Genomic DNA, 144,179 nt, shown 5'->3' on the forward strand with positions numbered 1-144,179 from the left:
TGGTTCCTAGTCGGATTCGTTAACCATTGAGCCACGACAGGAACTCCAGAATGAGGTATTTTACACACACACACACACACACACACACACACACACACACATATTCTCCTTATAGAATGAGGTATTGAGTCAAAACAGCCTATAGTTAACAACCTTTGCTAAAGGAAAAATCTGGAAACATTTATATATTATGGTTCCCAAAAGGAGATTGCTAGATCCATTTTTCCAGTGTTCTTAAAAACTATTCAAAGCATGTTAAGGGTTGCTTGATATTTTATCAATACATTATCCAATTGCTTATTAAAATATCTGTGTTATATATGTGTTATATATTTCCACCAGCATGAAAGAATAATTTATTGAGAAGAAACTCTTAATATATGCCAGGCTCTGTGCTCAGCACATTGAATACTATCATTTAAACCATCATTAATCTCCTTATAAGGTAGGTGCCATTGCTAGTTTCAATTTACAATGGAAAAATGGAGACTTGTCAGAAGCTTACCATCTTAAGAGATATACAACAGTGATCCCAGCCGGGTTTGTCTGCCTGAGAACCCATACTTTTAACTACCGCGCCACACTAACTCAATAGTGAAATATTAAACAAATAAATTCATTCTTATTTACATTCTCTTATTTTTTTCAGACATTGTCTTTCCTCCTTTGTGGACTATCTTCTGATATTGTCACATTTATTTTTTTTATTTGAAAAATGTTTTTCCTATGGTTTCTTTTATATTACCTTAATAATTATAAACATATCCCCAATTTTTATTTTTCTTTTGTTTTATATAATGAATGGCTTCTTAAATAATAAAACCTATAGATTTTTTTCAGAATAGACTTCTTAGAAGAGCATATTAGCCTCTTCCCTCATGTAATACTTGAGGGGTATCAAGGTCATACACTTAGCTAATTGCCAATCTTTGAGTATAACCTGGGAGGCAGAAGGTAAGAAATATACTATATAAACCTTATAATACCAAATTTGACTACAAGTCCCAAAATTGTTTTATTACAAATATTATTGAATTAGATTTTGTTTTACTCTTTTGTAAAATTAACTTACAATTGAAATGTGTGGCTATCTTGCCCAACTAAAACATAAAAAGACCCGGAATTCCCGTCGTGGCACAGTGGAAACGAATCTGACTAGGAACCATGAGGTTGTGGGTTCCATTCCTGTCCTTTCTCAGTGGGTCAAAGATCTGGTGTTGCTGCGAGTTGTGGTGTAGGCCGCAGACACGGCTCGGAGCCTGCGTTGCTGTGGCTGTGGCATAGGCCAGCAGCTGTAGCTCAGATTAGACTCCTAGCCTGTGAACCTCCAAATGCCCTGAAGAAATATAGACATACATCTATAAGCTAAGTTTAAGTGACATAAAATATGCAGAGATTGGCAAATATATCTGGCTTTTTCCTCTCATTTTCTATTTCCTACCTAGATCCAGGAAAATAAATGAATACAATAAAAGCAAAAAGCCACTACGATTTTCTTGGCTTTCTCTCTCCCATCCTTATCCTGGAAAAAATCTTCACCGTGATCCACATAGGTGGCTAAAGGTTGAGCATGACATTTGCTTTGCTTCTGGTCCTGCTGTGGACTTCCTAGACTTACTTTTTGCTATGAAAGTAAAGAGGAATAAATAATTGACAAAATGAATTCCAAGGAGGAAATTCAAACATTTGCCAAAAGCCAAAGATCATCTTTTTTTTTTTTAATGCTATGTTTTCCAATTTGTTGTCTACAAGTATAAATACTTAGTCTAGGAATTATTCTATAACAAGGAATAGAAGATGATTTTGGAAGTTTCCCTTATAGATATTCATACTTTTCATGTGAAGGAAAAATATAGTGACACAGCCAAGGTATGTTTCCAAACAGCAGCAGAAATTCTCACACTTTTTTTTTTTTTTTTAAGGCTGCACTCATAGGATATGGAAGTTCCTAGGCTAGGGGTAGAATAAGAGCTACAGCTGCCAGCCGCAGCCACAGCCACAGCAATGTGGAATCCGAGCCATATCTGCGAACTACACCACAGCTCACGGCAATACCAGATCCCCAACCCACAGAGTGAGGCCAGGGATTGAACTCACATCCTCATGGTTACTAGTCAGATTCATTTCTGCTGCACCACAACAGGAACTCCCAAAATTCTCACACTCTTACCTTCTATTTTTGTTTAGGAAAAAGAGATATTCGAGCTATCTTCGAAAAAAAATCTCTTACTCCCATTGCATCCCACCTTCTTCCACACTACTCTAAAAACACATATAAACACACACACCCTATGCATATATACAAAACTGAGAATTCGGCCCAGGAAATATGAGGACAACTTTGTAGAGATGACTGTATATATAAATATATATGTATGTATATGTATATATAATATTACATATATAATATTTTCTAGAAAAATAAACTATGGAAAAGACAAATTCAAAGAGGATCAGCAAAGCATTTTCACTGTTTTTTGTTCTTTATAACAGCGATAAAGGGAGCTGCATATTAATGGATGATAAAAAACTGCTTTGTAAAGTGAATTTTTTTTACCTACACTCTATGACCTCAGTGTACCACACTCTTTCAACCGCATACTTAACAAACCATAAAGATGGCCTCACATGAGGGCTTTGAGCTGCTTCCTAATTTACCTTTTCCACAGTTTGTTACTGGGAGTTATACATACTAATATGCTATCCTAGACTAACCTGACTTCTCAAAAATCTCACCATGTCTGTGTTCCTCTAACTGTTCCTTTTCTATTAACTTCCAAAATCTTTGAAATCGACCATTTCTGTTTGGAGAAAAGCATAATATAGAAAACACAGTCAACTAACATGACTGAAATGTGTTTGTTTTCCAGTTGATATACTGGTAGAGCCAACAGACTCTAAATTCAGTGTGTTCTTCAACAATTATTCAGTAGAAAGAGTACCATTTTTATTTAAGTTTCTTAGACAACCAATTGGTGAAAAATCTGCAGTAATGTATTTTTTCTCTCTAATTTTCTATTCTCCTAGAACTGACTGATTTGCTCCCCTTCTTTTTCAATATCCCTTCCTCCTCACGTTCCTCTTTATTCATTATCGTTAGTATTTCTTCCCCTCTTGCTTTTCTCTTACTCTTTTTCTTCCATTAATTAGCTAATTTTCTTTCCCTTAGGAAAGAGATCAAAACAAATACTTGCCTTTAAAGTTGGCCTATTAACTACCATCTGTTTACTATTTTGTTCCTTTTTAGAAAATCCACATAGACCTTTTATGGATTTGGAAATTCTGCTCACTTATGCTACCAGAGCATGGCTGTGTCACCAGCTTATTAAAATGCAGAAGACTTAGTGACAGAGACAACAGCGGTTCAGATTCTAATTCCCACATCTGCCTGCTTTCCCTGAAGACTGAGGGCATTTGAAATGAAATTTCTACACACACACACACACACACACACACACACACACCCATGGGAGAGGAAGGGCAAAGAAACCTTCAACTGAGGAGAAATTGCTTTTGTTAGCAGACTGCCAGGTAGGGTAAGCTACATATGCAAGAAATATATCAAGTGTACCCAGAGGGCATGTGTGAAATCTGAGCAGGCCTTTGTAGGAACTGAGGTTTCTTGCAGCATCTAGATCTTGTTCTCTGATGTGGAGATTTTTGACAGAGTTGGTAAGTTTGGACTAGTTGCTGCCCATTTCCCATTTATTGACTCAGCCTAAGATGTAAAATATATTTTTTTTTATGTAACTGAAGAAAATAAAGGAGTTTATTAGTTTTCATTGCATCGGTTCACTTCAAAAACAAAAACAAAACCCACAACTTTTTTTTTTCTATTGCCTAGAGGTTAAGGTCCAGATGCTTCTCTCTGCCTTTCCCAAGTCTCTAGAGTCTGCTCTGAATCTCCATTCTAATCTTATTTGCCATATCTTCCACTACTGTCATTTCAATGCCAGCCACACACTGGGACGTTTCTCTCCAAATATGCTTTGCGCCTTTCTGCCTCCCATCTGCCTCTGATCACATCAGAAACAGCCTCTCCATTCTGGCAGGCAGCAGATACTCTAGAAGACCCCCCAGAAAGACAGCCACTGATGGCTTCTCTCGCTCTCTTTTGACTATTGTTGCCAGAAATAACTCAAATGTGAAAACTCTAAAGACATCCAGGGGGAGTTCCCATCGTGGCTCAGTGGTTAACAAACCCGACTAGAACCATGAGGTTGTGGGTTCGATCCCTGGCCTTGCTCAGTGGGTTAAGGGTCCAGCGTTTCCGTGAGCTGTGGTGTAGGTCGCAGATGCGGCTCAGATCCTGCATTGCTGTGGCTCTGGTGTAGGCCAGTGGCGACAGCTCCAATTCGACCCCTAGCCTGGGAACCTCTATGTACCATGGGAGTGTCCCAAGAAATGGCAAAAAGACAAAAAAAAAAAAGAGAGACATCCAGGAATAGGGATCAGGAGCTCCCTGGTGGCACAGTGGGTTAAAGATCTGCCATTGTCACTGCAGCGGCTTGGGTCGCCTCTCTGGCGCAGGTCCAATCTCTGGCCCTGGAACTTCATGCCTCAAATGAGGCAAAAAAATAATTAATTGGGAAAAGAAAAAGAATATGGATCAGGTGGGGTGAGGAAGAACAGGAAGATTATTTAGAAATGTGAACATCTTAAGAAAAGGGAAGGAATGTCCTTATAGTCGCTGGCCACTCAGATGGAGTGGCTCCTTACCAAGTATAATGTGTTGGATCAGAACACACACCATTGTGGAGCTGCTTATTTCCATATCTTGAAGAAGCAGTGAGGGGAGAGTGAGGGCAGCTTTGTAAGGCACTCAATCAAATTAAATTAAGTGAAAGTTTTACACAGCATTACTTGCTATAGAACTTTTGACCATTCTCTTGATTAATACTGAGAATTTATATTATCAATCATTTGCTGAGTTTGCAGTTGTGAAGCATGCACACACAATGGCCAATTGGTCTTTTCTCAGCCAGGAAAATGAAATAAGCAACACAGGAAAAAAAAATGTAAAAATAAACAATATATGAATTTGTAAGTTAAAAATACATATGCTATTATTGCTGATAATCAAATCTATTCTCTTAAAATATTTTTTAAAATAAGTCCAAAAGTCAGAGACCTCCTTACCCCACCTGATCCCTATTATTATTTGTTTATTTATTTAGCCTCATCCACAGCATGTGGAAGTTCCTGGACTAGGTAGGATTTAGAAGACTTTTCAATAACTTTATTCTACATATAAGAAAGCTAAAGTTCCAAGATATAAAGAATCCTTGTATTTGAAAAGAATCTCTGAATGGAAAAGAACTTCTCTTTTCTTCCCCTTCTGGACTTTTGATTACTCCTGGGCACAATTTTTGTTAATGGGTAACTAATTAGTTATCTTCTGGGTCCATGCCCTCCTCACTTCCCCTCACACTGGTTCCTGGCTAAACATCTAATCATCCCATTTCTATAAGCAAGCAGGCATTCTCACTGGGAGAGTGGAACCATTCATTTAATTACCAGTAGGAAGGAGAAGACTCAAGGCCATCTTGGCCGGAGAGGGGAGGGGGGCACCTGGTAGGAAGGTGGTGTCCGCAGAGGGCAGGCTGGAGCTGGGAAGCCAGTAGGCTTCAGTGAAAGCTCTACTTCCTGCAGAAGAAGTCAGTATTTCTTGTTCTCTATATTTTGTGTCATACATCTTGTTTAAATCCAAGGAGAGACAAGAGGCAGCAAGAGAAGAGGCTCATCCCCAAGCTTAAACCAAAGCCACCAAAAAGGGGCAACGTGGCAAGCTGAGGGTCAGGGGCAACCAGCAGGGACAACATCAATGGAAGTAAGGGAACTCCAAGGAAAAGAAGAAAGTTATGGTAAGGGGCTCAGAGCTGAATTCTGCACCCGCTGAGTATCCTGACAGTTTTAAAGTCTTTTCTTTAGAGCACACCCTCAAGTTTGATCATCATTTTACCCTTTTGACTGATCTGTGCCTCAGTTTCCTTCACTATAAAATGGGAACAATAATACCCATGGAGTCAGGAGAATTAAGAGAAATAAGAGTTAACATGGGTAAACTTAGAAGAATAACGGTGCCTGGCATTTGGTAAGCACTCTGCCCTCTCTGCCCTCATTTGGGGAGATGATGTAGGTTAGTGGTTAAAAGCACAGATTCTAGGTTCAACAAACTAGGGAATGGGGTAGGGGCCTGGAGCCTCTGAGGACAGGAGGGTCTGGAGGATAAGAAGAACAGAAGTTGGGTAATAAAATGTTTGCCCTGCCATATAGTTGGGGCTACTTAGATAAAATTTATCTCTGGTAAGAACTCTTTCTAGGAGAAATCCCGAATTTGAATTCTCCTAGGGAGTTAAGGGAGATACAGTAGTTTCTCTTGAGCCCTCAGGGTCTGTGTTGCCTTTAGTGCTAAATAATTAACATGCCAAAGTGGTGCATTTTGGAGAGGCCTGATCTGCAAACTTACACCAGAATGACCTTGGGCAATGCCTTCTCCAGGCCTGTTTTAGGATATGTAGGGCTGTGGTGATAATTCATTCAATTAACAGGCAGAAAGCACTGGCCATAGTCTTTGATGCATATGAAGTGTTAGCTGCTAATTCATATTAAGCTTTATCTTCCACCCTCGCCTCCCCCAAAGGTGGCCCATGCCTGAATGTGACCTTTAGTCTTGTGAAAGCCCTCCAGAGATATCAAGAAGCAGTGCTCAGAGTCTCTTGTCCCAGCAGGATCCTTGCCAAGACTCTTTGACCAGCGTCTCCTTTGTGCACTCAACTTTCCCACACAACATCCAGTGGGATTTGTGGGAAAAGTTTTACCTATTTCTCTTCCTGCCCTTAGAAGACCAGGAATAATCACTTAGTTAACCTCCATTCTGTTTTCATGAGACCCATTTTTCTCCTAAGTGGAGGGAGAAACTATTAAGTGATAGAAGATATTTTGAATTAAATCAAGAATAAAGCCACACATTCACAGATCATTTACTGCGAAGGCTTTTCAAAGTCTCAAAGTCACAATTGAAAATAGTGCTTTTAACTTGGAAAAAAAAAATCAAAGGTTAATTTTGAATCTGGAGAATTGAGAACTGTTTTAAATTTTATTTTAATGAATAAATCATTTGTGCATAGCTATCTTAAATTTTAAAAAGAAATAAATCCAGTAAACCCTGTTACACAGAAAAGAACTTTTTGTTGCATGGAAGAAGTAGCTTTTGTATTCCCAAGAAGTGCATTTTAAAAATGTATTATAGCACCCTCTTTTGGTATCTATGAGCATAGAGTGCCCTAAATAATAGCCAGAGATAAGCAGGATATTATAACTTCCATTCTAAACTGTCTCAGAAAAACCGTGTTTGAAATAATGCGGGTTTTGTTTATTGTTGTTGCTTTTGAACCAATCTTGACTAACACAAGTGGCAGAATTGGTAAAACAAAACAAAACAAAGTGGAAACCTTAGGGAATTGGATTAAACTGGACTTCAGTTAAATTAGTAACAAGTGTGATGCCGGCTCCACCTAGTGTTGATTTTGAGTCATTTTCAAAAATAAAAATAGAAGAGGAAAATGATTTACCTAGAGGCCAATTTAGGTTAAATTTAAGTCAAAATCCTAGAACCAAATCCACATTTACTGACAGATTTCCCTCTGCTTGTCTTATTGTTCTCCCCAACATTATAATATCAAAGAAATGAAAGACTTAAAGAACAAATCCCTTCCACGAATGGAAATCCAATTTAGGTGAGCATTTTATTATAAAACAGGAATTTTGAATGTCTAATATATCTAAAGCACCGTGTGAGCTTTTACAGAGCTTCCAAAGTCAATTCCATACACCCTAAGTTGGAGCAAGCACTTTTTTGTAATTTCCAGCTCTGAGAAGAATGGTTCCTGAGAGCTCTGCAGCCATTCCCATCCCTTAGCTAGTGCTCTAGACGCTTCTCTGCCATCAGAACTGGCCAAACATTACTCACTCTGTGATCTACATTTACAGGGAACAAGGGAGATCAGTGCATTTGCCTATGTGGCCTTCCTTTTAAGACACTTAACAGTTAGTTCATGCCAGATTATTTTTCTGTCTTTCATGGAATGCCGGTGTGCCCTTTTCAGGCATGGCCCCAGGACAAACGTGAACTGACTTAAGTTTGGGTGTGGGGCCTCTCTTCTCTCCAGTTCAGCTTTGTCCCCTTTGCCTTACTTCCAGTTACTACCTCCTACCCCAAAGAGCCACAGGCTCCTCACCAATTTTCTATTCCTACAGAGTGTCGTCAGTTACAGCAAATTAAGTGGCAATTGTGCTTACCCTCTAAAACTTTTTCTGAACTTAGGTAAAATATGAATTAATGAAAGGAGTGAACAAATGAGTAAATGCCAAGCAAATAAATAAAACTGCTTGTGCTAAGATATTCAACGCTCTTCCACTTATGTACAACCATTTAGTATTCTTAGGATTCCTGAGTGGAATGCAGACAAATTTAATAAAACTTGTGGATGAGATGGTCTGAGGCAGAGGGGCCATTTAGTGCAGAGGCAGTGCACATTTTGGTTCTGAGAGCCCTGTCCCATTTTCTCACTTGAGTGAACTCCCAAAGGCACTCCCTGAATCCATTTTCTTCATCTGTAAAATGAGAAATATTAACAACTCTTTTGTATGATTATTATTATGAAGCTTCAAAAGGATTTACTATGGTGCTTAGTAATCACCAGGCACTCAAAGTCTGACTATAATAATTTTTCCTATTACCGTGTGCTCAATGAGAAATCCATTCTAGGATTTTGACAGGTAGCAACAACACATTCCCTCTAGTCCTTTGTTTGAGCCAATGCTTCCAAATAGCTGCAGATTTTTGATGTTCTAAGACTCATCATCAATAACTCTGGAAAAAAAATGGTATGTATTCTGATTAATCAGTCCTATTTTCTTTTCTAGCTAAGGAGAAAGAAAAGAGAGCAAAGGAATAAGAGAAAAATCTGCTTTGGCAAATAACGTAGAAAGAATCAATAGCCCTAGGACATTCACCTTGAAGTCTCTACCTCCCTTTATGCTCATGCAATTAATAATGATAATAATAGTAATTAATAATAAGATTTTGTTACTTGTCAGGCACTTTCCTTAGCAATTTATCAGTATTCACTCACTAAATTCTCATAATAACTCACCATTTTACACAGTAGAGAAGATGAAACACAGTAAAATAACCAAAGTCACGAGTACAAATGGAGAGCTGTAATTTGAACTTAAGCTGCCAGGTTCCACAGAAAAGGTAACAGGCTAGTGTGCCTGGTAATTCTTCCCCTTGTTCTCTCCCTTTCTCTCTCTCCACCATCATCTGCCCAAGCTGCCCAAGCCACCTGACCTAGCAAAACTGAAAGCTAATGCGGTGTTTCCTTTTGCATATAGGATACCTCCCCCTGCAGGCACTCATATCTGACAAAGTTCAAACCTTTACAGCCCAGATCACAAAAAAAAAAATGTCTGGGCACATGACTTGGAATGGTTTCTGTTCTTTCTCCTTCTAGATAGCCCCTTTATCATCCTCTTTCGTCCTGGTTTCTTCGACAGTATTGTCTTATAGCTACTGACTAAAGCAAGTAGCTTGTAAAGGAAACAGTAACAAAAATGAGCATGGAGATTTTCTTCAATAAGTCCCAACTAGAGTCTTTGTTGAAAGTGTCTACTTGCTACTACAAAACACTATAGGTTCCCCCAAATAGTGTGATTTTTAAGAAGTTGGTTGTCGATTTCAATTTTGTTTTTAAACTACTACTGACCTCTTCTTCTGTTCTGGATTCCTTCTCAACCAAAAAGATCCTTTTGTTATCAAATAATCAACATGGCTTATACCCTGTGTGATTCAACTTATTATATGTATAAAATGGGACATTTGTGTGTGTTATGATGAAAAAGTGATTTTGGATATACAAGATTAACAATATATGCTATTACTAGCAACAACAAGGAGGGACCTGGCCACATTTCTGGTCTTCTAAGTAAGAGATAAATATCACATAACCATGACCCAAGAGCTGTTACTTTTTTTTTTCTTGTACGTTTCCATGGAACACATTATTCATTTAATAACAACTCAAAATTCTGTTGTGTGTCAGTAACTGTCATAAAACACTAATGAGGTGACTCATTGTTAAAGGGTAATACTCATCACCTGTCAGCAGCTCATAAGCATGATTGAATAGACACCATGGTAATTACCATGAATTGTCAATTTCCATCAGTGTCTTCTCCCAGCACTAAGATTGGGGATGTTTGTGAAATCACAGAAGAAGGCAGAGATAGCCAAGTTAACAAATCCAGCTGCCCATCATCTCCACCACCAGAAAATACAAAAACTTCTAGAATAAAGATGATATGATGATGATAATGATGATAGCTAGTATTTATTGAACACTTATTCTCCGCCAAGCATTAGCCAAGTGTCTTACATATTCTATTGCATTTATTACTTCCACTCACCCTATAAAGTATGTACTATTATTAATACCATTCCAAGAGGATAAAAGTTAGAGACATAAAGCAAATTGCTCAAGATCATACAGCTGGTGAGTAGCATAGCTAGAATTCAAACCCAGGTCATCTGAATACAAAATCCATGTGTTAGACAGTTTAACTCTCTTCCAGGCTTTCTCATCCGCAGCACCATTGACATTGGTGGCTGGACAACTCTTTGTTATGAGGGTCTGCCCTGGAGGACTAAAGGATGCTTAGCAGCATCCCTGGCCTTTGCCCATTAGGATGCCAGTAGCACCTTCTCTCCCTGGCCCCTTCCCCTACTAGTGGCAACTAGAAATGTCTCCAAATGCTACCAAATGTCCTCCAGGAGGCAAACTGGAAAACCACTGTTCTACTCTAACCCTTCTTTATACTAATTATATAGTATCATGACATTAAATAATGTCCCCAAATCTAATTTTAACAGCTATAAGACATTTTAGTGAATGTTACATCAGTGCTACATGTAAAATATTATTTTTGATTATTTTTTAAAGAAAAATTTATGTTTTAAGAACTTAACTAGATTCTTTGAAATTTATCCCTCTGGTATATCTCAGATGTAAAGGTAAATTTTGTCAATGAAATGATAAGCAGGAGGTGTTTCATACTGCAAAGACAGTTAACTTCTTTAAAATGCATCACCATTTTTCAGCTGGTATACTGTAGGAGATAAAATGAAGGAGGCTTATGTCAGTAGTAAGTTTCTTTAATAGTGAGTTTATTTGATTACTGAATACAGACATGTCCTAAGTCAACAATGAAATAAAATATCACTGCATGCATATATATCTGAAAATAAAAATAAATTCATTAGTCAGATTTTCTTTAAAAATTCAGAATTCTATGATTTTCCTAAAATGTCTAATAAATCAAAATTTACTAAAGCTTTGGTTTTGGCTTCATTCCTTTTAAAATATATACTCAAATATATATTAAAAGCAAACCTTTTTCTATTTCTACCTACACCATTCACTAAATACTTAAGTGCCTATGATTATGTTAGCCAGTTTAGGAAAGATATAAAAATTAAGGTCTGCATTCCTGAGGAAATTATTTTAGAAACATCATATACACAAAAGCCCTAACAATAAGAAAAGACAGTATAAAGCAACAAGTGTTTTGTGTAATTCACATTAAAGAAAAACATGTGCACACACATACACACACCAAAGTTAAGGAAGATAGTGAGATTCATTTAATGGGTATATTCCATATAAACAATTTGCCACAAATTTTCCATTTTAAGAGTCCACATGAAAAAACACAGTATGCATAGACCAGAAGCAAAATACATCAAACAAAAACTTCCTAGAGATGTTTGGGCTGTCAAACTTTCACTGTTTGTCCAGATCTTTTTAGGGTCTGGTGGAAAAAATGGTACATTTTTGGTTTAAAAAAAAAACAACCATACTTTTATCTATGTATTTTGACTTTCTATGAGTCTTTGTCACCAAAAAAACATAATTTCGTACAAATTCCATAAAGTTTTAAATTAATAGTATTTGGTTTATATTTACCAAGACATGGTTTACCCATTACCATAAAATGGGATTAAAATTGCAGGTGGCTAAAGAAATCCAGAAGAGAACAGTGGATTTTGTTGGGTTTATAGACAACGATACCTATTTAAGTGACCATACATTCTTAACCTCTCTCTTGGGTGCAATTTGGAAGTAATCTACCTTTTAATAACCTACATTGGACATCACGGTTGCAATCCAAGTGAGTAGCGTCACAACAAAATTATCTAATACAATAAATGTTGCTTAGGGCTGCAATGTTACCATAGTTACTACCAGATCAAAGATCTCAGGAAAGCAGAGCCACTAAGTCTTTCAACGTGCAGAAATTCGGCACTTTTGATAGGTTATGAGCCTTCATTTTCCTTCATCTTCAGGCTTTTCTGATTGGTCTTGTGCTGTTTCTTCATCTTTATTTTTCACATCTAGAAAGTAAGTAATTTTCATTCATATAGAGAACATATTGAAAGCTACTTTGTATTATACTGGGATAAAACACATGGCTTTTTCCTTCATGCAGCCTAGTCATTTTCTACTTGACTAGCACATACTTTGTCATCAGTGCAGATACGAAGAAAAGGGTCCACTCTCCTAATTCTCCTTCTTCCCTATTCTCCAGAATTATGTCAAGTGGTCTTCTAAGGTATTATTACAATCTCCATTTATAGATTAGTTTATTGATGCAAATCGACTGTTAAGTGACTTGCCCAAAGTCACCAAACTGGTAAGTGACAGAGTCACAATTTGAACCCAGGCTGACTGCCCTTGCCTTCCCCCATCTCCCTGTGCTGGATCACAGTCTCTCTAGCTTTCTCACATTTTCTACCTCCTTTGCCCATAGGAGCTGATTTCACAGGAAAAAAAAAAAAATCAAAACGACCAGATCAGACAAGCCTCAACTTTCTGCCACCAAAGCTCTAAAAACCCTTGCAGTCTGGACTTATTCCTTCTACCCTCCCTCCGGTTACAGTGGCCAATGAGCTCCTCAGGACTGGCTACATAAATTGTTGGAGCCCAAGTGCAAAGTGAAAACACAGTACCTCTTACTCAAAAAATATGGAAAATTTCAAGATGGCAACAGTAGAACAAAATCAAGTGCAAGCCTTGGGTCCAGGGCCCTGTGCAGCTGCCCTGCCAGCACATCCTTGGAATTGGCCCTGGTGCTGCTCCTACTATTCAGGTTCAGCTCCTTCATGGTCCAGGATCGCATCCATTTCCACCTCAGCAGCACTCGTGATCACCCCGGACCTCCTGCATTGCATCTGACTTTCCCCCTTTTTCCTGGCTCCTTCATTTCCTCAAGTCACTACCATTTTCCAACTCGACAAAGGCCTTCTTTCAACTGCAATTCTTCCACTCACTGGCTCTGCTTTTACTCTTTGATGTGTATTATCTATTGCTGTCATAATTTAAAAATAAAACTATTTGGTGTCAATGGCATCACTGAAAATAAATATGATAGACTATTCAGTTCTCCAACTTGCATTCATCAAGTATTTATTAAGCACATGCTGTGTACCAAGCAGTAAAAACAAACAAAAATCAAAACCCCCCACATATATTCCATGAGGAATATAGAAAATAAGTAAAATAAGAAAAATGTGTGGCTTACGGGAAGTGAGAAGTGCTACAGAGGAAATTAAAGAATGGGAATTTGTCAAAAAGTCTTGGGGCCTGGATGTTGCAATTTTAGATAGGGTTGGCACCTCCCCTCACCAAGAAGGGGCCATGTGAGTAAAAACTGGAGGAGGTGAGGGAATTAGCTAGGTGTGTAGCAGGGAGAAGAGCATTCCAAACAGAGAAAACATCCAGGTCAAAGGCAGCAATGTGCAAAAAAGGAACTGCAATTGTGACAATGAAGATAAAAAAAGGATAGGAAATGGGGCTAGAGAGGTACCAAGAGACTTAGATCTTTGAGGGGGGGAAATGGCAAATTGCTGAATCAATTTTGAAAGGGAGCTGATTGCATGTGCATGTCTCATAGGCATCTCAAATGGAATAGGGAGGAAACAGAAATCACTCGTCTACCCTCAAAACTTTTTTTCTTCCAGGCTGGCCCTTCTCAGTTTTTGGCACCACTTCTACCCTGTAGCTCCAGGCATTATCCTCCATTTTTTCTTCTTCATTACTTGTAGTCATCTCCACCACATCCAATTCATCAGCAAGTCTTATGGATTCTGCCTATAAAACATATTCCAAATCCACCCACCTTTCTCCACCTTCACAACCTGTTTAAAAAGCCATCGTCTCTCACTGGACTACTGCAAATGTCCCATGGGTAAAGGTGAACAAAGCCCTTCTCCTTCTCTAAAGATGGATTTGACTTGGGGGTAGTCTTCTAGCTCTATTACTCAGCAAATCAGATTAAGGTAGAATTCAGCCTGGTTACTAAACTTATGGTAAAAATGACCCAAGTGGTAAAATATAACTGTAGTGAGAGAAAACACATATTAACTATAAATATCTGGTAGGAAATTATAGCATAGAGATTCCTCAAACGCCATGACTCTTGTAACTGAGCATGAAGCAGTGTCCAAGGACTTGTTATAATGTATTAGCCCCCATGGGACATGAGGCTTCTAACCCATTGCCCTCACTGATGCAGATCTTGTCTCCTTGCATCTGAGTTCTCAGTGAGTGGTGGGGTGGGGGTGCACAAGGACTAGCCCCCGGGTCTGCTTATATGGATTGCCACAAGAACTCCCATAGGAGGAAATGATGTAATACAGCCCTTTTGGCCTATTGTGTTTCTTTTTCTTTTCTTTTTTTTTTTATTCTTGCTCTTTTTTGTGTGCATGTGTCTTTTTAGGGCCACACCTCCGGCATATAGAAGTTCCTAGGCTAAGGGTCAAATCAGAGTTACAGCTGCCAGCCACAGCCACAGCCACAGCAAATCAGGATCTGAGCTGCATCTGTGACCTACACCACAGCTCACAGCAATGCTGGATCATTAACCCACTGAGCGAGGCCAGGGATCGAACACTCATCCTCTTGGATGCTAGTTGGATTAGTTTATTGCTGAACCATGAAGGGAAATCCCACTCGTTGTGTTTCTAAACCCATAATTCTGAGCAGACTGGTACCAAATGAGGTTATGAGTCTGAATGTTTAATTTGGCCCCCAAAGATTTCCAAATGGGGACTGCACCTCCTAACTCAACTAAAAGTTTCTAACTCAACTGCTCTTCTACAATTCATTCTTCACATAACAAAGTGGATATTTATACATGAATATCACTCCCTTGCTGAAAACCCTCATATTTAGAATAAAATTGTCTTTATTCATCCAGGTTTCTAAAGTCCTAAGAGATCTAGCCCCTGCTTATCTCTCCAATGGCAGCTCTCAACCTGCTGCTGTCCAGCTAAGGCGACAAGATTTTATGCTTCCTGACACGTCTACCTTGTTCCACTCTCAGCACTTTTGACAAGCTGCTCCTTCTGCAATGAATGTTCTTCCCTCTGTTTTCCCTGTGCCTGGACCATTCAATTGTTATTTAAAACATACCATTGCCGTTCAGATTTTGGTTAGGACTTCCCTGAATTTCTCAATCTAAAGCAGCAGCACAGTAACTCTTTACCACAACATCCTATTTTAATTCTCTGATAGAACATATCACTGTTGACTTATATACTTGTTTATAATCTAATTCTGCCATTGTAATACAAGATGCATGACAGCAAAAGAGTTTATGCTGTTTTACATTCACTACTATATGGCCAGTTTTTAGAATGGTGCCTAGCACTCAGCACTAGGTCGAAATGATGCATCAAACAATTAGTTAAGGATAGTGGGAGGTAAGAAAGGCCCTTTGTGACATTTACAGTTTCCTAAGCAGCCACCCTCTATCTTAATATATGTAAGCATTGTCCTGTCTAACATGGTTATCAATTTGTAAGGGATAGATTAAGACAGATTGTGAACTAGGAAGATTTTAAGCAGGTTAATTTCACACAGGATATCTGAGACTCTGGATTTCTCCCCACCAAAGAATATTAAAAACAATAACACCACCACCAAAAAGAAGGATAGATCTGGGGGAAACTTGCAGCTCTTTCCCAGAATTTCTATTATTAAATGACTAAAACATTAAAACCATAATGTCCGAGACAGACTCCACCTTTTCCTTACTATTAGCAATTGAAAATCATTCATTTTAAACCCTTAATGTCTGTACTTAGCTAATGGAAACGAAGATAGGCCTTAAAGCTATTTGTTTATAGACTTGTTACTGAAACATTGTCTATGCCATCTACCTATCTAAACTTGCTTCTGTTTGTGTATTCTTTAATATCTGGTGTTATATGTTGATTCACTTTTAACATTTTGAGTTTCCTAATTTAATACCACATTATTTTAAAATTATTTAAAGAAAAATATAAAAATAGAAACAATGGTCTCTAGCGAACAAAATAAAATGAAAAAACTACTAACTCTCTTACAGCGTATTTGTTCTTTGTTTAAATAAATTAACGTTGGTAAGCATAAAGGTTTTGTGTACATATTTTTTTTGGGGGGGGGAGCTTTTTTTTCCCTTAGGGCCGAACCCACAGCATATGGAGGTTCCCAGGCTGGGGGCTGAAATGGAGCTGTAACCGCTGGCCTAGGCCACAGCCTTAGAAACACAGGACTCAAGCCATGTCTGTGACCTACACCACAGCTCATGGCAATACCAGAGCCTTAACCCACTGAGCATGGCCAGGGATCAAACCTGTGTCCTCATGTATACTAATCAGACTCATTTCCACTGAGCCATGATGGGAACTCTGCAGTTTTATTTCTCTTTTTCCTTTTATTTCTTCCATCTTTTATTTCATCTTAAAATAGCTTATATGCACTTGTATACTTTTTTATTATTACTGGTAGTGGCCCACATGAGACACACAGTGACTCTAGAAAAAGATGAGGTAACCATGGGACTCCAGGACCTGGCCACAGTCCCTGGCCTAACAAGGATGTAAGTAGTTCATAAAGATCACACCAGGAACATTTGTAACTTTGTCAGGTAGAAAGTCACCTCCTGAGGCAAAGAACTAAGAGCCCTCTTCCGGGGCTGACATGAAGAGAGGAGATGCAGAGAAGCTTCCGGCTCTTTCTTGCCTCTGTGCCACCAGGAATAAATTTCTACACACACATTGGAGTCTACTTTGAAATGGGCAGAAGGCACAGGTATGTTGGTGACGACGTGGAACTAAAACGATCTTTAAACTATTTGAATGTTTCTACATGAAGGAACTTTTTTTTAACACTTTAAGTACTATTATCTATATTTTCACAAAAGTAAACTATGGAAGCTTTATGAACTGTATGCAAGCAATGTAGTCAAAGACCCAAGGTTTTCCTTCACTGGTTTGACAGCTCTTTTTTCTTAATTCAACTTTTTATACTGGTTAAAGAATGATTCTCCTTTAAACAAATACTCTCCTCCCCTTAAGAGTCTCCTCTCTAGTTGATAGCAAACTTATTCTTAGTATGAAAAATAGAAGAGCTTGCAGAATACTACAACAGAGCAGAAGCATCCAGAGTGATTTGCTGATGGATGGCAGAAGGAAGATTTCTTTATTTCCAAGAGCTTCTCAAAACATTTCATAAACTCAATGGAGAAAGGGATTACATTTTTTCACCTTTGTGGTCCCAATTACCAGCACTGTTCTTAACTATATATATCCAATGAATAAATAAATGTTCAGTTTCTCCATTTACACCAGGACATAAAAAGAGGAAAACATCCACTTTTCCAAAGGCTGAGAAAATCTACTTAGCTTTAAACAAAAGCAGAGAGGTTTTAGTAAATAAGTTTTTTTAAAAAGCACTTTTAACTAGCTAAAAGGGAGACTGTTCCAGAGGAAAAGATTAAGAAGAGAGAAATGCTGCAGATTTTAAGAGGATTTTGAGTGTTACCTTCCTTCACGGAGAGGGCTTCCAGTTTGAGGGGCAGCTCCGAAGTTCCACCCGTGGTGGGTGAACCCTGGATGTCTGGTAGAGCATTCCGGCGGCCTGCCCTTGCTGATGATGCGAAATTGTTGACCACAGGCTCCACATCCGTCATTTTTGATGAATCTGTCCTCATAGCAACATCTACAAATAGAATGTGCACGTGAAGAAGAGGGTGAACCTATTTCCAGGTCCATGTTCACCATGCTGGTTAAAAGGCATGCCCAGATCAACAACACGGAAGCCTTGAGAATCTAATCATCGATCTTGCCCTGCATCTGTGTTTACCATTAAGGTCCTACAGCTTCAGCCTGCACATTTGTACCTTTGCTGAATAAAGCAGGAAGGCCTCAGCGTGAGCCAGATTGCTATAAATAACCTGGGAGCTGAGGAGTCACTTGGATAGCTTTAGGGTGCACTAATCTCTTGCCTTTTGTTCTGCTTTTCTATGGACGCATCAGCCAAAAGAGGGCTTGGAAGGAAATGCAAACTGACTTGTTGGGCCACTCCCATGGAGAACGCTGCCTGCCAGTATTCGCTTGTGGTGCTTGTTCAAGCTGAAACAAAATCACTATAATTTGTAAAGACCAAATAAAACACACTCTGTTCCTACTCTTTAGAAATAAATTCAACTTTATCTCAAGGGCTTTTTTTTTTTCCCACAGTGGAAGCTGTGTATTTCCATCTGCTCTAGTTTCAGACCTCATTTTCAGTAGCCTCAGGTTCATGTTTAGGAGAGTAAGACCTGTGTTACCTTTTCTTACCTTCCGGTGGACACACGGTAATTACTAGCACTTTCCTAAGCATCCTTTATCTTCCTAGCAATTGTCTCGCTCTGCAAAAGAATTCTCAAGAGACCATTTGCTCTGCAGGAAGGGAGGCAGCAGATATTGCTTATTCTAAAACTAGCCCTTGCTTTCACACTCTGTTTTCTAATGAATCTTTCCTAAGAAGTCAACACTGAATAGTATCTTAAAAGCAGCAGCAGCAGCAAACATTTTTTTTTTTTTTTGACAACCTATTAAATGCTAAGCTCTCAGCTGGGTCTTTTGAGAGTACTGAAGAATGATTTACTTTCCATTTTTAGGGGACTTGCATTCTTGGATGGGAGAAAAATTATCCACACAAGGCTAGATAACATCATAACACAGAATGTGCTGGGTATCAACCAATGGATGGAGACACTCATCTGTGGGGTCTCCTGGCTGAAATATGTGAACCTCAGCCTACACAAAGCAACCCAAGCTTTTCACTCTAGTTGGAAGGGAGCCCTTACCCATCAATTAACTTCAATTCAGGAAATGCTAAAAATGAAATGAACTATTCACAAATACATGTGATGTTAGAAACACAGCTTCTTTGGTCCACAGCATGTTGGAAATGTCCAGGAAACTTTCTGTGGGCCTCTGGAGTCCAAGAGTAGCCTAGGCTACTTCCCCAGATGGTCTCATCTTTCCAGGAATCATGGAAAAGTTGAGAGTAATGCTAAGTTTTCAGACATAATTTTGGACCTCTAATTATTGAGTATTCACCAATTGTCGAATAGTCAATTGCCAAAAGTAAAGAGCACTGGACTATTAGTCAAAAAGAACTCACTATATGTGTAGGCTTGCAAGGTGATATGGGTTAAACCATTTAATTTCTAAGTCACAGTTTCCTCCCCATACCACATCCCGTGTCCTTTATCTCAATTGTTCTTCACGAGAATGCTGGATTCTCATGAAGAATAATTGAGTTAAAGGACACGTCTAGGCAGGGTGGTCAAGCAACAGGTTACTTTACTCAAAGCTTTACTTGGTCCTTTTCCAAACTCTCACTGGGCAATACCTTCCTTTCAGAGCCTGTCACTGATACTGAATGATCAGGATGTCAAGCTCCCCCATGAGATAGACTGTTTGCCCAGACCAGCCCCACAGGGAGGCAGTGTGGGGCACTTTCTACAGTGAAAAATCATCTGATCTTCCGGACAGAATGAGTCCAAGACTTAGCAATCACTGGAAATAAATGAACAGGGTGATTCTTCTTTTTTTTTTTTTTTGTCTTTTTGCTATTTCTTGGGCCGCTCCTGTGGCATATGGAGGTTCCCAGGCTAGGGGTCAAATCGGAGCTGTAGCCACCAGCCTACGCCAGAGCCACAGCAACGAGGGATCCAAGCTGCATCTGCAACCTACACCACAGCTCACGGCAATGCCGGATCGTTAACCCACCGAGCAAGGGCAGGGACCGAACCTGCAACCTCATGGTTCCTAGTCGGATTTGTTAACCACTGCGCCATGACGGGAACTCCGAACAGGGTGATTCTTAACAGAGCTCCTTTAATTCCCTTGTAAAGAAGTTTAACACAGCATTGGAAATAATCTGGAAGTCCATCAGGAAAAGAATGACTGAATAAACCATATAGATTATCTTACGGAATATTATATGGCTATTAAAAAGAATGTCTTAGATCCAGTAAGATCTACTTATGGAGATATGTTCTTTTTTTGCTTTTTTTTTTTTTTTGGCTTTTTAGGGCTGCACTCATGGCATATGGAAGTTCCCAGGCTAGTGGTCTAATAGGAGCTACAGCTGCCAGCCTACACCAGAGCCACAGCGATGCCAGATCCAAGCCGTGTCTGTGACCTATACCACAGCTCACAGCAAGGCCAGCTCCTTAACCCACTGAGCGAGGCCAGGGATTGAACCCTCAATCTCATGGTTCCTAGTCAGATTAATTTCTACTGCGCCATGACGGAAACTACTGGAGATATATTCTTGACAGACTGTGAAATAAGGCAAGTTTAAAAAGTAATATTTACAGCAAAGGGGGGAAAGGAAAAAAGTAATGAATATAACGTAAAATCAACTTTGTAAAAAGAATAAAAATTCTTGTTGGGAATTTAAGAGAGAACAAGGAGACTATTAACCACTTTTGGTATCTCTTTACATATTTTAACTTGTAATAATATGTTAAAAATAATGTCTTTAAAGGAACTGAGACACAGTCATCTAGCAAAATTATGAATACACAGGTTTTCTAACACAGAAAGTTTCTAAAAGTAACATTTTGACAATTTTATCCAAAATAAAACTGTGGATAGTAAACTGTGGCTGCTTACTATATTTATATATATATATATTTATGTATATATATATATATGTATGTATATGTATATGTGTATGTGTGTATATATACACACCATGCCCATGGCATGTGGAAGTTCCTGAACCAGGGATCAAACACATGCCATGAGCCACAGCAGTGACCCAGGCCACTGCAGTGACAACACTGGATCCTTAACCTGCTGCGCCAGAGCAAGAACTGACAAAATAGTATATCTTCAAGTGACAGTCCTTCCCTTTCCCAATTAGCCATCTTACTTGTCTGTTGCTATTGTCCTATATAACACTGATTGCATATGCATTGTATATGCACTCGTGTACACATACACACAATGTATATATATGTACACCAAGTATATATATGTATCTCTATATATTTCACATATATAGCATATATAGTATATGTATATATTTATATACATTTTTTATATATATATATAAAATAGAATTGCTCTCTTCACTGCTTTGTGATATTTAAAAAATATATAACCTGGAGTTCTCTGGTGGTTCAGCAGGTTAAGGACAGGCATTATTACTGCTGTTGCACAGGTTCAATGCCTGGACTGGGAACTCCAGCATGCCATGAGCATGGGGGGGAATAATATATAAATAAATAAATAAATATATATATATATATATATATAAAATACACACATACATATAAAACCAATAGAAAGATAAGGAAAAATGAAAGAGAGATTAACCTCCGGGTTCTTTTAATTTTCTGGGGCTTAAAAAGATAATTGTGTTTATGTTTGCTAAGGCAACTGACTCACTAGCAACTCTTCTTCTTCTATAGAATTAGCAGTGGAATCTGGATGAGTTCTGCTTTGTCAACTGTGGCTGCTTATAGGAGCCAAAACCATTTGGACATTGGGACACTTCTCAGAAGTCCTTGCATGGCCTATAGCATATAATGAGATTTGCATCGCCTGGGACACACTTTCTCCCCTACTGAAAAGACACAATTTTCAGGATACCTTAACAAAAGATCATTATGCAGTCATATACACATATGCCAGGATCTCTGCAGTCTCCAAAATAGTAAAAGCACAACACCAGTACAGCTGAAGAGCACAAAGACATTCAAGCTAAATGGAGCACTGGAGGAATATATACATATATATAAGGAAACCACTAGTCAGCTCCCAGTGGCTCAAAAATGGCCTGCTAAGAAAAATGTTATGTATGCATAATATGTTATAAGCATAATTACAAACAAATAAAAAGTTTTGCAATCTCTTACCCTTCCAAATAGACAGTCCATCTTCTTAGCTTGAACTCATCCTTTTCTCAAGCCCACAGGAGGTGGAACCCTTTTTTTTCTAACCTCTGGATCCAGAGCAGTCACTCCATCTCCCACAGTGAAATGACTACTCATTCTGCATGTAGGACTCTAAATAAACTTCTTACCCACGAAATCAGTTCTCTAGGGGTATGAGTCAGGCTATCTGGAAAAGCACTTAAAGTAAACAAACAAAGGAAGAACACATATTTTGGAAAGTCAGTGCTTTTCTGGCCAGAAGACATAAAAAGAGGGAGAGAGTCATGCACTGATCTCAGCTGAAAGCCAAATGCCTCATCTGTCTCTCCGCAGCTTTCAATATCTTAATTCCTTTTGCCGTGTTTCTTTGATTTGATTTTCCGTTTTTGAATATACAAACCTTTTCCCAACAAAGTAACAGAAATATAACAATTGCCTATTTTTTTTTTCTTTTTAGGGGCATATCTATGGCATATGGAAGTTCTCAGGCTAGGGGTCAAGTTGGAGCTGCAGCTGCTAACCACCAGCCTGCACCACACCCACAGCAACATGAGATCCGAGCCACATCTGTGACCTATGCCACAGCTCACAGCAACTCCAGATCCTTAATCCACTGAGCGAGGCCAGGGATTGAACCCGAATCCTCACAGAGACTACGTTGAGTTCTTAACCCACTGAACCACAATGAGTACTCTTAACAATGACCTTTTAATGTTACTCAACAAACACAGACAATTATTTATTCATCTAGTCAACATTTATCAAGCTCCTACTAATTTAAGTGCCTGGCCTTGTGTTAGGCTCACAAGCTACAAAGAGAAACCCATAGTATGATGAGATCAAACACACTATGATCTTTCCAGTTAACTTTCTTGACCTTAAATCCTATTCTTTGGAAATAAGGTAAGAGAATCCACCTATAAAATGTGAATCCTTTGACATATCTCCTATTCAGCTAAGTATCAAGATTATTTTAGGCTAAACAGAGATTACATGAAATGCATACATGTATAAAAATTATTTTATCTTAGAGATTTTCCTGTTTTTAAAAATCCCTCCACATATGGCATTTCTGTGCTTCAAATAAAAGCCAAAGGGAATTCTAACTTTTATATGCTGACAAACATATTTCTTTTTGTGCTTAGGTTCTTGCTTGATAATGATACAAACAGACCCTTCAACATATATTGGAAGCTAATTTTATCACAGAGAATTTTTGACATCTTAAATGTATAAAATTCAAAATGCAAAGTCAAACTCATTTTCCTATAATCTTCTGGATAAAATAGTAAATAAATCTGAGTACCTTTCTAGCACAATGATAATTGCCATATTAAGATAGGGCCACACAGAATTAGAATAATATGGACAGGTGTGGGTACAGATTTTAACTGCAGCAAACCATGTAAGACCCTTGTGTGCGAGGGGGTCATGGTTACTACGGGATTTTCCATGATAAGTAAGGACTTTCCTACCTCAACTGGGGACCTCAGAAGGTTGCATGGTAGGCAGTTCCTCAATGTGCACAGAGGAGAAGTGGTTAATTCCAAGCCGGAAAAGAGGGTTGAGCTTCACAGGGAAACTAGCATTTGAGTAGGGTCCCAGAGAATGAATAAGCAAGTTCCAGTGAGAGGCTGTTCTCAGACCATCTACTTCTCATCTGGGCCCTTTCCAACCACACTTGGACACAAAGTATTCCTAGATTTCAAAAGGGCCGCAAAGACATTGCAAGCTCAAAGAATCCCAACTTTTCCCCTAGTGGGAAAATGACACAATTTGAGATCCATATGATCTGCTTGCTCCCTTCCTGTTTCAGGGTGCTTAGAGTGAACACGGAGGTTTGAGAAGTCAGTTCCCCTTTTAATGGGACGGTGGTTTTAAATGTCAAGTGACTTTTGATGAGATCAGTAGGAAGTGTAGAAGAGGAAGTTAACTCTGACCAACGTGGTCACAGCAGAGATGACTTTGTATCCCTCTGCCTGGTTATGTGGACTGGAACATAGGTGCCTAATAAATTCGACAAATACATGTTGAATTAATACCTGATACCTATAAATTATGAGTAGGCAAACATAGCCAGTGAAGGTGCTTTTATTTATTAATATTCTTAATAAAAACAGAAAATTCAATTATTAAATATAAAAATGAAATTTGTTTCACTAACATTAAAATAGCATTGGAGGCTATGACAAATACAATGCCTTGCAGGTGTCAGTAACACTGCTTGTCATATGCAGGGAAGTAGTTAATGCAAAAACTCTTATAAAACCACCCTCATCCAAGGTATCTGGATAGTTGTACCTTTCAGGCGCCAGCCCTCTCTGGAAAGGAGCCATATATATTAAATTGTTAATATCCTTGCAGGACCACTTGATCCTGTCTGAAACATCCATAAGACATATGTTCCACACCAAAAGGTCCTTGATATTTGGTCATATTTGGTCCTTTCCAAAAGACCCATGGAACCATTTATTTGGTTCACACCAAAAGGGACTTGAAAACCATTTGAACCAAATATGCTCATGGATGTTGTGTACGGGACTAAATTTCCAGGATCTTTTTGGTGTGGACCACTTGTCTTAGGAGTTTTGGATAGGACTGCTAACTGAATAGACTTGCCCACCTGAAGTCAGTTACACACAATTCATTAGCTTTCCCTTGTACAAATATGCAATTCTCTAATAATTTAAACACACCAGATCCTATAGTTTTACCTTATTCAACTAATTCTCCTTTACCATTTTCACTCTTTAACAAGAGGAAAAACAAATTCCTTTATCCCCTGGGCTTATTTTCTTTGCCTATGATTGTTATCAAGAGAGATACATGGACGACAAAAATAGTCCCATAATGACTCTTCCAATGTGAAGGTAACTTAGAGTAATGACTTAACTTTCTCTTTTTAGGGCTGCACGTGAGGCATATGGAAGTTCCCAGGCTAGGGGTCAAATTGACTGGAGCTGCAGCTGCTGGCCGACACCACAGCCACAGCAACGTGGGATCCGAGCTGCATCTGCAACCCACACCACAGCTCATGGCAAGGCCAGATCCTTAACCCACTGAGCAAGACCAGGGATCAAACCTATGTCCTAATCGATAATAGTCTGGATCGTTACCACTGAGCCGTAATGGGAACTCCTTAAGTGTTTCTTTAATAGTTAATATGGAATTGAAATTCTCAATTTGTTTGTGATACTTGAAAAATAATTCTTCATCTGAGTAATAACATGGTGACATAATATGGTGAGGAAAGAAGGGTCACAAAAGATCACATGCAAGAGAGCTCAGCTTTCTCTGTGAGGCTCGTCCTGACCATACACACCATTAAAAATGGCATCTCCTCCCCATAGCTCCTGAGAACTTGCCTTGCTCTCCTTTCTCCCAGCTCTTAATAGCTTCCAAAACACATTATAATTACAACTTATAAGGATTGCACTTATTTACTGTCTGTCTTCCTCCACTGGAATATAAACTCTATATGGCAGAGGTTTTTGTAGATGTTTTCACTGATGTACACACTAAAACTATGCCTGGTGCTTAGTAGGTACTCTATACAATTTGTTCACTGAATGAAATAATTATCTTTCTATTTTTCTCTTTCTTTTTGTGGTCGTACCCATAGCATGTGGAAATTCCCAGGTCAGGGATCAAACCTGTGCCACAGCAGTGTCCCAAGCCATAGCAGTGACAACACTGGTTCCTTAACCCACTGCACCACAAGAGAATGCCAATCTTTCCATTTTTGTTTTTCAAAATGAATTCTTTTCTTTTTGCATATAAAAATAATATGTGCTCATTATTGGAAAAAATGACAATTCTGAAAAGCACAAAAGAGAAAAAACAAATTGCCTTATATCCCATGATCCCGTGACAGCACAGTTACATTATTCTGGTGTACAGCCCTCCAGAAGTTTTTCAGTGCACATATACATATGTGTATCATATACATATCTTACATGGATGCATTTTGAAGTTAGATTATATTTATTTTATATCATGCTGTTATTATATCTTAAAAATGCCATCTTTTATAGGCCAAGATAATTCTAAAATTTTAGTAAAAGTTTTGAAAAAAGAAAAGCTAAAATTTCAACTACATAAACTATGCATAGCCAAAAGCCAAATGCAATGACAAAAGTAAGGGACATGGCGAAGGACTGAAATCATTCACAAGCCTTTCCTTAAGTAAACCGAATAAACAAAGTTACTATAGAGGTAAGGTGCTTTTTAACGTGCACACAACTTTAAAAGTTCCAGGAATGTCTTTTTCTTCTACTTCATCAATTGAAAGAAAAATTCCTTGGGATGTCTCTTAGTGCCTTTTATAACGAATTTAATTTTTATCTTTTTTTTTTCTTCCAACTGAGAAAAGGGGGGAATGATTGAGCCTTTTCAAGCTCTGAGTTGTTTTCTAAGTTCTCTTCAGTATCTTATTTTTCTTTGCAAGAGAAGAAACCATTGTAATGTCTCATCAAGTCCGACATTCAATCAGAATCACAGTGCAAACATTTTTAAGTTGTTTCGAGAATTTTCTGGGTCATATACAGGCAAAAGAAATCCCCAATCAAATAGCAAATAACTTCAAAAATAAAAATCATACCCTTGAAATATTCTTGTTCATCAAATGATATATATTCATATTAACTTAAAATTAAGTTAAGTGAAATTATTTATGTGGGTTCATTTAATGTTTACAAAATATTTTTAAATAAAAAATAAAACTACATTTATTTTATGTAAGCTCAATTAAAAAGTCCTCATGACAAATTGTATCTGAAATATATTCAAATTACATAACAAATTAAAAATTTCAGAAACCTACAAAAAGTTATATATTATTAATTTTAAAAATGCATGCACAGAAAAACATGGCAAGAGAAATAAACCAAAATTTCAACAGTAGTTCTTTTTCAGTAGTATTATTTTAAATGATTTGTATCTCTTTCTTTGGACTTTATTGTGTTTTCCAAATTTTCTATAAGGAAGATTTTTATAATATGAAAAATGGCATAAATATATTGAGTACACATTGTTTTAAAGACTTTTAATGAGAATAAACTCATGTGACTCTGTATTGTAGGGCAGTCATTAACTCTCTTCATTTGAAAGGTGAGGAAACTGAGGATCACAGAAATAAAACGGTTTGGCTGCAAGCAACCAGTTAGCACTTGACAAGGGGCAAGACCAGAACCCATTTTATTACCTCATTCCTTTCTCACTCATTTACACTCCAACAATAATTTGTTGAATAAGACTTAGTATTCATTCAACCAAGCATCAACTATATCCCTCACTTCATACAGAATTCTGGGTAAATAGGGCCAAATAAGATGAAACACCATGATAGATACAATGTGTATACGCAAGAGAAGCATAACACAAGATCCTCACACTGAAAGAGCCTGTGACCTAATATACAAATGAAATAATGCATATTAAAGGAAATGTAAAACAGAAGTCAACATATGATATATTACATATGATATAGTGTAAATGAAAGATAATATAAAAATGTAGAAATGTTATTGAATTGGGGGGCAATCATGAGAGACTTCACAGAAGCTGTAGAACACATATTGGGCTTTAATATTTGGGATGGATTCATCCGGGTAGAAAGAAAATGAAAAGGTTTACTAAGCCAAAGAAATATCCTTAGCTACATCACGAAGATAGGAGTGTAAAGGCAAGTTACAAATAAAGGAAAATGAAACACCTGGCTCTAATAGAGTACCATGCCATATAGAGTTGGAAAAATAAGTTGGACCATGGTCATACCTAGAACTCAAGTTGCAACAAAAGTAAATGCCATTATAAAGGAAATTGTATTTCTTCCTGTAAGCCCTGGGGAGCCATGAACATTTCTAAGTCACATAATAAAGGTGTGTATATAAGATGTTTGAATATTGAGACTGATGTGAAGGAGAACTGTTATAAGGATATGAAACTCACCATAATAAGAGAGATAAGCTATTTATAAAAGTATCTATAAATGCAACAGAACAAGAATAGCTCCTTTTTTTAAAAAAGGAGTTCCCTTGTGGCACAGCAGGTTAAGGATGCCATTGTCACTGCAGTGGCTTGGGTCACCGCTGTGGTGTGGGCTTGATGCCTGGCCTAGGAACTTCCACATGCCATGGGTGCAGCCAAATATTTTAAAAAGAAGAAGAAAAAAGGTAGGACACCATCAGTTCTGAAGATTCATTACAATGTTTGAGAATTTAAGGAGTTCCTGTCATGACTAAGCAGTAATGAAGCTGACCAGTATCCATGAAGATGCAGATTCGATGCCTGGCCTCGCTCAGTGGGTTAAGGATCCGGCATTGCCATGAGCTGTGGTGTAGGTCGAAGACATGGCTTGGATCCCGAGTTGCTGTGGCTCTGGCATAGGCCAGCAGCTTAGCTCTGATTTGACCCCTAGCCTGAGAACTTCCATATGCCACAGGTGCAGCCCTAAAAAAAAAAAAAAGAAAAAAAAAGTTTGAGAATTTATGCTTTCAGATAGGAAAATTCATTACACTGTATTAGCAATTAAGATAATGTGGTACTCTTCAAGTATAGACAAATAGAAAAATAGAATAAAATAGAGACTCAGAAATAGACACACATATCTATGGTCCCTTGATTTGTCAAAAAGGGTCTAATTACTATATGGTCACTTGTACTTATTGTAAGGGTTTAACCGTTGCTGGTGATCTCAGAGGATTCACAAGAGAGGAAACACCAGAAAACAAGGTATTGACGGGAAGATTTTTACTTATGAAAAAAAAAATGGTTGTTATAATAAAAAGACTATATATGAATACAATCTTATTTAAATGTTATTTACACAGCTGAAAAAACAAGGCATAACCTCCACTTGATTTTAATAATTCTTAACAGTTTGCTATATTTAACCTCTCTCTCTAAACACACACACACAATTTTTGTTCAACAATTTGAAAAGCAAGCTGCTAACGTGACACTTTCACATCTAAATATTTTAGCACATATCTCTTAAGAATTACATTCTTCTCTAGATCCACAATATCACTATGTTATCACAATACTCTTTTTTTTTTGCATTGTAATTGTGAGATACTTCCCCCCTTTTCCAGGACATAATGCAGTCTTTACAATTTGTATGTGTGTGTGTGGCAGGTACTATTGGTTTTTGTATATCTGAAAAAACCTAGTTAGTCTTCATTCATGCAAGGTACACTGCTCTGGACTGACATTACTTCTACAAGTGCCTCACAATACTATCCTACTTCAGTCCATTTTTGCTGTTAAGAACTTTGCTGATTGTGATGGTTAATTTTATTTGCCAACTTGACTGGGCCACGGGTACCCAGATATTTGCTTAAACTTGATTCTGAGTGTATCTATGAGGGTGTTTCTGGATGAGATTAACATTTGAATCAACAGACTAAGTAAAGTAGATTGCCCTGCCCTAATGTAATCTAATCTATTGAAGGCCTGAAGAGAACAAAAGCCTAAAAGAGGCTACCTATGTAGCCTCTGTTTTCTACTAAGACATGAATCCCTCCTCCCGACCTTCAGACTCAAACTTGACTGCAATTTACTTACTCTATCAGCTCTCCTGCTTCTCAGGCCCTTCGGACTCCAGAACGAACTATACCATCAGCTCCTGGGTCTCCAGCTTGCTGACTACAGGTTTTGGGATTTCTCAGTCTCCATAATAGCATGAGCCAACTCCTTATAATAGATCAATATATATCTAGATCTAATATATACATATTTATTAGGTCTTCATCTGTGTCTAATCTGCTGTATAAGCTATACAACCAAGTTTTAATTTCTAATTATTATACTTTTAATTTTTAGACAACCTGTTCATTTCTTTTTCAAGTCTGCTTTATTGCATTAAAGTATCTTATTCCTTTGTCACACATAATTTAAATATCCTCATATAGTCTTTTCAAATATAATAAACCTATTTTTAAAAATGTTTGTTCAGGGAGTTCCCATTGTGGCTCAGTGGTTAACGAATCTGACTAGGAACCATGAGGTGCGGGTTTGATCCCTGGCCTTGCTCAGTGGGTTAAGGATCTGGCATTGCCATGAGCTGTTGTGTAGGTTGCAGACATGGCTCAGATCCCACGTTGCTGTGACTCTGGTGTAGGCTGGCGGCTACAGCTCCAATTAGACCCCTAGCCTGGGAACGGCCCTAGAAAAGGCAAAAAGACAAAAAAGCAAATAAATAAAATAAAATAAAAGTAAAAATGTTAAAAAAAAAATGCTTGTGTAAGTAATTCCAATATCTGAATTCTTTACAGTCTGACCCTGTGGTCTACTGTTTACATAGAATCTCTCTCATGATGGCTTATTTTCTTGCATGCTTTGTGATATTTTGGGTTGAGCTCATGTTTTTTTAAGCTTTTTCCTTGAAAATTACCTGAGACCTGAGTTAAGGTATTTTCCTCTACATAGGCTCTGAATGTGCCTCTACTGGATGTCTGGGGTCATTACCAAATTGGTTAGCTTTAAATTCTCAGCATTGGAGTTTGCAGCGGAAACGAATCCAACTAGGAACCATGAGTTTGAGGGTTCGATTCCTGGCCTCACTCTGGGCTAAGGATCCAGCTTTGCTGGGAGCTGTGGTGTAGGTTGCAGACTCAGCTCAGATCCCGCATTGCTGTGGCTGTGACTGCAGCCGGCAGCTGTAGCTCTGATTTGACTCCTGGCCTGGGAATCTCCTTATGCTGCAGGTGTGGCCCTAAAAAGGAGAAAAATAAATAAATTCTCAGCATGGAATTTTTCAGACTACACAGACACCAGAGCTGCAAACTTGTGTGAGGTTCCACTTTTGCTAATAAATGATCAGGAGAGCGCTTTTCCCCCCTCCACCCAAAGCAAGGCCAAGACAGGCAAGTATCCTTACTGTCCTCCTCTGAAGATCAGCGTTTTGCCACATTACCCTGTAACTAAGCTTGTCACTCTTCAGCGGACTAAACCTTGTGCTGGGCACCTAATCTGATTTCCCAACTTGTGTGGGTCCTAAGTTTCTTCCCTTCTCTCCAGAACCCAGCTCTTTAAAACAGAAGTCGTGAGTCACCAGGGAAGCCTCTGAGTACAGCACTCACCTGCCTCTAGATTTGTGGTTTCTCCTTGTTGAGGGTTAATGAAGCGTTCTCTTATTTGCCAACACAAACATTCATTTAAAAAGAATTTTGAAAATATCTTATCCTACATTTGAGGGTGTTGTGTACTAGTTTTTTGTTTGTTTGTTTGTTTGTTTTTTAAAGGACATTAAGTCTCCCTGAGTGTCAGAAAAAGGAACTTCTGGCAAAGTATCTATAATTTCTTATCCAATAATAACAAGATATCCATTTCACTCATTCATTAAAAAAAACAGATAGGCAATAACATAACTGCATTTTTCTTTAACAGAACGTATCTCCAAGACCCCCCATTTTTCCTTCATAGCAGAAAATAGCTCTGTGATTCAAAGTAAAATCATTCACTTCCACATTAAAATTTATTCCCTCTGGGGTAAGTTGCTGACCAATTCATAATCATTCACAGGATTCATTTCTCCATGAGATGTAAGGCCTAAAATTGAGGCTCAGGAGACATCTTGAATAAGGAGGGATTAAGATGGTGGAATAGAAGGACTGGAGCTCAACTTCTCTCCTAAAAGCAACAAAATTCACAACTAAGGACTGAGCAATCTCCACTTGAATGGAACGGAAACCTTATAAAAGATACCCTACTCCAGAAGAAAAAGAGGAGGCCACATCAAGAGGTAGGAGGGGTGATTTCATGATATAAACAACCCCATACTTCTCAGGTGGGAAGCTCCACAGACAGAAAACTAACTGGTTCACAGAGACTCACCTACAGGGTGAGAGTTCTGAGCCCCACATCAAACTCTCATGTGCGGGGATCTGGCACTGGGACAAAGAGCCCCTGGAGCATCTGGCATTGAAGGCCAGTGGGGCTTGTGTTCAGGAGCTCCACAGGACTGGGGGAAACGGAGACCCCATTCTTAAAAGGCACACAAGGACTTTCACGTGCACTGGGTCCCAGGGCAGAGCGAGGTCTCCATAGGAATCTGGGTCAAACCTGATTGCAGTTCTTGGAGGACATCCTGGGAAAACAGGGGTGAATGTGGCTTGTTGTGAGGGAAGGACATTAAAGGCAAAGTTCTCGGGAATATTCAGCAGCTGCCTTTCTCTGAAGGTGGCCATTTTGGGAAAATCTGGCCCCACCCATCAGTCAGCACTGAGAAGCCCCAGGACAAACAACAATCCAGATGGAATCACAGCCCTGCCCCTCAGTAAACAGGCTACCTAAAGATCCCTCAGGCACAGAGCTGCCTCTAATCCCAACCAGAGACTAAGCCCCACCCACCAGAGGGATTAGAATCTGCTCCTCCTACCAGTGGGCAGGCATCAGCCCCTCCCATCAGGAAGCTTACAGCAAGCCCCCATACTGACTTCAGCCACAAGGGGGGCAGACATCAGAAGTAAGAGAGGCTACAACTCTATTATCTGTAAAAAGGTCACCACACCAAAAACCTATAAAAATGAAAAGACAGAGGACTATAACTCAGATGAGGGAGAAAGGAAAAAACCCAGAAAACCAGCTAAGCAATGAGAAGATTCTTAGTCTCCAGGAAAAAGACTTTAGATTGTTGATGCTGAAGATGATGCAAGACATTGGAAATAAACTGGAGGCAAAGATGGATAACTTACAGGAAACACTGAGCAAAGAGATACAAGAGCAAAGAGATACAAGATATAAAACTTAAACAAGAAGAGATGCAAAATACAATAACTGAAATAAAAAAATCACTAGAAGCAGCTAACAGCAGAATACAGGAGGCAGAAGAATGAATAAGTGAGGTGGAGGACAGATTAGTGGAAATTATGGATGCAGAACAGAAAAGAGAAAAAAGATTGAAAACAAACGAAGAGAGTCTCAGAGAACTCTGGGACAATGTGAAACACACCAACATCCATATTATAGGGGTGCCAGAAGGGGAAGAGAGAGAGAAGGGGACAGGAAAAATATTCCAAGAGATAATAGCCAAAAACTTCCCTAACATGGGAAAGGACCCACTCACTCAAATCCAGGAAGCACAACGAGTACCATATAAAATAAACCCAAGGAGGAATACACCGAGACATATATTAATCAAACTGACCAAAATTAAAGACAAAGAGAAAATCTTGAAAGCAGCTAGGGAAAAGAAACAAGTAACATACAAGGGAACCCCAATAAGGTTAGCAGCAGATTTTTCAGCAGAAACTCTGCAGGCCAGAAGGGAGTGGCATGATGAAAGGAAAAAACCTCCAACCAAGATTACTTTACCCAGCAAGGCTCTCATTCAGATTTGAAGGAGAAATCAAAAGCTTCACAGATAAGCAAAAGTTGAGAGAATTCAGCACCACTAAACCAGCCTTACAACAAATACTAAAGGAACTTCTCTAGGCAGAAAAGAAAAGACAGCAACAGGAAACAAAAATGCCACAAATGACAAGGCTCACTGGGAAAGGTATATATACAGTAAAGATACGAAATCATCCATGCACAGTTATACCACCAAAATCAGAAATCATCAGAAGAGGTGGGTACAAATGCAGGACACTGGAGATGCACTTGCAATTAAGAGACCAACAACTTCAAACAATCTCATATACATATAGACTCTTGTATCAAAACTTCAGAATGACTGCAAACCAAAAATCTATAATTGACATACAAACAAGGAATCTCTGGAGAAGAAATATATCTCATAGTAAATAAGTGCATAATCCACCATAAAGGGGGTCATTTGACATCATTCTTGGAATGCTAAAGTCTTCTTATATCTGATTCTGACTTCCTCTCCATCAAAGAATTTATGATAATTATAATTAAATAATGCAATTGTACAATTTTAAAAAAAAGCAGACATCTCACAAGGCAGAATTAAGTAAAAATTGGAATCAAGAAAAAAAAATAAAAATTTTTTAAAAATTAAAAATAAAATTTAGGCTCAGTATTACATGCTGCCCTAATGTCTAGTCAAACTGAGAGGGCTTCAAATAGTCTAATCATTAAGTTTGCCTCCCCACTCTGTTCCTACGGATAAGGTACTCTAGCTAAACAACCCTCTTTATCAAAGGGACCAGTCTCCATTCCTGCATATCCTTGAGTACACAGTGGAATTATTCAAACAAGTCAATCACATCCTCTGGTGAGAACCAGGAGGCACCACACCCTCTTGTTACTACAAAGTCTGCCTCCTACAGCCCTTGGTTGTTCACTTTGTTCTTGATTACAGGGCCCATGAGGTTGTGCATGACATATAGTGTCCTTCTCCCTGGGCAGTGAATGTATGTAACTAATAATCTGCTGTCAATCTCATCTGCCAAGTGTTGTGTGTTTAGCCATCCCCATATCCACAGGACAGGACACTCTCCCTCACTGGTGGGATGAGTTGGAGGCAATAAAAACCACTGGTGTCATGAACCACATGATATGCCTAATCATGACCGAGGATACCTTGTCAACTTTAATTAGCTACTCTTGGTCAACTTATATGCTTCCATGATACAATGAGATGAAACCACATCCGTCTGAGATGGAACCACTAATTTCTGGCAGGTTTGAACTATGTCCTGTGTGGTACTCTGTTGTCTTTGTTAGTCACTGCACTCTTTCTGCCCTGAAATTCTCTGTCCCCAAGATGAGATTTGTTAATTTACCCTACAAAGGTGCTGCCAGGTTTAGCCTGTGGCACCCACCTGTAAAGGCAGGGAAAACACAGCACCATAACCAGTCAGTGCTTCATCTTGCTCACCAAGGTCAGGCCAGGTCACTGCATCTAGCTTGGTGACTGTCACTGGCTGCTTGGAGAAGCTAAACAGACTCTGTTTGTAACTGTGCACCTCTGGGACAGGCCCAGAGACAATCTCTTGTGAGGTTTGTGTAAAGGAAGGAGCCCGCCAGCCCACACAGAAACAAACATGGCATATTCCCAGTTGGTACTGTTGTTCATGCAAGGGTAGTGACCTTGCTGGTTTCCTGTGCTGCTGCTTCCCTTGAGGCTGTTGCTTGCACTCTCCTGACCCCCAGGATTACCGAGGTGCATATCCATGGCGGCCTGTGTCCCAGGGGCTGATGAAAAAAGAAAAAAAAAAAAAGGTGGGGAGAGGAAGGAGCATTTGGTACTCAACTGCTCTCCCAATGCAAAACCCATAGCCAATGCACCTAGGCTTTGCTCAGCACACCAGAGGGCTAAGCTTGCAATCATGGGGCTTATGGCCTCCATTCAAGTCATAGACAAAATGGGTCTGGCAGATGTGGACCTTTATCCCTGGGAGACTGACATTCTGCTCATGGATGAGAAAGGCCACTAAGCTCCTCAACATTTCCCCATAATACCCAGAAGGGGATAGGCAGGTGATTGTACAGATAGAGACTGAAAACTGCAACTTTACATGCCTAGAAACGCAGACTATTCCCAGAGAGGGAAAAAAAGAAAAAGAAAAACAAGGCAGAAGCCCACATACCAGCAAAGGGACTGCAGCAGAGGATGGTTTTGATCCATCAAGTGTGGGTTGTAGGCCCACCTCTCTTCCGCTGCACCATTCTGCTGCCTATGTCCCTGCTGCAACAAAGACCTTAATTCTCAGGATTATAGGAAAACATTCATGGTACCCTTATGGTGCCATGAAGGGGATAATTCAAACCCAACCTAAGCCCAGGTTGATTAAGCCATATAAATCAACCATTGCTGAGGTAGACCCCTAGCCCTGATAATACTAGTTTGAGGGTCTCTGGAGGAGGCAACTTATTAAACAATCAGGGTAAAGAAGACCACCCCACCCTCAAGCATATCCAGTGACCAAGCACAATAATAATATAAACAAAATAAGGAAAGAAAGAAACCTGGATACTGTGAGGAGGACACTAAGAAAAAAAACAACATAAAATAAAAGTGCACAATCTGACCCAACTGAAAATTCAGAATTTACTGAATTAATTTATATAGCCGACGATGAGAGGACACAGATTGGCTTTTGTGCTTCTCTATATAGATTTTGAATTAACTCTAAAATTTGCTGAAATTCACCAAGTGGCAAATCTTTATGGCTTTAACCAATACTAGAGTTAAAATTACAGTTATACCTGGGAATCCCACTAAATTTAAATATCATATCCCCCATAATAGGAGATTTACTTAGGGGGTTACTGAATATAAAAGAGAAGACAAATAAGTATGTATCACCTTAACCATCAGAATGTTATTTTGCTTAAATTCCCCATACTTATTGCCCTCATTGCCCCAAAATATCCCAGTGTGGGCACAGAAACTCTAACCCAGTGAAAAATAAATGAAAATTAAGTCTTTGACGCTAAAAATTGATTTGACAAAATGAGAATCCATGACCTCCCCTACCCCAGTTAAAACAATTAACATGACTCAAGGTAATTTTAAACAGGGTCTTCAAGGATTAAAACTTGTTTTATATAAGAAGAAACAAGTGAAGGATTGTTATCCCCACTGCTTCTCCATTTACCAGTCCTATTTTGACCTGTTTTTAAACCTGGAACAAATGAATAGCACACCATAGTGGATTGCTGCAAGTATAAAGTCATGGTCCCATCCCATTAAGGCCTCTTTGTCCAAAAACTCAATTATGGAAACTGCTGACTCTATCCAATCAGCAACTGGCAAATGTTTTGCAGCTACAAATTTGGCCACTATATTCTGTTCAATGTCTAATTCTACCACTTCTCAGCCGACATTTGTCTTTATCACTAAAGGGACACAATCCACACTTAAAAGGTTACCTATGGGATACCTCAGCAGCCTTGCCATTGTGCACAATCTCTATAGGCAAGATCTTAACGATATCCACCCTTCTCCACGAGCACAGGTATGACATTACATCCGTGACTACCTCCTCCAAGGAGATTTGTGTGACGTACCCATTGAAGACACATGAATACTCACAAAGGAACTCACAGAAAGGGGATAAATCATTGTCCACACATAGAGCATGGACCTGCCACTTCCATTAGGTTCCTGAAAGTTACTTGATAAACTGAAGGTTTCCTGACATCATCAGGAAACAGATATTGACCCTCTAAGTATCCACAAGGTTAATACAAGTTCAATATCTTTTAGTTCTTTTTGAGTTCTGAAGGCAACATATCATTTACAAATATTACTTAATGTCATTGATGCTGTTTCTTCCAAATCAGCCCACCATAAAGGGAGTCTTTCCAACAAAAAACTCTGGAAGTCTGTCTACACTGGAATCAACGAGCACTCATCTGTGCCCTCAGAGCCTTCTTTACTGGAGAGGCTTCAGCAACCTTCTCTTATGCCTCCTAGAATCTCTGGACCACCTATGACGGCTGTAAGTTGCCCATAGACTTCTGATGCAAGAAATTGCCTTTCTCAGCCTTGCACTATGCACCATTAGGATGGCACATTTCATCTGTTAGAGGGGGTGGCCTCCTGTCTTCAATCCTGTGATTAATGTCACAATGCTAAAAGAGGTCACCCCTGCACCAGAGTCCTTTGATACCTGGGGTGCCTTTTGGGGATCAGCTGAATGAACAGCAATGGACCTTCATACACTTTACTAATGATATCACCACCATGATAAATGATAGTGCTCAGAGGACAGCTGCTGCTTTTCATCATTTAAGCAAAATGTCCCTGATAAAGGACAAGACTCAAGAGTCAGCACAAGTGGTACCTTTCAGACAATTATCAGTTGACTCCATCTGTACATTATTATAAATTCTTAGGTAATTACTTAAGGGGTTGCCCCCTTTGGGGTACAGAACTCAGGGACTCTCTTGCTCCACAGATACCAGAATATACATCAAAGTAGCAGATCATATATACTAAGGCCACAGTACAAGGCCTCACCAGGATGTTCTGTATCTTCTTCAGGGTTCTAGACACTACTGAGGGTGACCAAGACACTCATCTTTCTTCTGGGATATGCAGGGCTAAGCTCCTGAAGAAAGCACTCAGTCAAACTTCCACCTCCCCTGAGGGCTCCAGGCAGTCAGCTCCAGGAAGTTAGTTTAATTGAAGAGACTTAACGGGTTCCTTAAAGAATTCCTATTTAAGTCACAAACTGGAATATTCATGCCCACCTCCTGGAGATCCCCACTCCTTACACCAAGGCTACACAGACCTCTCAATTACCTTTACTGATTGAAAATGGGGACGCATCTGAAGTACCTGGTCAGGTGCTTACTTTGCTCCCTTAAAGTCCCCATCATCACCAAAGTTTAAATTGATGTCAGGGCACCAAGGATCAATTGTGGCATAAAATCAAAAGTTAAGGATTAGTATTATGTGGTGCCCTGATATTTAATAAAATGGGTCTTGAGTGGCCTAACCCAAGTTCCCTTTCCCACTATGTACCCATAAATAAGATCTCCTAGCTAAACACCCCCATTATCAAAGGCATCAGGCACAATTCCTGCTCATCTCTGAGTACTGGGTTTCAGTTCCCCATCTGCCTGCAGAATTATTCAAACAAGGCAATCATATATCCTCCTGCAGGAATCAAGAAGCACCCTGCCCTTACTGTTGCCAAGCCTGCTTCTCAGCCCAGGCTGATCACTTTGTCTCCAAGTTCATTCCCTTTGTGGTCCTGCATGGGGTCCTCTTCCCCAAGGCTGTGAGTGTATATGATAAATAAACTGCTGTCCATTTCATCTGACCTCACCTGTCCAGTGGCAGGTGTCATGTTTAGCCATCCCCATGACGCTATGATGGGAATCCTTCCTCCACCAATGGGGTGAATAGGAGTTAATTTAAACACCCTGCCACCAATACCACTCTTCTTTCCCTCTTGAAAGGGAGCCTTAAGTATAGAGAGGACAAGGCATCAGGTTCATGTATGTCCTGTGTCCATATGACTCTCACTGAGCTGCAACTTTTCCTGCTTCCTCACTGTGCACTGGGGTCCTCTGCTGCTGTTTCAGGTATAACCAACTATAGCTTCTAGAAGAGGTAAATGCAGCTGCATCCGTTTTGTTCCATTCTCAGGACATTTAGGGTCCATGGCCTTTTTAAACTGCCCTGCACCCTTCTTGAGGTCATTTCTGTATCTCTTCTATACTCATGTAAGGGCTCAGGAACTCCACGAAGCGGCACTCAGGCCCATCTGCTGAGGCTCACCATGCTTCTCTATCTTTCTAAGGTTATACTAGATACGGAGCTTTGAAGATGCTCAATTTCCCTGGGAATTAAGACACAGTCCTCTCTAAACCTGGATTTCCTAATCCCACTCAAATTTCTATTGCTTAATCCTCCTGTGGCTCAACCCAGTGAGTCCTGGGCACCTTTCCTAGAGACTCAGACATTGCCTAGGGCCTCAACACATCTTGAATTGTCTCCCAACAGCTAGTCAACCATTCAATTCCCTCCCAGAAACAGCAAAACAAACTCTTGTAATCATATACTCTTTCCCATTCTACAGTCTGTTCCCAGTTCTCTACGCTAAGATAGCTCAAAGTTTTCTCTCAAAAAGTCAAGTTATTTTCTAGAGAAAACTTTGACTCTCAGGACTATGGCTCTTTGTTTTCACTATGAAAAAGCTAATCAAAAAGTTAAGTGTACATTTAATCTATATAATATATAACATTGCTCAGTAAATAGTGTCTATAGAAAGCATTAAAGGAAGTATAAAGGAGTAAATAAAACCTAGTTGATAATTAAAATAATTATCATCTATGTGCATTTAAAACAGCTACTCTTAATAGAGTCTTTACTTAGCAAGGTATTAAATTGCTTCATATAAATTATTTTATTTAACCCTTACAACAAATGTTAGACATACAGAAGAGAGATAGAGAATGATCTCCATAATTCCAATGAGACAACTGAAGTTGTATCTTCCAAATCTTAGGAACTTGCACTATATTAGGATTTATGTTACATGTGATTCCAAAACATGGGCTTTTAATTATTTCATTATATTACCTCCCTTCTGGAATCATGTACTTTTATAAATTGAAAAGAAATTGGAATAGAGGAGTTCCTGTTGTGGCTCAGTGGTTAACGAATCCGACTAGGAACCATGATATTGCGGGTTAGATCCCTGGTCTTACTCAGTGGGTTAAGGATCTGGCGTTGCCATGAGCTGTGGGGTAGGTTGTAGACATGGCTCAGATCCCATGTTGCTGTGGCTCTGGTGTAGGCTGGTGGCTACAGCTCTGATTAGACCCTTAGCCTGGGAACCTCCATATGCCGCAGGAGCGGCCCAAGAAATGGCAAAAAGACAAAAAGACCAAAAAAAGAAAAAGAAAAAAGAAATTGGAATAGAATAAAAATAACTAGAGTAATAAAGTTAGGGATCCTGAAACCACCTAAAACTCACCTATGCTAAGCACCATATGCACAAATTCCTTCAATGAGAATATTTTATCTCCTTGAACATATATTCCATGATGTTAAACTAAACTCAAAATTGTTCAAGCAATTCATCTGACATGAAAACTTTATTTCAACTTTGAATCTTAAAAATGAAGATCATATGTTGGAAATAATATGTACTAGTCTGAATAAAAGTTACTTTTTGTTCGCTTTATACTTCTCATGAATTATTACATAATATATATATACAGTGTAATTACATAATCTCTAAACCTACATATGTAGATGCCTTAAAATCCTTCACGGAATAAAATGGAGGCAAATTCTTATTATTTGTGGTATAATTTTATCTATAATTTAATTATTATTATCTTCAGTTGTGTTAGTTTTACTTTCCAACTTCCATGTCACAACAATTAGCAGAATTCACTGACAATAGAGGTAGATGTAAATGTTCGTTTAAAGAATCTAGCATTTTTTGGTTTAATTTGGACTTTATTAATTTTTTGCTGCAATTTTCCTTTTAGTTTTTTTGTTAAAGTATGAAAATAAGTTTGCACTTTATGCAAAGACATTTTCTGAGTACAAAGCAGAGAAGGCCCCAAAGAACACAGCGAATGAAACCCACTTGGATTCTGTAGGGGTAAATGACAGTTGACGGCACTGAATTTACCAGATCTTTTAGTTATTTGTATGCAGTAAGACAAAAATATATGCATTTTACTGTAAAATTCTGAACTCCTCCCTCGAAAGCTATAATTGGATTTAGTGACCTTCCCCAAACTGCCCTTGCTATGTACACCTTAGCCTGAATATCTTTTTAGCCCAGTAACTACTAACTGATCAGGCATTCTGCTTCATCCATGTGCTCTAATGGTGACCTCTTTCAACTTTTTAAAAAATAAGCTTTGGATATTTCTTTTTATAGCTTTGCCAACATAATCATATTACATCCTGACACCAGGCAGTGTAAATTAATTCTTCTTTGTTATGAGCCACTCCACAGAGAACTAGATTTTTCACCTTTACACTTGATTAAATTGTGGGAAGGAAGGAGAAGCCCCCCCCCCTCCAAAAAAAAATGAGGTCTCTGGGAAAACTATATCTCACCTATGCCAACCTGGAGACTAATGAAGTGAATTTAAAGCAAATTAGCTCTTCCTAAGATTTTTTTTAAAAATCCTAATGGGGAGTGAGGGAGAAATAGAGGGAGAGAGAGCAAAGGTGGGTAAAAAAGCCTATTTACCTGAAATTAATCTTATGTGAGATGACACAGAGCAGTGTTTCCCAAATTTGCCTGCTCTGAAGATTCACAAGGGAAGTATTTTTTAACAATACAGATTCCCGGTGCCTTTCTAGAGCCTCAGATCCTGTATGTTTGAGGCTTATGTACTGTAAGCATTCTAGGAGATTCTTACCATCACACAAGTCTGAGAATAACTGAGCTGGAATTGAAGTTAGGTCAGATTCTCCTCCATCTTTCCCTAGTGATACACTGAAAAAAATCCATAAATAATGTTGTTTCAGGGTATATATCACCCAAGAGAATGGAAATTCACCACCACCAACTTGTCAATGGTGGCATTTTCACAAATTAGCTAATGGCAAAGGAGAGAGATTTGGAAAAGATGAAGGAAAGACTTTCCTAAATTATCAGCATTTTATCTTCTATTTTTAAGGTTGGTAGGGTGTTGGAATAAAACCTGTGTTTTTGGTGCCACAAATTACATGACATTGGCAGTTCTTTTAACCCCTCCGAGGCAGTTTCCCTAGTCCCTGTCATGCAATGCATCCTCAATGACTAAAGTATCCCCTTGTTTTTCATTTGTAATGTAGGCAGGAGAACCTAGATTCTTACAGGTTTTTTTCTAGTAATTAAGGAGTTTTCAACTGTTACCTCTTTCACTCCTTTCATCTTACACACTTAAACCCAACTAAATTCCCTAATCATTTATCAAAAATAGCCAGGAATGAAAAGCGTAAGTAGGAATTAAAGTATATTCTAATTCACTTATAAGCTTTTAAAAGCCAATCTGCTTCATTTTTAAGACCTCTGGACTAGGTGTGTTTGTCACAATAACCTCAAAACTTGGAATTTTCTGAACTAGATGGATAAATTTTATTAAAAAAAATTTTACTTGGACTGAAAAGTAGAGCTTGAAGAAAAATCAAATCAGCGTGTATATGCTAACTCTTGTTTCATTTGAATTATGAGTGTTCTGTTCACGTTACTCTTGTGTCACCAGGCAACTGTCCCTGAGTCTTTCAGTCTCAGAGGAGTTGACTCTTAAATTCCAAGCTAAATAACTTCAACCTAGAATACTAAGGTTTCTGAAAACCTTAAAGCCTTGCATGCTAGGGTCTGCAGGCCAGTGACAATATGTAATCATACATCAGAGGGTAAAAGAAGCATTCTGGAATTTTTAGAATTCCGTATCACAGGGGTGGAAATAAGGAAAACAATACAAACACCCATAGGTTTCAGGATTTGTTTGTTTGTTTTTTACCTGTTTGTGTGTGTCACCTTCCCCAGCAAAATCTCTTTGAAGCATGGACAGAAAGCAGAAGTCTCTATCTTCTGTTAACTCGAGTAGTATTTATGTTTTAAAGACCATGCCAAGATTAAAATTCAAAACCTGTTTCCCAGTAAATTCTAAATTAGAAGGCTTTCTGTAGTCTGAAACACCATGTTTCTTTGATGTATTTTTTTAGTTAATTTTTATATAAAAAAGAAACACACCAAATATAACATAGAAAAATTATATATATATATGCTTTTCCATGAATTTACAGTGACCAGAAAATGATGCATAATATGTCCATACAGCCATATGTGTGGGAATTACATTAATTCATTTAAAATTTTTTTTGTTTTTATTATACTTGATTTACAGTGTTCTGTCAATTTCTGTGCAGAAGTTATACATATATACATTCTTTTTTTCACACATCTTAGCCTCAACAGAGTGTTAATTAAGATATTTAAGATAAGCTAGCCCAGACAAGTAATATTTTTGCTATTTTTTTTCCCATAGGCATTGCATTTGTTCAACTGAGGCCAAGATGAGCAGCCCTTTTGCTGCTGTGTTTATGCATGAGGTACATTCTTTTGAGGCTAAGAATCTTCTTTCTTTTAATCCTTTCTATAACCTTCCTCCAGATTTATCTGAGAAATATATGTTGAGTAATTCTCATTTCTATTTTTCATATACATAGTAGTAATTATAATTATAAATAGAATTTTTAAACTGCATTTTTAAAATACTAGCTGCACTTTGGCACGGTCTCTCCCTTTAATTTATTTAAGTGGTAACTTCCATTTTTAACATTAAGGGTAGTATGGAAATATATGATTCATTTCCTAATTCTACCACCATCTATAACTGGGGGCAAGTGAATAACTTCTCATAACACATTTTTAATGACCTGCGAAGTTCAGTAGCTGGGTGAAGATTACTAAGTGTGCTTTCTGTATTTAAAAATACAGATAAAATTTTTAATAGGCTAATTTAAAAAATTGAAATGTAACATTTTTCAAAAGAGACTCAAATGTCTATCTGACCTTGACCACAGCATGTCTAATCCAGTTCCTTTTTCCTATTTTTACAATTTAATAGAATTGATGCAAAGTCAAACTAATCAATGCCGTTAAAGACTGTCAAGAGAAACACAAAAAAATTGACAACATATAAGTGACTTGAAGATATATGAGAATTTGGGGGCTAGAAGGAACTCTGCTCATCAGCAAATTAATAAACAAAAATTAAACAACAACATATAAGCAACTCTGATTTCAAAGGTAAGGGAAAGACCAGATTGCTGGTATGACGGAGATCCAGGCAATTTCAGAATCAAGTCTAAATACCATATCACTGTACATATGGGGCAGTTCTAATCCCACAATAATGACAGTTTCTAATTTTTTCAAGTATAAAAACTACTTTTAACATAAGATCACTAGCGGATATGGTGAGTGTAATTTGTAATGGGAAAAGGCCTCACCTCTAGGCCTTGTCTCCTGTAACAACCATAACTTTAATAACTAACATGTCAGCCTTCCTCCACCAACACTCAATTCCCCCTTTCCCCTCTTCTTCCATCTGGTATTATAGGTTGGTCAAGCTAAAGAAAAAAATCATTTAACATTCATCTAATCTAAGCCACTCAGATAGCTCTTAGAGATGGAAAGGCTAGATAACCATGACTGTTGATGTTCAGTAGACAATTCCACAGGGCCTCAGCAATACATGTGTGGAATAGAATGCCAAAATCTCTCATGCTATATTCCATCCCACAGTGCAATCATCTGTTCAGCCCAGAGTCTTGGGAGCCTCCTGTGACTGACAGCCCATCTCCAGTTTAGAGCCGTGGGCTGACCCATTAACATCACACTTCTGTAGCCCTTACCCATTTGTGAGAGTATGATGGTCACATGGCAGAGAGCCTTTTCCTTTTCCTTTTTCTTGCCACTGCATACAACAACTTGATGTGGGATCTCAGTTCCCAGACTGGGGATTGAACCCAGGCCGTAGCAGTGAAAACGCCAAATCCCAACCATTAGACCACTAGGGAACCCTCAAGAACCATTCTTGAGGGAAAAAAAATAAGATATCACTCCTGAAAATCCTAAATTATTTTCAGCAAGACTGGGATGGAAAGTCTCATTTAATTAGCAAGTGCAAGAAAGATGTGACATTTAAAAACAAATTATAACACATTTCTATCCTTCACTGGAACACCGAATGATGACATATTGTTCTTTTATAGTTGCCATTTCCAAATTTTAATTGCCTTGGTTTAATTGGCCGAATTCAAAAAAATGTCAATTTGGTAATTACCCCTGTGCTGTTGGAATTAGCTTCATTTATCGACCAAAGGAAAATTGACTTCAGAAAGGGAAGTACAATTACAATATAACACCAGGGGAAATACTATATCATTGAGGTATTAAAAAACAATATAGTATATGACTGAAATTCAGTTTATTTCACAGGAATCAAAAAATATTCTTTTTCAGTTCTAAACAGTAATATACTAAATAATCAAACATAAATTAGCTAATCCAGACTCATGTTCATTCATTTATAAATTGATTAATTCACTTGGAAAACATCTATTGAATGCCAATGATATGCCTGGCAAGAGTTATGTAACTCCAGGAGTTCCCGTCGTGGCGCAGTGCTTAACGAATCCGAGTGGGAACCATGAGGTTGGGGGTTCGGTCCCTGCCCTTGCTCAGTGGGTTAACGATCCGGCGTTGCCGTGAGCTGTGGTGTAGATTGCAGACGTGGCTCGGATCCTGCGTTGCTGTGGCTCTGGTGTAGGCTGGTGGCTACAGCTCCAATTAGACCCCTAGCCTGGGAACCTCCATATGCCGCAGGAGTGACTCACGTAAAGGCAAAAAGACAAAAAAAAAAAAAGTTATGTAACTCCTTTTATGAGATCTAACGGGTGAGGAAAAAAAAATCCACATAAATCCATGTATGATTACAAACTGTGGTAAGTCGTAGGTAAGAATTATGAGGGTTTATGTGATTGTATCAGAATCTGATGCATTGACAATATGAACTAAGACAGGGAGAAAAGGAGCAGCTAGCATAGAGGCAGAAAGAGTGTTTCTAGCAGAGGAGAAGAGCACAGTACAGTTTAGGAGCTGAAGGAAGGCCGGTGTGGCCTAAATGCAGAGAAGGTAGAAAATGACACAAGAAGGTGTAGTTCAGTTAATAGGCGCTACATCACTGAGGCATGTTGAGGATTCCATCTACTATCCTAATAGCACTGGAAAGTCATTGAAGTCTTTGAAGCAAGAGTGTGAGGATCAAAACGAAATTTTAAAATGATCCCTTTGGCTGCTTCAAATGGAATAGACTGGATTCAAGAGATGAGTTTGGAGGCAGATGCAGCACTCCAAGTGAGAGATAATGATAAACTAGAAGGTCAAGTTTATGCCTCCGATTTAACAATCCATAAAGTCTAAATTTACCTGTGTTCTAAAAGTGACCTATTTTCACAGAATTAAATGTGTCAGAGCTAAAAGGAAAGCAGGATGATAGAAGTATGTGTGCTATAGAATGAAATACACCTGACTTAGCATTCTGGTCTGAACTTTTGGCTCCACGACTTGTTAACTGAGGCATGTTAGGGGAGGCATTAAGCTCTCTGAGCCTCAGTTCCCACATCTTTTGAGTGCACATAATAATACCTCCCACAGTTGAGAAGATTAAGTGGGACAACGTGTGTGATATTCTCAGCATGTGGAAGGCCAGTCCATATTGAAGAGCCCCAGGACAAATCAGCAGGTCTCATCCTCTCCTGTTAGAGATCTTCATCTTCCTTTTCAAACTTGTTCCTCCTCCTGGGTTTTCTCTCTCTGTGAACAGCACTATAAGCCACCCAGCTGCACAAGTCAGAAACCCAGCAGGCATCCTTTCCCCCCATCCCCTGTGATCATCCAGACATATAGTCTATTCTCTAAATAGCTCTTCAATCAACAGCCCAACAACTCTGCTCAGCTTTTCACTGCCCTCGTTAAGGGCACCAGCCTCTCTAGATTAGATGATCCTCTTCACTCATCCTGCCTCCGTTGTGTTGCCCTCTAGCCCATTCTCGGCACTAGCCAAGCAAATATTACTATCTCAGTTCTTTGACTACTCCCCTTATGCCAAGAAAACTGCCACCCAGTTCCTTAGGATGACTCACACCACCCTACCTGATCTATACTCTGTTTACTTCCCAGCCTCACCCCTTGCCACTCTACCTCCTCCCCTCTGGTTCTGCAGGCAAAAGAAACTGCTGGCCAATTAGGACATGTACCTCCCAGGCACAGTCCCTTCACCTCTATATTCAGGCCACTGGCTGCAGCACTCTCCTTCCAAAGCTTCTCTTCACTAGGTCAACAACGACTCAACCCTGAAGCCTCAGCTCAGAAAACACTTTGTCTGGGAGGCACCTTTGCCCCCACCTGACTATATCATCCCAAGTATGTAGGACAGCCTGTAACACAAATCATGCTATTTGAATGAATTGAACAAGCAGTCAAATGAGATCTAGAGAGTCTGGCTTGATTGGGTAGGGGTGATACAAAGAGGAGAAGACCCAGGTCTTTGGCCGCACGTGGCATGGTCCCTGTGTCTCCATCATGCTGACATTTGTCTTATTAATCTCAATTGCATCAACTCTCTTCATTAAGCCTTCAAAACTTTCTCTTCATGTGGTTGCAAAATGCTTCCCATTTACACTGAGGGTTATAATTTTTGCACTCAAAACAGACCAGTGTCCCCTCTTGGACTCCCCAAGAAGTGGCAGCCATGGCTCCTGTGGCTCAAGCACTTTTGTGGCATTGTTTACGCTGATCTCCCTCCCTGTGATAATGTGAACTCCTCCAAAACTAGGACCATGCTGGATTCATTTTACATCTCTAATACCCAAGACTGTTCTTGGGATAGAGTAGTAGTACTGAATACTTGTTGAACTTAGGGCATTTCAGAGCTGAACAATGTCTAAATAAGGGCAATTAAAGTGATATAAGGGATGTCAAAAGGAAAAAAATGATGCAAAAATAAGAAGACAGACTAAAATGATGATGGCTCTGCCATCTAGAGATATGGAGTTTGAGAAAAGGCACAGATGGTTCTGGCCAAGACAAAGAATCAAGAAGGTGATTAAGGATTTCCCATTGTGTCTCAGCAGGATAAAAACCCAACTAGTATCATGAGGATGTGGGTTCCATCTCTGGCCTCATTCAGTGGGTTAAAGATCTGAGATTGCCTCAAGCTGCAGCATAGGTCACAGATGTGGCCTGGATCCCAGGCTGCTGCGGCTGTGGTGTATGACAGCTGCAGCTCTGATTCGACCCCTAGCCTGGGAACTTTCATATGCTGCAGGTGCAACCCTAGAAAGAAAAAGAAAAGAAGGAAGGAAGGAAGAAAGAGCGGGAAAGAAAGAAAGAAAGAAAGAAAGAAAGAAAGAAAGAAAGAAAGAAAGAAAGAAAGAAAGAAAGAAAGAAAGAAAGAAAGAAAGAAAGAAAGAAACGAACGAAAAGAAAAGAAAGAAAAAAAGGTGATCGAGAAGATGGTGCCAGTGCTGGAACAGGCTGCCTCCCTGGTGAGTACTTTCAGTCCCTCAGTGGCCTTCCTGCTTCTTTTTCTTTAGGACAGAGAACTAGAGTCAGAAAAGAAAAAAAGCTTTCACTTTCAGACAGATAAGTAGGAAAGCTGACTCACAGAGCACTTTCCATAACTTCTGGGAAGGCTACAGCCAACACTAGAGAAACTGGTTTCATAGGTGTTGCAGATACCTGAAATGGCTGAGTCAGAGTCAGCTGATGGTGACGGAAATGGAACAAGCTAGGGCAGAAATCTAAGAGTTAGTCCTACTCTTCCCCATGGCCTTGGGCAAATCTCTGAAATCATCTGTAGATGGTCTCCTATAGTCTCTTCTTACACAAGGATTCTTCCATGCACAGGCTTAGCATTTGGATTTACATAATTCAGCTACACAATCAAGGGTAAGAAGTCTGTTGATTTGGTTAATGCATGCAAAGGCAGACATCCAGTTTCATCCTTTTCACTCCTGTGACTTCATTGAACTAGTTGCAGCACATAACCATAATGGTATCTCCTCATCCATACATGGTAAGCAGAGCCAAAAGCTTTATGAATAAAAATATATAGATATGGTAAGGCTATAAAGCAGTGGTTTGCAAACATCAAAAACAGTGTGGCAACTTTTGGAAAACAAGTTCCAGCACCTTGCACCAGATCTGCCAAATTAGAATCTTCAAGATGGAACCCTAGGGATATTTTTTACAAAGCTATCATGTGACTTTAATGATCAACTGGTTTAGGGCTCATTTTGAAAGCAAAATTAGTGTTTCTCAAAGGGTAGCTTGTAGATCATATTCATGTGAATTATCTGTTTGTTAAAAACATCTGGGAATGTGGCCCAAAATTTGCATTTTAACAATACTTTCAGTGATTTTGTAAACAGCTTACAGATGCTGACAAATGAAATCATTACATGGGAAAAACCTCAAAAAGTCTACAAAATATAATAAAGACAGGAAATTATGATTGCGGTAGGGGTCTATTCATCATTATTATTTATACTGTATTTCAACATTGCATTTAATCCCATAACAAAGCTGTGATATAAGCATGCATTACCCTCATTTTATTGACAAATTGAAGCAGTAGAGCATTCAGGTAACTTCCTCCAAACCACAAGATTCGTAAATGGATACAGTGGAACTGAAAGCTAATGCCACATAGCTAAAGAACAGCCTACACTGCTATAGAATACGCAATTAAGAGTTCAGTACAACCTTTTAATTAAACAATGTGCTGAGATCTTATCTGATGAAGCAAGTTAGCAATATGTCTCAGTTCCTGTTGGCTGGTTTTATTAGCTACTTCAAAAATGTTAATGTCATTATAATGATCCTAGATTAGCCAAGTTACCATGACTAGCAAACACTCCGCAACAGTATTTAAAGGGTGACCTAGAATCATAAAATGATCCAAGGTAATCATCACATCTAGTCAACCACCTTCAAACACAAGTATTTACTGTTGAGAAGCCTGAAGTATGTTGTCCAAGGACTCTCACCTGGTGAGAAGCCCACCCAGCTCCAGACCTTAGTTACTTGACTCTGCTTCATTAATCTGTCTTTATACCATGGTCCCTAAGCTGTATGCCTTTCCATTCAGTATGCCAACTACTTGATTTAGTGCTAGAGTAAGTCTATATTAGACCTGAAATATCTTTCAGGGAATGAAATATAAAATGCTACTACTATAGATACATTTTTAGGACAGAGTGTTTTCCTTTCTCCCTCGCTGGTTCTTCTCAATTCATCTAATAAAATATTTGTTGGTGAAAATATGTGCTTATCTTGATCCCTCACTAAGTTGAAATAGGAAAGGTTTACCAGATCCCCTAATCCTGAGTTAACAAATTTAGATATAGCACAATAATAGGCATTTCATAAATATGACGAAACCAAATGGACCATAGCTGTTATGAGATCTAGTTTGCTTTGTTTTTTTTGTTTGTTTTTTTTAAATCCACCAAAAGCATTAATGGAAAACACAAATTTGCCCAAAGCCATATAACTTTTAACGGAATTCAAATTCTCCCCCTTTTCTGTGTTAATTCTCTCTTTTCCTCTTCTTTCCCACTGATGTTACAGACTTTCTAAAATGTATGAACACACAGATATTTTACAAAGGGGGAAATGTCATGGAAATGATATCTAGAAAGAGAAGCTGCCAAAAAAAAAAATAACTCAGACATTCACTAGTTGTAGATAGATTTGGTGAAGGTTTTCTAAGAATATATTTCCTTTGTTTTGTTTTTTAAAGGGTGAGTTTTGTGCTTGTTGCACTCTCATTCAAATTTTGTATGTGAACTCTGACTGAAATGCTGTATCCTGTCAAGCGTTTTATTGAGGGAGCCATTTCTTCTACAAAATCAATATCTAATTTCCTAAATAAAGAAGAAAAAAATACTTACAAATATCTGATTAAAATATGCTGTTATTTCTAGGACAGGTATAGGGAGAAACTCTGATTAACCCCTTTTCCTGTAAATTAAAAAAAAAAAACAACTATGAAGAACAAGAAAAGGTGAAAATCCAGTTATATCATCAAATTTATATCATTTGTCTCTTTTTTTTTAACTTAAAGCTAGTAAACACCATGACCTGCTTGATATTCTTGAGAAAAGCAGAACCTCCAATTCTACAATAAAGTTTTTTACTAAAAGTCAAAAGACTTCATTTCAAATAACAAATGTAGGATTGCCAGCTACAAAATGTAATGAATCATCACTGAATCAGTGCTGTTAGGAATTAATGTCAAATAGAGGAGTTCTCATTGTGGCTCATCCTGTTAAGAACCTGACTAGTATCCATGAGGATGCAGGTTCAATCCCTGGACTTGCTCAGTGTGTTCCGGTGTTGCTGCAAGCTGCAGTGTAGGTCACAGATGCTGCTCAGATCTGTTGCTGTAGCTGTGGCATAGGCTCTGATTTGATCCCTAGCATGGGAACTTCCATATGCCAGAGGTGTGGCCCTAAAAAGAAAAAAAAAAAATTTTAAAGAGTCAAGTCTAGAAATCATCGCATAAAAACAACTGTCCATTATAGCAAACACTTGTAGGCATAGAAAATGACTATTAAGAAAACATTTGGCATGGCTACACCTTTGGGAATTGTAGAAACATAGTATGCTTTTACAATATGACCATAGAGAATCTTTTACATCTTTTTTAAGTGCCTTGAAGCATTGTACCAATATTCTCATTACCCACATGGAGACCCTGTGAAAGAAATCCAACCATCTTGCTCCAAGAAAGGAAGGTAAACTACCATGCAATTTCTCTTCACAGACAGGGTCCTGTATCTCAAGGCTGAGCATCTGACCCAAGAAGGGTGAAAAATAATAGGAGTATGAAACAAAGGTATTTACATTAACCACTGATAGCAATAGGGCACTTCCCACATACCCTCCACCACTCCCACTCAGCCTGCCATTTCCTCTTAATGGACAATTGCAACAGCATTCTAAATTATTTTCTTCTATTCATTCTGGCCCTGCAAATCCATTCTTTACACAGATGTCAGATGGAATTATTTGAAAGTAAATCTGCTCATGAACATTATGTGATTAATCCATCACAGCCTTCCCATCACCTACAGGATCAAGTCAAAGCCCCTTCACAGGGGGCATGGTGCTCTCCAAGAATTGGCCCTAATCTGCCTCTCCTTCCTTTTCCCCCATGCCCGACTACTCTAGACCCAAACTCTGCTCTCACCCCCCTCCCCATTCTCCAGCTAACACATATTCATCCATTCAGGGTTCACTTGGGAACCACTTTATCAGAAGCCTTCTGTGCCCCCTGAGACTAGGTAGGTTCCCTCCTCTGTGCTCCCAAACCCTCTGGTCTATCTCTGTTGTTGAACTTATCACCTATGTTATTAATTTCTGATTAGTACCTGCCTTCCCACCCCTCCACCTCACAAAAGTTTTTTAAAGCCTTTTGAGGGCACAGACCATGACACATTCACCTTGCACATGGTAGGAGGGATGCAATAAAAATCTGTCGAACGTCAAGGTTTGTGAAGTGCTTTTCAGACTCAGAGATGCCTCAGTGCACACTTACTATGGTGGAAGAATTTAAAATCCAAAGGGGACAGCTTTTAACCACATTCTTCTACCCAGCTTCCTATATGGTTTTCACTGTTCCTCTCATTGTGTATCTGAGACTGTTTCTCTTCAAATGAGTCTTATTTGTTCAGACTGAATATAAGGAACTGAGAAGAGGAAGAGAAAAATAAATGAATAAAACGATCATGTGGGAAGCAGTAACAAAATAAAAATTTATAAGCTTCAAAATTTATGTAGTACAATGCAATATGCACTCCTGAAAGAACAAGATTAAGAAAAATACTTTTGTAGTCCTACTTATTTCGAACATTTGCATATGGCTCTTAGCAAAGATCTAGTAGAAACTGCAAACAGGAATCCAGTTTAAAGTCAATTAGATAAAACTAAACACTGTTATTTGTATCTAATAAATGCATGTTTTTAAAAAATCTATACTATTATACTTTTTCAGGTTTATATTTTTTTATTTTATGAATTTCCACCTATATCTGCCCATTGTAATAGAATTAAAAGAGAGAAAGACATAGAAGAGTGGCATAATTATTTTTACCTCTCCACTTCTTTGAAGGTTATAGTACACTCAAATATACTCAGGCAAGGGGCTTTAAAAATAGTATTCATATGTAGCTTTGATTCCTCACATATATCAAAATTCAGATTTATGAGGGATATGCTAAATACAAATACACTACAAATAAAGAGAACGAGAGTCTCTACTTATCCTTTAAATGATCAATAATCAAAAACTTTACTGCCAAAAGAGAAGCAATTCCTGAAGAGGTTTTAAGGACAGTGACACGCCCCTAACAACAACAACAATGACGAATTGTTTTGAGCATACATTTCCTATCTATGAATATTTATTTTTATAAATTATAGTATTACTCTATTAATGACAACTATAATTTATATATCACATTATCATTGTCATGTATGTTAAATAACATTAACAGAAATTTAAAATAAAATAAAAATACTGTAAATATAAATAAGTGTTCTACTATGGTCTTCCTAAACCTTCAGATTGGATGAAGAATTTAAAAGACATTTCTACTATACAAGGTCTTTCCCCATTATCTCTCTTGGAACTACAATTAAATCTAGAGAAAACCTGGTGAGATGTATATATATATATATAATATATATATACACACACACGTGTGTGTGTGTGTATATACGTATAGATAGATAGGGAGATACTAGGTTTTTTAATACATATGTAAAATCTATGTATATGTATATATCTATATTTCACCAGGTTATACATATATATATATTTTATATATATATAAAATCCAAAGGTGATATCTTTTAAACATATATACATATACCTATACATTTATATATATATGAAGGTTAAGAGATTCCGAAGGGAAAAAGGCCAATGGTCTCAGCAAAGGTTATTACAGACTTTGCAAGGGAAGCAGATCAACGTGTGGGTCGACCAGCAGAAATCCACTGTATTAGAAACACATGGATATTCAGGGTTGTGAATTAGCAGAGATCTTGAAAATCATTAGTCCAGTTATTTTCAAACTATTTTTACATATTTTTTCCCAAATGAACTAACTCTCTAGCAGGTGGCCAATATACATGACAGATGCAAGCAGAAATGGTCTAGCTAAAGCATTTCCAGTCTCTACCTACTCTCTCTCTCTCTCTCTCCTCTCCCTCCAGGACTAGAGTTTGAAAATTACTTGACCACACTTCTATTTAAAAATTTTTTTTCTGGATATACATTCTTTATCAGACATACTTTGTAAATATTTTCTTCTAGACTTGACCACACCGCTTTTTTAGAGATAAGGCTACTAGGCTGCAGATGGAAAAAGAGCAACCATTTCAAGACAATGTAATAGATAAAGTAGCTGAAATTATTAATCTGGATGCTTGCCTACCCTTTGATATCCCTACTTTGTTTTATGTTTTTTTTTATTCGTTTGTTTTTTTGATTTTTAGGGCCGTACCTGCAGCAAATGGAAGTTCCCAGGCAAGGGGTCGAATGGGAACTGTAGCTGCCAGCCTACACTACAGCCACAGTAATGCGGGATCCAAGCCACGTCACCATAGCTCACTGCACCATAACTCACTGCAATGCTGGATCCTTAACCCAGTGAGCGAGACCAAACCCACATCCTCATGGATACCACTCAGGTTCGTAACCCACTGAGCCATGACAGGAACTGCTCTTCCTTGTTTTCATGGACTGGCTTCCCTGCACATTCTAAACTGATCTTATTTGCAAATATAAATATTTAAGGTATGATCTGGTAAGATTTAAAGTAATTTTTGCCTCTAGAGTCTAGCAAAATAATAAATACTTATTTTCTCCTTGAAATATATATTTTCTAACTTGAAAGTTTTCATGACTCAAGCAGTCAGCCAGGTCAACATGCAAAAGTTTGCATAAAGAAGGATCCAGTGCACCTCAGACACAAGATCTTCTGAGGATCCCCCAAACCTCAGAAATCAAGATCAATTATATATATATATTTTTTGCTATTTCTTGGGCCGCTCCCGTGGCATATGGAGATTCCCAGGCTAGGGGTCCAATCGGAGCTGTAGCCACTGGCCTACGCCAGAGCCACAGCAACGCGGGATCCGAGCCGCGTCTGCAACCTACACCACAGCTCACGGCAACGCCAGATCGTTAACCCACTGAGCAAGGGCAGGGATCGAACCCGCAACCTCATGGTTCCTAGTCGGATTCGTTAACCACTGCGCCACGACGGGAACTCCAAGATCAATAATATTTTAATGCACCATTTAAAAAAAACAAAATTAGTGCCAAAAATTTATGATGAAAGATACCAAAATTTTAAGTAAAGATTTGACCCTGCACTTGCACAGCTTGGGCTCACATACTTCACCCTAGCCCTAGACCTGGTCATCCCCCAGAATTTTTTCTGAAAAAAAATGAAATCCAAATATAAACATAATGTCTGGATAGTTATTTTAAGGAAATGTCTGCCTCTATAATGCCTATGATTGTAGGAGAAGGAAATACAGTTTGAAGAACAAAGCCTAGTTAAGGTGTGTTCTGCAATGAAGACCATCACACCTCAGCCTGTAGGGCTGAAGATGAAGTTAAACTGTTTGGGAACAAATAAGCAACTAGAGAACCATAACACGTGGAGTAATACTTAGTCCATGTTTTCACTAAGCTATTTTATAATTTCAGTGAGCTACTAGATAGCTGCTTCAAGGAGCATTATTTTCTATTTTTTTTAAGACAAATAACAGTTCTTAAATGTATAAAGACATGAACATTCAAATTGTCAGGTGAATGTCATCTGATTTCTAAAAGCAAACTGACCACTTCAACTGCAAGACATAGTTTTAAAAGGCTGTTCTTAAGATGCATTTAATCTCTCAGCCATTACAAAGATGAAAACAACCATCAAAAGATGAATCATTGTGATATGAGAGGGCATGGACAATTCATGAGGATGTTTCTTCTCCACAAAGTGAGCTTTGAAACAGAGACTTTATGCTGTGCACTAATAAATTGAGGTTTAGGAAGAAAAAATAAGTGGTTGTTTAAAGGTAAGAACGAGTGGGTTGATAGTGAGCAAACAGTAAATCCAGCTGTAAGTCTCTAGAAGTAATCTTAGCTTTGGAAATAAAGGCCCACCAAGGGGCAAGACAGTAAAATTAGACTAAGGAAGATGTGGCAGAGACCTCTGGTTGGCTACCCACAGCTCTTCTTGCCTTCTTCTCTAAGAAATAGAAAGCTTAGGTGAGTGCATAGCTAAGGAACACATTACCAAGCCATCCATGCTGTTAGCTATGGCCATGCAACTGGATCTTGTCATTTAAACATGAGCTATGAACAAAAGTGATATAGCCATTTCTAGATTATACCCTAAAAGAGAGAGGAGTGTGGTCCCTCCCTCCTCTTTTCCCCTTTCTGAAAATGGACTTTATCTGTGGCAGTGAGCCATCATTCACCATGCAGACAAGGACAACACCTGGGGGATGACAAAACCCTAATATGGTCAAGCCATTACTACCTCTGTGTCACCTTCCTGGGCTGTACAATGAGCTAGAAACAATTTGAAGGTTTTATGTTTAGGGAATTTGATAATGAAAAGACTAACAAAATAATAGATGAGAAGGAGAAATAGTAAGTTGAGATGCTGGTAATATTGCTGAAGGGACAGCCTGGTAAGTAACTGCGACTATGGGCCTGGAACTCAGAGAAGAGAAATTAAAAATGGAAATTTCAGGAAGTTCCTGTTGTGGGTCAGTGGTAATGAACTTGACTAGTATCCATAAGGATGCAAGTTCAATCCCTGGTCTCATTCAGTGGGTTAAGGATCTGGCATGAGCTATAGTGTAGGTCACACATGCAGCTCGGATTCCGAGTCGCTATGGCTGTGGCTTTGGTGTAGGCCAGCAGCTCCAGCTCTGATTCGACCCCTAGGCTGTGAACTTCCATATGCCCCAGGTGCAGCCCTAAAAAGCAAAAGAAAAAAGAAAAGAAATATCAGTAATATGTATAGTATATAGAGTTTAAAAGATAAAAATTGATAGACTCTCAGGCTATGAGAGATCAGAGTGTACCAATGAATAAAAGCTTGTTCTCACAGGAGGCAGAAGCTGAAATCAGCAAAAGATAAAAAAGAACATTATTATCTTCATAAGAGAAGGGTAATGATTGAAAATATGGAACAACAGAATTAACTTTAAGGTGGCAAACAAATTCAAAAGGAATTTGATGTGGTCTAAACTTCTTAAATCTACTTAAAGATATCATGAAAAGTTAAAGCGATCTTTTCTTTAAATAGAAAGCATTCATCAGTGTTTTGAACAAGTTAGTTCTCAATCATGCTTTAGTTTCAACTTAAACTTCCAGAATTCCAAGAGACCAAAGAATAAACCATAAGTACTTATATCCTTCTTTCCTTTTTTAATTTTCACGACAGAGGAAGTACTGAAACAAAATGAATAAAGGGAAATGGAAGCAGAAGTGTTTTGCTACTGCCCTCATCCTTTCCAGGAGGTTGATGTTTATAAGTGGAAAGGACAAAACGAAACAGAAGCCTCCTTGCCAACTTTCATTAACATACATTTAAAGATACACTAGATCTAAATTTCACGTTTAAAGTTAAACTAAGGATGGCACCATGGAAGTCAATTCCTCTTTATAAGAAGCAAGAGTTTGGGAATGCAATGTATCACTCACCAGATGCATTCCAATTACTGGATGGTCACCAGTATTCCAAAATATTCAGGCAATGCTGTTGTACCATATCCTTAAACAGTCCTTCCCCACCTGGCCTCAGCCATCCAACCAGAAAGGTATTTTCCAAAGAGGAGTCAGACCAAAGATTTCTGTTTTTCATTCCACGGTCCACATCAGATTGATGAAGCTCACCAAATGAGTTTTTTCTTAAGATTATCTTCTCTCTACTTTAGCCTGAAGAACATACATTTCAGCTACCCAAGGGACATCAGGGAGAATTCGAGGGTTCTTTACCACTACATTTTCATTGAAACCAATCATGCTAATTCACTTTGTATGAGAAATTGATATTCCTCTCTTCTCCTTTGAAGAGAGGCCTGTTAGCAATCTTTTCCTCTTCACATAGTGATTGCATCATCCATGGTCTACAAAGCGTTTGGAGGATAGTTTTTGTCCTTGTTGTTCCTAGCATTATACTTGAATTTCATAATCTTTTAAATTCTTAATAATGGATTGAATTTGGGGATTCCACACACCCCCTTTTTTTACATAATGACCAGACATTACTATTCATTCCTCCAAGTATATCAGGGTGGGAGGGCCTGCTCCCAAATGATCTCTCCTTTTTAAATGGCTGCAAAATACCTAAACAAAGGTTATTGTACACCATCAAATTAGGTTGGGGGTAAGACAGCTTTTTAAAAATTTTGAGTTGGTATAAGGGAAGAGCAAGTGTGTTTTGGGGTGGGAGCAAGAGAGAGGATTGTTTTATGGTACCTAGTGCTCAGCATGGACAACTGTCTAGCTTCACTCTTATCTTTGCCTTCCATCTCCTCAGGGATGGCTTATGTAGAAATTCCTGGTATTAACACATACTCTGAAAGCCACTCTGATCATTCAGGAAAGCCCCTTTCTTCACTGTCTTACTAGTCATATAAAAACCACGGCATCAAAGCACTACACACATACTCATTATCAACTACCATGGTTTCATAACGTTTCTTCAGTTTCCATAAAGAAAGTACCTTTTACATTTTTCCAACAATATTAAACTTCTTAGCCTGTATTACTTTCTTGCCTATATTACAATCTTCAAACAACAGGAAATGAGCTCAAAGGCCTCACCTTGTGTTCCATATGACTTACAACACTTTAATAGGTAGACCTGGGGCTAAAGAGAAAACTTATAGGCATTACAGTTAACAAAGTAATTTTTTTTTTGTCTTTTTGTTGTTGTTGTTGTTGCTATTTCTTGGGCCGCTCCCGCGGCATATGGAGGTTCCCAGGCTAGGGGTTGAATTGGAGCTGTAGCCACCAGCCTACGCCAGAACCACAGCAACGCGGGATCCGAGCCGCGTGTGCAACCTACACCACAGCTCACGGCAACGCCGGATCATTAACCCACTGAGCAAGGGCAGGGACCGAACCCGCAACCTCATAGTTTCTAGTCGGATTCGTTAACCACTGCGCCACGACGGGAACTCCCAAAGTAATTTTGATGTTAATAATAAAACAGCTAAAATGTTAAGTACTAAACCAAATGTTGTAATATTCATACTAATGGATTTAGATTAGGCATTCAAATATCTATGTTCACAAAAGAAAGCTGATGAAACTCTGTTATATATTAAAGTGAATATACCAATTCTTTGGGAAGAAAGGGAGCAAACAACCGCTGATTGCCCGTAACTTTCCAGCTACATTGTAAACATTATCTCACTGAATACAAAAGCCTTCAGAAGGAAATATTAATACCATCAGATACCTGAGGGATCCCGAGGTTATAACTGAGTCATTGCCAAGCAGTGTCAAGATTTGTACCCAGGGAGTTCCCATTGTGGCACAGCAGAAACAAATCTGACTAGTATCCATGAGGACAAGGGTTTGATCCCTGGTCTTGCTCAGTGGGTTGGGGATCCAGCATTGTCGTGAGCTATGGTGTAGGTCACAGACATGGCTTGGATCCAATGCGGCTGTGGCTGTGGCTGTGGCATAGGCCAGCAGCTGCAGCTCCAATTCAACCCCCAGCCTAGGTTCAGGCCCTAAAAAAGCAAAAAAAAAAAAAAAATTTTAACCCGCAAAGTCATACTGACTCAATAATAGCAGTGGTGCTTGACTAAGTCAACCCACCAGGAGCAGCAAAGAGTAAACACATGGTAAAGCAAAGCTGATGAATTCTACTCTAGAGGTCACTTTGGATACCCCACCTATTTTTTTTTTTTTGAAGTGGTTTTTATGAGTCATCCTATTAGCGTTATACTTTAACATCAGATGCTCCATCCCCACCTTGATAAGATCAGTAACCTATTCAAAGGAACCTGATCTGTTTTTTAAAACGCACAGCAATATCCTTGAAGGCAGGTCAGGACTAGCATTAAATGTGCTGTCATCTTGCAAATCTACCAGAAGTGACTAGACAGTCTTCTAGAGTAGCAGAGGGGAGAGGTGGAGAAGGAATACAAAAACCATTGTAGATCCCCAATTAAAAAAAAAAATCATTTTAAAAATAGATTTTGTGCTCTTTGGGATGAGGCAAGATATTCCTATGAAATGGACATAATGACCTCTCACAATTTAGTAAACTTTCTGGATTTTAGTTTCCATATCTGTACAGATAACCTGTGGGAGCTTTAGGGGCTTTTGCAAGGTTAACCTTTCTGACTCTGGCAGAAAGGCAGTGTCAGTGGTGAGAACACCATGCAGAGAAATTCAGATATCATGAAATTTAGTCAGAAAAGGCTAAAGCTGGGAGAGATCCTAACACTAAAGACAGTATAATGTTAGGCACACGAGCTTTGGAGCCGGTCTGGCTCTAGAACATAAAAGCTGTAACCTGGACTACTTGAGCCCAACTTTTCTTATTTATAATGTGGAAATAAAACTTCTGCCTCACAGAATCTTAGGAAGATTAAATGAGACAATGTTTGAAAAATACTTAGTAGAAACACCTAATAAATAGTAAGTTCTTAATAAACAATAGTCATTATTATTAGGATATTCTTTGTATCAAGGGAGAAAATGCACTTTAGGAGGTTATTAATGAGTAGCACAAGATCACAGGCCATTACTTTATTGGGGGCGAAGGAGTATAAACTCAGATTCATGTAAAACCAAACTGCCTCTAAATAACCAATTACCAACAGAGGGCCAGAAAAGGCCTGTGAAACTTTCACATGCATTTTGACTTTTTTTTTTCTTTTTGCCTTTTCTGGGGCCACTTCCCATGGCATATGGAGGTTCCCAGGCTAGGGGTTGAATTGGAGCTGTAGCTGCCGGCCTATGCCACAGCCACAGCAACATGGGATCCAGGCTGCGTTTGCGACTTAACACCACAGCTCACAGCAACCCCAGATCCTTAACCCACTGAGCAAGGTCAGGGATTGAACCCTCAACCTCATGGTTTCTAGTCGGATTTGTTAACCACTGAGCCACAAAGGGAACTCCTGATTTTTTTCTTTATAAAAGAGATTTATAGACAAAATTTTTCCCCTTTCTGACCTCCTGTTTCTTTCAAAACTAACCCTGTATGAATTGTGTTTGATTTTGGTCCTGTTTGACTTTGATCCGGTTATTTCTTGGGCCCGAAGTTTTCCCTCTTTAATCTACTTTATCCTAATATTCTCAGTCATTGCTATTTCTTTATCCTACAAGTTTAGGAAAAACACATGTAGAAAAAAATGTATTAGAGAAATCTTATTTGGAGCATATATCTTTGCTAACTATTTAACAAGCTACAAATTTAGATGTTTCCATCTAAATAAAATTCAGAATTGTTTGTTTCAGATTTTAGAAAAACATTAGGAAAAAAATCTGAAAAAGTGTTTGGAGATAAATTCATTCTTAAAGGGTATTTCAGAGAGTGACTCTTGGGTACTATCAGTAAGAACAATCTCTGAAAAGTAAACTGACACAGTTTAAGATTTCATATTTCGTTCATCAATAAGGGGGCCTGGGCTGAAATGCCCATTTCTGATTTTCCTGCTTATCTTTTACTAAGGGAGGCAGCCTAACCTTGTTTCTCTTTGTCACTGCTATTGCTGTGTCACAATTTTGAGGATTTTTTTTTTTTAATTCCAGGTATATGGGTCAACTAAAAAAAACCTTCACTTTTCTAATTCATGATCTGTCTAGAACGGGAGAGACATTTATAGCAGGTTACTGCATTAGGCTGTATAGACTACTCTCACCCTGTAGCCCAACACTCACAGCTGAATTTAAAAACTGTTGATGCTATTAAAGCACAAAATGAGAATACACGGAAGTCTTAATACACCTTTGTACAAGATATGTTTTTCCCTAGACTTTTGCTTACTATACTAGATGCTTTTTTCTCAGTTATTATTTTTATTAGATACACTAAATTCTTTATATTAAGTACATTTGTTTTTTAGAAGATGAATTCACCTATTTAAATAAGCTTCACTTTAAAACATTAAACTCCAAGCAAGAAGATTATGAACAGGATTTTTTTTAAAAAGGCAAAACTCAACAAAAACATATTTCACATCAAAATGATCTCCTTCCCTTCCTTGAATTTGAGAATGACTACATGTCTCACTGAGGGCCAGTGACATTTATTACTAGCTGAATTTACACCTCCTATACCAGCACCTTGTTCATGTCAGGATTTATCTGGCTCAGAGAAAAATGGCAGCTGCAGTGGTGATTCACTAAAACCAATTCTCAGTGAAGCAGTTGTTCTGAAAAGCTGTGCTTCACACATCAATCATTTGCTGATTGTCAGAGCTAGTTCAGTCATATCATCTGCTCAGCCTCCTGATTTTGTGGTTGTTGATATTTGCATCGCATTGCAGCATTACTGTTGTCATATCCTGCTGCACCAGTTGAAATAACATCATCATGTGGACCTTCCAGTATGAGAAAATCCACATCATCATGAAAAGACAACCGTTTTATGAAGGAGCTGGTAAAAAGAGCAGTCATTCTAAATGCCAAGAGACTCACTCATCTTCAGTACCATAATTCCACCTATTTCTGCATTTCTCTGAGGGACTGGCCTGAGTCAATCACACTACAGCAGTATCACAAACACAAGATATAGTGTTAGAGGTTGAATTGTGTCCCCGTTGAAAGAACCCCAGTACCTGTCACTGTGATCTTTCTGGAAACAGTCTTTGTAGATGTAACCAGGTTAAAATGAGGTCATTCTTCAGTAGGGCAGGCCCTTAATCCAATATGACTGGTGATCTTATAAAAAGAGGGGGTAAATGTGAAGGCACAGAGACCCAGGAATGTCATGTAACAAGAGAGGCAAAGACTGGAATAATGTATCCACAAGTCTAGGGACACCTGTGGCTGCCAGAAGCTGGAAGGAACTAGGAAGGATTCTACCCTAGAGGCTCTGGAGGGGGCTTAGCCCTGCCAGCACTGTGGAATAATACATCTCTGTTGTTTTAAGTGCCAGTTTGTGGTACCGTGTTACAGCAGTCCTTTGGGGTCATCCATCTGGAGATGATGAAAGAGTATCAGCAGCTCCTAGAGGGCACGGGTATAACATGTGCTGACTTAGGGACCCACAGTGAAGACTCTTAATAGACTCTTCCTTCAGGCCACATTTACTCAGGCATTTCACAAATTAAAGCATTCCTAAGTGCATAGATAACTGAGGATAAACAAAAATCAGGATCAGATGAATAGAGCTTAGATTTTTAAAAATACATAAAAATGGCTTGAGATGAACCAAATATCCCACAGCAGCTTGTGTGTCTAGTGCTTCCGGTTATCTCATGGCCTCTTGGTATTATGAAGTATCAAGCTGCCACTACATTTACTCATGCCTAGAAGTTGCAACACACTCAAAAGAACAAATGGATGTATGAGAATCACTATAGTACCTATTGCCATAAAATTTTTTAAAGCTAAGGAAGTGCAAAAGAAATGGTACAATCAGGATAAAGGAAACAAGAAATATGTTTAAGGAGTTGAGCCATTAAACTAAACCTTCATAATTCTTGCTTAAGCTTTTATCTTGGAAGGCAGTAAAACATAGCAGTTAGACTCAGACACCCTTGAATTATGCTAGTTCCACTACTAACTAGCTCTGTGTCTTTAGGCAAGTTATAAACATCATTTTGATCGCTAGTAAATGAGACTAATAATTCTACCAACTTTACAAAGAAATCATTTGGTAATTATCAGCGACTATTCTTATTACTATCTTAATGTTGACTTAAGTTGCCACTTCACCCATGGAAGAAATATTCCTCCAGACATCTGCTTTCTGTTTTTAAAGAGAGAAATGAAACCAGCACCAAAATGGGTCAACTCTAAAAAGTACCCAAAAAGCCACAACCTCTCTTGGACTATATGCATCTTTTGCGAATCTTGTTGATAAGAATCTTCCTAGGGAGTTCCCTAGTGGCTCAGTGGGTTAAAAACCTGGTGTTGTTACAGCTGTGGTACAGGTTCGATCCCTGGCCTGGGAACTTCCACCTGCCATAGGTGTGGCCAAAAAAAAAAATCTTCCTAAAATGTTCTAATCCCTTTCTCTTGTTTGGTAAATAGAAGATATTAGAAATGGCAGTATCTTTTTAATCTTTCAGCCACTTGCACATTTTGATGATCATTATTCTAAGCATATAATGTTATTAGGATAATCTTTTTTATTTTTTTAAATTTTTTAATTTTTTTAATTTTTTATTTTTTGCGAGCAAGCGAAGTCTTTATAAGAAAAGCAGATAGCTCCCAGGAGGGGAAAGAAGAGCCCCCTTTCTTTATTGTCCTATAGGGGTTTTTATTCCTTAAAGTTGGGGGGTACCAACATGGGGTCCAGAGAGATGTGGTCTTCTCCCATTGGCCTTATTCAGTTACCCATATCGGTCCTTGTCCAATAGGGTCCTAGGGGTGGAAATGTCCTATAAGTCTCATAGTTTCTTTGTCCTTTTCTTTCCGTAAAATGAGTCGCAGTGGATTAGGGATTAATGTCCATTTGGGCGTAGGTACACTCCCTTTAGTAAACAAGGCCTGTGGAGTTGTTACTCCCTGGAGCCCTTAAGCCACAAATGTTAATCAATGGCCATATCAAGAATGGATCGAGGGAGTTCCCATCGTGGCTCAGTGGTTAAGGAATCCGACTAGGAACCCTGAGGTTGTGGGTTCCATCCCTGGCCTTGCTCAGTGGGTTAAGGATCTGGCATTGCCGTGAGCTGTGTTGTAGGTTGCAGATGCAGCTCGGATCCCTTGTTGCTGTGGCCCTGGTGTAGGCCAGTGGCTAGAGCTCCAATTCGACCCCTAGCCTGGGAATCTGCATGTGCCGCAGGAGAGTAGCCCAAGAAATAGCAAAAGACAAAAAAAAAAAAAAGAAAGAAAGAAAAAAGAATGGATCGAAGCCCATGCTCCTACACTGACTACCTGAGTTGACATTCTGCCTCAATGCCGTGGAGGACAGCTGCTCTGGATTGTTGCCCAGTCAAGAGAGGAGAACTCTGTGCGAGCTGGAAAGAAACCCTATATGTTATGCTTTGAGATTTTTGTTGCCGAAACTCGGCCTCTTCAGATTTTGTTGGTGCTGAATAGAAATGTGGAGCCAGAGTTTTGGGTGAAGGGGAAAAAGCTTTACTGCTCTGCCAGGCAAAGGATGGTCACAGCAGGCTAATGTCCTAAAGACTGTTCCTCCCCTAGGGAGAGATTGGGAGGTGGTTTTACAGTTTGGGAGTGGATAAGGATAAGGGTAGAGGCAGGCTTGCATTATTTTCAAAGCAGGTGTTCAGTGATCCTGTGGTTTTCTTTCTAGGATGAAGAATGCTTCATTAACATCTTCCATTTGTTGGGGTTTTAGTTCATCCCTGTAAAACACACCAAAAGGTGTCATTTCTGATGAGAAAGGAAAAGCCCTGTCTTTGTCTGGAACCATCATCCTTCCTTCAACCCACACACATCCATCCCATCTGGTGTTTTATCTCCTTTTCCTCATTCTGTTCTGATTGAACACCGTCCTTGTCGAAGGGCTGGTTATCACTGTCTCTGGTGTCTGGACCTACTGAGGTATACGTATAGGTTCTATAGGTACCTATTAAGATGGAACGCTTATTAAGATAGAACGCTTATTAAGATAGAACGCTTGTGAGAGATGGAAGCAGGCAGGCAAGGAGGCTCTGTCCCAAAGATTAGGTGGGCTACAGTTTTATCAGGATAATCTTTTTTAATAATACTTTAATAAACATATCAAAATAGCCTTTTATAATGTACAAAGTATGCTCATAGTACTGAATCAATCCCCTTATGACATCATCCTATTCTTTTGCTTCATTTTGTTTCACCTTCCATATATGGAATTTCAGATATCTGAAAGGCTGGCCATCATGGCCTAAGTCTTTTCTTCTCAAACTAAAATAAACATCAAAATACATATTTAATATTTTCAAAACCTCTTCCAAACTGCTGTTGAACAGTTAAATTTTTTCACTTAAATATGTTTACTTTTTAAGGCTTGTGAATTTCAGTTGATTGATTTCAGTTTATTGACCTGGTCTGAAGTAAGTATCAATTCTACTAAATGTTACCTTTCCCTGTCTTGTGTTATCAACAAAGTTGAAAAAATGCTTGCTAATATTAAGCATAGCTCCACCAAGAAGAGAGCTATGGAAAATGTCACTAGAGAGTTTCCCCCTCCTTTAAATGGGTCCATTCAAGAAAGAAAGATAAGAGTTCATAGGTGGATTTTGGATCTGAAGATTTAATACGGGTAAGATGGCAATACTCCCCAAATTGATCTACAGATTCAAACACAAGTCCCATCAAAATCCCAACATAATTTTTTTCGGAATTTGAAAACTGATTCTAAAACTCAACTTAAACGTAAAAAACATAAAAAATAAAATGACCAGAACAAAGTTGGAAACTCACATATCTTGTTTTAAAACTTAGTACAAAGCTATTGTAGTCAAGACAGTATGGTACCAACATAAGGATAGACATGTGGATTAAAGCATCAGAGTTGAGAGTCTAGGGGAAAAACATTCATTTATGGTCAGCTTATTTCCAATAAGAGTGCCAAGAAAATTCAATAGGGGAAAGAATAGTCTTCTCAAAAAATGGTGCCAGGACAACTGCATATCCAGATGAAAGAGAATGAAGTTGTACCCATATCTCATACCACATACAAGAATTAACTCAAAAATCAATAATAAATCTAAATGTAAGAGCTAAAACTATAAAAGTTTTAAAAGAAAAATAAGAGTAAAGCCTCATGACCTTGGTTTAGGCAATAGTTTCTTAGATATGATACCAAATGCACAAATGACAAAAGAAAAAGAATAGATAAATTAAACGTCACCAAAATTAAAAACTTTTGTGCATTAAAAGGCACCATCAAAAAGTGAAAAGATTACCCTACAGGAGTGGAGAAACTATTTGCCAATCACACATCTGATAAATGATTTGTACTTAACATATGTAAGAACTATTACAACTAAATTAGTCAGAGATAACCTAGATTTAGAAAACGGGCAACAGATAAGAGACATTTCTCCAAAGAAGGTATGCAAACGGCCAATAAGCACATGAAAAGGTGTGTAAGATTATGAGCCATTAGAAAATGCAAATTAAAACCACAATGAAATACTACTTCACACCCACCAAGATGGCTACAAAAAAAGACAATGACAAGTGCTGACAAGAAGGAATGTGGAGAAACTGAAAACCTCCTTCAGTGCTGGTTAGAATGTAAAATTGGTGCAGCTTCATTGGAAAATAGCTGCCAATTCTTTGAATTGTGAAACAGAGTTACTATAGGACCCAGCTCTTTCAGTCCTAGGTACACACCAAAGAAAAGTGAAAGCATTTATCTACACAAAAACTGTCATGGGAATAAGTTCATAGCAATGTAATCCACAACAGCTAAAAAGAGGAAACAACTCACGTTCATCAATTGATAAATGTACAAATAAAATGTAGTGTCCTTACAACATATCATTTGGCAATAAAAAGAAATGGAGTGTAGATACATGCTACAACATCGATGATCCTTGAAAACATTACGCTATGTGAAAGAAAACACATGTGTAGCTCCATTTATATAGAATGTCCAATATATGCAAATTTATAGAGAATAAGAAGATTTGTGGTTTCCTGGGGCTGGGGAGGGGGTGTGTTTGGGGGGAATTCTAGAGTCACAGCTAATGGTTGTAGGGTTTCTCTTGTGGTGATGAAAATGACCTGAAGGTGACTGTGGTGATGGTGCATGAATATACGAGAAACCATTGAACTGTATACCTTAAATAAATGACTTTAATGGTATGTGAGTTATATGTCAATAAAGATGTTTCTCAAGTTAAGTAAATTTACTGCAAAACATTCTTAGAGGATGTTAATGTTCCGTGTGAATATCTGAGATGTGATTAATGTACAATATGCCAATCACGTTTATCCACAGAGCCACTTAATTCTTAAAGCATTTTGAAAAACACTTTGATTGCAGATTCCAAATTGAGCTTGTTTTCTTTTTTCTAAACACAGAATGTAAAATCAGGATGTCAGCTCCTTACACTTTACTTATCTTGTATATGTTTTACCTTTTGTTTATTCTTTTAAGATAGTAAGAAATGTCTAAGTATGAAGATTCAATCTGTAAATATAAATGCTTTGCATAAATAGAAAGGTTTATTAAACGGGTGAATTTTTTAGATGAATGGTAATAATATTGAATGCAGGAATATGTCAATCACTGAGATTTTCTCTTTTATTTATAACTCAGTTCCAAATCTGTTTTCCTGATAAAGTCACAAATTTCCATATGAAAGCATGTTCTCTGATGATTTAATAAAATACAAGATTATCCTTTGGACTATAAAATGGCAGGCGGGGGTTGACATCTTATTTCAAACAATGATATGTGCTTAATGGAGCAGGTACTTCCTAGTATAAATAACTATGTGCTTATTTAATTCAAAGATATCCATGCCTTTTATCCTTTCCAGTGATTACCATTCTAAACATTAAGTAAGCTCCCTTGGCCATGAAGTCTACGCAAGGAGGACACTACTGTGTCTGCGGTTTAGTTTGTAAGATAAAAGCAGATCACAGAGCTACAGAATGCTAGAGTTGGGAGGAGCCTTCTAGAAGAACATACTTAACTAATCTCAATCCTCTAATTTCAGAACTTGGGCCCTATATGCCCCAGTCCCTGAATGAATTGCCAAGATGAAGAATAGAGAAAGAATCAGAATCCAAGTCTTCTGAATCTTCCTAGTGTTCTTTTCACATCATATTGTCTTTCAGTGCATCAGGCATTGTGGGCTTCTTTGCTCTTAATTATGTTGTCCACAACAATGAAAATGCATACAATATGCACACTTTCTGACGCATGTCACAGTCCTGTAGATTCTGCTCTATTCAAAACACACCTACAAATGATTCAGTGCTTGCCTTCTCATTTATCCAGAAATGTGTTTGACATTTCCAACTCATTTGTAAAGGCAAACTAAAGTAGATAATTAATTTTCATGCTCTTTCAGAACATTTTAATAACATGCAGCTCAGGATAAACATTTTCACTTTTTTTGTGCAGCACTTTCTATTGTTGACTGTCTTTGTGTGTCTTTATAAGGGTCTTGTTTTTTACTTTTTTCTTTGTGTCCTCTAAAGATAGCATGAGCAGAAGTCTCTCAGCTAATAGATTTTCAAATTTATTTCACTTTTACATTTAAAAATCCCCTCTTGCTACTCCATTAAATCAGCTAGTCACACAGACAACTTAACCCCCAAAAGTTTGAGGCTGGAAATTTATCAAATTAGAATTTTAAAGGTTAGTTAAGGATATGTCTCCTTTCAAACAGCAAAATTCTTGCCATGAACCTTGAGGATGACAGAATAATATTCTCCTTGACTAAGTCAAAGCTTACTCTGTGCTTATGGGGAGGGAGAGTTCCTATAAATAAATCACATAACAGCCAAATTGTCTTACATAATGATTTCTTAGTTTGATTTATCAATAGATTCATTATTCACAATGTTTTTTAAAAGCATAATTAAATTTTGCATCATCTCTGAGGGAAAAAGCATGGCAAGGGCTGAATATTCCTGAGGCCAACAATTTTGAAAATATGTACTTGCACTATATATAAACATTTTTAAATGCATTCCAGTATATTATATATATATACATATATATACATACACATACATAAAGCCTTATTAATTTTGTTATGTAAATTAACAAAGTAAATAAAATTCTAATGAGAAATAGAGATCTTCAAGCTTTTCAAGGAAATGAATTATTTTAAAAAATTTAGAAGCACCCATTTTCATGTAAATATATGCAAATAAAACCATCTTTATTCATTTAAAAGTCCATATGATTTCTATTTGGGAAAGTCTAGTTTTTGCCCCTGACAAAAATTTTTTCTTTGATTAAAAGTATTAAGTAATTCAAGCCTACTGTTAATATTATAAAATCTTAGTTCCATTAAGCTCTGATTCTGTTGTAATTAATATTATATCCACAGTATCTAGAAGACTGCCTAGCAGATGATAAGCAGGTGCTTAATAAAAATTTGTCAAATGAATGCTAAATAAACAAATAGCTATCACTGTTAATATAAAATCTAACATTTACCAAATGCTTCCAATGTGCCAGCAACTATGCTAAACTTTCTATTTTGTTGCTTTTCATCCTCATCCAGCTCTATTGGCGAGGAACCACTGTTACTACATTTTATAGATGAGACTAAGTTCAAAGAGGCTAAGATAATACCCAAGGTTGCCCATTTAGAAACTTTAGGAATTTAGGGAATTCCTGTTGTGGCTCAGCTGTAAGAAGCCTGACTGGTGTTCATGAGGAGGCAGGTTCCATCCTTGGCCTTGCTCAGTGAATTTAGGATCCTGTGTTGCTATGAGCTGTGGTGTAGGTCGCAGATGCAGCTCAGATCCCATGTTGTTGTGGCTGTGGTATAGGCCAGCAGTTGCAGCTCTGATTCAACCCCTAGCCTGGGAACTTCCATAAGCAGCAGGTTTGAACCTTAAAAAAAAAAGCAAAAAAAGAGAAAGTTTAGAAATTTAAACCCAGTTTTTCCTTACTGAAGACTCTGAGCTTAACCCCTGTACTGCAATAACAATACTACTATTAATATTAGCAAAGATATAATAATAATAATAATATTGTTGAGCCATTTTTGTGTACCACACATGGTTTTAAACCTCAACATATGTTGATTAATCTAAGCTTCACTAAAACCTCATAAATCAGATACAACTATCTCCAACTTACAGATGAGCACACAGAATACATTATTCTGATTTTTCCCTTAATTATTTCCAATAACTAGGCTTGTTTGTACTATGCCCCTTTTTGAATAATAAGCCAAAGAAGAAAGGTATAGTATGGTCTTCCCCTACAACTTTGTTCCAAGTCCTGCTTTTGGTGGGATCTTGGCTAAAGCAAAACATATTATAAAAATAATTTTACTGAGCAACTGAAATATGCTAGGCAGCTAACATGAATTATTATCAGAGTCCTCCTAACACTCTCAAAATAGGTATGATTATTTTCATTTCTTTGATGAGAAAACAGGCTGGGAGACCGCCCAAGCCACAAATTGGTTAGTTCCTGGGTCAAGATTTAAGGCCAACCTTTGAGCCCAGTCCAAAGACACTATCCAATTATTAGTTCTCATTTTCTGGGGATAGTGATTTTCCTAGAGTTTTGGCAAATTAGAATTTACCCATTCTTGTGTACGCCCCTAAAGCAGCCTCTTCTCTATGAGCCTTACCACTGTGACTCCAATGATACTTCAAAGTAACAAAGACGGAAGCAATAAAGACATTACTGGGATTCTTTTCAATAGAAAACTCAGAATACTTCCTGGATAAGAAAGCCATTAATGGTTACCCAACTTATTTTCACTCCCCCTTTGCATAGAATATAAATGCTTCATTTGCCATGAGTAATGTTAGTGCCTTAAAACTGTGACCCTGCATTTTTCATGTTTTGCTACATCTAAAATAGACTAAATCCATTCCTAGGAACATCTCATTATTTCTCACAACTTTTCTGAGATAACAATACAGTCTTTGGCTATTTTGTGATGCAGTAAAGAGGCAAAGGCACAAATAAAATGAATGCTAAGAACTTCTTTATTGAAGAGACCATGTTTCCCCTAGACCACTATCCTCAGCGACCTGTGGCTCAGATTTAAGGTAAGAAGTTGTAGTGGCTAGTGGTGGTCCTGAGTCAGGTCTGCTCTTGCCAAGAATAAGGAGCACTCCTCTGGCCGTAATTCTAAAGGAGTTCTGCACAGAGAGAGTCCCTTCTACTAAGGAAAAGTCAAGCTCGAATTCCAATCTTGTTAACTTTCTATAGTGATGTGCAAATTACATCATAATGAGAGCAATAACAGCTAACTTGAAAAAAGGAAAAATGAGGGTATATTACTGAATGAAGGCAATTACTGAAAAGTTAAGTCAGGCAACTGGTTTTATTGCACCTCAAGGGATAGAAGTTAAGTCATAATCTTAAATCTCTTGGCAACTAAAGCCAATACATTTCTACTCCATTTCTGAGTAACACACAGACAAAATGTTTACATATCATTATTTTTTAGAATGTTAATTCAAACCCGACTCATCATTTAGTAAGGACCATCCAACTATCATAATTATACAGTAAGTAATCCAATGCCCATGTGTGCAGGTATTGTCAAGGCATTATATAAATGACTTTGCCCAAACCACTTTGCAAATGTAAGTTTTTTCTACTACTTCCTACTAATTATTCAGAACTAGGACAAAACCAACCTATTTAAAAAACATTTTAGACCTACAAAGGATTAAAAGTACATAATATTCCTAATTATTCCTAATTAACAAATCAAGGTTCCAGGCAGGTTTTTCTTTGAAATTTGCATGAAGGTTAGTAAAGTAAATTTTAATGTATATCTAATCAGCATGATGTAAAGAGCTTAATTCAGAGATTTGGAACAATGGCAGTGATTTAGAATCTGTGAGTGTTTCTTTAAGGTTAATCTACACACCACCATATAGCGGATATTTGACAAAACCCTTGTCTTTCGTTATGTCCCTTAATTGCTCCAGCAAGAGCTGTATGGTTCATGGTGAAGCTGGACAAAGAGAACTTTTATTGATTGCTTGAGTACACTGAGATGTGGCTGAAAGCCAATGTTTAAGTTGAATTACTCCCTAATCTTTCAAAGCTAAGAAACACACAGCTGAAAAAGAGCTCAATGTACATCAAGAGTCTGCTGGAAGGATCATTGTAAGGAAGAGCCCAAGCATCTCTTCCTTAATGATGAAAAAAGGAAGCGGTTCGCAGGTATCCCCAAACACCTCTATAATCACCCACTCATACCTCTCACCAATTCATTTCTACATATTACCCTCAAGACTAAAACTAAATTAACTCCAAAATATCACTTCAACACCAGTCACTGGTATCAATAAAAAGTAATTAACAACACTAACATAAATCATGATACTAAGTCAGGATGAATAGGTGCATTTTTGGTATAACACCACCACCAACATCTATGTCAAGCTGACTGAAAGAAAACATTTTTGAATATTTTGGTGATGTTCATGAGAGCTCTAAATAAATAAATAGCCAAGAGTAGCAATTTTAGACTCAGGTTCTACTGAATAAAGGGTAAGACTGAGATCAACCAATTAAAAGTTTCAATTGTCATTCATTTAACAACTATGTATTTACAGGTAGAAGATAGTGGGGATAATGTGGTAAGCAAGAAAGACAGAATGCTAAAAGCAAAGGAGATTATAAGACATATAATCAATTAAACCAATAGTTTACAGTTTTGATGAAGGTGATGAAGGGGGAAAATAGGTTGTTAGAGAATAATTAGTACTCAAGGATGATCTGAATTAGATAAAGAGATTAGAGACAGCCTCCCTGAGGAGGTGAATCAGATGGAGGTATGTGGCTAACAGACCAAGTGTGCCGTGGAGCAAACATGTGGATCTTTGGTGACCTTGTCTTCATGGATACAATGATCTACTTTTACTCACATGCCAGTTCTGCCTCTACACCCTCAGGACCACATCTAGGATCTAGGAATGCCCTTGTCTCCTATCTCCTCTCCTCCCGAGAGGTCCAACTCCATCAACCTCTTTGCTCCTTTACCGCTCCCAGTTGGGCTTCTCCTGGCCGGCTGCATGTAGAAAGCTGTGGTTCTGCTGCACCTGGATGTCAGGGTCAGAGGAATAAGAGCTGGCCAGGTGACACACACAGGGACAAATCTTAGCCCTGATAAATCAATTTGGCTAAAAAGGTTTCCTTGATGTTATAGGAGCAAGTCCTTACCAAAACTGCTAGGCAAAAATTATTTTTCTAAAATTCAAGTACTCTAAAATCTATTCAAGTAAACAAATTTTTTAAATTTATTTCCTTATGAACTGATTCTTTCCAATTATTTATATTTAAAGTCTTAGTGTTCAGTTTACTTAAAATAAAAATAAGGTTTTATATTGTTACCATTCTTTAAAAGAGTACGTAAAATTTGATGATATCATGTCTGCAACACAATATTCTTTTATGTAACAAATTTACCAGATCTGTTATTTAACGAAGATAAACACTACACTGGTCAGACTCTGCTGGCACATGCAGTAGCTCAATGGCCTATTGCTGTTTTTAGTTATAAGCATTGACTGATGCTAAACCAGAATATTCCTAGTTAGAAAGAGAAGAAAAATTTTGCCTTAAAAGATTGCACACCCAGGCAAACAAAACTCATAATATCATGAAAGATAAATTACTAACAAAGGTAGAAAAACGCTATATTATGATAATACTATTGTTATTGAGCTCAAATTTTGCAATTTCAAGCACCATCTTAAATAAATTTCCAAGCTCTATAGCTGGACATGACATAAATAATTATTTCCTTCTCAGTACTTTATAGATAGAAGACTAAAACCTAAAATGGCTATTTTCCTGTGAACTTTTTTATAAAGGCTAAGATGCTTTTTTTAAAAAAATTAAGTTACTTTTAACATTAAGTACTATAAATATTAAGTCTATTCCCTCTAGCAATTTCTTTCCATAATAATGTGGAAATTCCTGGGCCAGGGATTGAACCCATGCCATAGCAGCCACCCAAGCCTCTGCAGTGACAACCTAGGATCCTTAACCCACTGTGCAAATGCTATTTGTGTACATTTATGTTCAGGAAGTGGCAGGGGGCAGATAGCAAGGAAGACACATTTTAAGTGCCTACCCTGTACCATGCGCTTTTCATATAGATGGTCTTTTTCCAACATAATGCTCAAATTATCTTCATTTTCTGTATAGGAAAACCAAGTATTAGTAAATGCAACAAATCTCTTAAGGTAGTAAGAATTCAAACCCTGGTCTAACTGACTCCAAAGCTCAACTTCTTTACATCACATCACAGAACATCAGGATGAGAGCATGAGGAAAGACAGGGAGAGCCAACAGATGGGATTTGGTTGGCCTCAAGCACTAAGATTATTTGGCCTCAAATCAAGCAGAGGTGATGACCCCCTTATCACAAATGGAGACAGGGAAGAGAGAGGGAGTTGGCATCATTGTCAGGAAGACATCCCTACCCCAATTCTTTTTTTCTTTTTTTTTTTTCTTGTTGTACTAAACAGAATGTGGGGAGTTTAATATAGAGGAAAAAGTACATGGTCTGGAATCAGATTCCTCTTCCTCCATTCTCCCCACCACCACTAGTCTGAATTATAAAGCATTGAATAAACTGCCCTAGAGGTTTCTCACAAAAATCTCTCTCATAGCCACAGATCGCACCTGAAATCTTGTCAAAGCAATTTATATCTTGCCTCTTGGCCACTAGAGCATACGTAAGAGAAGAAGATGGCTCAACACACACCATTATTCCAGATAAACAAGTCACATAAGCTTGGCTGAAGGAAACAAGTCACATGAGCTCAGCTGAAGGTTGTAGTCACCTGGAACAATCAATCCAGGAAACTCTGTCACCTTGTTTTATGATTAACAACCAAATGTTCACTCAGGAATGGGCCCCTTTCCCTCCACAGAGATATTATTATGTTAGCTACATGTCAACTTTTTTTAAAGTGTATTTTAAACAGCATTTTGAGAAAACTCAGATATTGAAGGATCAGCTTTCTGGAATTTATAAATTCTAGAATTCTTAGCTAAACAAAACTAAATTCTAACTCTATTAGCCGAATCAATCCCTCAACAGATAACAATAAATGAACACAATAGAAAAGCCTACTGATCCCAAAGATCATGGCTGACCCACCCTATTATGAATGTTTTAACAGTGTGTTAATTCAGAGATGATAATAGTCACAGACCACACATAAGATGATTTTCTGGAGGGTGAGAAAATCTGTTGAGAAAAAGCCACTAAAGCTCTTTTTGGAAAAAAAAAAAAATCACATCATGCTACCAAAGAGCATATTGTAACTGCAACACTTCATCTATTTTTAAGGAAAAAATAAACAACTAAAAAGCAAGCTATTATGTGGAACTCTTTTAAGAAACCAAGTTCTAGAGCCTGTCCTTGGGTAATTAGTCATATTTTTTTTGTACACATCCTTTCCATATGCCTATACATGTGATGACTATGTGCTATCAAGAACAAAATTGGACTGCTAAAGGAGTTCCCATCATGGCTCAGTGAAAACACGTCTGACTAGTATCCATGAGGACACAGGTTTGATTCCTGGCCCCACTCAGTGGGTTAAAGGATCCTGCGTTGCTGTGAGCTGTGGTGTAGGTCACAGATGTGGCTTGGATCTGCTGTGGCTATGGTGTAGGCCAGCAGCTATAGCTGCAATTTGATCCCTAGCCTGAGAACCTCCATTATGCCATGGGCGTGGCCCTAAAAAGACCAAAAAAAAAAAAAGACACAAAAAATTGGACTACTGAAATGGTCAGTCTTATGGGTCAACTTGGCTATAGTCTCAGTTATTCAATCAGATACTAATCTAGATGATGCTGTAGAAGAACATCTATAATCAACTGATTTAAGTAGAGGAGATTATCCTCAATTAATCTGGATGGTGTTGGCCCAATCAGCTAAAGGTCAGAATAGTGGTTCTCCTGAGGAAGAAGAAATTCTACCTGTAAATTAAGGCTTCAGTTCCTGCCAGAGAGTTTCCAGCCTGCCAACCTGGCTTTTGGACTTGCCTAACCAGTCTTCATAATCATAAAAACCACAATTATATAATCCCTCTCATGGTTGTTTGTTCCAAACCGTGCTGTAGAAAAGGGAAAGAAGAGGATGCATTCAAGGCTTGAAATTCCCAGTTCAAACTCCACGTAAATGAGCTGAAAGCATTTATGTCTGTCAGGAAGGAAACCATTATCTCTTGTAGCTCTAGGGTTGAGATTTCAAATCCAGAATCTCAAGCTGTAAATTGCTGAATTACAACACAAATTGAATTCCCAGCCTCGCAGAACATCTTTGTTAAAGTGAGGGCACTGATTGGGAAGAAATGGAATCCTCAAAATTGAAATAGATATATCTGGGAAATCCCAATGAAGCTGAGGATTCTAAACCCCTAAATTCTGCTGCATCATTGGCCAATAGATGCCACCCTTTCATCTCCGTGTGAAGAGGTTAAGCCCTGCTTTGTCTGGAGAACCTATAATAGTCTCTCCTGAGGTAGCTGCTTTGCAAGACACTGCTGATTTCCTTGGAATTTATCCCTGACACCCCTCTTTCTTCTAGATTTATAACTAGACTCACATTCTAGCATGCTCCAAGGATACACAGTGTGGCCCAAGAGGAAGTGTGCTACATACCAAAAGAAATGCATGATTTCTCCAACTTATTCCCCAGAGAGAAATCTGGGAAATATATGCATGAATGGAATATTAAGGGTGTTTGCTGGATAACTGTGAAAGGTACATAAAGTTGAATCAGAATGAATTTATTGATATGCGCTCACTAAATAGAGAATATGGAATCAGCTCAAGGGGTTAGAAAGGGGTCTAGCACTTTGTTCAGTTGGTTAAAACAAGGGTCAACATTAAACGAAACCAAAATGCCAGAACTGATTGCCTTGGTATACTGTATAATAAATGCCAAAGCGGCTTTATCATGTAAAACCTGCTTACCTACCCCAGGAGGGTCCAAAAGACACATCTTTACCTATGATTGTAAGAACTACATTTGTGAGAAGAACCTCAGCATCCTTGGTGAACTCAAGGGTCATTCTTTTCTATAAGTCAGAAATTACAGTGGGAATTGCTAGCACTGAATTGGGATCCCTAAATGCAATGAGGAAGATCAGGTACCAGGAGGGAGAGGGTCAAATGGCAGCACTTAATTACCAAAGACAGATGTGGCTACCACAATGGACAGCAGAGCTTAATCAGTAATCAGAATAGTCTGACTTGCAGAGAGAGATGTATAGTGTTGGCTAGTTGATCACAGTCTCCCTAGAAAATAAAATAGACAGGCAAGCTAATAAATTCTACTTGATTTGTATAAGCATGAGATTTCTATAACTAATGAACAGAGGTCTATGTTGAACCATCAAAACAGCTACAACCTCTCCATCTATTTCTAGTCTTGACCTAGTATACAGACCAAGAACTCCTTGAATGAAGGGGAGGCTAACTCCCTTCGAGAACCTGCTGTCCTGCCAAGCAATCATATTGTTGATCTTTCTCCCAGCCTTCTCCTATGAGTGCTAGTAGCAGGCAGAGATGCTGTTTGGAGATCTGGCAGGCCCCTAATCGTGCACCATAATGCAAACCCTGAGGCTTTTGGAACAAAGCCGCATCTTCCTCTGCAGGTATATTTTCTATTTTTGAGAAACAGATTTGGGCTTGCTACTGGGTCTTAGGAGAATATGAATGCCTAGTCATGGGCCACCAAATTACCATGAGACCTGAACTGCCTATCATGAACTGGTTTCTGTCTGATCTACCATGCCATAAAGCTGGGAGTACACAGCAGCCCTCAAATATCAACTGAAAGAGGTACCTAGGAGACTGGGGGCTCTGAAGCCCTGAAGACATAAGTAAATTACATGAGGAAGCGGTCCAAATACCCATGGCCCCTGATCTTGTTACATTACTTATCCCCTACCAGTCCATACCTGTTGCCTTGTGGGGATTTCCCTAAATTTAGTTGATTGAGGAAGATAAAACTTGGGCCTGGTTTACAGATGGTTCTGTATGATAATGTGAGCACCAACTGAAAGTGAACAGCTATTGCACCACAGCCCTTTCTCATACATCTCTGAAGAACAACAGTGGAGGGAAATCCTCCCAGGGAACAGAACTCTGAACAGTGCTGATGGGTGTTCATATTATTTAGAAAGACAAATGGACAGAGGTCTAAAACTCTACTGAATCATAGGCTGTGACCAGTGGTTTGACTGGATGGTCAGTAATTTGGAAAGAAAATGCTCAGAAAATTGGTACAAGGGAATCTGGGGGAGAGGTATATGGATAGACCTCCCCGAATGGGCAAAGAATGTGAACATATTTGTGTTGCATGTGAATGCTCATCAAAAGGTGGCGTCAGCAGATGAGGATTTTAATAATCCAATGGATAGGATGACCTATTTTGTGGATCTGTGCCTCTTAATGGGCTGACACCAATGACCATTTTGGCAGAGGTAAAAATTATACATGGGCTCAGCGACATGGAATTGCACTCACTGAGGATAACCTGGCTGCAGAACACTGCTGAGTGCCCAATCTTTTAGTAGCAAATACAACATGAGTTCCAAATATGGCATCATTTCCCAGGATGATCGGCCAGCTATCTAATGGCAGGTTTATTATACTGGACTTATTCCATCATGGAAGGGGTGATGCTTTGATCCTACTGCAACAGACGCTCTAGATACAGAGCTGCTTTCCCTGCAAGCAATACTTCTGCTGAAACTACCATCTGTGGACATACAGAATGCCTTATCCACCGACACGGTATTCCACACTGCGTTGTTTTTGTTTTTGGTTTTTTGCTTTTTGCCTTTTCTTGGGCTGCTCCTGAGGCATGTGGAGGTTCCAGGCTAGGGGTCGAATCGGAGCTGTAGCCACCAGCCTACGCCAGAGCCACAGCAACGCGGGATCCAAGCCGCGTCTGCAACCTACACCACAGCTCACGCAACGCCTGATCCTTAACCCACTGAGCAAGGCCAGGGATCGAACCCACAACCTCATGGTTCCTAGTCGGATACATTAACCACTGAGCCATCACGGGAACTAGGAACACTGTGTTGTTTTTGATCAAGGAGTTCAGTTCACAGCAAATGAAGTCCATCAATGCTCATTCACTGGTATTACAATCTTCTCCATCATCTTGAAGCAGAAAGCATGACAGAGGAGTGGAATGGCCTTTGCAGACTCAGTTACAGTGCTAGCGAGGTGACAGTATATGTCCAGGCAGCACTTGGAAGTATCCTCCAAGAAGCTATAAATACTATAAATCAGCACCCAATATATGGTCCTATGTCTCCTGTAGCCATGATTCATGGGTCCAGGAATCGAGGGATAGAAATGAAAGTGACACTATCAGTATTATCTTTAGTAATCTTCTAGCAAAATTTTGTTTCCCATCCTTGTGAGCTTTTGTTTTGAGGGTCAGGAGGTCTTAGTTTCAAAGAGAAGAGTGTTTCCACCAGGAGACAATTTGCATGGAGACTAAAGACTGCCAGTCACTTTGGGCTCCTTGGGGTGCTGAACCAATAGGCAAAGAAGGGAGTTTCTCTATTGCCTGGAATGACTGATTCTGATTACCAAGGGGACAATGTGGCTGTACTACACAATGGGGAGTAAGGAAGAGTCTCTATAATACAGGAGATCCCTTAGGACATTTCTCACTACCATGTTCTGTGGATAAGGTCAGTGAAAACCACAATCCAATTCACAAGTCAATGAAAACCATAAAAAAACAGCTAATGGCCCATAAACATCCTTTAGGAATGAAGGTCTGGGTCACCCACCAGGCAAGGAAGCATAACCAGCTGAGGTATGCGCTTTAGAGCAAAGGGAATATGGAATATGTAGATTGGGTTGTAGAAGAAAGGAGTTATAGATGCCAGCTACGACCACATGACCAGTTCCAAAAATGTGTGTCTCAAATATTTTTCCCTCCTTCCCTCTCAAGGGCTTATCTCCTAACATAAGACATAATAATAATAGCAACTATATTTCAGTATTTTAAGTTACAGCATATAAAGAGTAAATCCCAATGACTCTGCACCTCTTCTGGATTAAAAAAAAAAAAAAAAAAAGCTTAGTATGGTTTTAGTTATACACAGGATAACTTTAATCATGTTAGGAAGTATGACTTTGCTGTTGCCATTACTTTGAGATTAAATATGATTTAAGGAAATTTATATGGATGCCAAGTTGAGGAATGGACTGTGAGGGTCAGGTTTATGTGTCAACTTGGCTAGGCTGTGGCCCCTGGTTATTCAAAAACTGAATTAGGTGTTGCTGTGAAGGAATTTTGTGCATGTGATTAACATCTACAAAAAACTGACTTAAGGAAAAGAGATTATTCTCAATAATCTGAGTGGGCCTTATCCAACCATATGAAAGGTCTTAAGAGCAGAACTGGTTTCCTTGAGAAAGAAGAAATGCCAGCTGTGGAATCCAGCCCCAGAGTTTCCAGCCTGCCCTTCCAGCACTAAGATTTCAGACCCTGCTAGGTAGCCTCCACAAATACTGAAGCCGTCCTTTGCAATAAGTCTTTTAATACCCATCTCTTCCTGGTTCTGTTTCTCTAATGGAATGATGACTAATATAATTATGTTCAAATTATGAGGGCATATGAGAGTGGGACATATTAAAATGATTTCCACTAAAAACTTTCCATTAAAAAGGGGGAAACTTTGTTATCTATTATGATGCCCAAAGGTGTACTAGAAAAACACAATGTTTCTATGAATATGGTACAAATGGAGATAGGAAATTATAAGCCAGTTATAGTAAATAACTTCAGAACCACACAGAAAGTTAGAATTTTAAGCTAGATTTCATGACAGCCAGGTTTATCTTGATCTTAATTGCATACATTAACTTTCATTTGGTAGCTGAATGCTTAATTTCTCTAGACATTATTCATCACGATAAAGCATATTAGAAAGATCCATAGATTTTCTTCCATTGAAAATAGTACTTGGAGAAACAAAAATGAAGCTTTGGAATTTCACAATGACCATGTAAAATTTTTTGAAGTGGACATCAGCCTAAGATTTAAATCAAAACATAAAAGAATAGGAATGCTTGGATTTTGTTTTATTTGGGATTTTGTTTCCTTTCATCACAAGTATGTCAACAGGCACAAAATCTAGATCAAAAACAGGAAGCTGTTAAAAGCTAAAGCACAGACGTTCCCATTATGGCACAGAGGAAACTAATCCAACTAGTATCCATGAGGACTCAGGTTCAATTCCTGGCCTCGTTCAGTGGGCTAAGGATCCTTCATTACTGTGGTTGTGGTGTAGGCTGGCAGCTGTAGTTCCAATTCAACCCCTAGCCTAGGAACTTCCATATGCTGCCCTTAAAAAAAAAAAAAAAAAAAAAAAAAAAAGGAAGAAAGAAAGAAAAGCTAAGACACAGGCATGAGTCAAAGTTCAATTTTCTCTTATTGCTTGGAGGTGGAGGTCCTGATTTGAGGTAGAGCACTCCCAACTAAAATAATGAGACCTGAAATATTGACTTCTCAGGAGAGAGCCACTTAACATTCCATGCCATTATAACAAAATTAATTTCAGTAACTTCCACAGCATTTTCTTCTCCATTTCAAGCAAAGCTCAGTCAGAAACAACCATTTATTTGCTAATCCTCTCATTTTATACCCTCTTCTCTGATACATGACTTCTTCCTTAGGATGAATCCACGAAGAGGCAGGAATAATAACATCTCTATAACGTGAGCTTCATGAAACCTAAGCCCCCTGTGAGCATTTTCACCTCCATGGAATTTATTCTGATTTAAAAGTTGCAGCAAGTTTTACAAAAGAAAGGAAAAAAGGGGAGGGGAGGCAAGGCTGATTACATCAAAGTTTCCTTCTAATCTAATTTATTAGCAATAAAGTAAAGTACAGTTTAGTAATTAACACATTTGAATTTTCAATTTTCAAAAGACAGTCACATGAACCTATATTAAGGACTACCAAAGTTAGCATCTATAAAGACTGGCCTGGTTCCCTAGTCTAGCATCCCTCCAGGTCACACAACCCCCAAACTAAGGGTGTCACAAGTCTTCTTTAACCTGTGGCCCCAAAGAACAGAGTCTCTGCTTTAATGCCCCAAATAGTACCCTACTTTCTGAAAATGGGTCTTTGCACTAATCTATTCAGTTTTTCCAGCCTCTGAATTTCATTCCCCTACCCCAGGGCCATACTACCTGTGATCAGACCTCTCTGCTTACCTGCCTGGATATCACCTGCTTCCAGACTCTGTGTCACCATGGCCCACCCACCTGCTGGGACACCATCTGCTGCACTTGCTGGTCAGCTCAAACTCCAACTCCCTGCCTGTCAGGACAGCCTCCTGTTGCTGTCATCACCCTCCAGATGATAAGGTTGCTAGCTTAGCTGGACTTTCTCCCATGGGCTAAAATGAGTTACAATTTCAGTGGCCTCTTACACCCTGGTGGACATGTCCTGTGTTTAAAAAACAAACTAATCTGTCCTTCTACCACCAAGCTCTTATCCTGACATCTAGACTGCTTTATGTACTACAAAATATTTCAATTTTAACAGGCTTCCAGCTTAATTAAAAGAGACTGAAATTGTTTAACAAAGAGTTATGGGTGTACGATAAGCTTAAAAATACAGAACTCATGCACCAACCTGTACTTAAGGAAACCTGATGAACAGCGGAATTTTCCACTGACAGTATAGAGGTGAAAAGTAATCAATTCAGTTTTTTAACAGCCTTCCCTCCAAAAGCACATTTATAAAGACAAATTGAAAAATAAAATAAATTAACTCTTCAGAAGGTAAAGTGTATACACAATACAAACACAAGTTCCAAACCCAGTTATAGAGACTGTTTCAGTCAATACGACTAGGAGAATATATATAGATATTTTGCCTATATGTGTGTGTGTATGTGTGTATATATGTGTGTGTGTATGTGTGTGTATATGTGTGTGTGTATATATATATATATGCATATATACATATATTAATGGCTGCACCTGCAGCATATAGAAGTTCCTGGGCAAGGAATTGAATCTAAGCTGCAGCTGCAACTTATGCCAAAGCTACAGCAATACCAGATCCTTTAACCCACTGCACTGGGCCAGGGATTGAACTCTCGCCTCCATGGCAACCTGAGCTGCAGCAGTCAGATTATTAACTCGCTGTGCCACACCAAGAATTCCTTGCCTATATTTTTAAAAAATTCTTTGGTTTTGCACATGCGCCGCAATTAAAAAAAAAGAGAGAAAAATATTGCTGTTTGATCACTGTAACCACTAATACTTTGCCTACAAACATCTTCACCAGCAAAAGCTTAGAGTCAAAAGTGTTCTGAAAACAAAGGTAAGAAGCAGAAACTTAAGATAATGTAATCTTCAAACTAGAAATACTCTTCTAGAAATCATACCCAGTGAAATATAATTACAGTGAAGTTTTACTAAACAATCGGTCACATAGGCACAATTCTAAGTGCTTTATAAATACCCATTGATTTAATATTCTTAATAACTTCATATGAGAGTACTGTTGTCAGTGCCATTTTCCAGTTGCAAACCTTGACACAGAGGGGTTGAGAAATTTACCAGGTAATAAATGGCACAAGTGAGACTCAAATTTGGTATTCTGTAATTTAATACACTGCATGGTGCTTTATCTCCAAATGAATTCCTAACACCCATGCAGCTGGATGGTGGCAAAGCAAGATACAGAATAGAGATCTGACTTCTAACATTTAGCAGTCTTTCCACCAATTCTTCTGTGTCGTTCAAATGTTCAGCTAGGGTCAGAAAGACTATGAAACCTCACGTGATGGAATAATATACTTCCACAAGGCAAACAGCCAAAGAAAAATTATAAAGTACTGTTGAAATTATAACTTGATGTGAGTGATTAAGCTATGCTATGTATTTAAATACCAAAAATTGACTCTACAGAGTAACATGGAATAATTTTAAGTGAGGTGGCTCCTTTTAAGTGGACCCCTGGTCATGTTGAGCCATGTTCCACATGACATACAAATAGCATATAACTACCAACCAAATTAAAACAAAGAGGAGCTTTCACAGATAGGCAATTTGGACATGACTTTGAGATATACTATCCTTTTAGCCATCCTGCAGCAACCATGTCCACACATGGAATAGTCATACACTGCAGACCTTAATAACAATTGCAGCTAAAATATTCATGACATCATCTAGCAGTCTGAGGATACACCATTTGAGATAAATAACAAAATCAGTTTATGTTCGGCTTCTGGACAATGACTTCATCTTTTCAAGAATTATACTCTTGACCTCTTAGGGATGTGTTTAAAAACAACCATAAGCACTACACTTCCCTACCAATGGATTTTTATTTTTTATGACTATAGTTACAATGTCTACACTATTTATAAATACGATAATAGGTTGACATTAAATTAATCAAAAGTATCTTGTGCCCTCAAGCACTTGCCAATTAGAAATTTACAGGCTGATTTTATTTGTAAAATAATCAAATTAACACAATTTTAGTAAGAACATAATTAGATGAAACATGATACTCTACATATGATAAATATTCACTTTCAAAGTATCTATCACTTAACTTCTATAGAGTGTTTTAGCAATTAAATATTATCGCCAGCAAATAATCAAGAAGACTGGCTTTCTGTATCTTATAAATGTATAAAAAAATCTTAGAATAACAAAAAGAAATTTGAAATGATATATTTTAAAATAGGTGCAAGCCTTCTACTAGTTGTACTGGTAGATTTTTAAATTTATAAAAGTTTAAAATAAAAACAAAATGAATTGTTTGTCCTAACAAATTTTATAACTGCAATACTACCACACTATGAAGAACACCTGAGACTGGGCCTGGATAAGGAAAGTGCAGACCTGAGCTGGAACTAAAAACCCTTGCTTAATTAATGAGTCAGTTCCCTCTCCTGTATAATCTTGGCACACCCAAACCTTGCAGAAACAGATATGTCACATTCATTAACTAGCCCACTGTTAACAAGGCTAGTATAGGACAAAGGTAAGCTGACAAGTAAACGGAAAGGAGATGATTTCTGATCCCCAGGGAAACCTGAGTTACCTGGCCACATTCTGCTACCTGCCGGGACCAATGGGACAGGGTGCTTTATCCAGTGGTAGGAGGCAATAATCACATTTCCCCAGGCCAGAAGAGAGCAATCATAAGGAAAAAAAAATGATGGATTAAAGCCAGGCTGTCACTAGTTATTCTAAAGGCAGGATATCAGGTGATTTCCTGATAAGGCAGCCCTAAGAATCCATCACCTTACTTCTCTATATCTTTTTTAAACAGAGAAGCACCATGATGAAAAGAACAATGGACTGGAAAGCATTCTACGTATACCTTATCCTATGCAATTGTTTGATTTTGAGATTTGAGCTGGTATTTCAAGGTCTGCCACTAGCCAGCTGTGTAACCCAGAAAGTCATTTCTCTTCCTGCAGCCTTGTTTTCTTTAAATAAAACCTAACCCTCCATTGAGGTTTGCCTGGGAAAGTCCTAGTTTATTTACATTGTCCTGCCTTCCCATCTGGCTTAGCTTTTGTCATTTTCAAAAAGTCCCGGTGTTGACAATATATAAAGACATAAATTACAATGATATTTTTCTCCTAAATCTTCTAGCAATAACATCCTGTCATCCATGAACCTAATTTAGCAGTAAGGAAGGCCACTAAATGTGACTAGTAAATGTCTTATAAAAAAACCCTCAAATTTCACCAGGGAGAACAGAGCTAGAACTATATATAACTACATAGATCTCAAAAACACAGTGTGGTATTATTTTTGTAAATTTAAAATATACAAATCAGGACAAAGTATTGGAATGGTTGCATAAATACATGAGTAAAAAGTATAAAACGGATAGTAACAATGTACCCTAATTTATAGATGCTTCTGAAAGGAGACTTACCTAATTGCCCCATTTCATTTCTTTAAAAAGTAAGACTTTAAGCAAGTATTATAAAATGAAATGTGTCAACTCTGAGAGGTGGGAGTTTCCATTCTTTTTATTCTTTTATTCTTCTCAGAATTGTTTAAATACCTCAGTATATAAATTACACTAAGAAAACACATATCATGGACTACAGAAACAAAGCGAAGGTGGAGTTTATCAAGGACAGGCCTGGAAAAGTGAGTGTACAATACTGGAGTGGCTCATTAATTGGAGCTGGTGAGCATAACTCAGAGTCAACTACAGTCTGTTGAGTTGACATCACGGGCAATCACTAATGGCTTTATTGGCTTGGGTTAGCAAAACCTGGCTGCGGCACAACCACCAGAGGTCCTGTTGGCCCACTTAAAGGCCAATTCAAATTATTCAATAGCTGATACCAACAACAGACTGAAACACAGGAACCGATTGCAACACAGATAACATCGTTAGAACCAAAGGCCCAGAAGCTTTCAAACTCATCCAACATGCACAAGCAGACTCTCTTTCAACAGGTCATAACGCACTGTTCAAAATCTTTTTCTTTTTTTTTTTGTCTTTTTAGGGCCACACTTGTGGAATATGGAGGTTCCCAGGCTATGGGTTGAATCAGAGCTGCACCTGCAGGCCTATACCATAGCCACAGCAATGCAGGATCCAAGCCACGTCTGCAACCTACACCACAGCTCACAGCAATGCCAGATCCTTAACCCACTGAGTAAGGCCAGGGACTGAACCTGCATCCTCATGGATAATAGATTAGTTTCCACCGAGCCATGATGGGAACTTCTAAAGATCATTTTTGATATAACATATGGAGGTTGCCAATATAGGTCCCTTAGCATAATTCTAAGAGCTGGAGACTGAGCTAAAAAAAGGAATCTTTCCAGCATCTAAGAACAAATAATAAGAAAATACTAACAAAATGGAACCATTGGCCCAATGTGTTTTATAACATTGTACGTTTACTATTGTTCACTGCACATTTTATTTATTTATTTATTTATTTATTTATTTATTTATTTATTTATTTTTGTCTTTTTGCCTTTTTCTAGGGCTGCTTCCCATGGCACATGGAGGTTCCCAGGCTAGGGGTCGAATTGGAGCTGTAGCCACCGGCCTATGCCAGGGCCACAGCAATGCCAGATCTGAGCCACATCTGCGACCTACACTGCAGCTCATGGCAACGCCAGATCCTTAACCCACTGAGCAAGGCCAGGGATTGAACTCGCAACCTCATGGTTCCTAGTTGGATTCGTTAACCACTGTGCCATGATGGGAACTCCTCACTGAACATTTTAGAAAGATTTTGTTTTTTTCAAATGCCAGGATGGGGTGGGAAGGACATTCTACATTAATGGGCATCATTTTAACTTCCTGGATTGTTTAAGGCAGTCCAAGTGTTTCTCAAGATGAGCTTCTAGGTCCCCATAATAACAGTATTGTTTACTGAATGCCTATTTTAGGCTGAACATTTAAAATTTGTTCATCTACACTAATTATTCAACTCATTTCTCACCACAGTCCTATGAGATATATCCCTATTCCTCTGATGTAGGAAATAAGACTCAGAGATAAGAAATTTGGCCAAGGTCCAAGAGTCCTCAGGGGAGCCATTCCCAATTCAACTGTCTCTCAATAACAGATCAGGGAAGGTTTGTCTTCAGAGATGAGTTAATCACCAACCCTCCATCTTCAGCCTCTCACCATTTCACTTATGAATCCTCTGTGTCACTTTCCTGCCTCGTGGTACCAAGCTTCTAGAACTATCTCAGGTACTAGAGGTAGCCAATCTTTTGATTAAATAAAAGTATGTTTTCCTCTGACATATCCACTCAACCGAGTTTTGCCTGCTCAATCGTACAGATGATATTCCTCAATGAGCTGAAGAAAGTGAGCACATCATCCCTCAGAATCTCCTCAAAGTACTAAACATCAGCTACTCTTGATATGGTGCTCTTTGGGTCTCCTCACCATCTCTAGTCAATTTTCCTCTAGGCCTTGCAGTTCACCAGTCCCTGGGGATTGCAGAGTACCCTCAGCCCTACATCTTCCATGCTTACACCTGGCACAGAGCAAATGGGACAAGTGCTCAATATGTACTGAATGAAAGATGAGAAAAAGAGTCTTGCAAACAGTATGAGCATTAAATGGCAATTATCACTATTTTTTTGTCTTTTGGGGCCACACCCATGGCATATGGAAGTTCCCAGGCTAGGGGTCAAATTCAAGCTGCAGCTGCCAGCCTACACCACAGCTCACAGCACCGCCAGATCCCTGATCGAGGCCAGGGATCAAACCCGTATCCTCATGGATATTAGTCAGATTCATTTCCACTGCGCCACAACAGGAACTCCCAAATGGAAATTATTTTGATCACTAATAATTAGTGCTAAACTCTCAATGACAACCTCCTTTCTTTGTATAGACTTCCTTTCTTTTCTTTGTAATGATGCCTGTTTGTTCTGCTCTCTTATTTGTTGGTTGTTTTATTTGTTTTGTTGTCCATTTTCCCCTCCAGAACTCACTGCTCGCAAAGTTTTTTAACGGTCTTCAAAACTGACAGTTTGGCTAACATGAAAATTAATAAGATTGATTTATTTATCTTTAGAGTTGCATTTGTTTGATATTTTTACTCTTATTTAACACAAAATGGCTAAGCCTCTCTTTGATGGATCCGTTAAGGATATAACTTCATGAGTAGCTGAAAGACCTTATAAGGAAGGACACCAATGATAGCTATTAGCCAATCCCCAAGACCTGTAAGCTTCTTGAGAAAAAGCCATCTATTAACAGCGCCAGCCCTTGTTTCAGAGAGGTAAGAACCTGTTTAGAGGCGGTGGACAAAAAGAGTTGAAGAAAAAAACCTGAGCAGTTTGTTCTAAGGACAATGGTCAGGTTAGAAAAGAGAGGAAGGGTAGCCGAATGCAGAGCACTGGGCAATTTGAACCTGGAAACAAAAGAGCACTACATATGGGGGAGAGGTTGTAATGGGGGGGGGGGGGTTCTGTGTCAGCTGAGGGACCACTAGCAGAAAGGCACAGAGCAGGGTGAACGACCTCAGGAGGTGTCCCTAGCAGTGGCCAGGGACACCGAGAAGGACAGAATATGAAGAGATAGACAAAGAAGTTAATGTGCCTGCTGGTTACTCTTTCCCATGAGATATTTGAGGCTTGGAATCTAGCAATTTTCTAATAGGGCCCAGGACAGAAAATTACTGTTTTGTTAGTGTTAGTGTGAATTGACTGTCATAGTGCAGGCTGATATTACCTAGGATATTTAAAATAAAACTTTATTTTTCTCTATTTCATTGTTCATTGATAAATGATAAATGTTGCTTTCCTACTTGCTCTAGGGCCCCGACATTAAAGGAGAAAAGCTGCTTTAGAGGGAAATAAAGAATACAGTCTTTCAGAGTTCCATGGTGTAGTGGATTAAGAATCCAACTGCAGTGGCTTAGGTTGATATGGAGGCACAGGTTCCATCCTTGGTCTGGCGCAATGGGTTAAAGGATCCTGTATCACCGCAGTTGTGGCATAGGTCACAGCTGTGGCTCAGATTCAACCCCTGGACCAGGAACTTCCATATGTCATGGGTGCAGCCATTAAAAAAAAATAATAATAGAATACAACTTTCTTTCTTGCACCATACTCTACAATAAAACAGGAAATATCTCTCCAAATTTTATATTTTTGTCCTTCCTCTGCAACTATCCATAATTCTCCTGCATAATTCAAGACAGGAAACTGGAAATAATTTATTTTTATTAACACACTGTAAAAATTCAGTTGTTACACAAAAATGTGAATAACTTCTACCGAAATGGAAATGCCCTGGCATGTGTAAGGATTATACAACTGTCTAGATGAAATCCCTTCCTCTATTGGATGCTATAACTCAAATTTAGTTGACATTTTGAGGTGGAACAATCCTAGCTACCATGTCATTATCTTCTCTAGAATTCCACCGTTGGAATTTGCTCTTTGCCTATAGTGAGTACAATACCAAATGAGTACTATCCCAGGATGGGCTCTGCTTTATTAAGCCTTCAAACAGTAGTGTGTTTGGAATATTATTCAAACAGAACTTGCTGATTTATTCACTCTCTATCCCCCAAAACAAGAAAAGAATGTGGAAACACAGTGCTAGGCATGCTGCTTGAGTCTCCTTTCTGTTTGTACATAAAACACTTTTAATATGTCCATAGTCAAGCCTATCAATCTTCATTTCTGGTTTTGGCCTTTGATGTCATATTAAAAAAGATTATAAATTATTCATCTATTTTTCAGTTGTATCTCATTATTTTTTATTCTTCAATTAATTTGATATTTACTTGTATTTTGTGTGAATAAAAGATTCAACTTTATAATTTTTCATAATAATAACTAATTATTGTAATTGTGTTCTTGTAATAATCAATACTTTCTCCACCAACATGAAATGATGTCTTTACCAAACATTACCTTTATGTGCTTAACTCTGGGGAATTTTCAAGATGATTAAGCTCCTTCAAGGTCTCTATTTTAGTAAAACATATCATACTGTCTTAGTAGTAGTAATTTTACAATATTTTTAAATACTTGGAATTAGAAGTTATCTCTTCATCACTTTTTCAAAAATTTGCTTTTTGTAATCTGTTCATTCTTCCAGATGAATTTTAATAATCATATTTCCAACCTTCCCCTAAAAATCTCTTTGTGCTACTGTATGGGATTGCATTAATTTTATAAATTAATTTGGAGAAGCTAAAATCATTACAATGTTTATTTTTCTCATCCTCTAATACAATATCAGTCTCCATTACTGCTAATCTTATTCTGTGTTTCTTAATGTTTTTTTCATCTTATTAGAATTGTCATAGATAAGACATTTCATGATTATTGTAAATTGGATTATTTTCTCCTGTTTTCTATTTGTAGCTGTTACAGAAAAATTGATTGATATTCATACATATAAATCTTTTGTATGACCACTAAATGAAGTCTCTTATTCTAACAGTTCTTTAGTTGATTTTCTTGGAATTTTTAGTAAAATATGTACGTGTATATTTTAAAAATATATATATATATATATATATATAAACATATGTGTGTCTACATATATACTATATAAACACATATATACAAATTATATATATTTACAAAATATATGTGTGTATATATATATATATATATATATACAAAATCTCTATATATACACACACATATATACTTTTTTAAGGAAAAAAGATGTCACTTCTAATAATTATAAATTTTGAAAGGCAGCATATCATAGTGTTTTAAATTACAGACACAAGTTAAGCCACTTGAGTGCTTATTAGGCTCTACCACTGATTAGTTATGCAACTTCAGCCAAGTTACTTAGTTTTTCTTGGCCTCAACTTCTTAATTTGTAAAATGAGAATAATAGTGACTACTCCTCCCTAGGATTGCTATGAAGATTAAATGAGTTAACGCCGGTTAAGTATTTAGAACAGTTTCCAGCATATATAATAAGTTTTAAAATGACAGTCATTTTTAAAAATCGATTACATTGGCTAGAATTTGTAGAATGATGCTAAATTAAGTGATGAAATAGGGCATGTAAGATTCTAATGTTCTGTTTTTTTCTGCTTGTTCACAATTTTATAACATCTCTCTATTTCTAAATTACTATGTTGTATACATGTGTGTTCTTAAATGAAATACAGTAGTATTTTATTAAATGTAACTTGGAACCTGTTAAGAAATTAAAAATAGCAGTTTTATCCTTCTTGTCTATGATTATGAACTTATAATAAACTTCTCAATATTGAACTACTTTCTAGAATAAACACCACTTTGTTGTATTATTCTATTGTGCTGATTTCCACATTCCTGTATTTAGTATTTCAGTGAATTTTTGTGATTTTTCTCTTTGGGGCTAGTTTAACTAGTGTTTTTAATTTTTTTTGTTCTTTAGTATTATGCTTTTGGTTACATGAATCAGAAAAAATTTTCATCTCTTTTGTAGAGTTCATAGAGCATGGGATGATGTGTTCCTTAAAAATGTATATTTTCAACCACTGATTATAAATACCTGATGTAAACAAGATACTTTGCTCATCTTTGCATGATCCAAGCTGGTCAAGGGCATAGGCTTAAGATCAAACAAAATTAGCCTCAAATCCTAACTTCACCACCACTAGCTAAATGTGTGCAACTGGCAAGGTGCACTTTTGTCACAGGGAATAACTATGCCTTCCTTACTTTTCTCACACAGTTATTGTGAGGACTGCATGGTATTCCATCTATAAATGACTACACACTCCACTCACAATAGACTCAATAAATTATGTGATGTTAGCCTTAATTTTCCTGGATTACAAAATTAATGTTCACATAGGTTCTTGCTGTTTTTTCTAAGGATGGAGATTTCTGTTGCTTATGTAGAAATAAAAGTGCTTTTGATAATATTATTTGTGTGAAATTACAGCAAAAAAGAAGGCAGACTTCAATTAAAACATGTTATTCTCTGCTGACATAACCTGAAAAAGTTGACACAAAAATAGGAAAAATGCTCAGATAACACAATTACAATGATGCCATTGTCTAAATGAAATCACAGCGGGTTAATAGGAAAGTATACTGGTTTTGAGAAAACCAGGCAACAAGCCTCAACCAAATATAATGTCTTCTACTCCTGCCCGTTCCTTTGAAGCTTGGTTCCCATGGGAATGGAGAGTGGGAGGACACTGCCAGAGCCTTTTGAAGGCAGAGGCTTATTCCAAGGCCTCCAATCTGCCATCTTAACGGCAACAGGAGAGCGGGTCTCTCACTCTGAGTGGGAAATGCAGCACTAGGAGGTTGGGGGGCCTCAAATACATCAGCAGGACATAGAAAGCATTTGGGATTTATGTCCACCAATCAGTGTCATCAAGAATATTTACTTGCATATACTGCTTATAAAGCCATCAGTATGATCTCTGAGATCAGTATTAGAAGAGCAGTACATTTATTAGACCTGATAGATAATGAGTTTTTCTTCTGTTTTAAAAGATATAAATTTAAAACATTATTTTGGTGGATGACCTGCTTCTGTTGAGAACAATTTAAATAAGCATAGCTAAGAGCAGAAATATCAAACCAAGCTCCATCTCTGTACTCATCTCTGGTCCCTGGTGGACACAGGCTGGAAACAAGTAGCTCAAGTTCTCAGCATGCATTACTTGCTACTAATGTGACATTAAGATTCTATCAAGCTTCAATTTAACCATATGGATTTGTTTTCTAAAATAAAGACCTCTCACTTTACCTTTTCTTTGCTGCCCTCTGGCTTTATAGCAACAGAGATACTTTCAGGGACACCTTCAATCACAGGATTGATGAATCAAAAGTATACCGACCTTGATCTTTTCTGCACCCTTTGTGTCCTCAAAAACTTGATGGTTTCCAACTCCTTCCAGATTTCTCTTGATTGAGTGCCTTTTCAGTATACCATGACCCCTGAAGGAAACAAAGGGGGGAAAAAAGATTTATTAAGATAAACATCCCTCATTCCTTGCCTCTTTTGGAAAAGAACAAATGGTTTCTTGGACAATAACATCTAAATTAATGACAAAATGCCACACAATTTTAAAACAATGTTCATTGTTGTTTTTTCATTCCTCATCCTGATTTCTTTTATACTTCTCTGGTTTATAACAGGAACAGGATAAATTTTCTTGAGTAAGCAGCTCAGCACTCTCCCATAAAAGAGGAGTATATTTCTTTTTATTTCATTCCCTATTCAAACCCACCAAGTGTATTCTGATCAATCTTTCTTGTGTTTTGCTCTAAGACTGTGTAATACGAGCAGTCAGAGACATTCCTACTAAAGAGTAAAATCAACAATACAGCAAAATGTATTTTTTTGTTCAGCTTTTCAAATTTCCATTGAAAACAGTTTCACTGACTGACAGCCTTTCTCAGATATGTGATCTTAAAATCCAAAAATCCCTGCAGCAGTTCATCTTTAAATTCCAATGCCAAGGAGCAAGGGCATTGTTTTCTTCAATTATTTAATATGGTAATTGGAATTCCAGAAGAGAAAATCAACCCAATAAAATCTCCGGCCCACATCAAAAGGTAACTTGAAATTTTGCTATGAAGAGGCATCTGACACACTTGCATGCTTTTCCTGTTCATATCCTTTTAGGTATTTCTACATCAAAAGCCCCATTCTAATACTAATAACAGAGAAAAACAACTGTGTTATTTTCACTTCCATATACACACCTGACTGAGGTGGCTACAACCAATAATTGGGTAAACCAGGATACCTTTACTCAGGCAATCTACATATTTGAGCAGACACAGAATAAAGGCTTAGTTGTCCTAGATGAGGATCATGTTTTGTTCCTGTTATGGAGATCATCTGTTCCTTTTTCTATAAAGTGTGGAGCCAGGAATGTCAATATTCCTATGCTTGTATGTGCTACCTAACTTAACCAGGATTATTCAGAGCAGGTGAGAATCCAGTGCTGTTTGCTGTTTTCTTCTCTCCTTTCTAATAAACCACCGAATTCTATTCCAGGTTCTCCTTGATATCACTCTTCCTTCTAATTCCATTCCCACAGGCACCATCTACTTCCACCTTCCTCACCCACATCTGACTTCACCCCATCAATTCTTACAGAGATTATAACATCCCTCACTAGTCTCCCTGATTTGAGAAACGCCTCTTCAATCCATGTTTCACTTTCCACTCAAGCTGGCACAGTTAATTGAACTTGTGATTTGTATAAAACCCAAAAATTATATGTGGTGGAAATACTTCACCATGATTCTCAAGTAAAGCCTTTTTCTCCCAATGCCAACAGCATTATGCTAGCCACCTCTTAGGTCATTTGCAAATAATTGCATTACTCATCTCTTTCAGTGGCTTCCACATTTCCTCATAGCTTACAAGTAAGCCAGTAAAAGAAAGTCCTCAGGGTGTTGTAACACAGAGGCAGATGCACTGAACTCTGTTCTAGTTTCTGCTCATCCCTTTATCAACTGTTGACTTTGAGGAGTCATCTTTTTGGTAGGTAAATGACAGAGTCTTGCCTATCAAATAGGGGTGAAAATATTTACTCTGCTTATCTCTCCAGGTTGTTCTTAGAATCAAGTAAGATCATCCATGATAAAATATGAATATGCAATGTTATTCTGTTACCCTCCCTGAAGTACTGGAGAAGTAAAAAGTGTGCTTCTGTGTTTAACACTAGATTAGGTTTGAGATCCTAGAAAGGTAGTTGTGGTCACACTCCTAAGTCTTTACAGCTTCCTTTTGGGACTGTAACGTTCTAATGTGTTTTGTTTAGGCTTCTGATAAAATAAAATTAAATTAAAATAAAATAAAATAAAATAAAATAAAATAAAATAAAATAAAATACCAAAGGAATCATACTCTAATATACTTGGCTTTCCAAAACGTACTGAAATCTAAAAGGGAAAGAAAAGGAAAAGGAACCCACAACAGTGACAAATCTTGGCTGAAACTGTCATGTAATTAAAATAACCCAACTGTCATTTATGGCACAAATGTTAATACAATCTCCTTAAAACCTAGCTAAATCCTCCAGATATTACTGGACACTTTCCAATAGGAAATGTGTGCCCATTTTCTGTCAATATATTGTAGGTTTTTAATTGGAGAATGTAGGCTCCAATTAAAGTAGGATGAACTTGTTTTGTTTCTAAAAAGTAAATAAAAAATACCAACCTGAATATCACTTCATATATAAGCAGCACAGCAGCCTCAGTCTAAGGAGGTTTTATTTTAGGTTGAAAAAAACCCCCAAATGAATATATTTGAACTCATGTATCCAAACAAACCACTGAAAATGTAGAAATTAAGTGTAGAAAGAGAAAAACAGAGTGATAGGAATAAAGTCCATAGTGGAGCTTTCTTTCTTTCTTTCTTTCTGGCTACACCTATGGCTGCAAAAGTTCCCAAGCCAGAGATCAAATCCATGCCACATCAATGACCCAAGCCACAGAATGACAACACCAGATCCTTAACCTGCTGAACCACCAGGGAACTCCCATAACTGTGTTTTCTTAAAATCTGGTGAGACGAATATTAATCACAGGGTTTTTTTTAAGTGTATTTTCCTTTGAATTGCACAGGTATAAGAACACAACCCTCAATGAAGTATAATTTTTCTTTGAAAATTATTTTCCCATATTAAGAAGGTAAGTTTGTTCATTCATTCATTCAGATATTCAAAAACCAATACTTACTGAGGAGACTTTGTATAAGGTGTGATAAAATGTGCTGGTATGAACCCCTTGGCCAGGGGACTAGAAACAAATATGAAAGGAATTGCACAAATAGGCCATATAAAAACTTCCTGCTTCCGCCTAGAATGTACATCATCACCCTGGGCTCTCACTAGCAGGCTCTTGGCCATCCTTAAAAGCCTAGCTCAAAGGTTGCTGCTTTTGTAAAACTCTTTGGAACTGCCTGAGTATGGTATGAGTCATAACCCTTGCCCCTAAATCACTTTGTTCTTAACTCTCTGATGCACTTATCATGGTTGACTTCGTGTGATGGCTCTGTGTTCACTAGCAGCCAATGAACATCTTGAGTGGCAATGTTTTATTCATCTATCTACAGCACTTGACACAATACATTGTAGGCACTCAAATAGTGATTATTGAATGGAAAATTCACATGTCTTTACTTACATGAGCAAAGGGTATATTATAACTTTAAAACGAAGAATTGCAAATGTCTTAATGCTTATTCTTGCTATATGTAGTTCTAAAAAGGGTGAATCTGTATCATGAATTTATACCTTTTTCAAAATATGGAAAACTCGTGTATTAATTTATAAGTGTTCACAATCAAATTAGCATTATTATATTAAAATTCCTTTATTTATTTATTCTTGTTTCCCCCTCATTGACTCTTAGTCTAGTCTCTTCTATTTTTTCCTATTGTACATGCTTTATTTCTACAACTGTGATAGTTTTTAAGCTAAGCTATTAACCAGATCCTTGACAACTGCCACATTTTCAAAAGCTTTAATAGCTATTGCATGTACATAAAATGCAAATAACTTGTTTTATCCATTCACTCATTCAGCAAATATTATTATCTACCATTTGATAGATGCCATGGAGGAAACAAAGACCCTGTTTCAGGGGACAGAGAGTTACAGCTAGAGTACTTGAAAAGAAATATACACAAATGAGCAAAATCAAAATTTTATGTGTCATATCTCTAGTGTATCTAAAATTAATCATCTGAATTTTTTTAAAATTTTGAAATTTTTTAATGAAGTCTCAGCAGCTGAAGAATGAATGAGGAGGAACTGATGAAAATGACAGAATCAGAGATACATTCACATTTCAGATTCAGTTAACACAGAAAGTTGAACACTGTATCTGTCTCCTTGATTCAAGTCAATACCATAACCATAGGCAAAGTAAAAAATCAGGTTTTCTAATTTTAAAAGGTAATGTTTGCATTGCAATATTGCTTTTACATAACAATTTGGCAACTCTGACCAAGAATCTTAAAAATGTTGACCAACTTTGACCCCGAAATCCTACTGAAAAATTTCCTTGACCTTTCCGGTACCCAGGATAAGCCCCTTTTCACTCTGTTGTTGTGCTGCTGGGAAAAGAGAAAAAGGGAAGAGACAAATGCCATATGGTATCACTTATATCTGGAATCTAATATATAGCACCAATGAACCTTTCCACAGAAAAGAAAATCATGGACTTGGAGAATAGACTTGTGGTTGCCAAGGCGGGGGGCGGGGGGGGGAGATGGACTTGGAATTCAGGGTTAATAGATGCAAACTATTGCCTTTGTAATGGATAAGCAATGAGATCCCGCTGTACAGCACTGAGAACTATATCTATTCACTTATGATGGAGCATGATAATGTGAGAAAAAAGAATATATACATGTATGTGCGACTGGGTCACCTGGCTGTCCAATAGAAAATTGACAGAACAGTGTAAACCAGTTATAATGGAAAAAATAAAAATCATTATAAAATTTAAAAAGAAAAAGGGATTTTAACATTCCATAAACAACTGTTCTGTGTCATGAGCCCTGCTATACACTTTGCATTTTATTCCACTTAATCATCACAATTAATGTTTTTTTTTTTCAAAAAAGAAGAAAGCACTTTTTTTTCAAAGTTTAGAGATGGTGAGGTACTTCCCCAAGGTCACACAGCTAATAAGTCACAGAGACAGGACTCGAGTTCATCTCTGTCTGACTAGACAGCCTGCCATTGATCCACTATGCGTCATGATGCCTTACAATATTCCCAGACTGTTGACCTAGCCTTTATACGTAACTATTCCTCTGCATTATTTTTCTCATGACGAGGCGGCAGTTCCTTGATGTTTTGTAGCTCTATATCTTACATGATTTTATTTTTTTTTGGAGAATTGACTCAAAAACAGTTCACTTATTCATTTCCTCTATTTTTTCTTTTAACCATTTCCTCTTTCTTCACATCTCATATGCCAAAGAAAAGAGACCACATATCTCTTCCTGAAAAGAAACAACTTTAGTGCCAAATGCCTACAGAATTTATTTTGCATTTAATAGAATTTGGACAGACAGAAAGAAATTTGATTAAAAAGGCTTCTTGCTGTGGACTATAGGCCCAAAGAATAAATGAAGCAAACCTAGTTATGTAAAAGATTTCATAGTTTTCATTCTCTTGTGTTCTCTCACTATATCATTATAAATTAAAAACAAGTTTGTTGTGATTACTGACTGGGGTGCCCTCATGAAATAATACGGTGTTCAAAATATAGCATAAAATGATTGAAAGCACAAATTTTGAAGACAGACTTTCTGATTCTAAGTCTTTACTATGTACAGTTGGCCTGGTTACTTGATCTTTCTGGGCAGGCCTACACCTCTCCACGTGTAAAATATTCATAAAACTATCACCTTTCACACAGGGTTTTGGGAGAGTTAAATGACATACTCAGTTTAATTTACAAAGAATAGTGCCTGGCATATATTGTGCTTAATATGCTTTAGATTTATTAATATTTTTTGTAACAAAGATAAATAGAAAACCTCTGCCAATGGTAATATGATAAAGGCAGTAAAATGTTCACTTTTAAATAAGTAGCTTTAAAAATAAGGCATTTAAGAAAATTTTAATTTTTCTATTACTACTGCTATACTATCCCAGGTGTACTCTAATTAAATTGTTTAGACATATTAGTGGGTATGCATGTGTGTGTAAGACAAAAATCTATATGCACAATTCTTAAGAGGAATTTTTAAGGTTTTAAGTATTTTTTTCAAAAGAATACAGGTCTCTCAAAGAGTGCTGACCCCAATGCCAACAAAGAAACCTCCCGCTTTGTACCCAAAGCCCAGCTTCCTGAAACCTTCACAGGCAAATAAATGGTTACAGCTCAAAGCCAAAATTACTGAATGAAAAAATACGGGGAAGAGGAAGATTAAAAAAGGTGTATATCACTTCTTTCTAGCTGGCCAATGTAAATTATTTCTCAGTGATGGATGTTTATTCCTCTACTTCACACTTTAGTCTTTGATGCAACTGTGCGTTACTCCAAAAGATCGAAAAAGCTGAATTTTTGCTTTTAAAATGTTTTTGGATCTTCAGGAAAAGGCTTGCTCAATATGGACCACTTTAAGTCCTAAAAGCATAACTTAGCCTTCTTACAAGAGCTGATTAGTTTCGACATTTTATCAACTCTCCTAAAGAGTCACTTACGGACTGCGTTAAATACTAAAAAATAAAGTAAGATGTGGTTCTGGTGAATTATTTTCAGACTTTTTCATACAGAGAGGAAACTCAGAGCACTATCTGAAATATTAGCAGAAAATTCTTGCATTCATATTGAGTCAAATACTCTGCCATGCTGGCCCACTTGACAAACTAGAGTTAGCCTGCTGGTTTTTCTCAAATGTAAATATTTGCTTTGGCTAAATAATGTTGATAGGGAAAGTTACATATTCCATGAGGCATAAGGAAAAATTACTTTCCATTAACCCAGAAAAGGTAACTTGCAACTAAGCCTGAAAGAGAAAGAAACTGGAATGAAAGTATTTGCAAAGAGAACTCTGGCTGCCACAGCTACCTGCCTTGTTCCAAGTTCATGTTTAATTAAACTTACATCAATAATTCCATAAATTAATTGCATGTTAACAAAACATAAGTTATCATCTTTGATTCTAAGATCAAATACTCACTACTAACAACCCTTGTGCCTCTGAGGGAGGCTTGGCCCCCTGCCAGACTGTACTGCTTCTCCCATGGGGACAGGCCCACCACTACTGTACATTTCCGTGGGGGATGAGGCGACACCAGGAGCCCCCTGGTTGCTCAGCAACAACCCCTTATGACTGCTCCTCTTGGACTGCTAGGCAACAGCGCTGAGTCTGACCCAGCTGCTCCCAGTGCACTGCCTCTCAACAGGGCCAGACTAACAGGAGGCCAGGGGCCCTAAGTGACTAGTTACATAATCCATACACATTTCTCGGGATGCTCTCCAACTAAATAAAAATCAGAGCAGAGTTAGTTCCTACCCTGAAGGATTCCTTTGAATGCATCCTTAATTTAAACTCTATCCTTGAATCTTTAGAGAAGCTGACAGGAAACTAATGCATCAAAAGCCAAAATCTATGGCTGGAAAACATCTATTAAAAAAACCACACACACATATAAAGGAGGCCATTCCTTTTTTTTAATCATGTTTAACATATGAGTTTCAAACCTTTCATAATTTCAAAGAATTTTATCATTTATATATTTTCTGTTAACAAACCCCCCAAAATGGGAAAAACATATTAAACCACATGACTCATATGGTAAGCCTGTTCCTAAAAGAGCTTAACACATAACTCTAAGTATAGCAATTTCTAGCAAATATCTTCAATTCTTATCTCTAGTTTAACCTACGTTTCTGTCTTTTTAGTTCTAGGCTCTTAACAAATCTAAATTAGGCATATTTTTCCATCCATATCTGATCTGCCTCTTAGGACAAGGGAACAACCCAGCCAACCAGCCTAAAAACTTCCCCACACATGCAAACATGAGTCTAGCCTTGCTCCTATCTCCTGGACTGTCCCTTACCTCTTTGTTGTAGAGAAAGAGGTACGTGCTCAGAGGGATACAGACTCACAGCCAGTCTACCACAGTACAAATACAATTCTACTGCTCCACTAATTCAAAACCTTCAGTCAAGTCCAAGCTGTTTATCCTGAAATGTGAGGCACTTCTGAATCAACTTCCCCTTGAACTTCCAGCCATATCGGCAGCTGTCCAGTACGTTGATTTAATTACAGCTGCCTAAGTACATCCCACACTTTAAGCCCCTTTTCCCTTCCTAGCACATAGTCCTCTTTGCCTGGCAAAACCATTGGTTATCCTTCGAGATCTAGCAATAACATCACCTCTCCAAGAAACTGCCCCTGGCTTTAGGATTTCTTATAACTATCTCTGAGCACCTTATGCTAGATGCATACTGCTACAGTGGCATTAGTCACATTGTTTCGCAGTAATTTACCTACTCGGTGTGAATCCCATGTTCTAAAGGGCTAGGATCTTGTTCTGTTCAACTTGGTCTTCCTGGTGCTTGGCATATTCCTTAGCATTAAGGAGCTATTTTTCCAATAGTTTTATTAATGGTTAGAGAACACAACTCCTAGGTAATATTGTAAAATGCATGAGGATTGGACATTTTTAGCCTCTTAATTAACCAGGGATGAGGTAATAAAGCAATTCACCAAAAATCAAAACAAAACTTATTCTCCTGACTTCTGGGCTGGTCTTCTTTCTAAACTATGTTGAATCACTGAGGGAAAATAAGTAGATACCTCTGCAGTGATCCAACCCTTCCAGTAATATGGCTAAAATAATCAGATTTCCTGTGCTCCTTTTATTGTAATCATAACAACATGAAATTCAAGGGGTATTCATAGTCAGGCAACCAAGGGGTGGTCTAGAGCTGGTCTCAGGGCAGATAATTTCCCATTCAGATGAGTAACTCCTAAAGCAGCTTGTGTAGAAATCTGGGTGCAAGTGAAGTAGGGAAGAGAGTAGAAAAGAAACAAAAATTCAGAGCTAAATAAAAAGCAAGAAAAAACTATTCTAATTTTAAAACCTCCCTAAAAAATACTTCACAAAACAGCATTTACTCAACATCTGTCTCCCACAAAGCACTAATTAAAAAAAAATAAATAGGAACATGAGGAAACAACACACAAAAGCCCACAAATGCAGCAGCCAGGTGCAATATCATGAAGCCACTCAACCTCTTACCTCATCACTTCTTAGGAGCTGAAGACATAAGCCTCCATCTTTAAAGATAATAATGCTTTTACACCTTGTCTACAGCTTAAGTTCACATATATGTTTATGCCAAATATTGACAATTTTTTTATATTAGCAGTAATGTGATGACCTAAATTAATCCATGCAACACAAATTCCAATCAATGGAAATCTGAATTTTTAGCTTACCTGTCTTAACTTAAGGGGGACTTCCTAATCTATTATAAGCTTACGGGTTCTAAATACCATTAAGGCTGTGCTCCCTCAAAACTAGGAAATCTGCACCCTTGGAAATACCAGAGTAAACTCACAACCACGTGATAAATTTTGTTTATCAGAGAAGTCTTACTTTACAGTATATATTTAAAGCATATTTATATTTTAAAACAAAAAATACATATAATGTAGAATGCAAGATTATACAAATGTATATGATGAATATGAAATTTCAAAGAAACTTTGTACTTCTCTGTGGAGCACTGTGAATTATGCATCTAAATTTCTGGTAATTCTTTCGTGGAAAAGAGTAAAAGCCTTTCTCTTGGGGACTCCCTCTTAGATGCTGAAGAGAAAGATTACTTTTATGTAAAACATATATAGCTTTGACTCTAGCCTATCACCACTGAATTAAAAAAAGCAGTACCCTACTTAGATATACAATCTTTTTTTAATTGCACTTTAACCTTTATGATATCTTTTTTCTTTTCTTTTTATGGCTGCACTCGCAGTACAAGGAAGTTCCCAGGCCAGGGATTGAACCCAAGCCACAGCTGCAACCTATGTCACAGCTGTGGATAATTTAACCCACTGCTCCGGGCCAGGGAATGAACCTATTGCCTCCACAGCAACCCAGCTGCTGCAGTCAGATTCTTAATCCATGGTGCCACAGCAGGAACTCCTATACTATCTTTTTTATTTTGAAGCAAAAATGTTTCTCTCTCCAATAGTCCTAAATCTTTCTGCAGGAACTTCACAGGACCAGTCTAAACTCCTGTGTGTGTGTGTGTGTGTGTGTGTGTGTGTGTGTGTGTGTGTGTATCTATAGCTATACATACATAGATATATCTATAGGTAGATATAGATATATGAGACAGTCTTTCAAATAAGCATAATGGTCACAGTAATGGAGGTATATTGGATGTCAGGAAATGTGCTAGGTAATTGACAATTATTAACCAAAAAATGAAACTGCAAGTGAGGAGTATCAGCTCTATGCTACTGCTACAAAAAAGAAGTAGAAGAAGAAGAGGAGAAGAAAGGGGAAGGGAGAGGGGCAAAAGGAATACGAGAGGAAACTAAGCCTTCGAAAGGATAAGTGACTTTCCCAAAATAAAACAGCTACTTAGGAGCAGAGCTGAGATCCAACTCCAAAGTTTGTGGTTGTTTTTCTCTTTTTTATACATCATGTTATACTGCCTTTCAACACCCGCTTTTCCAGGTGTTCATTTCTCCTAGTGAAATATCTCCATTTTATGATTATTCCTTCTATCACTTCTGCAATAACAGACCATCTTGGTCAATGTATGTGTGCATATTTATTTGTTGGAGTTAAGTGTCCAGAACAATCTGACCACGATAGAACAGAGCTGGGCCATCACTTCCTTTGCTCTGGATAAGATACTGCTATTTATACAACTTACAAATATACTACCTTTGTTGGACAACCACTTGACATTATATCGAATTGGCCATAAGTCAAAATTCTTTAGTATTATTTTAACAGATATTGCCAATAACCATTTCTTCTCTATCCAATTTCCTTTTAAAAATTTACACAACTTGTGTTTAGCTATATATGCAACCTGTCAAAATAAGTTTTTATTCAGAGCATAGCACTGATTATATGACTCTGTACTCACTTTCAAGGATAAAAATTAGCTACAAATTTAAGTCCCATGTTTTAATGCCAGCATTTACAATTCTTCACTGCACCCCCACTTATCGTCCCATCCTTATCTTCTTTCAGTGCGTTAAAGGATCCAGGGTTGCCGCAGCGGTGGCATAGGTTACAACTCTGGCTCGGATCTGATCCCTGGCCTGGGAACTCCATAAGTCGCAGGGCAGCCAAAAAGAAAAACTAAAAAAAAGAGAAAAACTTAAGTAAAGACTATCTATAACCATCCACAAAAAAGAAACTGAATGTCAAGGGGTACATATAGCACTAAAATATGGAATTATAGATTCTATTTAGAATAATGCAGGTACTTTTATCTCTGTATTGATTTTATGATGAAGAACTGAAACCATATCGTTCCTGCTAGTGTAATAATGTTGACCAAAACCGAAATCTCAGCAGATTAAGAGACTTCTTCAGGGTCACATGACTAATTAAAAGCTGAGTTGGCCTTACAACAAGACTTTTTAATTTCTAGTTTAGTTATTTTCTCTACTATTATCATTCAAATCACATGTTGAAATGTTTCCATAAATATTAGCTGCAAAATATTTATATAAGGAGAAAGATTCCCTTCTTACATTATCTATTTTCAAATTATTATTTGAATAGGTGGAACTTAAAATAAAATGCATTAATGATGACTAAAGAGGATTATATTACATAAAATTTATTTATACAAATCTTATTTTGCAACTTAACTACAAAGACAACAGTCAAGAATCAGATTAAAAATATTGCTGTTCAACTTGTCTTTGGCTGAGTATGGTATTTAAGGAAGGCTGATGATATGGTCTTTGGGACTGAACAAAGATAAAATAAGTTAAACTGAAGAAGACAGAGGTTTAGAAGGAACTGTGGAGCCACAGTATTAGAAGAAATGATGAGAACACTTATGAGAAAAAAGATGATGCCAGGAGCTCTTAAGAAGTCTTGCAGCTATATCTGGGCCTCTTAGAATCCAGCTGCCATTCTTTGAGAGGCTCAAGACACACAGCAAGGCCATGGGTAGGCATTCATATGGATAACCTCTGCTGAACTTCCTATCAACAGACAGAATCAATTGCCAGCCATGTAAACGATGCATCTTGGAGATCAAATATGGTGGAATCTAGATATTTCCAGCTCAACTCTTAACAGACTGTAAATGCCATCAGTGATTCCAAGTCAAAACCACCCAGCTGATCACAGTTCATAAACAGAGAAATATACACTTTTGTTTTAAGTTACTAAAAAATCTCTGAGCTTTGGTGTGGTTTGTTACTCATAGAGTTATAATATCAGAATATACACTTAACATGGTCTACACATGTGTTCTAATTTCCACTGTAGATCATAAGCACCTTGAGATATGATCTGTATCCAATTCATTTTTTAATCTACCATAGCTCATGGTAGGTTTTGCATATGTATTCAGTAACTACTTATTAAATGAACGAACGGATACTTCCTATATATTAGTATTCCACAGAAACTTTATCTCTAAACAAAGCACAGCAAAACAAGTAAAAATAATTAGGAAAAAATATTGCTGTTTAGTCAAAATAAATGCCATAAAACTTATGCACGAATAATGTTCACGGTCATTACTCATAAGACACTCCTACAGATTTAATCAGAGCCTGTTTATGGCACTGCTTTGTTTTTAACCTTCTTGTCACTAATTTAGAGGACAGTAAAAAATTTGCTTGCCCAACATCCATTTCCCCTTTGAGGAACCTTCTCTCCTATGGTCACTGCATGTGATTCTATTGTTTCCAAGAGTGAAGTTAAGACCCCTTCCTGATAGATCAGAACTCCCATTGCCCTGAGCCACAGCGATTGGCTCAGAAAGGCTGTGTGATCCAAACCTGCCTCAAAAAGCTTATCACACTTTTCCAACCAGCAAATGCTTAAAGAATGGGTTTGTGATGCAAGTTAGTCCACCTTTGGACTGGTGCCAAAGCTACTAAGTAAAGACACTTTTTTTTCTCTCTGAATTTGAACTTGAAAAGTTAGGCTGGAGCTGTAGATAGCAATTTTGTCACCAAGCAGGACTTGAGAATGAAGCCAAATTGAAGAAGAGTCAAGAAGGAGAAGGAAATTGGGTCCTTACAAAATAGTTTGAGCTCTAGATCAACCTGTTACTGAAAACTGGGTTACACAAATCTGATAATCTCCCATTCTCCTTAAGCCAATCTGAAGTGGATTTTCTACTGGAGCAACTGTAGCATTCCACTCAGATATCTGAGTTTCTCAACCCACAATATATTCAAAAGGTCATATAGAAAGAGAGGGAACAGTAAGAGCAATTACATGCAGATGAAATAAATAGCTTACAGTTTGAAGGTAAAGATGAAGATGAGTAATATGTAAAGAAGAAAATATGGAATTTCAAAAATTTCAGAAGTGTGGTGTCTTTAAGTCAAGGAGTTAGTCCACACGGCTTCCTGGGAAGGCCCTTAGTCCTAGGAAAACCAGTAGAGTTGATCCTGCTACTTGGAAGGATAGGGACTCTTGCACCAATATGCATAAACAAGAAGATAATGGGGTCATTAGGCCACAGAGGACTAGAGGCAGGTGGTAGTGAGGCTCTGAGGATGCAGTTTAGGGGAGAGGGTGGTAAGGGATTACAGAAGCACATAGAATTCTTAGGTTCTCCATTGACTTGTGCTGATTGGAAACGTGGGCTCCACTGAGAAACATTTTCATCCAAGCATGAAGAGTAAAATTAGACAAATCAAATAACTGGCCATTTCAATGAAGCCAAAGGACAAGTGTAGGTGTGAACCTTTGGATTTGTGTTAAAAAAAAAAAAGAATATAGGATGCTGTGCCCAGAGAGTTTCTGAATTTGCAATTTTAGGAAGGAATAATTTCATACAATAAATCCAGGGTGTGACTATAGAAGGGGTTGGCTGAAAAGGAGTAAATGAGGCCACTGCTTGAGTTGTGGAGGTCAAAAACTGAGAGGCTGTGGTGCTGCATATAGACATGAAGTCACCCAGGTTGAGAAGAGCGGATGGGAGGGAGAAGATGACTGTACAAATGAGTTGCTTGATTGTTCAGTGAAAGAGGGGTTTGTTCAGTGGTGAACAGATCATAGGAATGAGCAATAGTAGTTGATAATATAGCTCAAAGGAATAAGAATGAGTATAAGAGGTAGAGAAATAATGGTCTAGAGGTGGGAGGTTGTATGGAGGACATGAGATCCACCTCTCTATCCTGGGATTCATGAACTATGGTGTAATGAATAGTCTCCAATAGAAAGGGCTCAAGGGGAAGGGAGATACCACTGGGAGAGTTGAGTTTCAGGGAAAGAGGGAAAAAGTGGAGATTAAGAGGAGTTTATCATGATCGAACAGTGTTCCAGAAGGCATGACAGACTGGTTTTGAAGGAAGAATAAAAAACAGAGACTAGGTCTGGGAGAAGCAGCACAAAGCAAAATAAAGTTTCAAAGCAGAGAGGAGTAATGAGTAGATAAATGATAAAAATGGAAATTTAAAGCATTAGAAAATTATCTGTTTCTTAAGGCTAACAAAATGACACGTTCCAAAACTAGTAACATGGAAATTCAGGAAAGCCAGCAGCCATGACATGGAACATGGAATTCCTTTTCCTTCCGAGTTTGAGGTGGTGAGTGACAGTTGTGCATACAGGCATCTTAGGGAGGCAATTGAAGAGCCTGTAAGTAATTTGGAGGAATGGCAGCCAGGGAGGAACGTGGGAGGACATTCTGTGCAACTTCAGGATGATAAGGACAGTTATGATGAAGGTGGGCTCCAAGGAGGTGCGTGGCATGGGATGCTATTTCAGTAGGGAAGGAATTGGTTATGGAATAAATGAATTTGAGATAAGACTAGATATTTTTTTAAAACAATAATAACATCCAAAGTATACAAACAACTTATATACCTCAATAGCAAAAAAAGAAACAACCCAATTGAAAAATGGGTAGAAGACCTAAATAGACATTTTGCCAAAGAAGACACATGGATGGCCAACAGGCACATGAAAAAATGATCAACTAATGTTAGGGAAAACTAATTGCTCAACTAAATATTAGGGAAATGCAAATTAAAACCACAGTGAGGTACCACCTCACCCTGGTCAGAATGGTCATCATAAATAAGTCAACAAATAACAAATCCTGGAGAGGGTGTGGAGAAAACAGAACCCTCCTTCACTGATGGTGGGAATGTAAATTGGTATAATCACTATAAAAAACAGTATGGAGGTTCCTCAAAAAACTAAATATAGAACTACCATATGGTCCAGCAATCCCATTCCTGAGTATATATCTGGACAAAACTACAATTCAAAAATATACATGCACACATATGTTTATAGTGGCACTCTTCACAACAGCCACAACATAGAAGCAGCCTACATGTTCATCAACAGAGGAATGGATTAAGAAGATGTAGTACATATACCCAATGGCATACTACTCAGCCATAAAAAAGAACAAAATAATGCCATTTGCAGCAACATGGATGGAACTAGAGACTCTCATACTAAGTGAAGTAAGTCAGAAAAAGAAAGACAAATACCATATGATATCTTTTATATGTGGAATTTAAGTTATGACACAAAAGGACTTAGCTACAAAACAGAAACAGACTCACGGACAAAGAGAACAGACTTGTGGTTGCCAAGGGGGAGAAGGGAGGGAGTGGGATGGACTGGAGTTTGGGGTGAGCAAATGCAAAATATTACATTTAGAATGGATAAGCAATAAGGTCCAATTCTATAGTGCAGGGAACTATATCCAGTCTCTTGGGATAGAACATGATGGAAGATAATATAAGAAAGGGAATGTGTGTATATCTATATGATTGAGTCTTTTTGCTGTACAGCAGAAATTGGCACAACATTGTAAATCAACTATGCTTTAATAAAATTTTTTTTAAAATACATTTAAAAAATAAAACAAAATAAAAAATTTTGTGAAGATAAAAAAATAATAATAAAATTAGATTACTTGCTTCATTCTCTGTTAAAATAACTTCCAAATGATTAAAAATTTAAATTAAAAAGATATCAAAGTACTATTAAAAATGTAGATGTATGTGTTTACACGTATCCAGAGGAGACAGTTTGGGTGTTGGGGGATGTGCTTGGGTTGTGGGATGGAAATCCTGTGAAATTGGATTGTGATGATCATTATACAACCACAGATGTGATAAATTCATTGAGTAATGAAAAAATAAAAATAAAAATAATTTAAAAATTAAAACAAAATAAAATTTGGTGACAATAAAAAATAAAAATAATAAAATTAGATTACTTGCTTCATTCTCTATTAAAATAACTTCCAAATGATTAAAAATTTTAAATTAAAAAGATATAAAAGTACTATTAAAAATGTAGATGTATACGTTTACATGTGGGAAAGTCTTTCTCAAGCTTAACAAAATCAGAAACTATGCGAAAAAACTGACAGCTTTGACATCCGTAAAATTTAAGTATTTTACAAAGTACTGCTTCCTAAATGGTTAATGGCAACAAAAAGAAAATGATTTAAAAATGCAACATAACAAACATACAAAGAGTTAACGTCATTATGAATTAAACTCTCCTGAAACAAACAAAAAGGGACTAAAAACAGATAAAGAATATAAGAAAGCAATTCATAAAAATAAACCCCAAAATATCCAACATATATATTGACTAACTAAAAATACTCAGCCTCACTCAAAATCAGAGAAATACAAATATGAGCTACATTTTCCTACTGATTTCCAAATTTAAAATTTTTGAAACAGTAATTAGTATGTTGGTAAAAATTTTATTTTTATAAATTGTTACTGGCTTCCTGAAAAGGAATTTTGCAAAATGCATTAAAAATGTTTAAAAAGTGAATATCCTCTGACCTAGCATCCCGTGTCTAGAAATATATTGAAAGAACTTAATAAAATAGTTGTAAACAGTGTGTAAAGATTATGAACAGAATTATCTACTATGATATTATTTATAAAACCAAACTGGGAAACATTCTGCATATTTACCAATAGGGATTAGTTAAAAATTTAATAGCTATGTAGCTATTAAAAATATAATTTATTGCCTTGAAAAGATATAGTAAGATGATATATTAAATGAGACATAGGGGACAGGACATATCACTTTTGTTTTTAAAAGCTACATATATGAAAAGAAGTTTATAATTCATGGTAGAAATACAGGTGGACTTTATTTTCTTCTTAATACAATTTTGAAATTTCTTATTTTCACTGCAAGTGTATATTATCTCAAAAATGCTATTTCAAAATTTTGAAGTTTAAAACTTAGTGGTATTTTAAGTGGCAAACATTATCTTTCCAGAAAATAACATGTGGAATAACTTGTAATGATGTAATAATGGAGAGTTGACAAAACAATGAGATTAAAAGAAAAAAAATCACCTGATTATTTAACATCTGTGACTCTTGGTGAAGAATTTACAATAGCAAGCACATATTTTTCTTGGAAAAACTGAATTCTACATTTGAACACTGCTAATACTTAAAACAACATATTTTAATTATTTGGGTATGTTTTTCTTTATGTTGTCTTATTTCTGTGTTAACTTGACAATCACCACAGGGTGCAACAAAATTTAGACGTAGCCTTTCAATACACTGGAAGTTTCTGTTTCATACCCTTGATAGCTGAAAAAGAGAATTTTCCAGCCAAAACTATTTCATAGGTCACTTTACATAATAACAAAATGTTATTTTTTTTGAAATTTGCTCTTCCTATTTATTTTTATTCTGGTAATAGTAATTCTAAGAAGAAAAATAAGATACAAGTGGTATACCATTATTATATTAATATAAAAACACATCCTTACAAATGTAAGAAGACTGGAAGACAGTAAATGTTGAAATAATTGTGTTTGAATGTTAGAATTGAAATTCTAAAATCTTTAAATGTTCTTAATAGTGTGATAGTTTTATGATAAAAATATCTGAAAGAAGTTAACAAATAAAATAAACCTTTAAAAATCCTTTTGTAAAATAACTTGATATGTCCTTAGATATAACATAAACTGTTGTTCTGAGACAGAATCATATTTCATTAATCCATATTTTAAGCTCATTATATTGAGACAAACCCACAAAGTGAAGAACTGAACCATTTAGGTACTAAGACAATAGTAATTACTGACAGATAATATGACAAGTTTTCAACAGATTAGGTAAATTAAGATACTTTTTTAGTGAGTTGGTAAAAATAAACATCTATGAGTTAAAAAATGCTGTTTCCTCAATCCCACTCTTGGGCGTATATCTGGAGAAAACTTTCCTTGAAAAAAACACATGCACCCGCATGTTCATTGTAGCACTATTCACAAGAGCCAAGACATGGAAACAACCCAAATGTCCATCACAGATGATTGGATTAGGAAGATGTGGTATATATACACAATGGAATACCACTCAGCCATAAAAATGCTATTTGCCACAACATGGATGGAACTAGATTCTCATACTAAGTGAAGTAAGTCAGAAAGAGAAAGACAAATACCATGTGATATCACTTATATCTGGAATCTAATTATGGCACAAATGAATCTTTCCACAGAAAAGAAAATCATGGACTTGGAGAATAGACTTGTGGTTGCCAGGGTCGGGGGGGAAGGCAGGATGGATTGTGAACTTGGGGTTAATAGATGCAGATTATTGCCTTTGGAATGGATAAGCAATGAGATCCTGCTGTATAGCACTGGGAACTATATCTAGTCACTTATAATGGAGCAGGATAATGTGAGAAAAAAGAATCTATACATGTATGTGTAACTGGGTCACCATGCTGTACAGTAGAAAATTGACAGAACAGTGTAAACCAGCTATAATGAAAAAAAATAAAAAATTATTATATAAAACAAAAAATAAATAAAATAAAAAATGCTGTTTCCTCCCATTCTGCAGTTACACTTGAAAAGTTCATATATCCTTTCAAAGCATTCAAACCTAGAACCCATGGACTTCTCAGAGCTGGAACAACCTATGCTGGGTTTTACTTGAAGCATAATATCCTTTGGCAAAAATCCACAAACAGCTCAGGGAGCTGACCCAGATCTAGACTATAAGGAAAGTATTCCTCACTTCTGAAAACCTTTCCCACTCTTCCCTGAGGCAAACAAATAAAAACTATGCCCCCCCCCATGTTGTAGCCTGGTCCAGTTTTCACACTGTCAAACCCACATGGCACAAAGAATGGAAAACCTGAAATGATCTCGTTTAGATCTATTTTTGGTTCGGTGACAGAGGACTTTGGCCATGTCAGGATACAGTGGATACACTGCCCAAGTTACTAAACTGCTTACTGTAGAACCATCTTTACAACAGATACTCAGGATGTGCACATTTTAAACAGCTCTCAAGCCAATATCTAGGTATCAGCGAGGTTGATTTCTTCTTAAGAGAATCTGTTCCATGAGTCTCTCCTAGCTTCTAGGGGTGCGTGGCAAATCTTGGAACTCCTTGCAGCTTAACTCTAATCTCTGCCTCCATTGTTACATGTTTGCCTTCCCTCTATGAGTCTCTTTCTCTCTTTTCTTCTTAGAAGGACACCAGTCACATTGGTTTAAGGGCTCACCCTACTCCAGTATGACCTCATACTAACCAATTACAACCACAATGACCCTATTTCTAAACAAGGTCTCATTCTTAGATTCCAGGAAGTACATGAATTTTAAGGAGATACTTCCAAACGAGTACACGCTCCAAATCTGCCCTCGTTTTTCTATTGCCATCTTTGTAAACAGTGCTATTCCTCAACCTCAGACCAAGAATCTCAGAAGAATGCTTCAATCCCACCTCCCCTTAACTTCCTATCTCAATTATCATCAAGCCTAATTATTTTCCACTCCTAATATTTCTAGACTTTGGGTACCCTTGTTCATCTCTAAATTCTTCATCTCTAATCCCTGATTCCCTCTCTAGCATCTCTTGCTTGGGCTGCAACTTTCTGTCCCATACTCCTCAAATCCAATTTCTTCTGAGCTACAAGAGTATATATAGATACATACGTACAGCTCCATGGCATGTTAAAAACATGCAGAGTTGGGTTTTTTTAATTATTTTTTGCTTTTCTAATTTGTCACTGTTGTGAAAAGTTCTGCTTCTTTACTGCAATGAACCCAATTATGATAGGCATCCTTCTTCAGGAATATAGAAACTGAGAGGCAGAATGGTTTCTATGGAAGCCCTGGCCTTTGTAACATCTTCTTCTAGCTTGATAGACTCTTTACAAACCTTTGGAATGTTACAAAATCCATCATATCTATAATCTAGCTTTTAATTAGATTTGGGAAAGACAGACAATAGGGGTTTATTTCAGTGTTTTGAGATTTAATATTATACCTGGCTCCAGAAGCTCCATGATAGAAGTACTTATTCTCATTTTTAAAATAAACAAAATAAACAAAATAAACAAATGTCATTACAGGAATTATAAGTCATCCTTATTCACACACACACACACACACATGCACACACACACACGTGCACACACTGATTTTTAAGAATAGTGTTTTCTCCTGAGACATAGTAGCCCAGTCCATAAAGATTAGTCCAGAAGCAAATCACTTCTTAGTTATTTAATACAATCATGCTTGGGAAGACTGTTTAATTCTTTACTGTCTTCCATGGATTTATTCCTGAAACTATCACACTGAACCTCAATTTTCTCCTTTCCCTCACTCAAAAGAAGAAAACCTACAGTTAAGCATTTTGATTTCCATACTCCCAAATGGGGTTCTTTTTCATCAGCACAGTAGATGTTAGGGCATAGCAAGAAACAGGGACTGGGAGGAAGCAGAATCCAAGAGGCAGAGGAAGGCGTTCAGCTCCATTTATACTGTCTATATATGCTTCTGCTGCTGCTTCCCCAAATAAGTATTCAAGCTGCGTAGGCTCCAGACTATACAGTCTTAAAGTATCTCCATCCTCATGGCCCATGTTCCAGTCTGAGAAATCCTATTCTAACTGATCCAGGATTCTAGGTAAGTTTACTTTCTCCTGTTCAGGAATATATACAAATGTGAATTGTTTTATTCCTATTTAGATAGCTCTGAACTTCTTTTCCAAACAAGCATCCAACTCTTGGATACTATCACATTTTAAGAATAGTATTTATTAGAGAACAAAAAACCTACTTGGATTTAGAAGGTCCATAGCATGCTTTATATTTGGAAAGATGTATAAAACTGCTATTTGTCTCTGAGAGTGAAAATGAAAAATATATCCCAGTTGAGCATAAAGAAGACTACTTATTTGATTTCTGAGTCGAACATACTTCCAAAAAATAAAAAATAATAACCACTTTTGGTTTTCTGGATATGTTCAAATGTTCTCTTTATGCAATGTTACAAACTGATAGTGACTTATAAAAAGTAGAGTATATTAATATAAAAATTACTGAAACCAACAGGATTCAGAAGAGCATATACTAACAACAGAAGGGTTTTTCCCCCACTTTGGTTTTCTTGTTTGTTTTTTAGCTGTGCCCCCAGCATGTAGAAGTCCAAGGATCAAACCCACACTTCAGCAGTGACACAAGCCACAGCCATGACAATGCTGGATCCTTAACTGCTAGGCCACCAGGGAACTCTGACAGAAGCTATTAAACAAGAAGATAGGAGCCCTGGGTTTATCTCTAGCACATAATTTTGCACATGTAAATCACTTAAACTTAGGCCTTAGATCTCTACATCTAATAATAAAATATATATAGTTAATTAGTACTTAAAAGAATTATGTGGCATCATAGCTACAGAATATTACTTCATTATATGATTTATAGGGTATCTTTTCTATATTCTGAAAGGGATGATTTTTTTCTTACTCAATTAAAATTTTGTGTTAAAGGAATGGGAAATCATTGAATTTACCACCAAGCCATTCAGGTCTGAGTCTCATCAACATCTTAAAATACAGTTTCCAAATTGCTTTATTTATCATGCTCAATGGAGACTGAAGGAAATTTAGTCATAATTAAGCTTGATTTACTCTTATTTGGCATTAAAAAAATACATTGGGGGTAGAGATAAACAGGCAGAGAACAGAGGATATTCAGAGCAGTGAAAATACCTCCTATGATATTATAATGATGGATACATGTCATTATATATTTGTCCAAAGCCATAGAATGTACAACATTGAGAGTGAACCCTAAGGTAAACTATGGAATTTGGGTGATTATGATGTGTCAATGTAGGTTCATCCATTATAGCAAATGTACCACTCTGAGTGATAATGATAATAGGAAAGGCTCTGCATGTGTGGGGGCAGGGGGTATATAGAAAATCTTCTGTACCTTCCTTTTAATTTTGCTGTGAATCTAAAACTGCTCCCCAAAAAAAGTCTTCAGAAATATTTTATTTATGAGAAATATACTCTTTTCAAGTTTATTTGCTGTATTTGATCGCTAAGTATAAAAGGAAGCAGTGTTTCTTCTCCAACCTTCTCTCTACATATACATCAAATCATAAATAATCTAGTAAGAAACATTTACTTCTCCAGAATGTCCTACATGTAGTAAATACGTAACTTCTACATAAAATTCATTCTATAATGCTCTTAAAAAGTTAGACATATGTTTATCATGCAACCCAGCAACTGCACTGCTAAACATTTACCCACGAGAAATTAAAAGATATGTATTCACAAACACTCGCATGTGAATATTCTTAGCATCATGATTCATAGCAGGCTCAAACTGAAAACAACCCAAATGTCCATCCACTGGTGAATGGATAGACAAAATGTGGTATATCCACATTCAACAATAATAAGGAATGAAATACTGATGGAAAACTTCAACAGTAATAAGGAATGGAATACTGACACATACTACAATGTAGGTGAATCTCAAAACAGTAGAAGTGAAAGAAGCCATAAACAAAATACCACATATTTTATGATTCCATTTATGTAAAATGTCCACAGAAGGCAAATCTATAGAGACTGAAAGTAGATTAGTGGTTGTCTGAAGCTGGGGATGAGAACAGAGTTTAACTATTAATGGGCTTGAGGGATCTTATTGGGGTGATGAAAATGTTCTAAAACTGAACTATGGTGATGTTTTACAACTTGGTAAAATTTCCTTAAAAATCATTGAAAGGGATAAACTTCTAACACTCTAACTTCTAGTTTAAAATTGACTAAAAAGGAGAAAAAATAAGTTAACAAAAATGAAATCTGAAATATCCTGCATAGGTATTCCATTAGATTTTTGTTGAAGAAAGCTGTGGTCAAGATAAGACTAAAAAGTTAATTTCTAAAAACTTTTTGCAATTTTTTCCAACATATGCTTTACTTCAAAATTAAATCAGTTGATCTTCTAAAACATGATTTTTAGAAAAAAACATGATTTTAGAAAAAACTCCCTTAGGATAACAACATTACAGGAGTATTGACCAGCACTTGACATACTAACAGGAAAAAAAAAACGAAGGTTTTCAAAATTCTGGTCTAGAAATTTGATCCAGAACCAACTCCATTACAGAACTTCCTGTGAGCTTTACCGCCATCAGATCTCATTTTAATAATCCAAATTGTGAGCTTTCTGAATATTAAATCCCAGGAGGAATTTTTGTGTGTGTAGTAATATCAATAAGAAGAAAGTCATCTTGTGAAGAAGTAAAATGGGTGGATTTTGAATGTGCATGTACGCACAGAGAAATGAAATCTCAGAGTAGTTCTAACCCAATACTTTTTCAGTGTCCAAACCACTAATATGAGTGTTTTAGTTTTAGTTTTTCTAAGTGAATGTTTAAATCAACGTCTCTACTGATAAAGAATCTCTATAATCTTGCACAGGCACCGATTAATAATACCTGCAGTTTGGAGGGTTTTGTTTTTTTTAGTGTTTCCTGTGTGCCGCACTTGTACCAAGCTCTCTTCCAAAGAAACCTTGTTCGGATGCGTTCCTTGGCATGAGCTGTACAATGATGGAACGGGCCCGTCGGTCTCAGCCCACTCTGCAGGGTTTTGCCATTCAGGGCAGCTGATAAGTCAGGGTCATCTCCCCCAGATGGCACTATCAGGACCTTCCCCCCACGGGTTGCTGCAGTATCGGTCATCAGGACCCACACAGCCCATCTCCTGAGCACCTGGGAGCACACTGCGCTCGCCTCCCTCCCAGGCTGCCAGCCCGGGTCCTAGGCTCTGTGGAAATCCTATAGCTGTAGGCAACCCTTGATTTCGCCCCATCTCATCATGCCCATGTTTCCTCAAAGAATGGACGGTAACTAGTGAAGTAAAGTGACTTCGCTAAAGCCACACAGTTCGACGCGGGCAGATCCGGCTAGAACCACGGGTCTCGGCTGACCCCGTGGCCTCGAGCGGCTTCCTGAGCTGGGAACAAGCAGCCGGTGGGAAACGACGTGGCACTGCCCGTGGGAGAGGCGAAGCCTCAGCAACTTAAGAGAGGAGGTCACCAATGTCCACCTTCAGGGCAGGCTGGGCAAAATGAGGTGACCAGACCTCCCTGGTTATGCCTGTTGATCTGAGCGGCCCCCTTCCAGGCGGCAAGTACCTCTGCACGTTAAATGATGTGGTCGCTGGCAAAAAGAGGCACTGGCTCTGAATTCCGTCCCCCGCCCCACAAGCTCCTGCGGACTGAGCGGAAAATAGGAAAGTTGCACTTAACCACATCTTCGCTCGCTCAGTCTCCCCAGACTGCCCAAGTCCTTCCCCTCCACCTTCGCACCAGTGACCACCGCCCCCCCTACTCCCGCCGCCTCCTCAACTCGTACTTACCGGCCACGCGCAGAGCTGCCCGCCGAGCCTGGGCCGGATCCCCGCGCGCTCGGGCTCGCCTGGCCTCTCCGCGGCGGCGAGCTGTAACTCGGGCTCTAGCTCGCTGCCGCCTCTACCGTCCACGAGGATGCGGCCGCGTCTGAGCTGCCCAGCTGGTGCGCAGCCAGGGGGTGGTGGCGACACCGGGGGCGGGGAGAGCGGCCGCAGAGGCCCGCCCCCGAGCGTCGAGCGCTGTTCCCCCGCCGGGGTCTCGCTCTCTGCGCTGCCCGGCAGCTGCGACGGTGTCTCTTCAGCCCTGGAGTCCTGGACCGTACTCATTCTCCTGCGTGCGTGTTAGCAGACAGTTAATCTTCGGTGAGCAACCTAAAACCCGTGTCCTGCTCGCCTACCACTCTCAGTTCCTCTGAGTAGCTGTTAAGGATCTGTTAAGAATTTAATTGGTGTGACTGAGGGAATTTCACTTCCCTTCCCAGTTTGTGGAGGCTCCCTCTATAGTCCCTGGGACCCATTCGTGCGTGCCCTCGAGCCTTTGTGCTCCACGTTAATCGTGGTTGTATGGAGAATGTAGGAATGTGCGTGGTTTTTTTTATCAGCACCCGGAATGTGGGTCTTTGTGTTTATTAACTGATTAACAGATTGAGAAACCACGTGCGATGTAGACAACCTGGGGACAAAGAAAAGCAGAAATCAGTGTTTATCAAGTTTCACTTTAAGGAAAATGAAGTACATACTGTTAAGGTCTCCTTGCATCCTTTAGAAAGCGTAGTAGATGGATGGTGGTACCGCCCATAAAATGAAGGTGCCCTTCTCTGCTTCTTGAGAAGGTGGTTTCTCCTCACAGAAGTCCTGAGATCTCCTCTGGTTTCCTGAAGGACATTATCAGTGTCTAAGGGCTTCTTAACACCAATATGTTCATGGATACGGGACTCCGGCTTCCTACCCAAGCTTAGGACATCTGCCACTTCACATTGACTACTTCCAATATTTTCATAATCAAAAGCTATGTAAGATATGAAAATATTTAATGTATCTGCCAATGATGCTACCATCGAGCTTTTTAAATTATTTAATATTCCTGCCCCCACAATGTAATAATAATCATCTGTTTTCAGACAAATAAACTGAGGCTCAGCAAGGTTAAATAATTTAAAGAAAATAAAATATCTAGGAAGACTCCAAGTCAGTTGTTGAGCTCAAATCTTCCTGCCTTTAAGGTTGGTTGACAGTCTTTAAATTATACCCTGTTAGTAAAACTTGTAATTTTTCTAAATGCCAACAGTGGTGCATTTTGTTTTCTAAAAGCAAGGTGATTTGTATGGTCATAAAATAGTAATTAAAGAGATTGAGACTTATTTATACCTTTGTGTAATGTCAGAATATTTTATTGTGGAGTTTCCGTCGTGGCGCAGCAGAAACGAATCCGTCTAGGAACCATGAGTTTGCAAGTTCGATCCCTGGCCTCACTAAGTGGGTTAAGGATCTGGCGTTGCCCTGAGCTGTGGTGTAGTTCGCAGACATGGCCTGGATCCTGCATTGCTGTGGCTGTGGCATAGGCCAGCAGCTACAGCTCGGAGTAGACCCCCAGCCTGGGAACCTCCATATGCCGCAGGTGCAGCCCTGAGAAAAAAGAACAAAAAAAAATGTATTGTTTAATAGACTATAATATTATTATTATTTAAGACAAATTATTCTAAGGCCTATTCATTTTAGAGAGCCTGTGATAAAGAGAGATGCTAAAATGTTTGGATTTACGAGTTACACTGCAGTGATTGGGTTTTTATAATTCTGCTACTGTACTCACACTCACAAAATTTGTCTTATAAAACCTGTATTTTGGGGCAAATTTGATAAAATCATTAGCCATTACTGATGCACTTTTAAGTTATATATTTGAAATCTCAGAACTGCCTTGGATGTATGCTCCACGAAAACAATTCCTTCCGTAGCTGCTTAATAAGCAATTTTAAATGAATAAATATAACCTCATTTTCTTCAACTAAGACAAAATAATGACTTAAGACAGCACTGTAGATTGCTTTTGTCTATTAGTAGACTGAAGATTTGTGATAGCTTCTCCTTTCTACTAGGAAAATAATCAAGATAATGGAGTCAGGTAAAGAGTCTGAAGGTTTGCAGTAGCTGCTGTTGGAAGAGCTGTCTCTGTGGCTAGCTGTTCTTTATTTATAGAATGAAGATCTAGCATTTAGAAACTAAGGTATTGGAGAGGCTATCCACATGGACCTTAAAGCCACCAGCGGTGATGCTGTGAGGTAGATAAGGAATGAATTACATACCAAAGGCTTCCGTGTCTGTTATGGAATGATCAGGAACTGAGTGGATGAGGCAGAATTAGGACAGAAGGTGTACATCCAGGAAACAAGAGTCTAAGTGTAACAATATGTGGTTCACAGGTCAAACGCAATGCTGGGGAGCTACAAGGATGCCAGTGCTGCCTCTCATGGTCCTAGGGTGTGAGATAATGAGCAGTCTACATTGAAGGGAGATCCAGAGGAAATTATTCTTAGAAGAAAGCTGATTTTTACCCAAAGCAAGAAAGTGGAGGAAGCATTGTGCGAATAGCATATGAAGGTGGAAAGATTTTTCATTATTGAACAAGGATTCTGCAAGGTCGGAAAGGATAGATTTAGGAGGCAGCGCTAGCTTTATGGCTGTGCAGCCTGTATATCGGACAGTGCTCTATTTCTAAGAAACTCTGTGCTTGTCTTAATGCTCTGCTGCCCCAGTCTTGAACTTCTTAATATATATATATACATATATATATATTTTTTTTTTGCTTTTTTAGGACCGCACCTGTGTCATATGAAAATTCCCAGGCTAGGGGTCTAATCAGAGCTGCAGATGCTGGTCTACACCACAGCCACAGGAACACTGGATCTGAGCCACATCTGCGACCTACGCTGCAGCTTGAAGCAATGTCAGATCCTTAACTCACTGATCAAGGCCAGGGATGGAACCTGCATCCTCATGGATACTAATCAGGTTCTTAACCAGCTGAGCCACAATGGGAACTCCTTAATAATTTTTAAACAAGGGACCCCACATTTGCATTTTGCATTGGGACTTGAAAATTATATAGCAACTCCTATTTGGAAGAAGTGGAGAAAAGGGAATGTAGGTGAAGCAATGGGAAGGGTTAAATGCAGAGGATTATGTTTCAACGGGAGACCGAGAATGGTGGGAGAAGGAGTGTGGCTGCTAGATCTCAATGACATGTAGGTTCCCTCTCTTCAGGGCCAGGTTAGCTGAGACTGGTCAGGAGAGGCCAACAGCAGTTCCATCAGCCCCCTCCATGTCTCTGTAGACTAGTGTATTAGTTGGCTAGGTTTCTCCATAACCAATTACCATTAGATTTTGTGACTTGAGCCTGCATGAATTTATTCTCATAGTTCTGGAAACCAGAAGTTCAGAATCAAGGTGTTGGCAGGGCAATACTCCTTCTGAAGGCTTTCAAGGAGAATCCTGTTTTCCATCTTTAGCTCTTGGTGGCTCTAGGTAATCTTTGGTGTTTCTTAGTTGTTACTGTGCAACTTCAGTCTTTGCCTCCATCCTCACAGATCCTCTGTTTCTTCTCTACTACCCTTTTTGGATCCAGGATCATCTCATCTGGAGTGACTTACCTCAATTATCTCTTTAAAAACTCTATTAGCAATTAATGTGCATTCACAGGTCGTGGGGTTAGGACTTGGACATACCTTTTTGGAGACCAGCATTCAGTCCACTACAGTGGGTTTGGCTGAGGCCACAGGAATTAGCCAGGCTGGATGATACTGGCAATTGATAGCTTTTCAGCTCTATTTGGCAAACCAAGAGAGTTATAATAGTATGAAGCTTACCAGTGTTTCTTTCCAGCCATGATATTTAATACATATAAAATCTGGAAGATTGACACTGCACAAAGAGATTTTACATGCTTGGAGGTAGCTTCCTGTCCTTAGGGACAAACTGGGACTGGGAGAGGGTTTGTATACCTGGGATAGTGCCAAGTCTGGTTACAGGGAATTAAGGAAATGGATTTCTCCACTCCTCCTCTTCAGCCACTCCCCCATCCCAGAGGACATAGGTGGTTCCCTGATATGAAAGAAAAGCTTACAAGATGACCACATGTCACCTTTCCCCATTAGCATGAGCTTTGGAGGGGCTTGAGGAGTGATCTTGTGTGTCTGTGGCAGAGACCAAGCTCGCTTCCCAGGGCATGCCTTATAAAGGACAATCTTAAAAGCCCTCAGAGCAGGGAGAAAGAAACCTTGAAACAGTGTTACTGTGCTAACTGTACTTACTGTCTTTGTTCTCCAGCTGACAGGCACTCTGAGAAACAGCTGAGTAGCCAGAGCCAAATGGGACTGTCCTTTAACAGCATCACAGCCATTGGTCCTTTCTCCCTTCTTATGACAGCATAGGAACCACCCATTCCATTAAAGGTTCTATCCATTCTTTTCTGAGTACTGACAATGAAAGGAGCCCAAACTGTGGTAGTGGGGCAGCAGCATAACTACACTGAGGTTTGGAGCCCATTAGAGGAGCATCCCTCTTTCAGTGGCCTCTAAGGAAACTGCCCTGAGATCAAACCTGGGTAACACAATGGCTGATGGCAGAAGGGGGTGGAGACTGAGCTGCCAGCTGGTGATCCCACTCCTGTTGTGATACAGTAGACCTACATCCACCAAGGTTGGATGGTGAAAAGATTGGGGCACAGTTGACTTTCCAGAGCTCTCTGTGGAGTGAAAGGCAGAGGAAGAGGAAGAGACTACTTTCATTTTAGTATTTAAAGTATGAATTTCCTAAGAAAGTATTTTAGAGTATCATTGTACTCATGCATCTCTCCTATTCCTGGTCAATGGGGCATTGTTTTGAAGAGTAGTAGGGGTATATGAAAAGAACATTAAAAACAGAAATCTTGGGTTCTAATCCCAAGTGGCAGTGCTACTAATAGTGTGTAACTTCAGTAAAGTCAGTTTTCTCTGAAGGGAAAGTAAAGGACTAATGGATTGTCCTGCTCTAAAATTCTCCCAGATCCCTGAATTTGCTTCCTTATTAAATTCAAACTCCTCAGCCCAACATTTAGAACACTTTAGCCACCATCTCCATCTCTCTTTTGTTATCATTTTCCAGTACAAATCCTGTCTTCCCAATAAATTAATCAACATAGCACTCCTTGTGACCTCCTCATTCCAATATTCATAATTGGTGCAGGCAAATATGTTTATTTTTACTACTTCTACTCTTAAGCAATATTACTTAATTTTTTCAAACTCTGGTTCACAAATAATCTACTTCCAGAGATCTGTTGATGATTTTTTCCATCCCTGAGCAATTCCTTCAAATATATGCCAAGTCGATATCCAAGTTTTATATCCTTTCTTTCATGAGTTTGAGGAGTGCAGCAATTTTAATTAAAAGAAAATATTATTCTCAAGATTTTGGCATGCTTTTTAAATCTTTCATGTGTATTAATCCTCCTAATTATACTGTTTCTTAGCATGGAGCTCTTACATTCCATAATAGTACTTCCTAATTTCTTCCAATAAAAGGCAATTCTGAAATGTTTAGGATCAGTTTTTTAAATTGCTGACTAGCTATCCACTGGTACAGTATCCACAAGGTGTTTGGCCCAGGGTAGGCATTTAGTAACTATTTTCACATGAATGTATAAGTAAATTTTCACCTTTCTACTCAATCATAATTACATAATTAACACATAGAAATACCAACCATTCTCCCTCTTCTGTTCAATATAATGACCCTAGCACTTGGCAAAAGCATCAAAAGAAATTAAAGAAATATAAAACTTAACAAAAATATTTTTGTGATTCACCAGTTTTGAAACCACACAGCTCAGACGGAACTTGAACCACAATCTTCCAACTGAGACTGCACAGGGCTTAATGAAGCTCAGGTTCTTTATGTCTCGCCACAGAAGTTCAGCAAGAGGCAAAGTAATAGGTAAGAAATATATTTATTAATATGGGATGCTTGTGGAGGATACATGTGGGCAGGCAAGAGGGCTCTGTCTTGAGACCTAAGTGACCTACATTTTTATAATCAAGGGAAAAGTGGGGAAGGGAAGACCACCCTCTCCCTCTTCCTTTAAAAAGACATCTCAGGAAAATGGAGCACGAGAGGATGGTCATGTTCCAGGTCCTGAGTGAGTCCCTGGGATGGCAAGTCAGGGTCCTTGGGTTGCACAGGAAGGAATTCAAGAGCGAGCCATAAAGTAAAATGAAAGCAGAGGTTCACATTCCAGAGGCAGAATGAGGGCTGTCTCAGAAGGTGGGAGTGGCCTCAAAATACGGAGCAGTTAGTTTTTAGGAGCTGAGTAATTTCACATGCTAACGAGTGGCAGATTTATTCCAACTGTTTTGGGGAAAGGGTGGGGAGTTCCAAGAATTGAGCCACTACTCACTTGTTGGCCACTTATGGTTGGCCTCCAAGCAGTCATGGCACCTGTGGGTATGCTGTTTAGCACACTAATGTATAACAGTGAGTGTACGATGAGGCTCAGGTCTACTGGCAGTGAATCTTCTGCCACCTTGGGCCTAATGAGTTCTAACTAGTTTTTGTAGTATCCAGTTTTTCTAAAGTGGCTGTGTCATTCTTGAAGGGTTGTGCCCTGCCCCCTTCCCTCCTATCTTAGTACATGGTAATTTATTCACCCAAATTAGCTTTATTTTTAACAACATGTATAAGAAATAGTTAAAAATATTTTTTATAGTTTTATATGAATTGCTTCTGTGTATAGATTCATAAAATCAGAGATGAGAGCTTTAAGATGATCATCTTAATTAAAAAATTAACTCATAACTTCTAACATAGGGGATCTTGGTGTCTCTAGGATTTTCTTTTCATATAATAGAAAATATATATTTTATCAGAACTCCAGTAATATTTTCATGATCTATTATATTGTGCATGGTAGATATTTACTATGGTCCTGAATTACTCAATAACTGTGGATAAATATAATGAATGCTAATTTGTCTTATAGAATGAGTAGGTCTTTTTTGATTTGGGGGCAAACTCTAACATTACTGAAGGAATTTAAGATGGATGGCAAGGCCAGGGATCGAACTGGAGTCTTCATGGTTGCTAGTTGAGTTTGTTAACCACTGAGCCACGACAGGAACTCCACTCATTTCTTCAAATAATTTTTCTATCTACCCCTTCTTGAGGAATCCAAATAACTCATCTGCTTATCTACTTGCAGTTGTCCCACAGATCACTGATGCTCTGTTCATTTGTTTTTGGTCTTTTTCCTTTTGAGGCTACCCAGTAAGGTTTTCAGTCTACCTAATGTCTCTTGATTTATAGCTAAAACCTCAGCCTAGGAACATGAACAACTCTCAGCTCTGTGTAAGCTTTGGTGATTGGTCTTTGTGCTTGTTCAAGTGCTTCTTATTTCCTTACATAGGTTCACTGATTTAACCCAGCTGAAGACTTGAGGGGATCTTCTGGAGATTTCAGGAGATTTCTCTGTGAATTTCTCTCTGCCCAGGAATTGTGCTCTGCAGCTTCTAGGTGCCCTGACTCCCCAGATAGTCAGATCCATTTCTTTAACTCTAGGTGATGACCAGGTTTAGCATGAGTTCCCCTGCCCTGCACTAGCACCTGGAAACTCTCTTTTAGACACTGAGCTGAGGCAGTCACAGTGTTTACCTTCTGGGTTTTGTCTTTCTCAGAGATCACCATCCTGTGGTGCCTGACCTCAATGTCTGAAAAGCCTTGTCCCATGTATTTGGCCTGCTTTATAGTTGTTTCAGGAAGGAGGGTACATCTGGTTCCTATTACTCCATCTTGACCTGAAGCAGAAGTCCATTTAGTAATTTGTTTTAGCTTTTCAGTTTTTGTTTTTATTTTGTTTTTCATGTAAGTCCTTTTCCACAAAATCATTAGTAATAGTTCATGGCGCACAGTGCACTTTCTATAAATGTTTTGGATTGAATGAAATAAATCTTTAATAAAGGGGGTAAATTCTGTTTACCTACATTTTGCTCCGAGGAAAACTTACCTGGAGAATTTAGTGAAGGACACAGTTCTAGTCTCAGCTCTGTCCCTGACAACTTCTTTTCAAGTAAAACAGTAACAGATGTAGGCATTCCTCTCTAAAATTAAGAATGGTTTTTAATGTTGGATTCAAACAAGAACAGTCTTAACTAGGATTATATTGAAATTCTATCTAGATTCCTTTGGAGTACCTTAACGATTGTGTTTTCTGTAAATTATTCATTATCAATAAAGGAGCCGATTCCAAGTCTTGCTCTGGAAATTGGCTGATAAAATCACCATTAATAGAGTTCCCTTGCAGCACAGTAGTTTAAGGATCTGGCATTATCACTGCAGCAGCTCAGATCACTGCTGTGTCACGGTTCAATTCCTGGGCCAGGAACTTCCACATGCCATGGGTGTGACCAAATAAAAAAAAAAAGAAGCAGCAGCACTGCTACTTACCACCTTCATCCTTAAAACTCAGTTGTTAGACTCAAGGTTTTACTCTAAATAAACTGTACTTATTTTACTCTAAGGAAGGTCATATCTCTTGTCATTGCACAATAATCCTAGTGTTGAAGCAAATCTGATTTCTTTGATGACAAATACAATTTATAGGCAAAGTTTCCAGTGGGTGAGTAAAGTGCTCTGAAAAACCATTCAAGAAAGCAAGGATCTTTCTTTCCTGCAAATGTATCCCAGATCCTTGATTCTGAAGTATGACTATACAATGTTACAGTATTAAACTTGCAACTCCTTCATGATTCTTTCAATGATTAGCAATGTCCAAAATTTACTCAAGCTTCTAACTTAAAAGTTAGATACAGTTATTCAAAAACCCCAAATATAATAATAGAAAATTGTATCACGAAGGGCTAGAGGTTAGTTAGTTCTCCTCTTTTAGACCACCCCCTCCTACATTTAAAGGTAGTTTGTAATAACTAATTGCAGAACTCATTATTCATTCTATATAACTGATATCCTGCCAGCTTCCAAAAAGAAGTTATTATAAAAGATCATTAAATAAAATAAAATTAAGTTACATTTGTAAAAAAAATGCATATATAAAAGGGAATGAAATAAATAAATCACCCACCTTGCCTGTATTTACTAAGATTAAACATTTGGCTCTTCACCTCTTGGAAATTAAAGCAAAAATGTAAACAAAACAGACCACAAAGTAAATCAGCATTTGCGACCTAATGTATAGAGTGCTAGTTAAGCATATTAATAGATACATAGTTCACTTTGCTTTTTAAAACCTTCTGTACAGATGATCAATTTTGTTTGTTTGGTTTTTGTCTTTTTAGGGCCGCACCCACGGCATATGGAGGTTTCCAGGCTAGGAGTCCAATCCAAGCTGTAATTACACCACAGCTCATGGCAACGCTGGATCCTTAACACACTGAGCGAGGCTAGGGATCAAACCCTAAACCTCATGGTTCCTAGTCAGATTCGTTTCCACTGCACCACGACGGGAACTCCAGATGATCAGTTTTTTGAACCAAACTTTTATCTGAAGGGTTATATTTCTGCAGTAATTGAAAGATGCTTTTTTTTTTTTTGTCTTTTTAATATCGCACCTGCAGCATATGTAAGTTCCCAAGCTAGGGGTCGAATTGGAGCTGCAGCTGCCGACCTACACCACAGCAATCCCGGATCCGAGCTTCATCTGTGAACTACACCACAGCTGACAGCAGTGCTGGATCCTTAAACCACTGAGCGAGTTCAGGGATCAAACCTGAATCCTCATGGATACTAGTCAGGTTTATTACCACTGAGCCATGACAGAAACCCCAGAAGATGCTTAAATTTGGTTTGGTGTCATTCTGTTAGATAAAGTGTAATATACAGGAAAAATGTAAATCCTGTTGGCTAAAATCTGTATAAAACTTGTAAGAACAAAGGTATGGTTTAATTTTTTTTTAATTTTTGAAAAATTTTGATTTCTTAATGCTTGATAAAGTTACATATCTCCATGGCCAAAACCTTCTGGTTAGGTATCTAGAAAACAATTGGTATTATGAAAATAAAGTGCTTTTTGCCAAATACAAACATTCAATCTATTAAGACCAGAAACAGAATACTGAGTTCTTGACTTTGATTCCAACTACCATCTTGACATTTCATTTTGAATACATTCTAATCTACAGAGTTATTTTACAAAGAATGGTGAATGGATTTTTTTGTTTGTTTGTTTCTAGTAAAGGAAACAGTGGAAGTCAGTGTGAAAAACAGTAATGACAGGCAATAATTTCCAGTAGCCCTTCAGTTATTCGAAAAGCATACAGTCCTAGAAAGTTTTCTAACCTGATAACAACTGTGTATGTGGGGAGGTGGGGCGCAGGGAAAGGATATGTGTGTGTGTAGGAAGCTGCAGCTCCAATTTGACCCCTAGCCCGGGAACTTCCATATACCACAGGTGCAGCTCTAAAAAGAAAATAAAGAGATGGATAAACCTTAATCCTCCCATAGGAATGAGATCCTTGCTTTGTTGTTGTTTTAAGTAAAGCTCATAATAGATACACTCATGAGGGAAAGGGGCAGTTTTTTGGTTTTTTTTTTTTTTTCCGACCACACCTGTGGCATATGGAAGTTCCCGGGGCTAGGGGTTGATTCAGAGCTGCAGCTGAAACCTGCACCACAGCCACAGCAACACTGGATCTGAGCCGCATCTGTGACCTATGGAACAGCTTGCAGCAACCCTGAATCCTTAACCCACTGGCTGTGGTCAGGGATTGAACCTGCATCCTCATGAATACTATGTCAGGGTCTTAACCCACTGAACCACAGTGGGAACTCCAGGAAGGGGCAGTTCTAAAGTAACCACACTGCCATGCAGTAGTTTACCACTGGCAGATCCTCTCTACGATTTTACCTTCTTCAATCTATTTTCTCTGCCAATCCTTGTCAACAGACATCCGTAATCATCTGTGAGCAGAGGACAACCCTGGGGGAAAACATCACACTCACCATCCCCCCACTGTCACCATTATCTCCAGCATCTCCCTGACAAGTTCTGACTCTTCCTTTCTCCCTAGCCCAGCTAAACCAAGAAAAATGTCTAATTGTCCTCCTCTTACCTAAAACCTGAAAACCTTACCTTGGGGGTTAAACTATCATATCGTTTGTGTCTGTATCCATCAAATTAACTAAAGAGCTAAAATCTCTACTCTGTCCTGTAGAACTGATAAAAGTCTATCATTTTGCTGTTTGCCTAAGTTTATAAACTTCCACTCCAGGGAGGGAGGGGATGTAACTCTTCTCTAGTTTACTGAGCCCTGCTAAGCTAAGAGCTTTTCTTTCAATACCCTATTCACGGCCTCCTAAAAAACAATCTGTGAGGTATGCGGTGTTATTGCCTTTAACAAAAGAGGCAGGGATAGGTTAAATAAAACTTACCCAATATCTTACAACCTTTAAGTGGTGGAATCAGGTTTCAAGACTTCGGCATGACTAAGCATGAAACCAGTGATCTTAACCTCTGTGCTATAAAACTTCCCACAAAGAAACCTCACAAAGTTTCTCTGTGAATCATCCTTGATGTAAAATAGCTCTTCATGAAGCTCTTCTTCCTACATCGGGCTGCATTTTAAGACATCATATCTGCTAGCACAAGGCCCAGAGCTCAGTAAGACAAATGTTTTAATTAGACACCACTCATCCTTACCAATAATTTAGTATTTTTGTATACTCCACTCTATCCTCCTAAGTATATGTCTAAATATCCCCCCCTCCTTTTTTCCTGATTCTGAGTTTTACTTGCTTCTGATTTTTATTGATGTCAAAACATGCACAATGATTAAGGGCAGATGCAGCAAAAGATACATTTCAAAATAGCCAAATCTTGAAAATGCTCATCTTTTTCAGAGACTATGATAAAGTGAATATTTGAGGATCACTTATCTAGAGATGAAAAAAATGATTTTTTATTATTAACTAATAACTCTTGTTGACAAAAACATCACTTTAGCTCTCTTTTTTCATTACTTTATAATTTTCTTTTTTTCCTATAATAATTACATATCAACATCTTATTTATGTTATCTATTTTATAGAATGTGAACTGGCCTAGCATGACAGCCTCCTCTTGTATATCTGCAAAATTCTTTTCCAGCCCCTAGTGTAATGTCAATAGGCATATTAAGTTTTTATTGGGTAATATACTTTAAAAAAATATTTATATTTCACAAATAATTTATGAACGTATTCTATTCTTTGCACTTTTAAACATGGAGATGAAATCAACCCACCTATGAAAGCCATCTTCAACTTTAAACTCCTACCTTTTCCGTGGATAACTATCTCGGAGTTTCCACTGTGGCTTAGCAGGAGAAGAACCCAGTATAGTCTCCATGAGGAGGCAGGTTCAATCCCTGGCCTTGCTCAGTGGGTTAAGGGTCCAGCATTGCCACAAGCTGCAGCATAGGTCACCAGTGTAGCTTGGATTTAGTATTGCTTTGGCTGGGGCTTAGGCTGACAGCTACAGCTCTGATTCAACCCCTAGCTTGGGAATTTCCATGTGCTACAAGTGTGACCATAAAAAGGAAAAAAAAATCCATAGATAACTGTCTTTATTGAAAATTTAACATATTTGTTTCCCACCCTTTATTAAGGCTTTTACATATATGTCATATGGATCCAGAATTACTATATATTGTTTTTCACGTCTATGTGTTTTACATACTGTAGATATTCAGCAACTTTCATTTTCTCATGTACAATGTCTTAGAATTCTGTTGCTATTACCAAACATAATCTTTTTTTAACTGTTGCATAGTAGTTCATAAAATAAAAATACCAAGAGTCGTTTAACCACTCACCTTACAGAAAAACATTTGAGTTCTTTTCAGGACCTTATTATTATAATCATACCTGAAATAAGCACTCATTTTTATGAATCTTGTATATATGTATTATTCTAGGATAGATACTAAGAAGTAGAATTTCTGGACTATGGCCTACATCTTATTCTAAGAGATTTCTATGGGAGCAAGTTATATTAGTGTCATATAAGTTGAGATACTAAAGTAAGAACCTCCTGAATCCTAAATTCAAGAGCTGCAACAAGAATATCAATTTAGCAGCAATTGTATTTTTCCAATGGGAAATATGTTGAATGAAAATCAAAGGAAATGAATACACATCCCACCTGCTGCTAACCAGAAGTTATGCAACCTTTCCAGACTTGCATTTCCTCAACTACAGTATTAAGCGATAGGACTAAATGATTTATTTCTCAGAAATATGCATGGCATGTTTCTGTTCTTCATTTATTCTCTCATTCAATAAGCATAAACAAGGCATATACACAATCTATACTATCTCCATAAGAACTTAACAAAAAACCATACCAGGAAACAAAGCAATGTGTAAACAGATAGGTATCAATTAAATAAATGTATCTAGGCTACAAAATGTGTGTTTTCCAGAAAAGAAAGAAAAAAGAGAAAGAGTACAAAAGATAAACCCTTATCATTTATTTAGTTTGCTTTATCTGTCTGAATAAAGAGGCTGCTTGGTACACCTTTATCTGCAAACAACAAAATCTGAAGTGAAGTTAACCCCCCTACCTCCACCCCATGCAGTGGAGGCACAGGGAGATTTGTTCTAACAGGTACTTAGCTGTTTCCTGTGGCGCTAAAGCCTTAACTGCCCTGAAGAGCCAGTAGCCAGGGCTGAGACTTGGAGTTCTGGGGGCTGTTCTCTGTGTTCTGTAGATTCACATCTCCTCAAATTCTGTCCCAAGGCCCATCTGCTGGATGTTCTGCTAAATCCAAGTCCTCTCATCTGCTACAATTTCAACTGTATGTATATAATTTGTACACATGCTGAATGAATAAGGGGTTAAGAAGGAGAAAGTATGGGGGAAAGGCTTCCTCAAGAAGAGACTTAGGAATGTGATACCCGTTAAAGACCAAAAAAAAAAATATAACCATTTTTATCCAGGTTGTTAAGATGCCTCTCCTTTAGCACTGAGCCTGTACATCTCTTCATTTATTTAAGGCTTCTTTGAAGTTATAGCAGCTTGAAAGGCAAAAGGACTATGGAAGGACACACAAAAAAATGAATCAAAACACATTTGACAACATAATTTATAATAGTGAATTATCAGGCCACTGACAGTCAGAAATAAGTTATAGAGAGTGTAGTTATATTAAAATGAAGGAAACATATAACAATATCAAGACAGCATTTAGTAATTACAACACAAATAATGAGACACCAAACCAGGACATAAGAAAGTTCCTGTTTGACAATGCCATTCTTGGTTTAATAGGTCAGTTTACTTTCAATTTAGATAGTTGAAACTTACCCACCCAAAGTGGAAAATTGAAATCATCTCTGAGTAGATGATTTCAAAACATGATTTCACCAAGCCCTGGTCACGTATCAATTTGGTAAACTTTCATCCAGTTCAGAGGACATTTATCATGCACTTGGCATTCTGTTAATTGCTAGGGACATAAATATGACAAAATGTGATCCCTATTCAGAAGAGTTCATCTTCCTTTGGAAATATTTCAAAGTTCTCAAATCTCAAAACCAAATTAATTTGAGCACATAGTCTTTATTTAAAGCAAAGAAAAGCCCAGAGTGAGAAAAAGTTATATACATTTTGCAAGGACTCAGCATGATTGGTCCCAGTACACCTCCCCACCACTGCTATCACTGCCCCATGTGAATATCCAAATCCAGGGATGCTCTAGTACCTTTTATAAAATGATGTAGCTATAGTGGAAAAAATAAAAATCATCATAAAAATGAAATATAAAAGCCATTCTGGAAAGGCAACCTCAAAAAAATAAAATAAAATAAAATGATATGGCACTGTCAGCACACTCTACCCACAGTTCCACTTTCATGGATTCAACCAACCATAGTGAGTGAATCTTCAGATGGAGAACCTGCCATAAGGAGGGGACTGACTTATGTAATTTAATTTTACTTCTGTAGACTTAACTTTTTCTAAGCTGTGAGAGAAGGAGGAAATTAATCTGTGGCCCCTTTCATCTTTAACCCAATAACTGAGTCAGTTATTAGGCTTCTAGTTTTTTGTGTGTTGAAAAGTAGCAGATAAAGATATCCCAGATAGGTCAGTCCAGGGAAAGCCGCGTCAAGTTGAAAGGTGTTCAATTATTCAGTAGACCACCTGCTGCTCTTTATATATCTTACCTCATTGCACTGGATAAATACTCTCCCATTGATTATTATACTTTGCAAGTAAGTTATTTAATGAATTTAATATTTTAGACCAATGGTAAGTTCATCAGGTAGCTCACACCTAATCTCAACCTTCCATTTTTAAGTCCTTTCTTAATAAACCAAGGCCACTCTTTTGACCGTGAATATATAATATGATAGATTATAATGTAATATTTTTTGGTTCTGTTTGCTTTCAAGTATACTTAAATATCTATGATATAAAAGCTAATAATATCTAAGATAGGAGATATTTTTACTCAATATTTTTGTACCTTTCTTCTAAATGTGGAATGTAGCCCCCCCCCAAAAAAAATCCACTAGATCTTTAATCAGTGTTTCACAGGCCTCTAGCTTGCTTCCATTCTTTTATTTATTGCATTCATTTATGCAAAAATAAAATACCTGGTTAGAATTCTACTCATAGAATCAGTTAATCTAGGGTTTATTATAATTTCCAAATGTACTGACATTTAACCTCTGGTTTGTAGATATAAATTTTAATTTAACTTATGCATTTGATCTCCCATGAGATAAGAAAAAAATGGTACTTATTTGAGGAAATATGTAGCAATAATATGGGGATACTGCCCTAAAATCTAATACTTGTAAACATTCTTACAGTCTTCTCATTCTCAGTATATATATGTATTTTTTCTGATTGTGCTCTAAGCATTTTAATTAGATCTTCTGTTATACTTAACTGTCAACCTATACTTTAAGTAGCCATTTGCCTCCCTCACAGTCATTAATGATATATAATATCTTATAGATAAGACTGAGTTCATTCAGCCTTAGTTCTGTATATACATTGTATGTTAAGTGGTTCCTCATACACAAGATTTAAATCACCACTCAAATCATCTATCTCTATCTCTTCCAAGTCTAGTGCTGGGCCCAGCATTGTATAGTCACCATCCAAAAGCTCATCTCTAGTAGCCATGTAAAGGTAGCACAGGTAGTTCAAAGCATGAATTTAACCTAATGTGGTGATAGCAGGGGCAGGAGTGGTGATAGCAGAGCTTCTTAGATCTCTTCAGTAGGACTGCCCTCTTATCTATCATTTCATCATCTTTCAAAGGATCCTCTAACAAAAGATATTTTACTGGCTATGGAAGAGTTAAGAAAGGTTTTAACCTATCTGGCACGCCCCTTTGTGTCAGATCCAGTACATTCAAACATTTCAAAAGAGGGGGACACGGTGTCAGACCACCAGGAAAATAGTAGGTATTTAAGACCTCCCATTATTCCTTTCTGATTTCTCAAGTTAGACTCTCCCAAACTGCAAAGACACCACATATTAACTCCAGCTCTCTACCCAATTGAAACATCCTAGTCTCTCATCCAAGTGAAAGTTTGATAAGCCTAATAGTTGGTCTTTCTGCTCCATTTTCATTTGTCTCAGAGGATCCTAAGGAATGCTTTACCTCTGAAGTCAAGAAAAATTACTTAAATTTAAGTCTAGGACATTTTTTCCTTCCAATTTTGTGTAACTGCCAATATAATTGACATACAGCACCGTAATTTTCAGGTGTATGGCATGGTGATTTGACTCACGTACATCATGAAATAATTACTACAATAGGTCTAGTGAGCAATCATCATCACGTACAGATACAAAATATGAGAAAAGAAAAAAATATTTTTTTCTTGTGATGAGAACACTTAGGATTTACTCTCTTAACAACTTGAACATGTAACATACAGCAGTGTTAATTATATTTATCATGTTGTACATTGTGTCCCTAGTACTTATTTGTCTTATAACTGGAAGTTAGTACATTTTGGTTACCTTCATCCAATTTCCCCTCCCCACAGCCACTACCTCTGGTAACCAAAAATCTGATCTCTTTTTCTATCAGTTTGCTTGTTTGAAGTAAAATGACCTACAACACTCTTAGTTCCTGGTGTGCAACGTGATGATTCAATATTTTTAAACATTACAAAAAGATCACCACAGTAAGTGTAGTTACCATCTGTCATCACACAAAAATATTACAATATTATTGAGTATATTTTCTACACTATACATATCATACCTATGACTCATTTATTTTATAACTGGATGTTTTTACCTCTTACTCTCCCTCACCTATTTCTCTCATTCCTCCCCCAAATGGATAAAAAGGGAGTTCCCGTCGCGGCACAGTGCTTAACGAATCTGACTAGGAACCATGAGGTTGCGGGTTCGATCTTTGGCCTTGCTCAGTGGGTTAAGGATCCGGCGTTGCCGTGAGCTGTGGTGTGGATCGCAGACACGGCTCGGATCCCGCGTTGCTGTGGCTCTGGTGTAGGCCGGTGGCTACAGCTCCGATTGGACCCCTAGCCTGGGAACCTCCATATGCCGTGGGAGTGACCCTAGAAAAGGCAAAAAAAAGGTCCAAAAAAAAAAGTAAATTTGTCTGTTGATGAAAATAAGTAATTTGGAATGGATTATAATAATTATTATTATCATCATTATGATTAATGCTGCCCATTAGAATTGGTACTTATGCCTAGAAGAAAATTAAAGAAAACATACTAGGATTATAACTGCAGAATGACATATATGTGTGTGACAGTGTGTACTTTTTTTAAGTGAATGGTAGGAAGAGGTATAGTGCTAAGGTAGCATCTTAAAGTAAAAGCAGCAAAGATTCAATGGAATAACCTGGTAAGCAAAGAAAATTGCTGAAGAGATATTTCAGAGAATCATTTGTGAAAAATTGTATTCTGCAAGATGAATAATGAGTCTGATCTTTAATATGTGTCATATTGGTATGTCATTATTAGAATAAAAATTCTCAGTTCTAAGAATAATTGAATATTACTATTAAGAACATGTCAGTCTTTCCATAGAAGTGCTTTGACATGCCTATTTCACCATTTTCTATCTGAATATTGTAGAAGATGCTATTAATATTTCTGTTTTAAGGCTAGTAATAAAACATTTCTGAAATATATTTTTAAATAAAATTATTACATGCTTTATTAATTTTCTTCAAAAAATTTTCACCAAAGCTTAGTTTGTTTGATTTATACAGTGTATTATGCCATGAAGTCCAATAGCATCCCATATAATCAATTTGAGAGAAATAGCAAAAAGGAAAAGAAATAAAACATTAATGACAGAAGTGCTTTTCTGTTTTGATTGCCAAGACTGTTCTATATTGTTTATCTCTTCATATTGGCTAGCATTAATCAATACTCAGATGATTATGAAATCAGGAAAACAAAACACAACTTGCATAGCCAAAAAATATGCAAGAACAATGTTGTCCATATTTATAATCTTTCATTCAGTAACAGTTTCCTTTGTGACTACTATGTGTTAAGTACTGTTTTAAGTCTTAGGATACCTAAGTACAAAACAAACAAAAATCCTTGACCTTGTGGAGCCTATATTCCAGTCTCTACTTCAAGAGGTTTCTATATAGTAACATACTAATATGGTTCCTTTATCAGAAGCAGTACAGAAGAAGTGTACCTTCTACAAACACCATCAATAGCCACAAAGAAAGCAGCTATCATCCCAAAAACATGTGTTAGAAAAGACAGTGGTCATGTATCTGTTTCGCTCCTCCAACAGGTAACATCATTTGTAGCTTCAGCCTCTTTGAAAGACATATTTATAGCTTTTGAAAAAAACAAACAAACAGTTTTTATTGAGAATTATTTAATAACATATTATCATGTAAAATCATCTTTTGGTCTTTGAAACCATTCCCAGTCATTCTTATCTGGATGAGGGTGGGTTGTTAAAGAATAACCACATCTGCTTTTTTCTCTTTTACATTCTCTTCTGCTTTTTCATGGCAAAAGGAGACAGTTAAGAGAAGCCCAGTGGTGTGACTGATAAGTTCTGCTTGGTGAAGAACATCTTCTGGCTTCTAGGGAGACACATTAAGGCCCAAGGATGACATAGATGAATCTAGGACTTTAACTCTTTGATCAGGATGTTAACTGTTATTGTATCAGTTCTATGGAGACTACAGAGTCCTCTCATCCATCATCAAGAGGCACAAATTTTTTAGCAACTGTTGTGTACTGTGAACCATAAATTGTGTGGTTCATAGTGGTAAAAGACAGTCTCTGCCCTCAAGGGCAATGAACAATGTATGGTTCATGGTTCAGCATACACTTATATTCATATATATATATATATATATATATATGTATGTATATGCATGCATATATGCATATATGTGTATATGTATATATATGTTTCATATATATGTAAAAGAAAGGCATATTTAAAAAATTCAGAATGATGTCATATTCCACACCTCCAGTTACTACCCATTCCACACTCAGACCACTCCCGTCCATCAAGTTAGAATTCTAGAACAAAAACAATGATTCCTATGTATAGGAAGATGGCAATCATGAAAACATATCCTCATGGCTCAATCAACTAATATTTACTCAGTAGTCAGAGACATCTGTCACAATTAAGGATTTGCAATGGTCCCTGCCCACAAAAGAGATTAAGATATAATAAGGAAGAAAAACAAAAAAATACCATAAAGGCAAATGCATATGGGTAAATCACAGAATTACAAGAATAAAACACATTAAAAGGAGGATTAAGTTTGTGTAAAAGAGAAAATGAATTTCTTTTAAATCTTTAATCTTGTTCTTGAAATTTTAAAGATTTGGTAATTGTTTTTCAACATTTATATGGAGAGTTATTTAAATTTAACTTCGGCTTGTTTCAAAGTCCTTACCAAATCTAAAGTCCTTTGAGGGGGCTCTCTGACTAAAGAATTTGCATTACTTCTTTTCTGTTCAGTTTTTCATGCTCAACATTGCCTAGTTTTGATAATAACTAGCAATCATAAGTTAAGATGAAAAGAAAATCTTCCACTATAAAATAAATGTTATAATAAAAACAACTCTGAGATGACTGATGGGGGGAAGAAATTCCCTAAACAGAAATCTGCATTTCCCAGGAGATCTTCAGTTTCAATACCAAGAAACTGCTTTAATCCTAGAAACTGTTCTATATAGAAAAATTGTGATAGGATTATAACGGTTCAGTTCTTCCAAATCACAGTGTGATGTAGTAGTTAAATTTTTATTTCCACAAAATTACTAGGGCAATTTGAGGACTGAGTTGATATCCCGGCTCTGCAATCTCCAAAAGTCTTTGGTTTTAGTGTGACCCAGGTTGTACCTTGAGCCTGAAGCTGATGGAGGATTCTGGTCAATTGGCAGGCTGTAATATAGAATCGGTGCCATACACCTAGGGTAGCCAAGACAACAGAAATTGATGATAATGTTTGCTTCTCTATCAGTTTAGATTGTGTTTTCTAGAGGAAGTGAAAAAGCAGATTTACCACAGGTGGTGTCAGACAAGATATTGAGCACAACATTCAGTAAAAATAAACCTTACTCTTCGACTTATCCAATTAATTTTTTCCACTGTAGTCTCACTAAAACAGATTCAGCCTAAAAAAAAAAAAAAAAAAAAAAAAAAAGAAAGAAAGAAAAAAGAGAAAAAATGTTGGTGTGCCAGGAACCGAGAAGATACCAGACTAAATAGTAGCCTGCTGCTTATAGTGTATGGTGCATGCAGATATGACTCAGGAAAATTCCAGTCCCAAATGTTTCAGCAACATGAAAAGCTGGGTGCTCAGGGAGACCTAACTAACAGGGTGAAGCTGGGCAATCCCTGCCCAGGCAAATGGCTCACTTAACAGGTTAACGAAAAAGATAAAATTTTTTTTGTCTTTTTTTTTTTTTTTTTTGCTATTTCTTTGGGCCACTCCCGAGGCATATGGAGGTTCCCAGGCTAGGGGTCCAATCGGAGCTGTAGCCCCTGGCCTACGCCAGAGCCACAGCAACGAGGGATCCGAGCCGCGTCTGCAACCTACACCACAGCTCACCGCAACGCCGGATCATTAACCCACTGAGCAAGGTCAGGGACCGAACCCGCAACCTCATGGTTCCTAGTCGGATTCGTTAACCACTGCGCCACGACGAAACTCCAATTATTTTTTAAATAAGAAGAAGAGAATAAATAAAATTGTGATATAGAAGAAATATATTTCTAATTCAGTTACTGAGTAACATACTAATGGCAATAGGCTTAATAATTATTTCCATTTAATAGAAGAAATGAGAACAATATCATTTCACATAAAGTCATTTTTCTAGAACTTCCAATTTCCCATCAACGTCAACCAGGTTTCAATTTCTTAAGATTTGTTATCTGTAATCCACAATTTAATATAGAAGGAACATGCTTTTCCCTGTTTAGACTCCACTTGAACTACTTCAGCACTTATAGAAGAACCTTTAAGCAAATAATTTAAGTGGTTGAATTTAATTGCTTTCACATAGAATACTCTATTTTTCAGATGGAAAACAAATTGAAAAGCTTTAATATAGTGGACTAGTAAAACTGGCCACATGTAAAATAGTTGTTAAATAATTTCAGTATAAGTTCACTGAAAATATTTTTATACATTAAATATTAGAAGAAATATTTCAATTTCACTTTAACACCAATCTTTGATAGTTCCAGAACAAGGCTAACTGCATCATCTGTCTCTATACAACGTCTTTGCACCTGAATATCTCGAGAAACATTTGGTAGTGTTTAATTTGTATCATTTATTTGATGTGGCTACTTTTGTTAGAACCCTTCAGATTTACTCAAGCTAAACTATGGAGAGGCTGCTAGGTTATTTTCAGGAGTAATATTGTTTACAATCTGATCTTGAATCATGAAAAAGTACCAGAAGATAACTCTTATTTTGTTGTATAGTACTTTTTTAATTAGGAAATAGAACATCTTACATTTTAAAATTTGAATGAATGAATGAATGTTTAAATAATGCATTGTATTTTTGTAAATAATACTTTGCTTTGTTACCAATTAGTAATTAATGCTCATTCAATTGAAGAAATATTTACTGAGTGCCTAATCTCTTGTGAAGAGTCATAAGGGTGAGTTATAACCCCCTAGAAAAGGTTATAATCTAGTATAAGAAATGGAAGTAATTCATATATTCTTCTAAGAAAAGATAAAGGAAGTGACATAAAATAATATAAAGAGAATTCAAATGAGAAAACAACTCCAAGGAATCTGATGTACCAGGAAGATCTTCAGAGAAGGATTTGAAGATAAGTCTTGAAGAATAGATTGTGTGGGCTAGAGAAGGAAAGGAAGGCTATTCCATGCAGAGAAAACACAAATGCAGAGATGGGGAGATGGAAAAAAGCATGATTTATGTCAGTGCATCAGTGAAAAGTCCAATCTGATTAGAATATAAGACTATAAGGAAGTAATTGGAAATAGACCTGAGAAAGTACACTGAAGCTATATTATGGCAGCCTCTAACTCCTTACTTTATTCTGAAGTAATGAGGAGTCACAGAAATTACTTGAACAAGTAGAGGGATGTAATGAGATCTGGCCACCAGAAGATTACCTCATCATATACATTGTGGGCAGAGCTGGCAGGCTCTGAGAGCCAAGGCAAGAAGCAACAGAGACCAAGAAGGCAAGAAGATTAGGGTAGTGACCTTGGAAATGGGAAGAAAGAAAAGATAGATTAGACAAAGGGAAACTAGGCAAAAAATTGAATGTTGGAAATGGAAAAAGCAAAGATACCAGTTTGGCATCTAGGTAAATAGAAGAACAGTGTTATAATTAATAGTAATAGATAAGCCCAGAGGTATTTTTTTTTGTGGGAAATTGATGAGTTCCATTTTGAACAAGTAGAATTCAAGATTCTAAAAAGATATTAAGGGGGCAAAGCAAAAATAAACTATTACCTTTTTTTCCTTTCATGTTAAGTAGCACTCTTACCAGCCTGTAGCATCAAAATTCATGCTAACTCCTTTGCCAAGTCCTCTAAAAATGTCTTGGTTCAACCTTGACTATTTTTGTCCATAGCTCCCCAGTCTCATTTCACTCACATTTGAAGTAGAAATCAATCTTCCTGGCTTTCATTGTTTCTGTCAACATTTCCTTCTAACTCAAACAGCGTTTGTTGATTTCTGTACATCGTTTCTCCTCTCTCTCTCTCTGCGTGGTTTGGTTGGTGTTTTTTTTTTTTTTTTTGCTTTTGCTTTTTAGGGCTGCATCTGTGGCATATGGAGTTTTTCAAGCTAGGGGTCAAAGCAGAGTTGCAGCTGCCCACCAATACCACAGCCACCACAACTCGAGATCCAGGCCATGTCTGTGAACCACACGACAGCTCATGGCACACCAGATCCTTAGCCCACACCCACTGTGCGAGGATTGAACCCACATCCTCATGGATCCTAGTTGGATTTGTTTACACTGCACCACAACGGGAACTCCCTAGAGTAGTTGTAGATTCACAGTAAAATTGTGCAGATGGGGCAGATACACCTCCTTCCCCACAACTGAATGATCTCTCCCATTATCAATGTCCCCCACCACAGTGGTACATTTGTTAGAATTTATGAGCCTATAGTGACACGTCATTATCACCTAAAGATCATAGTTTATATTGGGGTCACTCTTAGTGTTGTACATTCTAAGGGCTTGGACAAATGTATAATGATATGTATTCACCATTGCAGTATCTCAAAAATTTACATTTTAAGAGTCAGGTCTATCAGACATTTTTATTTCTGTCTTTTGTACTTAAATGGTTTTTTCATTTAAATACCAGATGAATATTTCTTTACAAATATTAGGTGAATTTTTTTACAAATATTTTGTTTTACTTTATGTGATTTAGGTAGTCAATTTTATAATAACATATTTCAGACATACAAAAAGCATATGCAATGATATAACTATATGAAGCTACAATGTGGCTTTAAAAATAAAACATTATTGAATAACTGAAGCCTCCTATGTTATCTTCCCAATAAAATTCCCCTTCCTTCTCTCTGGAGGTTAGTGCCATTCTGACTCTTTGGCTTTATCATTCTCAAGCAGGTTTTATCATAAAATTTATCATTTTTTATAACATTTTATAAAATGTTGCATGTATGCAATTCTTTTCCATATATGGCATTGCTCTCATATATAAAATTATTGTGTGTATACCCTACTTTTAAATTCTCTTTAGTTTGCTTCTTTCATTTAAAAATTGGTTTTACAATTTTTTCATGTTGATACAAATAATTACTAACTCACTTCCTATTAAGTTAGCTGAAATGAGACTTCAAGTACAAGTATCTGTGTAGTACAAGAAACCTTGGCAGAGGAGTAGTGGAACCAAACAGGGAAGGGAAGATAGTGGATCAAGAGTGTATTATGCAATTTGATACAGCCTCTATGGGAGACAGTATGGAGGAGCATTAATAAATTAAAAACCTGGAGTTCCCGTCGTGGCGCAGTGGTTAACAAATCCGACTAGGAACCATGAGGTTGCGGTTCGGTCCCTGCCCTTGCTCAGTGGATTAATGATCTGGCGTTGCCGTGAGCTGTGGTGTAGGTTGCAGACATGGCTCGGATCCCGCGTTGCTGTGGCTCTGCCGTAGGCCGGCAGCTACAGCTCCGATTTGACCCCTAGCCTGGGAACCTCCATATGCTGCAGAAGCGGCCCAAAGAAATAGAAAAAAAAAAAAAAAGACATACTCTTTAAAAAAATAAAATAAAATAAAATAAATAAATAAATTAAAAACCTAACTACCATGTGATCCAGCAATCCCACTCCTGGATATATATCCCAAGGAAATAAAATTACTATCTCAAAGATATCTACCTTCTGTGCTCATTGCTGCATTATTTACAATAGCCTTAGTGTCCATTGATAGATGAATGCATAAAGAAAGTGTGATATAGATATTAATGTCAATATAGATGACAGATGCATACATACACATACAATGGAATATTATTCAGCCATAAGAAAGAAGAAAACTCTGCCATTTGCAACAATATGGATTAACATTATTGGGCATTATGCTAAGTGAAGTAAGTTAGAGACAGACGAATACTGTATGATGTCATTTACTTGTGGAATCTATAAAAACTGAACTCATAGAAACAGAGTAG

The 144,179-nt window shown here is 37.8% G+C and overlaps 1 protein-coding gene across 6 annotated transcripts; it reads right to left on the bottom strand.

Annotated features, from left to right (window-relative positions):
* Window positions 1-11,210: 11,210 nt before the first annotated feature.
* PKIB (cAMP-dependent protein kinase inhibitor beta) lies at window positions 11,211-119,370 on the bottom strand. Of its 6 annotated transcripts, XM_047759446.1 has the most exons (6): window positions 119,007-119,326; window positions 94,468-94,567; window positions 51,185-51,254; window positions 35,329-35,433; window positions 17,928-18,104; window positions 11,211-12,454 (listed from the first exon to the last, which is right to left on the bottom strand). In XM_047759446.1, exons 4-6 carry the CDS (start codon window positions 35,411-35,413, stop codon window positions 12,387-12,389), a joined length of 330 nt encoding a protein of 109 aa, XP_047615402.1. In that variant the 5' UTR covers window positions 35,414-35,433; window positions 51,185-51,254; window positions 94,468-94,567; window positions 119,007-119,326; the 3' UTR covers window positions 11,211-12,386. The 6 variants fall into 6 exon arrangements, with proteins under 6 accessions (XP_047615402.1, XP_047615422.1, XP_047615413.1 ...); XM_047759466.1 differs by lacking the exon at window positions 35,329-35,433 and having other exon boundaries at window positions 119,007-119,320; XM_047759457.1 differs by lacking the exons at window positions 94,468-94,567; window positions 119,007-119,326 and adding an exon at window positions 52,834-52,981.
* Window positions 119,371-144,179: the final 24,809 nt, after the last annotated feature.

Source organism: Phacochoerus africanus, chromosome 2, assembly GCF_016906955.1.
Source record: "Phacochoerus africanus isolate WHEZ1 chromosome 2, ROS_Pafr_v1, whole genome shotgun sequence".
Lineage (NCBI taxonomy): Eukaryota > Metazoa > Chordata > Mammalia > Artiodactyla > Suidae > Phacochoerus > Phacochoerus africanus.

Coding starts and splice junctions, on each gene's coding strand:
- PKIB (XM_047759435.1), bottom strand. CDS start 119,324: ATGAGTACGGTCCAGGACTCCAGGGCTGAAGAGACACCGTCGCAGCTG. Junction 94,568..119,006: donor GGCAGCTCTGCGCGTGGCCG/GTAAGTACGAGT, acceptor TGTTTCCTTCAG/GGGTCATGGTATACTGAAAA.